The sequence below is a fragment of the Monodelphis domestica genome, chromosome 6 (assembly GCF_027887165.1).
Source record: "Monodelphis domestica isolate mMonDom1 chromosome 6, mMonDom1.pri, whole genome shotgun sequence".
Taxonomy (NCBI): Eukaryota; Metazoa; Chordata; class Mammalia; order Didelphimorphia; family Didelphidae; genus Monodelphis; species Monodelphis domestica.
The window spans coordinates 260,688,505-260,817,919 of NC_077232.1; the positions used below are offsets into that span (position 1 = coordinate 260,688,505).

The 129,415-nt window shown below is 35.5% G+C and overlaps 1 protein-coding gene across 1 annotated transcript; it reads right to left on the minus strand.

Annotated features, from left to right (window-relative positions):
• Nucleotides 1–31,206: 31,206 nt before the first annotated feature.
• On the minus strand, nucleotides 31,207–121,303 carry LOC130455238 (B-cell scaffold protein with ankyrin repeats-like). Its single transcript, XM_056803826.1, has 5 exons — nucleotides 121,237–121,303; nucleotides 120,639–120,778; nucleotides 94,445–94,547; nucleotides 32,977–33,173; nucleotides 31,207–31,287 (listed from the first exon to the last, which is right to left on the minus strand). Exons 1-5 carry the CDS (start codon nucleotides 121,301–121,303, stop codon nucleotides 31,207–31,209), a joined length of 588 nt encoding a protein of 195 aa, XP_056659804.1.
• Between the last annotated feature and the right edge of the window lie 8,112 nt (nucleotides 121,304–129,415).

Below are 129,415 nucleotides of genomic sequence, written 5' to 3' on the forward strand. Positions count from 1 at the left end.
TTTATTCTCAATACCTCTTCCAATGCCTAGTTCATAATAGGGACTTAGAAAATGCTTCATATAGTTTTTTCATTACTTCAGAAACATAGATGTTTTTTATTATTTTTTAATAAGCCCTTGCCTTTCATCTTAGAATAAATTCTGTGTATTGATTCTAAGGCAGAAAAGCAGTCAGTAAGGGCTAAGTAATGGGGGGGGCATCACTTGACTTCTTCGGGGTCACATAGCTAGGAGGTGTCTAAGACAAAATTTGAACCCAGGACCTTCTGTCTGTAGGCCTGGCTCTCAATCCACTGAGCCACCTAGTTGCCCTGAGAAGATTTTTTTTAAATAATAATTTGAAAAAAAATTAACCAATACTAATTTTATTTATATATATCTTGTTACAAATATATAATCTTGTGTTTAATTTACCTATAATTTTATATTGTAAACAGTTTATAAAGATAAATTTAACCTGATTTAAATATTTAATTATATACAGTGCTTAGTAGTGTGACCCAACATAACTACACATACACAAAAACTGTATATGTGTTGTTGGGCATGTACACCTACTCTTTCTGCTGGTGAAACTGGGTTGCTTATTTCCTCCACTTTTTCGCTTTAGAGAGAAACCTAGGAAGTAGATGTATTAATTCAGTTGTCTCTTATATCCAAAAATGGAAAATGATTGAATTTTAGAGCTGGAGGGTCTCATAGAAATCATTTTCCTGATAAAGGAATAGGTTTCTCAAGCAGCTGAAGTGCTTTGTTCAAGATGCTGCTGCTAGTGACAGAAGCTTGATGTAGCCTCAGTTTCCTGACACCTAATCTAAACTTCTTCTGATGCCTCCCTGGAAAGCTGTCATAGGTTATTTTGCTAATTATTTCTGTTGTACACTCATTGCAGCCAGTAAAAAAAAATCTTTAAGTTATTATTATTTTAGGGGAATCAATACAAATTGCTAAAAATGCCACCCAATTCCAAGGACCCCAATACATTTTTCAAAAAAAATTCTCATCAATGTAAATATATGTTATTTGTATATCTCAAGAGCTAAATCTGGCAGCTACAAATGAGACCTTGGAATACAAGTACTGACATCTGTCTTTAGATTTTTCTTGGTTTCTTGAAAGGCCAGTGTCCATTTATATGATAACTGTCTCTGGATTCCACTAGTAGGTGGGTAAAATTTCTGCAACTTGTATCTCTAACAGTACCTTTCAAAGTCAAGAGAAGTTCTTGTAAGGTACAAACCATGGCATACTGGGAAATATAATTTAACAACTTTGAATGGTAAACTTAGGAAAGTGGCCATACTCTATGCATTCTATTACTCCAGAGTTTTTAACACAGATTTGCAATTTAATTAAGTTCCATGGTTTTGATGATTGGGATAATAAGAAAAAAACAACACATTTACAGTTGTTCTGTTGAGCAATAGTCAGCAAATCTCAAAAGTGCTGACCTTCTGGAAATGAAGTATAAATATGGTCGCTGAGGATCTGTACCTTTTCAACAAAATCATGCATCAGAGAAATCATCCAATTATCTGAGAAACCCAAGGTACTGGCAATTCAGAAGATAGTTTCTTAAAATGTGAAATGAAAGTGATCTTCTTTTAAAACATATTTTCTGAGTAATTTGTGTCCTATTTTAATGCCTGACTCTTCTCTGAGACTTTGTTAAAGATAAAAAAAATAATCTCATTATTAAATCTAATTTGAATATTGTTCAGGTGTTTTTAGTCACTTCTTGATAAAAACAGAGACAATAATACATATTCATTCTCTACCTTATGGCTTCTTGAAAAAAAGGCTTCCCTAGTTAACATTTTATTAATATTAAGAAAAATATATTCAATAGTACTTTGTACTGGGAAATGAAATCACTGAGTCATAGAATCTGAGTTTTAGAAGGGACCTCTTAGCATTCAAAGAGTTCAACCTACCCAAACAGAATTAGATACCACTCTGTTTAAAGACCACTGAGGAAGAGGAGTTCACCACCAAAGCAAAGTCCCCCAAACCAGAAAGAACTACAAACTTCTCCGTGTCTTAGTTCTTTAAATTACATAGATTTTTGTCCTAATGATAATAAGATCACAGATCTAGATCTGGATTATGCCATCTGGACTATATACTTCAACCCTTTGATTTTATAAAGATGGAATCTGAGACATACTAAGGTCAAATGACTTGTCCAAAATGATTCAGACAGCGGAGGGATTTGAAATCAATAACCAGAGCCATACTTCTTTATATTGTGTCATGCTTAGTCCTTTATGAATTATCTTATTTTTTTCATAAACACTTCATGTATTCTCCATCCAAGTCCTGTTTTATTGTCTCATCATGGTGGCAAGGTTGTCAAAAATTATAACAAATGGAATACATATTCCATAAATTTTTATTAAGGTAGAAAGGCTTCAGAAATGGGTAACCCATGAATCTGTTTTTGAAAACTAGACTGGCTAAAACAGAGAGATCTCAGACAGCTGGTTACTACATGACAAATATCTTCAGTCACAGTAACTAATGAAAAGGGTTTGTGATCTGTGTCAGAGAAGGGATGAAATCATGAATCTTTTGAGATATTCTCTTATTCAAATTTGGCTCTGTATGGAAATAGTTTCTATCTGTCCAGAGGCTTTAGAATCCAACATTTTCACCTACTTCTTTTTACCATATTAATTTAATATTGGTTAGTGAGAAAAAAAAGGGAATGATCTGTGTACTTTTATACATTTTATTTTGGGGATACAGTAGTAAACATTATAATTCTCTGTAAAGATATGTATTGCTAAGTGATTTGGCTAATTAAAATTTATGTTTAGTAGGTACAAATATCAAGACTTATATGGGTTTAAAAATTAATTTCACAAGTACAAGTTAAAGATTAATTAATTTGAAAATCATCTGGGCATAAATTTGAAGATCGCACCAGTTTTCACTGATGCCATGGTATATTGTTATCTTTTACTGAGCTTTTCAGTCCTTTCTGCCTCTTCAATGAATTGAAAATTTCTCTCTAAAATCACCCTTTGTCTTTTAATTTCTCAATCTTATGGCTGTTCTTCAATTCTCTTCCTTCTCCATCTTTCTGTAGCATTTAATAACACCAATGACAGTCCTCTCTTTTCTGATATGCTCTCCAGATTTACATGATACTTTTTTCTTGCTTCTCTTCCTACTTCTCTTAGTCACTTTTTAGCTCCTTCTTAAGTCTCATTTGTTCGGACATCAACCATGTCATTTTCATAAATTGGGAGTATCCTTCAAGTCTCTCTTCTAATCCCTTTCTTTACACTCTTTCACTTGTTAATCTCATCAGCTCCCATGGATTTATCATCCCTATACACAGGAATCTCTGATCTCGATATCCAGCACTAGTCCCTTGAATCTCCATTGCCTACCTCCAACTGTTTACTGGATATTCCAAACAGAATGCATATCAAACTCAAAATGTTCATAATGGACTCATCATTTTGTTCCCAAGCCTGCCCTATTTCTGTACTTCTTTATTTCCTGAGGGCATTCTCAATTTTATCTAGTCAATAAGTTTGCTAGTTTATCATTTATCCTTTATCAATATCCGGACTCTTCCCCACATATCCAATCAGGTACCACCATCCTCCTCACTTCTCATTAGGCTATTGCTATACAGCATTCTAATGAGTCTCTTCATCTCATTTCTTCCCTCCCACACAGCTGTGAAAGTGATTTTCCTAAAATGCCAGTATGATCATTTTGTATTCCCTACTCAGTATAATGCAATAGATCCCTTTACAATTCATCCCCCAATCTAATTTTTCCTATATTTTATAGTATAATTGTTCCCCTTGCCATTCTTCCTACACAATGTGCCATACCTTTCCCTAAGCTGTCCCTCATGCCTACTTCTATCTTATGTACACTTGTTACAATCACTCATTTCCTTTAAAATTCAGTTTTGAGTTGAAGAAATCAAAACTATCTATAACTATATGAAGAAATACTCTAAATCATTATTGATTAGAAAAATGCAAATCCAAACAACTCAAATGCCATCTCATACCTATAAAATTGGCTAAAATGACAAAAAGGCAAAATGACAAATATTGGAGATGTGGAAAAATGGGAACACTAATATGCTGTTAGTGGAACTGTGAACTGCTCCAATCATTTTGGAGAAAAATCAGGAATTATGCTCAAAGACTTATAAATTTTTATGTATTTTTTGACCCAGCAATGTTATTACAAGGTTTATTCTGGAGATGATCAGGGAAAAAAGAAAAGAACATATATTCTGAAATATTTATATCAACTCTCTGTGGTATAAATAATTGGAAATTGAAGGGATGCCCATCAGTTGTGGAATGGCTTAACAAGTTTGGACATATTATTGTGATTGAATACTACTACATTGTAAGAAATGACAAGCAGGCTAATTTTGGGGAAAAAACATGGGAATATCTATATAAAATTATGAAGAGTGAAAAGAGCAGAATGAAGAGAATATTATATACAGCAACAGAAATATGTTGTGAAGAATGACTTGTACATGTTCAACTCCAGAGATAGAACTGATAAAAAGAAACAAGTAAGACATAGTTTTATATTTCCATACACCTTTTTATCAAATGATGCCTTCTCTAATGGGGAGGCAGGAAGGGAGGGAGTTAGCTGAGTATTATTATGCAACAAACAAGCAAATTAATTAATTAGTTTTAAAAAGCTCAGGAGAAGCCCCTCCTAGTTGCCTTCTTGCCTGCCCCATCTCCAACATTTACCTTGCATATATTTTTAATATGCTTAATAAATATATATTTCCTCTGCTGACAGAATGTAACTTCCTAAAGAACAGAGGCTTTTATCTTTGTTTGCTTCTTCCCAACACCATTCCTGGCACACTGATGATGATAATAATTGTGATATCTATTATATAGACAGCTTTGCTATAATCCTTTAAGGGTTGCAAGGCACTTTTTACATGCCACCTCATTTCATTGTCTCAACAATACTGATAAGTGCTATTATTGCGCCCATTTTACATATGAGGAAACTACAGCTAAGAGAGGCTAAGTGACTTACTCACCGCCATGTTGGAAGTAAGCAAGAGCCTAAGGTAGGGCTTTACCTTGGGACTTCTTGACACCATGCTTATCATGTTCTTTACTATGCCACCTAACTGCCCCCACTAAAGGGACTCTTGTTAATTGATTTAAATGAAAGAAGGGTTCATAAAATCATGCCTTTAGAAAAGTGTTAGCAACTCTCAATGAGAGAACCTATTTTCTGTATCTTATTTAAAATATTGAAGATAGTCAAGTTGGGTTTTAAACACGCTTGAGGGAACACCTCTTTTTTTTGGGTGCTTTTTTGAGTTTGTTCCAAAATCTCCATCTTAAATTCAAGTCTGCTCTCCTTTCCTGATTGCCACAGTCAGCTCTACTCACCACTCACAGTTATGGCCAAATGCCAGTTGAGACCACTCTGATGCTTATGAAAAACCAAACTCTCTTTTGGCTCAATAAGCAAGCCCAGATCGACTCAAATTCAATCAGTGAGGTTTCATTCTTTACAGCCTGAGGGGCTGATGGAATGTTACTGAGGAAAAGAGAAAATCTGAATAACAATAATGCCCAAATTTGTCTCTGGGACCCTATCCTCCTTCAGAAGCAGAGGGGAAAGCACTATGTATCCCCTTTTATTGAGGTTGTGACATTAACTTAGGCACTGTATAATAATAATCCTTTAAAAATATGATTTAAACCCATTATTTGAACACATGGTGACCTCCATGATAGTCAGAGACACCCAGTATTCAGGAACCCCCCAAACAATGCTTTATTTTCTCTGTATCTCATCACTTACCTTTCCCTCACTAATATGTTCAATTGTGTCCTATTTAAAAAATAGTCACCCACTGAACATATATAGCTGACCAATATGGTAGGGATGATGGAGTTAGATTTACTGGTAAAGCTGAAACAGCACTAAAATTCAGGGAAAGGGTAATTGTAGCATCTGGTTAGTCCAGAGAGGATTCCAGATGTGAGCCAACTCACTTGGGGGACATCATTTACTAATTCTTTACTCCATACCCTTTCTAACTCTTCTTTTAAAATTCAAATTATTCTCTATCCACTCCTAAATTCCTTTTTCAAAGTGGAGTCATCCTCATCTATTTCACAAAATTACCATTGAGTTAATGAGATGAAATCATTAAAGGGTGTGGGTTCCTTGGAAAGAGAAACTTACTGCTAATTTTCCTTTCACAGGACAACATGAGAGAAATCTCAAAGATTTCTGCATGGAAACTTGACTTCCTTTTTCTGTCACCTCATTTAGCCTTTTTGTTCAATAGTGTAGTAATGAACTCAGTTGCTCTGAAAGTTGGCTTTCTACCCACCAAACACAAGATGGATAGAACCAATATATGCAAGCATTTACCAAGGCTTCATAATAGAAAGTTCTCATTAAGGAAATGGATTAATTGGCTTAGTGATATTTTACCAAAAGCCAGATCTGGATGAGGGGACACAGCAGTACTGGGAAAGGTAAATTAAAATTTAATAAACAGAGAAATGTGCTTGTTTACAGTGAAAGCAGTCACAAACTCAGATCAAGGAATGAAGTTTAGAACTTGGTTAACACTAATGGGCACTAATTAATGTTTGACAGATTAAAAAATAATTTGACAGTTCTTATCTTTGCTGAAGTACACAGGCCATTTATAAGCTGAATGTTTCTTCTCTCCCAGAATCCATTTATTAGGTATCCTGAATCACATGTCAGGAAATATGTATCTGAATCAGAACAATGTCTAACTAACAAATAATATGACATATTAAGGACAAACGAGTCCAGAAAAAAAAATTCCCAGAATTTTCCCAAAGTCTCCCAGAGTTTCTCATTTATTGAATTTCTTTCCATATATTCTCCCCTACCCCAATGTTAGAAACCACAATCCTTTGTTCAGTATTTTATTAAGATTAATATCAGAAGACATATATGTATATGTATGTATACATTTTATAGCTATATATATCTTATTGGTCAAACCAAGAAGGGGTGAGGATTTTTTTTTCTTTTTGTATGTACAAATGGAATCATAACTGTCAATTTTTTGCCTCAATCAACACTGGTCCAATAACACAAACCTAACTCTTGACCTTCCTTGAACATAAAAAGTCATCTTTTAATGTTTGTAAAGCACTTTACATGTTATTTCATTCATCTTTCTATAACTTTCTGAGGTAGGTGCTATTATTAGTCCCATTTTACAGATGAGGAAACAGATTGAAAAATCAAACACCTTGTCCCCAGTAACATAGCTAGTAATATCTGAGGTAGGATGCAAACTTAGGTCTTCCTGACTTCCTGGCCAACACTCACTCCACTGTGCAACCTAGCTCTCCTAATTCCATTTCTTTTAATTCCTCAGGCTGATTGCCCCTCTCATCCTCCATCATCCTGCCCTTCACTCTCTAATATCCAATTTCTTCCTTTCTTTTGGTTCTTTTCTTTCTGGCTACAGACATGCCCACATCTTTAACTTCAAAAAAATCTTCATTTGATGCTACTATCCCCTCAAACTATCACCCTATATCTCTCAAGCCTTTCAAGTCAAAGTGCTTAAAAACACAGCCTATATAGTTGCTTCTACTTTTCATTTTTGAATGGCCTGCAGTTTGGGTCATGATTTTGCCTTTCATCCAAAACTATTCTCTCCAAAGTTTCCAACAATTTCTTAATCACCAATCTGATACTTCTCTGTAATAACACTGTAGACCATGTGAATTCCTTTTGGATATTCTTTGTGGCACTTCATTTCCCCTCATCAAAATAGCTAAATAGATGGGCCAAAGCAGAAAGATCTGAGTTGAAATGAGACCTCAGGTATTTCTTAGCTATGTGGCCCTAAGTAAGTCACTTGATCTCTTTTTTGCCTCAGTTTCCTCAAATGTAAAATGCGGAGAATAACAACACCTAATTTGCAGGGTTACTGTGAAGATCAAATTACGTATTTGTAAAAGTGCTTAGCATAATATCTGGCACTTAGTGGGTACCCTATAAATGCTTATTCCCTTCCTTTCCCCCCCTACCTGTCTGACCATTCTTCTTGAGTCTCTTTTACTAGACCATCATCCCTCATATTCCTAATCCTAACTATGAGCATACCCCAAAGCTCTGTCCCAGACCTTATTCTACTTTTATGACTTCTTTTTTTTTTTGGTGACCTTATCAGCTCCCATGGGTTGAATTATTATCTCCAAGCAAATTATTCCCAGATCACTTCTGAGCTCCATTAGGACACCATTGACTGCCTTTTGGACTTTCCTACTGGATATTTCATTGGCATCTCAAGCTCAACATGTTGAAAAACAGAACTATTCCCACCACTCCTTTATTCCACTCCTTTTCCTAATCTCCCTATTCTTATAAGGATCCTCAATTCTCATCATTCTTCAGATCACCCAGGTCCAACTTTGAAGTAATCCTCTACTTTTCACTCTTTATCTACCTCTCTCCACCCTCCATATCCAATCAGTTGCCAAAGTCTGGTTGATTCTGCCTCCAACTCATCAGATCTGTCTCCTTCTTTCTACTCATATAACCACCACTATAATTCAGGTCTTCATTATCTCTCAAATATAAACCATCTAATTGGTCTTCCTGTCTCATATTTTATATATCCAATCCATCCTCTGCCTAGTTGCCCAAGCAACGTTCTGTTTTAAATTTTTTATTTAACATTTTTACATATCAATACAATTTGTAATAACCATTTTCTGATGCTTTGTGATCCATGTTCTCTCCCTCCCTTCCTCTCTTATCTCCTCCCCAGATTGCAGGTAATATGATATAGGCCATACATGTTCTATAATGCAATATATATTTCCTTTTTCATCATGTTGTGAAAGAAGACACATATCACTTATGCAAGAAAAAGGTTATGAAGGAGCTAAAGTGAAAAATGGTCCTAAGTGACATTCCTAAAGCACAAGACTAACCATGCTACTTCATAATTTGATAAATTTCAGTAGGTCCCTACTGCTTCTAGGATCAAATACAAACTCCTCTTTTTTGGCATTTTAAGGCCTTCCCAATTTGGCTCCAGTTAATCTTTTCAGATTTAAGACCTCATTACTTCCCTTTACACACTCTACATTTCAGCCCAATATGCTTTTCCCTCACTAAAACAATCTAACTCTTCTTTCTTCTATTGGATAGATTATCCCATGTCTCTTCTTCATCTCTATTCTATTCTATTCTATTCTATTCTATTCTATTCTATTCTATTCTATTCTATTCTATTCTATTCTATTCTATTCCCTATTCTAGCTGCTGCCACAGCATTCCCTCTGTCCATATAAATTTTGAATTTTCTTATTTATGTGTAAGCTCCTTAGGGCCAGGCACTGTTTTAATTTATTTTTCTCTAGAGAAAAATTTACCTTTTTGGTCAGGAACATCAGTTAGCACAGCATTTGGCACATAGTTAATCCTTTGTTTCCAAAGAGGACTAATGACATCACAAAAGTGGTCTTGATCTATGCATGAAATAGATTAAAGTGAGATGGAGCTGTACAAAGTCATCAACCTCATTCTGTCTTCCAGAGTTATCAAAGTCTAGTGGCAAGAAAAAAGTCAGATTGAATAGCAATATCCTAGGATGCAGTGGATGACCTTGGTAGCTTTGATGTCTGGAGAAGTTCTAGGTCTTTCACTGGCATTTAATAAATAATCCTGGATCACTCCATTACTTTGCTCACTCATTAACTTAATATTACCTATCTAACTGTCCATCTGTCTGTCTGTCTGTCTATCTGCTATTCATTCATTTATCTAGAGATTTGTTTATGCATTTATTCACTCTATTGCTCTATCTCCCCAAGGAGAGAAATCCAGCAGCCACTCACTGATTGGTTCAGGAGCTCCAAACTGTTCAGTTTCCAGCCTGGCCTGGCTTGCACCTTCTAATGCAGCCTAATGGCCCACAAATTCTGAAATCTCACCAGTTTTGGAACTCATGGTTCCAGATTTAGGGTAAATACTGGATCATCTTAGCTTACTATAATGGCTCAGAACTCCTGAGTTCAAAGGATCCACCTCTCCTAGCCTCATCTGTAGAAGGATGAACATAGCACCATGAGTGGACTTTGCTTTGTAAGTATTTTAAATAAAATGAGGTTTAGTGTGTTATTGGGGGGGGGGGGATGTTGAACATAAAGTCAAAAGACCATAGTCCTGACAATTCTACTTACTAACTGCCATTCACCTTTGGCCAAGTTAACTTGCTCTCTCTAGACCTCAGTTCCCTCAACTGCAAAATGAAAGTCAAATTTGATGACCTTTAATGTCCCTTAAAGCTTTAAATTAATGCTCTTTAAGAGGTGAATACTTTCATTTTTGCCTTAATATATCCAGCACCTGGCACCATGTCTGAGACATAGTAGGAACTTAATAAATGTTTGTTGACTAATTTCTCAAACATAATTGATATGCTAATGACTTCCTTTAGAAGTGAACAATTAAACAAGAACTTGCTGATGCTCTATATAGATTTTATGTATTTGGTTGCTTAGCCAGATGTCATGCACCCTGTAGATACTTAGTTAATATTGATTAAGGATGGTGCTGAGTATACCAATATGCATATTAATGATGATAAATGCCATACTGATAAATTCTGCTGTATCTATTCTGCTAGCATTTCAAAAGACTAGGACAGTGGGAATACCCACAATCTGAATACCGACAGACAATTTATTGAAACAATAATGTATAGTGGAAAGCCTGCTGACTGGTTTTAGACTTGGGAGATCCTGGATTAAGCCACTTGACATTTTTTCTTATCTGTAAAATGGGGATAATAGGACTACCTGGTCCAGGGATATTGGAAAGAAAGCCCTTAAACACATATCATATATATATATATATATATATAAATGTATATATATATAATATGTACATATATTTATAGATATAGGTGCATATACAGGTACACCCACATATACATAGACATGCTTATGTACAGAGAGCAACTTGATCTGAGATTTATTTCACTGCTGAAGGGAACAATATATTACTATTCACATTATTAATAGAGTGGTGAATTCTTTAGAGCTGCTTTCTCATAAGCAAAACATCCATAACTAACCATTTTTCATGTTGCTTGAGGAAATAGACTTAAACTGCAGTCTGAGGGATTTAGGGGAGATATAAGGGAAGGATTCATAGGGGATAAATAGATGAAGTATGGGATGGTAGAAAAGTGATGGATAGGAATCAGAGGACCTTGTTGTGAATTCTATCTCCATAGCATCTTCATTTCAAATGTTTATATGGGCTTCTTGTCTCTGACCTATGGTAGAGCCTTCCAAGCTCCTATTTGTCTGATCAGCCACAGTCAGACACACTGTACATTGACCCCCAAATAGTGATATCATTTTGTTTCTCTTTGAGTACAAAAGACAACAGCCAGTCAACTAAGCCCTGTGACATTGTAGCAGCCTGACTTAAGGAATTTTATCATTCTGAGTCTTAGTTTGAGTCTCATTGGAGAGTAAGGAAAACTACCCCAGAAGTAAAGGTTATCAAAGATCTCAATGGATTTTAAAATGAAACAACCTACTATCATTTCACTTCTCCCTATGTCATACAACTCCTAAACCTGTTCTTCACCTTTACAATGATCTTCCATCTGTCCCTCTGATTTCCCTTGCAGATCATCACCCCTGCTCTCCTCCCTTCCCAGTCTTAACTATCTTAATGAACCAGTTCAATTCAAAATTTGCTTCTATTATGGAAGTCCTTACTATGGCTGCTCACTCGTATTTCAACTTTGAATTACTATCACCATCCACCTCCTTTGCTTCTACTCACATAATGTTGAACAAAGTTAGAGGAAGACATGAACCTGCACTGATTGGATCTACTACGAGTTATGTTATCTAATGTCAACTTGGGCTTTTGGTGCTGCAAAGTAAATTTTTCCTTACCTTCAGAATTTATTCTCTATCTCACTCATCACAGTGGCTATTTTAAACCTCTTTCTCTTTAAGCAGGCTTCTCAGAGCACACACAATCTCTCAGGTAAAGACTTTATTTCTTAATTTCCTGAGAAATCTAAAGCTATTTTCTTCTAGTTGCTGTTTCATTTTCCTCCTTCTCACCTTTCCTTTACACCATTCTTTAAAAAATCTCCTCCTTCACTCCAGTCTTAACACCCTTCTCTTTGCCAAGGTCAATCTCTCCACATGTACCCTTGATCCTATCTCCTTTTGCTTCCAGGAACTTGCTTGCACTATCATCCTTTCTTTGTCTCAATACCCTCCCTATATTTGTCACCTACAAAAACACCAAGTTCCCCCACCTTTCTGTTTAAAAAATTCCTCACTAGATTCTATCTTCTGTACTAGAAATCATTTTCTCTATCTCCTTGCCTCCTCAGTCAAACTCCTTAATCTGTGTTATCTCTGTGTATTTCCCTAACTTCTAATACTTCCAAAATTCATTGTTACTCTGAAAACATATCATTTGACTAAAACTGCCCTCTCTAAAGTTACCAATAATCTCTTAATTGGCTAATGTATAAGCCTTTACTGATTCCTCATCCTTCTCAGCCTCTCTTTAGTATTTGCTACTTTGATTACTCTCTTATTCTACACATTTTCTCTTTTTAATATTTTCATAGCATTATACTTGTTCTCTTTCATAGCTGTTCTTTGTCTGGCTCTTCATGCCATGCCCACCAATGCTGAGTATAGTATAGTCTAGTGCTATGTCCTAGGCTTTTCCCCCCCTCTTTAATACTCTCTCACTTGTTGATCTCATCAGCTCCCATGGGTTCAGTTAACGTAGTTTTGCAGTAAACTCACCGATTTTGATATATGGCCTTAATCTCTCTTGAGTGCCTGCCTCACCAATTGCCTACTGAACATTTCCCACTGGATGTTCTATAAGCAGATCAAATTCAGTATATCTGAAAGAAAACATTATTTTTTCCAAAACCCATGCCTTTTCTAAACTTCTTATTATTGTAGGTGGTATCATCATCATTTCAGTGACACAAGTTCAAAACTTCATTGTTATCCTCAACTTTTAAGTCCCATTCATCCCACATGCCCAATTGACAACCTAATCAATCATAGCTCTTTCTGCCATGATCCACATAGAATTTCTCTTCACTCATATAGCTACCACTTTATTCAAGGCATTCATCATTTTCCCATCTGGATTATTGTAATAGTTTCCTAATTGGTCTTTTTTCTCGAGTCTTTCCCTCATTCCAATTTGTTCTCCAAACAACTGACAAAGTGATTTTCCAAAACAACAATCATATTAACCCTTTACTCAATAAGCACCATTAGCTTCTTTTTTTTCCAGTCATTTTCAACTCTTTGTGACCTCAGATGGGATTTTCTTGACAAAGATAATGGAGTGGTTTGCCATTTCCTTCAGCTGATTTTTTATGGATGAGAAACTGAGGCAAAAAGGAATAAAATAATTGCCTAGAGTCACACAACTTGTAAATGTTCAAAACCAGGTGTGAACTTGGAAATATCCATTTACTCCAGGCCAGACAGGTACTTTTAGCTCTTGTACCACCTATCTGCTACTTATCTGCTAACCCTCTGGTCCCCACTATGATAGGACTATCTTCCTAGGGTTATTTATAAATCTGTGCTGTTTGACAATAATCTTGTCCCTTTCTAGTCTTTTCATATATTATTTGTTTTCATGTCATCTATTGGTCTAAATTATTTTCCTCATGTAGGACATTCCAGATCCTAGAAGGCACTCTCTCCTCACTTCTATTCCTTGGAATCCCCTTCTTTCTTCTAAGACTCAACTCAAGGGATACCTTATATAAAAAGCCATTCCTGATTCTCCTCCTTCATCCCCTCAGTTTGAGTGCCTATTCTTACCTCAAGTGTGTGTGTTGTCTCTTCTTTTAGAAATTCAGAACAATTCTCTTGCCACAGTTGCTATAATCACATTAACCAAATCAAAGATTTCAGAACACAAATGAAAATAATTTTTTATGATTCATTATTTATTGAACACCTACAGTGTATTATCTTACAGAGAAGGAGAGACCTCAATCCTCAAAAAAACCTGTCTTCTCAAACCATGAGGGAAACACATGTTTTTCCTCTCATTAAATATATATATATATGTATATATATATATATATATATATGCTTTTTAGTTAATACTTTGTTCCATATTTTTCCTTTATTTTATCATGTAATCCCAATTGGCTTTTTCATTTATATTTTCAAAGGGAAGAGGAACTTATAATTTTGTTGAGAGTAGGACTGTTTAATATTCTCTTAAGTCAATCCTTAGTAAAGCTGCTGGTCCATAGTAGGGATGTAATACATGCTTGTTGAGAGAATCTTAAAAGGATTTTTAAAAATAGCATACCTGCTTTATTGGGGAAGGAAATCTGGACCTCAACAACCTCTATTTTGGTTTATATCATTTTGTTTTGCTTGTATCTCTGTCTCTAATACCCAGCATAGTGCCTGGTATATTGCAGGCGCTCAAGAAATGTTTATTGAGTGAATGAATAAACACATATGAATGAAGAAAAATCAAAGGAAGTTAGAGAGTGACTTAGGAGGTCTCTGGGATTCCAGCATAAAAATCTGCTTTGTACTTCATGTTTTATAAAATTTCTTGCTCTTGGAAATGCTTATTTTCCAAAATAGAAACTTAAAAATAATAATGATCCAGTTGGGAACAAATGATGAAATCTGGGAGAAAATTTTGGAGCAAGGCATTAGCTTAAAAGAAAAAAAATATGTCTATATACATACATTTATTCTTATCATAAGAGGAAGTACACGTGTCTCTAATAGTTTAAAAAGGTAATCTTTTGGGGGTCTAGGCCCCTGCCTTTTGCATAAGACAGCACACACTGTGGGTATTCAATAAATAAAGAATCCTAAAAAATCATTTTCTTTTGTGTTCTGAAATCTTTGCCTTGGTTAACATCTGATGGCAGCAATTGTGGTAAGATAGATGAAAATGTGATGATTGATTTAGTTTAAAAGGACAGTGTTCTAGTTGGTGAAGTTTCCAGAGGCTATTCAGAGCACTTAGCTCAACACAGCAGATGTGATCATTTTATCAGGGCACTGAAAAGAAATGCCATCTTTGTCATCTTACTTGAAAAAAAAAAAACAGACAGGAAACCTGGCTGCATTGGGGTCTGCCTCTTTTGGTTTCTTTCTAGGTAAACCTTGTCAGAAAAATATATTAGAATCTAGAAAATTTTATTTAGGATGTATGTGTGTGTTTGTATGGGTGGGGGTAGATGCTGTAGCCCTGGGCATAGAAAATGTGCAGAGAGCATTAGCTATTCTAAGAAATTGGTGAAAATATTAATCACCTCATTGTGAAGTTACACACAAAAGAACCAGTGACTGTATCATCTAAGAATAAAGAGGGCTTCTGCCTAACTCATTTGACCAGGGCTAAGCTCATGTTGAGAAGGAATGGATGGTTTTAGACCCTTTTACAAAAGTTCATCAACTTAGTGTCCAAGATTCCTCTATTGATCAAGACGCTAAGGATAGTTTTCCTAATTAAGCAATAAATCACATTTGATGGAGAAGTTTGGCAAATCATTACAGAAAGGCCATTGCATTATCTTTTTCTGAGACTGGCTTTGTTTAATGCTTCAGTAAATACATAACCTACAAGAATAAGAAAAATAAAAATCTTCTTCCAAGTCCAAGAAATTTCATTCAAGTAGTGGGAGAGGTGAAACACCAAAAACCTGTCATTTCCAACTTGGAATAGATTCCCCAGATTGTAATTTTTCATTCTTTCTCTTTCTCTATGGGTGCCTCCAATTTATTGAAAGGTTGTCTCAAAATTCTTTTAACACCTCCAGAAGAAAACTAGTTTAAAGTTACTATAATTTTCTAAAATGTCAAACAGTTTTTTTGATCTAGGGCTGGCATGAGATTAGAGAGTTGGAATGGGAAGGGGAAAAGGAATGTTTGAGTGGATAAGGAACAACAGTGGCATATTAGAAAGAATAATAGCTCTGGAATCAGAGTAACTAGGCATAAATCCTGATAGCTATATAGCCAAATGTATATTATACATAATACACACATATATACATATAAATCTATATGTAAATATTAGCTTCCCTGATAGAATGAGCTCTTTGCATCTATAATGCTAGTCTCAGATACAGGGTTTGATAAATCATTTTTCTAAGGAGGACTGATAGAACATAAGATGTGGAGTCAGAAAGGTCTGATTTTGAATCCTACAACTTTGTTTTTGTTTATTCTTTGCGTTATGTAAATATAATTTTCTTTTCCCTGGACAAGTCAATTGACCTCTTTCTGTCTCAGTTTCCTTATTTGTAAAATGGGAATAGTAATAGCGCGTCCTTTAAAAAGTTTTTGTGAGGATTAAATATGTTAATGAATAAAAAGTGCTTTGTGGCCTATAGAGGGGAGGTCCTGGGTTTAAATTTGGCTTCAGACACTTTTTAGCTTGATGACCCTGAGTAAATCACTTAATCCCCACTGACTAGCCCTTACTACTCTTCTCCCATGGAACCAATACAAGATATTGATTCTAAGATGTAAGGTAAGGGTTTTTTATTTTAAAAGAGAAGTGCTTTTCACGTCTTAACATGATAATGTGAATTATTATAATAGATTGATGGGTTGGCAACCCCAATATTTTAAGAATCTATCTATAAAACCTAGAAAAGTGCTATATAAACAACCTGGTGCTTCTCTGCCTTTCCCTCCCTTTCATTCTATGGAGATACCCGCTAATAAAAGACACAACTTAAATGAACTGCAATCTAAATATCTCTTCTATTTCTCCCTCTCCAAAGCTCAACTGAAACATTATAGAAGCTTTTAAGATGATTAAATTCATTCTGATAGTATATGGATTCATCATGATCATGATTCCCATTTCTTTTCCCAACTGTTTTTCTCTTTTCCTTCTTTAATTGTATCTTATGGAATCTTCACTAAGACATATATAGAATATAATGTCCTTCTTGTGAGGGCCATTATCTTCACATTAACAAAGCATAACCAACTTCAATCAAGGAGTCTCCCTCCTGGTAAAGTAGTCAGAGAATCCCTTGGGAGAGATACTCCAAAGAGGCAAAAAAAATGCTCCCTGTGAAGAGAAATTAAGCATGTTATTGATTTCTACAGATTGAACAATATTTTGCAAATTCTTGCATCTATCCACAGTTAGCCCTGAGCATTCCAAATGTATTAATTTCAGATGGTAAACATCTTTTGGGGTCTCTGATTTATTCAAATTCTTTTAAGGTTACTTGAGTGAGAAAGCTTATGTTTTCTGACCCGGATAAAGATGAGTTCAGCTGTTCTTGGAGGAATTATCTTAGGCCAAGTTAAATTAAGTAGGAGAAGATGGCTCCAAGTAGAGACTCAGGGGAGTAATTTTCCCAAAGGATTTCTTACCATCTGCTCCCCCACCCCCATCCAAGAAGTTCTTTTCACCATTTCCTGGGCACAGAATGCCTTTTCTTTTCCATTTTGCCTGCTCAATTCCTAACCATCATTTAAAGCCCAACTCAGATTTCCACATAAATCAATCAGCAAGGATTTATTATGTGGCTCTATAAAATGAAATTATTCCTGCCCTCAAAGATCTTCCATTCTCTACTGTAAGACAGTATGTACATCATACATCTCTCTCTCTCTCTCTCTCTCTCTCTCTCTCTCTCTCTCTCTCTCTCTCTCTCCCCATATATATATATATATACATATATATATGTATATATATATATATGCACACACATACAATAGGTACAGGTTAATTCTTGTGGGGAAGGCTGAGAGGATCAGGAGATGTCTTCTATATGAAGCCTATCTAGATTCCTCTGGTAAGTAGCAACTTCCTCTTTTGCTGCTGGAAGAATGTTTTGTTCTCCCCTTCTCTACTATACCCTTCTTTAGGTAACATTGTGTTATCAGAGTGATCTGTGTTTGTGTTTTATCTCTCTAATAGACTAAGTTCAACGAGGGAAGAAACCACATCTTTTCTAGAACCTGACACGGTTGTACCCCTAGTTAGTATTTATTAAAAGTTTGTTGAATTGCATCTCAATTACTTCTATGTCACATCAAATTCTCTGGTATATTAGTCAAGCAACTAATATTTAGCAGCTATCTAGTTTTAGGCAGCTGATGATGCAAAAGCAAAAACCATTCCCTGCTCTCAAAGAGAGCACAGTTTAATTAGGGAGAAAACACATAATTATGTATAGATAAAGTACATACAGGAGATATTGGAGGTAAAGTATTAGCATTAAGGGGGATTAGGAAAGGCTTCTTGTGAAAGATGTGACTTAGGAAGAGACTTGAAGGGAAGCCAGAAAATGGAACTGGGGAAGGAAAGTACAGTGAAACCATTGGGAAGCCAGTGTAGATCACCGTAGAGGTGATCAATTTCACATACTCTTCATCTTGGCACTTTTTATCTAGTGCCAACCTCTGTCACAGTCCCTAGATCACAGAGTATGTGGAAGACAATAAAGTGTAAGACTGGAAAGGTAGGAAGAGCTGGGTTATAAAGGGCTTGAAAAGACAAAGGGAAGATTTTACATATGATCCTGAAGGCAATAGGAAGTTGGCTATAATTTACTGATTGAGAGTAGAGGCTGTGATATGGTCAGACATATAATTTTAGTCCAACTATCTACCTGATGACTTGTATACATTTAAATGTTACAGTAAAACAAAGAGGATCTTACATCAGCATCTTTGGTTTTTGCCCAATGACCTTTCCCTCTTTAGCCTCATTTTTCTAAGACTCAGGGGATAAGTATGTTGCACTACATGATTTGTTTGTTTGTTTGTTTGTGGGAAATTGAGATTAAGCCCATAAAAGAAAAAAAGTCTAGTATGACAGGTGATAGCAGGAATAGGCAAAAACAATCAGAAAAATTTTAATGAAGAAAAGGCATCTTTTTAATCTAATTTTTGTTTCTGAAGATGTAGACCTTGTTTGAGAAAGAAAGTCAGATTACCCAACACTGTGGTCTTAACCACTTCACTTTATGTATAATTAAGAAGAAACAGTGCTGTTTTTTAGGGTTTTTTTTTGTTTTTCATTAGTGCTAGTTGCAATAATAATTTTTTTTCTTTTCAGTGTTATTAGTAATAATATTTTGACTGTAAACATATGAAACAGAATAGTTTTCTAGAAACAAAATTTCATAGGTTATTTTGTGTCCAGATCCATGACTTTTTTAAATAGGGATCTCTTGGTCAGGAAACTTCCTCTCCTAAATTCAGATCAGCACCTGCTTTAACATTTGTAGACTTAAGGAATATCCCCGACTAATGAGAAATTAGAAGGCATGCCCAGGATCTTAGAAGTAGGAGTTCTAAGAAGCAGAGTTTGAAATAGATTTTTCCTAACTAGATCCAAGATTAGTACTCAAGTCACTATACAATAATAATGTAAAACATTAAAAAATAAAAGATAAGACACTTGAATTTTTATTAAATTGAAATAAAATCAATGTAAATAACTGCCCTTAGTGTCATGTAGAGCTTCCCTTAAACTATAGCTTTGTTGTTTTTCCTTCCTTTTCAAAGAGGACCAATGACATCGCAGGGTGATGTCTTGATTTACACATAAATTGAATTTAAGTGGTGCAGAGTTACCCAAAGTCTTCAGGTTCACTCGTTCTTTCAGAGTCATCAAGTCCATTGGCAAGGCAAAAGTCAGTACAACTGGTGTACAGACACCTGCATGGTGTCTTCCATGTCTGAGCAAGCTCCAAACTCTACAGCTCCTGCTTTCCCTGCCTTCATGGTTGTTGGAACAAACTGAAGTCTTCATATGCTTGAGGTAGATGTGATCTTAACTCATCAATGGGTTTGGGACCTATTGGCTACCCTTAACCTGGTTTATCCTATCATCTGCTGAGCTAGTTTTACCAGGGTGCACACTAAAGCTTCTTGGAGCTTCAGGTAAGAGTTGGGTGGCAGGTAGACACCAAAGGACAAAAGTGACTCTGAAAAGGGCTCAGCAAGCCCTCATAGCAGAGGTGCTAGTCTTCCAAAAATACTCCATACACTTATAAAATCAAGGGAAGAGAAAATTTGGATATGATCTGATGATTTGATCAGTGTTGAACACTATAAGAAATCCATTCAGGGACCTTAATTATCTAGTTGGTCTTCTACATAAGCAGCTTGTTCAAACAGGTCAGTTTGGAGCTATTCTAATTATGGATTTGGCTTCATTGGGTGCTCAAAGATAACAAGAGATATTATTTCATGGGACAGATATAAGACAAATTGGAAACATTCATTCATATTCATTATTCTATTAGGTATAAGCTGAGATGTATCATGTGGAAACATCTTGTGAGGTCCCCTCCAGCTCTAAAATTCCTCTGATTATATATACACACCCATGTGTTTATAATTCTATATATAGTCACACACCCCTAATGAAATAACATGGATTTGAGAAAAGTAAGGATTGGTTATATTATTAACTTGTTGTTTAGACTGTGTCTGAGCAGCCAGAGGCTAGTGAGATTTGCTAACTATACAATTATTAACATCAAGGAAGATGAGAGAGGGGGTAGGGAGGGAAGTAAGGAGGAAGGGAGAGGAAGAAGTAGAGGGAGAGGGAAAGAAAGAGGAAGAGAGAAGGAGGGGGAGAGGAATGAGATGAAAGAAGAGAGAGCAAGAGACAGAGACACACACACATGCACACACACACACACACACACAGAGAGAGAGAGAGAGAGAGAGAGAGAGAGAGAGAGAGAGAGAGAAAGAGAGAGAGAGAGAGAGAGATGTTGTTTTCACCAAAGGTGCTCTCCACTCCTATAGGATATCTTGCAGTGAGTCCAAAAGGAAAAAAATAATTCCTTATAGTTGCTGTGACCCTCCAGAAAATGCTGTGCAAACCCCAGAATATAGCAAAGCCTCCTTCATGAGATGTATAGTTACTAAAATTGAGAGTGGTCAAATAATTAATTCAAGAAAAAAGAACTACTGAAAGTATGAGATGCTTTGGTACAATGTCTAGAGTGCTGTCCCTAGAGTAGGGAAGACCTAAGGTCAAATCCTGTTGAAGACACTAATTGTATTATTCTGGCAAAGTAATTTAAACATTTTCTGCTTCAGTTTTGTCATCTATAAAATGGGGATAATTATAACAACTATCTCCCAGGGTATTACACACCATTTTGCAAATCTTAAAGTGCTATAGAAATGTTGTTATTCTTATTTTCCAGATGGTATGACATGGGATTAATTGAGCTGTACATTTGAATTCCATCCAAAATATCTCTTATGCAGGTATTGTCAATGGTCCCAGAACCAATCAAGAGAAAGGACATTTTCTTTAAGAAGTTGCTCAGAATTTTCCCAGAATTAGGACAGAAATGTGAAGAAGGAATAGAATCCAGAGACCATCTAGTACAACCCTTGCTCTTCTCAGTCTCCTGTATCCAAAACATATCTATCATACTAAGTAGCCTACTCCCCATCTAGACAGCACTTCCTATTGAGGAACTTTCTCCTGTCTTCAAGCCTAAATTTATCATTCTTCCATTTCTATTCTTTGCTCTTAGTTCTGCTCTCCATAGCTAAGAAGGACAAATCTAATACTACCATTCATATGATGACCCATAAGTGCTTGAAAATAGCTATCATGGTCCCTGGCACTCATTAAAAACACAGCAAAACCAGTTTATGCATTTCCAATCCTTTAATGAATACTCAAAAACAAGATTCTAGGACCCTCTACCATGTTCATTATTCGACTATGAACAGTCTCTGGTTCATCAATGTCCTTCCTGAAATGAAATGCCCCAAATTAAACCCTTACCTCTAATATAGAGAATCCAGTGGAATGGTCATTTCCCTCCCTAGCCCAAGACCCTAAATCTATCTAAGGCAGCTGAAGGCTAACCTTTGTTGACTTCCATATCATATTTAAACTGTGTTTACAGCTCACTAAAACCTTCAAAATCCCTTTCAGAGAAATTGATGTATAGCCAAAATGATGCAAACAAAATCACTCTGAAATTTTCTATATTGGTAATATGCCAATAAGACATAGTACTCTAGTGTAAAGAAAGTAGTGGGCTGTGAGTCAAGAAGTTCTAGGTTCAGATTCCACTTCTGAAATGTATTAATAATTGTTGGATCATTAGAAAGTCACTTCACCCTTCTGAGGCTCAGACAATCCACTAAAACTTATCTAAGTCATGTAGATGGGTTAAGATTTACATCAATGTTTAAACTGGCATATTAATGAGCTGTAACAAGTCCTACTAAAGCTGAATAAAAATACCTTCTAGTTAGGTAAATCTACTACTTTTAGTACATTCTTATCTTAATAAAGGCTTCACCTTTCCCAACCACAGAAATTCTATGTGTAAAACCTATGATGCATTCTTCTATTTCTCAGCCAGAATTTCACTATTTACTTTCCAGGGTTCTTGTGAGGATAAAATGAGATGATATTTGTAAAGCACAATGCCAGACATATAGCATATACATAATAAAGTTTTTTAAACTTCAAAACTCTGCTTCCTAACTTTATTCCAGTTAATGGTAGCATTATCCCTCCAATTATCCAGTGACTCATGGTTTTCTCCTCTTCTTTCCCTCATGTTGAAATAGATGCCAAATCTGTTTGAATCTATACTCACAAATGTCTCTTGCATCCATTCCCTTATCTTTACTCAATGATGCCTCCCTTGGGTCAGGATCTTATCTCTCCTGCCTGGGAAATTACAATTGCCTCTTAATTAGAAGTCACACTTATAGTTCCTACTCTTTACAATCCATTTTCCACATAGCTTCTGAAGATACATGTACGATTATGGAAACTGTCTGCTTAAGAACCGTTTATGACTACTACGACCTCTTTAATAAAATACAAACTCCTCATCTTGACACTTGCCTTGCAATTTTGGATTCTGATCTTTCTTTCCAGGGACATTGCATATTGTTCCCCTGCATGCACTTTTATATTTCTACCAAATTGGCCTGTTCATTACCCCAATACTGGTACTCTATCACTGACTGCTATACCTTTGAAAAGAGTGTTTTCCATGCTTAGAATAGATTCTCTATTTCTAGCTCTTAGATTCTCTATCCTCATTTTCTCAAAGGCTCAGCTAATGTTCCATTCAATCTCCTTACTCCTTTTAGCATCTTTCCTTTCTACTAAGGTTAGCATGTAGACATGTAGACACATTTCCATATGGCATCCCTTACTCTTCAGGGGAATGCAAACTCCTTGAGGGTGGATCCTTTTTTTTTTTTTGGCTTTCAATCTGTAGTCCTCAGGACACTTTCAGAAAGTTGGGACTTCATAAGATCTTGTTAGATTGTATTAGGTAGGACTGGAATCAAATCATGTATGCTTTGATATTGGAACAACCAGGCTTCATCCATTCATAAGGAAATGGAGGAAGATATTTTTCATTTTTAATAAGCCTTTTTCATTTTTATTGTTTTGTAATTTAAAGAAATATTCATCTCAGTAGTCTGAACTCTGTAAGACAATCTATGGCTACATTTTTCTACTTAGTATCCCAATAGCAAACACTAGCTGCTGCTACAGCTATATTGGACATTAATTGGACAGTGTACAGAAGAAAAGTCTATGCAAGACTCCTAACACAGAATCAGATCTGAAATTGCTCTTATCACAAGTGCTTTCAAAAATAACATGCATTTTTAATCATAAGCCATTATTTTTTAAAACAACAGCTGAAGAAAAAACTTTGCAGTGTTTTAAAACACATTTAAAGTGGCTATACCATACTGATAGCATCCACAAATAAGCTTATATAAATGAATTTCCCCCACTTGATTTGAAGATGTTCAGGGACAAGAGACCATGCTTCCTACTCATTAGTATCTCCAGTACCTGCTAGACTGCTTCACAAAATTTGGGGAGCAGATATTGGGATGGTTAAGATAGTGAATGCCTTAGTGTAAGGGCAGCTAGGTGGTGCAGTGAGTGGAATCATCTTCCCAAGTTCAAATATAGCCTTAGACAATTCTATGTGACCCTCCCAAGCCACTTAACTGTGTTTGACTCAGTTCCTCATCTCTAAAATGAGCTGTGAAAAGGAAATGGCAAACCACTCCAGTATCTTGGCCAAGAAAACCTCAAAATGGGGTCATGAAGAGTTAGAAATGATTAAATGACAATGACTACAAAAATGCCTTAGTGAGCAGGGAAATAATTATGCTGAATAAGTTAATAAGCTTATCATAATGAGAAACAGAATCTTCTTGGAAAGAGAAATTTTACAGAACATAAATTCTCTTGTCTCCTGAGAGCTTCAATTTTGTTGTTACCGTTTTAATGTGGACAACTGACACATAGCTCCAGGTTGAATTGTGTGCACTCCAAGAGAATCAACCCTCTTCATCTGTTTCCAACTTGGCTAGAATTGTGTATCCAACCTGAAGGTGTTTGAACTCTTGTTCCAATACTGAATGGTTATAGTTCTTAAATGTAAAATGAGTCATTAGGATTATGTAACTAGACAATTGCACTATCAGTGTGCTAGCATAATTAATAGCATCCATACATCCAATAATTCTATGTTCCTTACATAATTAGAGAAGAGTGGGATTTGAATTGAAACAACTTAATTCCCCTGACAGAAGTATATTGTATTTTTCACTCCTTCAACATTTGCAATAAAACTACAGACAAAGAGTTTTTGAAATGGTCTCTGGCAATTAAAAAAAAAAGTTTAAGCTTGTCAGAACAAAATACTCCAATTGAACAACATAATAAGCAGATGCACACCGGCTGTTTTGTCTAAAATAAAGTTCATTTTTAGGAAAACCCAAAACATATGAAATCTAGATGAATTATTGGGGGAGAGAGGGAGGACTATATGGTTAATATTTTAATGTGTTACTTTAATCTGAAATTTTGTCCTTATATCTTTAAAGTATATTGTTTGTTTCAGGATTTTATGCTTGTTTCAAGAAGATTAAGTATGGGCATTGCTAGGTAAAAACCATTTGCCTTGTGATAACGAGAGCAGTTTTTAGAATCTCTACTACTACCATAATGGTAAATTCCTGCAAGTTACAATACTGTGCTCGTCTCTTTGACTTAAGGCCTATTTATCTGAGTCATATCTTCCTATACTCATTATGTAACAAATTATATGAAAAGAACATATCTATTATATAATAACTATATTAAAATATAATAACAATAAAATTTAACTTAAAAATATTTTTTGTAGGAAAGTTTTCATCAAAAGAGCTTAAATAGCTTAAACCTTCACTAAGACTTTTGGGACATATTATATTTGATACAGTACATCTGATGACATTAAATATAACTATCAACTTTAGTTTAATATTATGTATACGAGATCATGTAAAAACCTGAAAAAATTATTAAATTTGATTTTAGTTGTAGCTCTACAATGGATGAGCATGGGAAAATACTAAGAGACGTAAACCTTAAGTAAGAAGGTATAAGATGGTGTGTCTTATTGAAATTTATCATTAGTGGTAAAGAAACTGAAAGTTTTCTTTTTAATAAGAGAAATATTCTCTGTTGTTTTTTAAAAAACTTTTTTCAATTTCATAACTCAGTTTATTCATTTTACATCTCACAATGCTCTGCATCTCTTGATAACTCGTAAATTCTTCTCCTATACATAAATCTGATAGGTTCTATATTCCCTGTTCTTCTCATTTACTTATGATATTTCCTTTTATGTGTACATCATTTATTCATTTTGAACTTATCTTAGTGAATGATGTAAGCTATCACTCTATACTCTATTTCCGCCAAACTATTTTCCAGTCATCTCTATGATTTTTACTGAATAGTGATTTCTTATGCTTGTTTGTTTTTAATACAGATAAGCTTTAATTGCTAAAACTTAAAACAAGACTTTTGGAGACAACCAGATCATGTTTGGTATTTCTGTACAAGTATAATCTCATTGATATGGATGATATATATACATACATACATATATATATATATATATATATATATATATATATATATATATATATATACCCATGATGCAGATTTCCAGAACTATTCTTATAAAAATCTTTTCTGTGTCCTGCTATAAAGGGAGGTTCTGCTATGATTTCCATTCTCTTGATTGCTTGACCTCTTAACAGTAGCTGGTAGGCTGTCCATCCATTGGTTATTCTGCCATCTCAGTATATGAGCAGTTCACTTCCTTTTCCAAATCTCTTTTTCTCTAATCACCAGCTTTCAGCCCTTTCTTTTATATGCTTTTTGTTTGAACAAATGGCAGTCTCTTTACATCAACTACTAGCCACTTATCTCATGATTTGAATGCTCTTTCTCCCATTAGATTGCAAGCTTCTTGAAAAAAGAGACTAATTTGCTTCTTTCAAATTCTTAGCATATTGCTTGGCAGACAGTAGACAATCTATTTGATCTGACCTCTTGGGTGTCCTGTACCTTTGATTTATCATTGACCCAAGTCAAAAAGCATCAAATTCTGATGTAATATTGAAGTTCACATTAATTAACTACAAGATCCTCATCCCTAAAACTAGACTTAGAGAGATCCTGCTAACTTTGTAGCCAGAAAAATTAGTTAAAAGCAAAGGAACTCATAGTAAACAATGTTACCAAGGTAGAAGATCACTATCTAGATCTAGATCCAAGTCCCAAGATTACATCTGCTCTTCCATTTTGTATTTAATTTTTATCTAATTAAGCAACATGTATTGATAACAAATATCTACTACATGCCTAATTTTATGCTAGCTCCTACGACAGAAAATAAGACATGGTCCCTTTCCACAAAGAATTGAAACACTATTGAAAGAAAAGGCACACAGTGAACCAACTGGGAGAGAACACCTTATATAACGTGTGCAGTACATGTAACTGGAATATAAACATATATCATGGATGTGTTTCTGCAAGAGAAAGTACTGATTGTGCAATCATGCCAGAAAATTAAAGATATAGAGAAGGGGATCAGTGTGGGCTGGGTATTTAAACACAAACTTTGTTCATCAAACAACGGATCCGTCTTCTAGACCAAGCTATGATTGTCTGTACCAGGAAGGTGTTAACGTCCCCTTCCTGGTCTAAAAAGCAATCTTCCTCCTCACCCCCAGAGACCCCCTTTCATTTAAATAGGATTTGGGTCCCATTATCAGCCTGCGAGCCACTAGAGGGCAATAGTCACACATACTTGAAAATGCTTACTTAGTTCATAAGAACAACAGGCATTCCTCATAGGTAGGTCAAAGAAGAGAAAATTGGGTCACAGAAAGAGAAATGATCTACCCGGGACATGATGTAGTAATTTTTAAAAGATCCTATGCAGTTGCCAAAAAGGAAGATAATAAAATGCCACCTCTAAGATGCATTTCAATTATTATTTATTCTTTTGTGGGCAAGGAACTGGCTTGCCTGAGGACTGCCTGTCCTCAAAGACCTTACATTCTGGGGATAATGAAAACTCTTGACATTCTTATGTAATCTTCACAACAATTTTTACAAGGTTCTGTTTGTTATTTCAACTGAACATATTTAAGTGGGCTTTTCCTATTGAATTTCAGAGTGTGTCTTTGGGACATATTGGAAGCTAAGAATTCTGGAATATAATATTTTGCTTTGGATTTAAGTACTTAGACTACTTTCAGAACTTTTGGTATCACATATAATGACAATATCTACCACCCTTTCAAAGGCTAGTCTAAGCATGAATTTAATCATTTTGACAGTCAAACAGAAGCAGAAGCAAAGAAATCTTATATTTAAAATATTTTTTAAATTCATTTTTTTCCAATTGTATTAGAACATTTGATCCATCCATCATGTAGCTTTTCAAAGAATCTCTGAAACCTGAGACAGGTGTGAATTTCCCTACAACTTTTAATTTCAGGGAAAAGTAATAATCACTAGTGTGACAAATCTTCTCATAGGTGCAATTCAGTAGAAATTTTTGAGAATGGTAAGGAAACTGGGACCCAAAGTGACTGAGTGACTTCATTAATGGTACGTGCCTAATTAATGGCAAAACAGTGATGTCAGCTAAATCAGTCCAGTCCAGTCCAGTCCAGTCCAGTACAACATACTACCTCTCAGTAAACATTTCTTTTTGATACTGTTACTCTGGACTCAGGAAACAACTTCTCAAGGTTTCTTCAAAAAGTGTTTTTAAAACTGAAAGTATCAAACAAATATGAAAAATTATAATTGTCTATTTCTATATTTGATATGGTAATTTTATTTATTATATTTAATAGGCAAATATAAATATAATAAATATTTTATTAATAATAATAATAATAATGGTAAACGATTCTCTAGATTCCTTTTGGGATAAAACTATTACTAACCACTAAAATATAATTTGTTAAACTTTTCTTTGAATCTCTAAACGTAAGTCCTTAAGCTTGATAACCAATTTCAGAACCTTTATAGGAAGGTCTCCTGATTTCTTATTGAATAGTTTTTCTCCACTAGAATTCTTTTCTGTTGACTCATTGGAGGAAAGAGGTGTTTTGGACTCTATGAGATTTTTCTTATGGTCTTATTATAGTGGACATAGATATATGTGTATACATATATACACTCACACACATATATCCACACATATATCCACACATGTACATGGACTTATATATGAGTGTGTGTATTATAACAATTCCAAAGAAGTGAAAACTTTCAACAAGCTGAAGAAGTTTTTAATATAGACCTGGTAATAGACTTTATATCTGCTGTCTAAGAACCACAATAATCAAGTTCTGACAAACTTACTTATCACTGAAAGACTGACCATCTGAGGGATAAATATTAGTTTGGGGCAAAGCAATCCAATGATGAAAATACAGTGCCTCCTACTTTCAGACAATTCCCATTCCTTTTCATTGTGAAATAGAAATGTAGCAGAAAAGGTGAGCTAGGTAGAGAATGTTATGAATCATTTGTCTCTTAGGCCATATGCCTACAAATATTAATTAAATGATTGTTACTTTTAACATGATCATTATCAACCAATAACTCAATATTTTTCTATATGAGAAAAGGAATGAAAGCACATTTCAAAAATCCCTAAAGGTTGGACCATGCAACCCAATTTATAATACTCTCTAGTTCTGAGTTTAATTATCAATGAAAAAAAAAAGATAAACATTCAATAAGAGAGGGGCATTTGATTTATCTTTTATAAATAACCCAAAACAACAACTTAGATGTGAAGATTCTCAGCTTACAAATACTCTAAATTAGGGGTTAGAAAACTATAGTTTGAATGCCTTGTTGCCTGTTTTTGTATAGCCTTTGAGTTAAGGATGATTGTTATAATTTACAAAAAAAAATTATTATGCTTAAAATTTTTAAAGCCATTCTTAGCTCAGGCAGGATTTGGATTCCACTTGTAGTTAGACTTAGTCCTATCTAAACAACAGAAATATAAGAAAGGTAAACAAGTGTAATTCATAAAGAAAGAATATGTAATGATAAAAATTGCTTGAGACTGAAAAATGTTTAAGCTAAGTAGAGAAATGTTTAAACTAAGCAGTAAAGGTTCTCTTTAGAAAGACAAAGTAATTGGTAGCGCTAGTTTCACTGATGTTTAATTTATCCCATTTTCAACTGATGGATCAAATGGATACCACAAAACAGCAGCTAAGAGAATTGGAAAATATTTTAAGTTTTTTAGTCTCCTTCATAAATGAAGAACTACATAATTCAATGGAAATGTAATGAATTTGGAAGGTAAAATAATTAATAAAATATCACCTTAGACATATACGCTCCCCCACCCCCAAAGAAGAAAAGCAAAATCTAAGTTACTCTTAGGAATAGAGTCTATTGAAAACTTGGTCTCCAACTCAGGTAATCCAGAACCTTCCAAGAGCATTATGATGAGAAACGTCATCAATTGAACCAAATTTTTCAGTTTTTTTGTAGTAATTCAATCAAAACTGAATTCTGTTATCTCAATTCTTAATGAGAAGTGGAAATATTATCTAGAAAGATACAACAAGGAAAAGGGACTGCACTTGGCCAAACATTTGTAGAAGAAACTCCAAAAAACTTTAATTGGGTCATGATTTTTAAAAATTAAGGGATTAATTCTTCAATATAGCTCAAAGAGGGGAAGACTGGAAAGGAAAGATTGGGATGCAATGGAAGAATGGAAAAGATCATTCACAGGAAAATTCAGCCAACATGATATCAGCAACAACTAACCCATATGTACCATATGTATGTTTTTTTCTTCTCTATATTTTTGAGAATTATTTATGCCAGGTCATTTCTTCAGCACTTAGAAATCAGAATCCATCAATGGGTCACATCTTTACACTTAAAAAACAATGAATATCTGTCAATCTTAGAAATACAAAAATTTCTTTAATTTAACTGTTGAACTAAAGAGATGGAAAAGAACCGTTTGGGAAAATATCTAGAAATATTGAAGGTTTCTTAATGAACACAATGAGAAGAAATATTAGAATCTTGAAGACAATTTTCTACAACAGATAACATCATTTCAATCATATACCTGATCCAATGAGAGAATTTAAACCCAACTTGTTTTTTGTTTTTGATTTTTTTTAAAATATAGCACTTGAGTCACACTGCTATAAAATGTCTGAGACTAGATTTGAACCCAGGTCCTCCCAACTCCAGGCCTGGCACTCTACTTTCTATTCTACCTAGCTGCTCCTATTTGGATCAGTTTTCTCTATAGACTTTGACATTTATGTTTAACTTGAACAGCCCATTTATAAACAGTAGGTAAATGTACAGAATATATAAAGATGCTGTTGATAAGGAAATATTTTAGTAATGTTTAAATATTATGCCAATTTCCCCAAGCAGATATAAAATGTATTTTAATAAGAAATAGATCTTTCAATGAATTAATTTTCTATAGCTTATTATAGAATGACAATGTGCATTTCTGACATTTTTCCACTGGAGAAATCCAGACTTTCTACATTTAAAAATAAATAGAAAACTGATAATAAGGATAGTAATCATTCTGACACATAGAGATTAAGAAGCACATTGTATGTATGGTATGTCACAGAAGTCAACTATGCGTAGATATGCAAAACTACATTAAAAAATGTTTGCAATGACCTGGTTGCTAAAAAAGCAAACCATAACAAAACAAAACAAAAAGGCAAGACTGCACCCATAGCTCTGGAGTTATGGTATTGGCTGCTGGGACCATCCCTTGCAACAGCTGCAACCATTTGCTGTCATCAGATAGTTGCCCAAATACTTCAGCTGCCCAATTGATATGGCAAAATTTGTTAAAGAATCTTGTTTTAGCAGCACCTAGCAACCTGGAGTCACGGGGTATCCAGAAAAGCACAGTAATTGAACCGACATCAGGAAATAATTTATTAGCTGCTAAGTTTGCATTCCCAGAATACAAAAGTTATATTAAAAAAAAGTGAAGGGGAAGGACTTAGAAAGCCAAAGACAATTGCTAAATAGTAGGGTTACTGGCCTTATTAAGTAGAGGCAGGAGTATCAACAGAATGTTGGCCAATAGCCCATTAATATTCTGGCCATGATATATAAAATCAATTAATGCCTTCAGTCCTGGGCTGGAGCCTTTTTTCAATTTCTGAAGTGATGTTAGTGGAATGATAGAAAAGGAGTAAAAAAGATACTACAAATCAGACAGGAATTAGACATTATTTTAACTATTCGTCTTTGAATCTTTTGCCAGTGACCAATGTGTAAAAACAGACTTTAAGAACCTCATCCATACTGGCATTATCACTATATACAAAAAAACCAGTTGTGGAGAAATGGAGGGATCTCTCAAAGATTCTCCCTGGAGAAGTGACTAAAGAAGTTGGTGTAGGGGATTTGTTGTCAAGGGGGTATGGGACAGGGACAGTGAAGCACAAGACCTCATGTCTACAGAGGTGACTTCTGCTACATGGTTGGGACATGGGGATCCCAAGGGGGAGTTGCCATATATTATTTCCTGAGATTTTTACCTCATGTGGTAAGCCCTTTCATTCTTCTTATATTATGGATTCACTGCATATCTGGCATATTATGCCTGAATTTTTAGACTTGTGAGAGTATTGAAGGACTTTGAGGAAAACAATTTCTCTGCCATGATGTCAGGTGCTTCCCAACTATTTATTGGCAAAATGAAGTCTAATTTGGAAGTAATGTTTAATATTTCACACATTCCATGCATTTAAGAATTATATTTCAGAAAATTCGTGTTGTGAGTAAATAGCTACTTTTTTGTTCTCATTTTTTTTCACAACACTTTATTTGGGTATTGTCGTTGGCTGAGGAATATACTGAGGCTAACCACAGACTGCATCTTAGGTGGAGATCACTGGAAACAATCAGAGAAGAAACTTCCTGATCAATTAATTCTTTGTGAACTTTTTTTTAAAAAACTAATCAGATTATCTCTTCTTACATACTAGATTTAAAAAGCTTTTATAATGTTTTGCTTTTATATACAAACACATTTGTCCTAATCCAGCAATAATTTATAGTAGAAAAATGTTAAAAAATCCTGGATTAAGTTTATTACTTCTAACAAGCAGGATATGCAACACAAAAAAATTCAATTAAAAAATAAGATGGAATTAAAGATATCAATTTACTATGCTGCTAAAATTGTCTAGTAAATATATTTGGTTCAACATGGAATAGGGGAAGAATGGGAAAATGTGGACCAATAAGTTCAACACACATCATATGTGTGTATGTGTGCATGTATAAAATTATATATGTGTATATTTACATAGATGTATGTATAAATAGGCACATATACACACATATTGATATATTTATAGCACACATAAACACACACACTCATTTATGCTCACATGTATATATATACAATTCTACTAAAAAATAATCCCAAATCCTACTGATGTTAGATGAAGCAACATTTTCATATAAGGTCAGTATGGCGCATTTGTAACTCACGGAAAATTCTTCAAAGATTCTTTTGAGCTTTGCGTGACCTTGGCTTTCAGCAATATGTGCAGGGTCTGCTCCCTCTATATTTTTAGCTTTCGATGCCCAACTGGCACCAGAACACTGAAGTAAGTAGACAGCGAAATTCTTTAAGCCAAACTTTGCTGCACAGTGGAGAAGGGTTGGAAGTTCTTGCAATTGCTTATCTGTAGACACAGAAAAGTCAAGCATTTTAACACCATAAAAAATAACTTCAGTGATCACATATATGAGAGGCAATGCTCCAGAGTGGATAAAAGAAGGCTGGTCTTAGCATCAAGGACACTCTGAGTCTGTTAATATGACCCTGGGAAAGTCATTTAAACTCTCCGTGCCTCCAAGGAACTTTCTAAGGATAGAAGAGGCAGAGCAGGTATAAACACGGAGTTTCCTGTATCAGTGAATCACACATCTGGTCCAAACAGAAATATATGCAAACATACATATCAACATGTAGGCATATACATCTGTGTGTATACCAGTAGATATATATGTAAATTTATATACACAAGTATTCTATATTATATAACAGATATAAATATACATATATTTACAAGTGTGTAACATGCAGGAATATATACACATATGTAGCCCCATTACATATACATACTGTATCTCTGAGTACTTGTGCATACAAAGGTATGTATTATATACATTATATACATGTTGCTATGTACTTATAGCCTTATGCTTCAGAGTATGACAGTAGATGTCATTGTTGCATCCCCCCTGACAATAAAGCAACTATCCCAACTCCTTTTAGTCACCTCTCCAAGGAGAATCTTTGGGAGATGCCACCATTTTCCTGCAACTGGTTTTGTGGATAAGTAAGAATACTAATATGGATAAGATTCTTGAACTCTTACTTCTTCATATTTGTTATTGGTGAAAGATTTAAAGTTAAATTAATATCAAAACCCAGCCTAATTCCTACTGTCTTTTCACCTTTTTCTGTCATTCTACTACCATTCCTTCAGAAGTTGAAAAAAGGATACTGCCTAGGACATAGGACTTTATCAGTTTTATGTAACACTGTGGTCATGATATTCATCACTTGAATAGTCATATACACACACAGAAATATACACAACATACACATATTATAGCTACAGATAAGTACATGTACGATACATTAAACTACAACATGTAGACATGTGTGTATATATATATATATACACACATAAATGGATCAGGTGTGTGTGTGTGTGTGTGTGTGGTAGATCAGTGAACACATTATTGGTCATTAAACCAGAAAGAATTGAGTTTAAATCCAGCTATGGCTACTTTAGTAGCAATATGATCCTGGTAAAGTCATTTAATCTCTGCCTCATCTGTAAAAAGAGTCACTTTGAGGATAAAATGAGATAAATATATACAAAGTACTTTACAAATTATGTAAATACTGTATTATGAAATTTCTATTATTATACATCACTTTCATGCAATCCAAAATTAAGTAAAGATTTCCATTCTATTCCTGAATTACTTTCTCCTCCTAAACAACTCAATTAAAAAAAAAACAAACATCTTTTAAGCACCTATTTGTGTCCCAAGGAGAAAGTATTGTCTATAGGAGCCAGTAAGCTCTTCTGAGCCTCAGAAAGATTTGTTTTTAACTTCTGCCTCTGTCAGAGATCGGCTGTAGGAAATGTACAAATTAATTTCTCAGTAATCCTCTAATATAAACTGTAGCAAAACATTTTTACCAGTAACTTCTCATACCAAAGAAGTCTAAGGTCTATTTTATTTATTTTTAGATTTCTGCGTTAAGATGGCACTAGTGTAGAAGCAAGGCTCTTCCTCTCCTCACCACAAAAGTGCCTCAACAGGACAAAAAGCAAAATCAGATGAGTAAAGGGCTTTACTGTAGGAAGCAGCCTTGAAGATAGGTGGTATTCCTTGCTATTAGGGGGTTAAATAGCTCCCACCAAAATGTGAGCTGATCAACCATCACCCACTCCACCTATGGAGCCAAAATCTGAGCAAGTGTAGGGCAATCTTTAGGTTCTTGGAAGATGGCTGAGAACACCACAGACTTAAATATGAGAGTGGTGAAACTTGGAACCCCAGGAAGCTGAGTAAAATGGACCTTGGGCACAGAGATAGAGCAGAGAGGGGTGGCACATAGCAGAAGCCACAGAGTCTCTAAAAATAGCCTCAGAGAAAAAATTTCTCCATAGCTCGATACACAGAGAGACTGTCCTCCAAACTCAACCTTATGACAGGGAAGGGAAGGAAAAATAAACAAAGAAATGGCCAGCAACACCCAAGAAATACAATCGTCAACCACCAAAAAGAACAAGAGAAAGACACTGACCCTGGACAATTTTTATGGAGAAAAATATCAAGACTACAGAAGAGACAGCAGAGGATGACAAACAAGTAAACACATCCAAACTTTAAAAAAAATGGAAATTGGTACCAAGTGCTTGAGGAGCTTAAATTTGAGATGATGAACCAAATGAGAAAAAAGAAACTTGGCAAGAAAAGTGGGAAATAGTTAAAAAAGAAAATAACAGTTTAAAAGACAGAAACTCCCACCTGGAAAAAGAAGCCTAGAAATCAAATGAAGTGATAAGTAAATTGTTAGATCAAATTGAAAAGGAAAAGCAAATGAACATAGCTGTGTAAGGATGGGGGCAGGGAGATTTAGAATTCTGAGATGAAAACTGAAAGAAGTTGAGTGGCAGTTGAGGAACAAAGACTTATGGGAGGAAAACATGGTTTTGAGAGGATTTTGAGGAATCCCTGGGTCTTCTGACCTGGGACCTGAAGTTGTAAAGTTGAGGTTTGGGGGGCTGAAGGGTCACTGAAACCACTCGAGAAGACCCTACTTCTTTTTCCAAATTTGTTGCTGATCTCCCACCAAATGTACAACTGTTACTTCCCTCAACCTGAAGAAAAATATCTCAGACCTCTAAGGGGGAACTGTTTGGGCTCTCAAAGGAGGGCACATCTCCCTTGACCTTCCCAGGCTCCCTGAAATATTTTCTACCTATTTACCTTAGGACAAACTAGTAATTAAATTATAGAAAGGGGATATTTATCTGGAAAGGGGCAGAGACATTTGTTGGGCACTGTTACAGGCCCAAAGGAATATGGACCATGTAGAATCTTGACAGGGCTACCTATTCCTTTTTCCCTCATACAATTTACCTAGATCCCAAAAATATACCCCTCTCTAGCAGTAAGATATTCATGTTGACTTTTCAATAATATTAGGAAGAGTTACCTTAAAACTAGGGACTGGTCTCACAAAGACTCCCTCGGTGGTAAAGCCTGGACCAAGGCCTGCCACTAAATCCTTTTTTAAGAAATGGTATTAAAACCATACACAAGTGGGGTTGACTGGGGAGAGTGACATCAAATCCCCACAGCCATTTCCTGAAGGAGCATTGAATGATAACTGATAGCCTGTGATCACTTGGGTGAGAGAGAAGGAACTGCCATTCCTTCTCTAACATAGACTACCTCACACCCTGTCCCTGCTCCCACAATCCACCCAATACTTCACTGGTATACCACCTTATCCAGTGAACTAAAACTTTTTAATATAACAACCTATAGATCCCTTTTTACAGCTGAAAACCAATCTTTAAAGATGAGAACTGGGCAAGTAGAAGTTAATGATCTCACAAGACAGAAAGAATTAATAAAGCAAAGCCAAAAGAATGACAGAATAGAAGGAAACATGAAATATCTTACTTAGAAGACCTAGAATGAATGATCTAGAAAACCAGTCTAAAAGAGACAAATTAAGAATCATAGGTCTACCTGAAAACCTAGAAATAAACAGAAACCTTGAAATCATACTAAAAAAATTATCCAAGAAAACAGCCCTGATATTTTTGAATAAGAGGGCAAAATAGACATCGAAAGAATCCATAGAATACCCTCTACATTAAATCCTCAAAAGACAAACTCCGGGAATGTAATTGCCAACTTCAAGAGCTTCCAAGCTAAGGAGAAAATATTTCAAGAAGCCAGAAAGAGACAATTCAGATATCAAGGAGGATCAATCAGGATGACACAGGATCTGGCAACCTCCACACTAAAGGACTGCACAGCTTGGAATATGATATTCAGAAAGGCAAGAGAACTGAGTCTACAACTAAGGATCACCTACCCATCAAAATTGACTATATTCTTCCAGGGGAAAGTATGAGCATTCAGCAAAATAGAAGATTTCCAAGTATTTGTAAAGAAAAGACCAGAATTGAATGGAAAATTTGATATTCAAACACAAAAATTAAGGGAAATATTAAAAGCTAAATAATTATGAGAGGGGAAAGAAAAAAAAAGTTTAAAATGTTTTTTCTTTAAGGGTTTCAATAAGGTCAAATTGTTTATATTCCTATATGGAAAGATGTTATTTATAACTGTCAAAAATTGTATTTAATATTATAGTAGTTAGAAGAATTATTCATAGGTAGAGGTTGGGGCACTAAGTGGTCTAAGATGATATGCAAAAAAAGGGGGGAATAGAAGATGGCACCAAGAGAAATCTGAAGGAATAAGAAAAATAGGATAGTCTATACCACACAAAGAAGCACATGGGAAGTGGAGGGGAAGAATACTATTATGAGGAGAGGAAGAGAGTGCAAATAGGTAATACTTAAATATTACTCTCAATGGAATCAATTCTGAGAGGGAAGAGCATTTGGATCCTATTGGGGTATCAAATTCTATCTTACCCTACAGGGACTTTGAGAGGGAAAATCCAAGGAAGGGAGTGGGGAGGGGAGTACAAAAAGGGAGGGGAAAAGAGGGAAGAGGGAATTTAATAGACCCTACAGAAAAAAAAAATATAAGGGAAAAAAGAAGGGGGGGTGAGAAGGGAAGTAAAATAAGGGTGGGGATTAGGAAGACTGATTAAAAGTAAGCCACTGGTTTAAAAGGAAATAGCAAAAGAAGAAAGTGCAGAACAAGGAGAGGAAATCAAAATGATCGGGAATACACAGGTGGTAATCATATATAAGAATGTGAATGGGATGAACTCTCCCATAAAATGGAAGCAAATAGCAGAATGGATTAGAAACCCAAATACTACCATATGTTGTCTACAGGAAATGCACATCAGGCAGGTAGACACACACAGGGTAAAGGTAAATGACTGGAGCAAAATCTATTGGGTATCAACTGAGAAAAAGAAGTCAGGAGTCACAATCATGATATTTGACAAAGCCAAAGTAAAAATAGATCTTATTAAAAGAGATAGGTAAGGTAACTAGTTCCAGATAAATACAGTATAGACAATGAGGAAATATCAGTACTCAACATGTATGCACCAAATGTTATAGCATCCAAATTTTGAAAGGAGAAACTAGTGGAGCTCAAGGATGAAATAGATAGTAAAACTATACCAGTGGGAGACCTGAACCTTCTTCTATCAGATCTAGATATATCAAAACAAAACATAAATAAGAAAGAGGTAAGAGAGGTGAATAAAATCTTTCAAAAATTAGAGTTAATAGATATGTGGAGAAAAATAAATAGGGAGAAAAAGGAATATAACTTTGTTTCAGCAGCACATGGTATATTTACAAAGATCTGACCATGTACTGGGGCATAAAAACATGACAAACAAGTGCAAAAGAGCATAAATAATAAATGCAACCTTTTCAGATAATAATGCAATAGGAGTCCATGGAGAGGCAAATCAAAAATTAATTGAAAATTAAATAGTGTAATTCTCCAAAATTTGTTACTTAAAAACAAATCATAGAAACTATTAATAATTTCATTGAAGAGAATGACAATGATGAGATATCATATCAAAATCTATGGGATGCAACCAATTCAGGACTCAGGTGGAAATTTATATCCTTGAGTACATATTTTCATTTTTTAAAATTTTATTTTAATTTTACTCATTTTATTATTTATTTTGTTTTATTTATTTGAAAAATGTATTTATTTATTTGTTTGTCATATATCTTCCATTCTTCTTTCACTCCCTGCATTAGAAAAGGCATCATTTAAAAGTTTTTTAATTTTATTTTTGTTTTGTATTTTTCTATATTACATATAGGTACAATTTTAATAATCATTTTTCTAACATTTTCCAGTTCATGTTCTTTGCCCACTAACCCCTGCTTAAGATGGTAACATAAGGTGTATACGTGTTTTCATGTAATACATATTTCCATGTTTGTCATGTTGTAAAAGAAGATATATATTGCTTATACTAAAGAAAAATTCACAAAGGAAAAAGTGAAAATAGTAGATTTCCTCTGTCAATTCTTTCTACAGCAGTGGCTAGACTTTTTCATCATGAGTCCCTTGGAGTTGTCTTGAATTTTCACTTGCTAATAATACTAATATCATTAGTATTGTTGAACATACATTATTTCTTTTACTGTGTACAAAGTTTTCCTTATTCTGCTCATTACACTTTGCATCACTTCAAATAAGTTTTCCCAGGGTTTTTTTTTTTTTGAGATCATATTGTTCACCATTTCTGATAGCACAATATGTATTCAATTATAATTATACAGAACAACTTGTTCAGCCAGTTCCCAATTGATGAATATTCCTTAAATTTCTAGTTCTTTACCACCCCAAAAAAGCCACTATAAATATTTTTGTACAAGGAGGTTCTTCTCCCTCTCCTTGATCTCTTTGAGATACAGACCTGGTAGTGATATGGCTGGAACAAAGTATAGTCACAGTTTTATGGCCCTTTTGGAATGATTCCAAATTGCTTCCCAGAAGGATTGTTTGAATTCACACTCCAGAAAAGCCATCACTGCACAAATATATGTATATGTAATTTATGTATATACATATAAAACTATGTCTTGCTTATTTCTATTTATCAGTTCTTTCTCTGGATATGGACATACATAAATTATTGATCAAACAATACTTCTTTTGCTATATATGATATTATCTTGGTTCTACTCATTTTACTCTTCATAATTTAATGACTTTCCATATTAAAAAAAAAACTGGTTATTTCTTTTCTTTTTAAACCTTTGTTTGCCTTCTTAGTACCAATTCTACAACAGAAGAATGGTAGGAGCTAGGCAATGTGTTTAAGTGACTTGCCTAGGGTCACATAGCTGGGAAGTGTCTGAGCTCAAATTCAAACCTGGGTCCTCTGGGATTTATCTATCCACTGTGCTAATGTAACTTCCCCAATGACATTACTCATCATTTCTTATGCACTGTATGTCAGGTCTAGTTTTTAAATAAAATATGTCAAGTACTATGGCAGGCACTGGGGTAGACAAAGACAAAAATGTCAATGACCTCAAGTAGCTTACCTTTTGGTGGAGGATACAACATATAAGTAAATGTGTAATAATATGGATGGTAGAGGGACACTAATCAGTAGGAGGACCATAAAAGATCTTGGGTCTGATAGATGACATGACAAGGCTTGAAGAGAGCAAGAGATTCTAATTCTAATTATTTGTTAGTTTTAGACATTTGTTGTGCCAAAAAGCAAACAAAGAAAACAACTATATTCCTCTAATTTCATTTCCTATTGAATGACCCTAGTAGCAATAAGGAGAAAACTGGTGGATAAATTTATTTTATGATTATGACCATCACCTCTACTAGTATTTTCTGAGCATTAAAAATGGTTCCTAGAGATGAGAAGTCCTGGGTTCAAATGTGAACTCAGACATTTCTTAGCTGTGTGACCCTGGGCAATTCACTTAATCCCCATTGCCCATCCCTTACTGCCTTTCTTCCTTGGAATCAATTCATAGTATTGATTCTAAGATGAAAGGTAAAGTTTTTTTTAATGATCATAATTTCTCTAAAATGTTCAGAGATCATACCAGACCCCCCAAGAAATAAAAACCTCTAAGCTTATGGATGAGATTTAATTTTTTTCTTTCTTCTGATGATGAACAGAGCAAGAAATTCATATATATATGTATATATATATATGCTTTTCCTATCCTATATGCATTTATAATTTTCCTATATTCTCTCCCTATATATCATTTCCTTATGATATACATATATATTATTTCCCTATACTATGTGAAACTTTAAGACAAACAAAAACCAACCAAAGAACACACTTTAAATCATACAAAATTCTCTCTGATCTTTAGCTTCTTGATGGATAATTTCAATACAACTTTAATAGCTTTCTTACCCTTGTTCTTAAGTTAGAATTTCATAATTACTTGTTAATCATACAAAGCTATAAAGGGACAAATTGGACCTCATAAATGACCATTACTATGCTATGCTTTCACATCAAACCAAAACAGTCTTATGAAAATCACACACCAGCTCATGTTAATAGATATATTGTCAGCATAAACAGAGAAAAGCAATGTAAATACAAGGTAGGGGGCAAAGGCATCAGAGTGAAAGCTAATTCTTTTTCTCCAGGAAAATTGTAATTCAAAAGAAAGCTGCCTACAGTAAAACAACAACAACAACAACAACAACAACAACAAACAAAATAATCAGCTTGGAAAACATTTTACAATTCTGGATCTTCCTAGGCTCATTTTATCTCTGTTAGTTGACAGTACTCAAATTACATGACAAAATACAGATGATGCCATAGAAGGACTTGCAAGTAAAAAGAGGGAGTCATACTTTGAGCTGTTCAATCACTAGTCTACTCCCAAGCCAAATAGAAGCTTCAAAATCCAGTGTTGAAATAAATGCTTGTCTGACAATTATTGCATATCTATTTTCTATTGTTGCAGTTGTAAAGCAAAACAGCAGCTACAAAAAAGTCACCTTACATTTGTATAACACTGGAAGGTATACAACCCATTTGTTTTCCTCACAAGAAGCCTGTGAGATAGATAAGTATTATAAAATGTATTATTAACTTCAATGTTAACAAAATTCAATCATAATTTAATAAATATTAAAATAAAAAAAGAAACTGTTTTCAGGACGTTGTGACCCAGGGTCACTATTTGATCTATGATGAGCCAGAATGGGAACATGAAGTTTCTGAAATCTATTCCAAGATGTCACACATGCCCGAATGTTTATTCTTTGTTAAGCCTTGCGTGCTGAAGAAGAAAGAGTGTAGGATTTGGAGTAAATGAGCATTGGTTGGAATATTGTTTCTATTTTTGTGTGACCCTTGGAAAAATCATTTAATATGTCTTCATCTTAAGTTCCTCATCTATAAAATGAGAGTTTGGACTAAATGACCTTTAGGTTTTTTCTGGCCCTAAATCTCTGCTCCTATGTTTTCCTTAGTTTGGAGACTTCCTTGACCACATCAATAAATTATAATTTTAGATACAGAGGTATTTAATATTCTCATGTCATGGGTGCCTTTTGGTGAAACCTATAAGACCTCTTCTCAAAATAAATTTTAATGTATAAAATAAAATGCACAGGATTCTAAAACAAACCAGTTATACTGAAATATATGTATTTTTCCCTGTTTTTTTTTTTTGAGGCTGAATTTGAACTCAGTCTTCCTGACTCAGTACCACATTCTAGTCATAGTGCTAACTAGCTGTTTTTAAGACCAGTACGTTGGTCCTTTGTGACACCTCTTAATCTTACGACTAATTTTATTTTCCTAATTCAGTAATAAGGTAATATGGAGAAACTGAAAGATTATATAATGTGTGGAGGGAAGGAGGAGAAGGGAACAAGCATTCATTAAGCACCAACTTTATGGCACACACTATAATGCTGGCAACTTCTATGTGCAAAGTGCTTACATATAAAATCTCATTTTATTCTCACAACTACCTTGAGAGGTAGGTCTTATCTTGACTTTTGTTCAGGGTTACACAGCTAGTAAGTGTCTGGGACTGTATTTGAATTTGTCTTCCTGACCCTAGTCCCAGTGCTTTAACTACTATAACACCTAGCTTCATGTAAGATAGTTTTTTTTTTTTTGTTGGGGGAGAGGGAGAGTAGGGTGGGAGGAAGGAAGGAGATATAGACCTGTGAATCCATTGGGAATTCCCATGGATGACAACTCATGAGTTTCAAAGGTTCAATGATTTGTCCATATTTGTACAGCTAGTATATTGAAGAAGTAAGATATGAACCTAGAAAACACTGTCAGCCCTCTTTCCATCATAGCTCCACTCCCCCAACGATCAGAAGGAAAAAATAAATGGCCATAAATACAAATATGTTATGGCAGTTATGGCTCTGTCTATGCAACCTTATTTTCTTCATATACAACTTCTTTGGGTGATTCATGGGGATAGGTGATAGAGGTCTCTGTAGGGTTCAAACTAGATTTGATTATTTTATTTTCCATGTGAAGTACTTATCACTAAAGCTCCTCCCACAAAAACCCCACCTTTTTAAGGCTCACATTTAGAAATAATTTATTATTCTGGTGCTTTTGCAACCTGGATCATAAAAAAATAGTTCTGCTATATTTCCACCTGACAATTGTCATGACAGAATAATTGCTTATTCTCTCTGGGATGGCACTGCTGGCTTGTTTACAATATAAATCAGTATCCATATTTGCTCCTGTATACCAGATGGAGGAATTTCAGGTCTCTCACAAATCCATTTTTGGGGGAGATCAGACATGGAATTTCATTTGAAGTTGAGCACTCTTTACTTCAGGGCTTAGCACAGTGCCTAGAACATGGCAAGTCAAAGACGTTTGAGAACCCATTGTGTACTGGATGGAGGTGGCATCCAAATCAGGAAGATCAGATGGGGTGTTGCTGAGAAAACCATGTCAGAGTTGATACATGTTGAAGCTCAGTTCCCTGAGGTATATCTTTTGGCTTCTGATCTTTGCCAGAGAGAAGTGGCTACCTTATAAAGCCATGATCATAAACCCATCCTTCTGATTTTTCCATTATAGTCAAGACATCGTCCTTGGTTGCCTTGATCATTCAGATTTTGGAATCAGGAGACAAAAATAGTATCTGTAAAGAATTGAGCAGTTGAGCTCCATACAGGCTTTACTAAGACTGAAGAGGAAAATTCTCAGAGTCATATTGATGACATTCTTCTGACACATGCTGCTTTTGTGACCATAGGCAAATCACTTAGCCTTTCTCTCTCTAAGACAGTTCTACACCAGTGAAATCACATGACCGATATCCCAATAAAATAGAATACATTTTTAAAATTGAGTCCAAATATTCTTTCTTGAAAATTCTACCCACTGATTCTATTTCTATTCTCTGAGGCAAGACAATTAGGGTGTCATGTAAAGATAATTGATTTTGAAATTAGTAAACTTGGGTTTGAATCCTGGCTTTGCTATTTGTGTACCTTGGCTAAGTCAAGAAGGGTTCCATTTCATTGCCTATTAAAAGAGTTGGGCTTGGGAAAGAAGGGTGATTCCTCCTAATTCTATAATTTTATTATCATTTTCATAGTGCTTTGAATATTATAAGTCATGTTTCCATTTATCTCTTTTTCAGACTAACAGACTCCCAGTTTTTATGACTGCTATTCTTGATATAGTTTCTAGTTGCTTTGTTAAATCTTGTCTGCTGCTTCATGACCCCATTTGGGTTTTCTTGGCCAAGATACTGGAGTGGTCTGCCATTTCCTTCTCCAGTTCATTTTATAGATGAGAGAATTGTGGCAAACATGGGTAAGTGACTTCCCCAGGTTCACAGAGGTAGTAAGTGAATGAGGCCAGATTTAAACTCAGGAAGATATATCTTCTAGACCTCAGGCCTATTCCTTCCACTGAGCCACTCAGCTACCCCTCATTGTTCTGTTTGCCTTCCTCTCTAGATCTATCTAATTTGTGAATCTCCTTTTAAATGCTTTTCTGATTTTAATTCTTAAATACAACTCTATTGAGATAGGTAACTGCATAGAGGCTTATAGTACATTAGAAAGAGGATTTGCCCTGCATTCAAATCACATTTCACCATCTTATCATTTGAAAGCTATTAGTTGTCTGTATCAGTTTCCCTGTCTATCAAATTAAAATGTTGGACCACTTTGGAGCTCTACAGGTCTTTGATCCTAAGATTTCATTATACAGCTGAGAAAACTGAATCTTAAGAAAGGAAAAGTGTTTTTCAAGGTCCTCCAACTCATAAATGTCAGATGCCAAACTTGAACCCGGATTTCCTGCCTCAGAGTCTAACAGCTCCAGCTGATAGAAGGGTGGATCAGAAGCTTCTATATTTTTATAAGCGGTTTTTTTTTGTCTGTGTTTACCTGAGCCATTAGGTTTCAGAGAGACAGATTGTAACACTTGATTAGACAGTAGCTTCTACTCTTTTACACTGATGATGGCTGTAGAAGCAACTTTGTCTCTTCTAAGTTTACTGCCATTAAAAGTAGCTTTTGAAGCAGGAAAAAAATGATGCTGAAAATGGAAAAAAGCTGGAAAGGTTGCTTCTTGTACTTTGGTCTTCTGCAGTATGTTGGCAAATTTGTCTGGTGGTCTGTGGGTGCCTGAGACATGAAGAGACAAAGCCAGCAACTATAACCACCCCAAAATTATTGATACAGGAAGGAAATATAACCCAAATGTATTCTTATACAATTTCATTTTTCATTTCATTTCATTCATATATTTTTCACACCTCCACAAATATAGTAAAGAGGTAAAAGCCTTAAAGGCATCAGTGTCATGATTTTAATTGGAGGTCTTTGCAGATAAGCCATTCCGATTCTTGAGAAACACTACATCAAAGCATTTGCTCTTATAATAAGTGTAACAAAGCCTAACGAACACTGTGCAAGACTTCAAGTGTTACATGATTATTAAAGTACTTATATCTTCTATTTAAAATAGTAATATTAATGAAGTTGCTATGTGGTGTAGCAGATAGAGTGCTGAGACTGGAGTCAGGGAGCCTTGTCTTTCTAAATTCAAATGTGGCCTCAGACACTAACAACCAATCCAAACCCAAGTCATTTAACCCTGTTTGCTTTAGTCTCCTCATTTGTAAAATGAACTGTAGAAGATGGCAAACCACTCCCAGTATCTTTGCCAAGAAAACCCAAAATGGGATCACAGAGTTTGACATGATTCAAAAACCAGCTTTTGGGACAAAAATAAAAACTGCTGGGAAAATTGGAAGACAGTGTGGGAGAGTTTAGGTTTGGATCAACACCTCACACTCTACACCAAGATAAACTCAGAATGGGTGAATGACTTGAATATAAAGAAGGAAACTATAAGTAAATTAGATGAACACAGAATAGTATACATGTCAGACCTTTGGGAAGGGAAAGATTTTAAAACCAAGCAAGACTTAGAAAGAGTCACAAAATGCAAAATAAATAATTTTGACTACATCAAATTAAAAAGTTTTTGTACAAACAAAACCAATGTAAATAAAATTAGAAGGAAAGCAACAAATTGGGAAACAATCTTCATAACAAAAACCTCTGACAAAGTTCTAATTACTCAAATTTATAAAGAGCTAAACCAGTTGTACAAAAAATCAAGCCATTCTCCAATTGAAAAATGGGCAAGGGACATGAATAGGCAATTTTCAGTTAAAGAAATCAAAACTATTAATAAGCACATGAAAAAGTGCTCTAAATCTCTTATAATCAGAGAGATACAAATCAAAACAACTCTGAGGTATCACCTCACACCTAGCAGATTGGCTAACATGACAGCAAAGGAAAGTAATGAATGCTGGAGGGGATGTGGCAAAGTAGGGACATTAATGCATTGCTGGTGGAATTGTGAATTGATCTAACCATTCTGGAGGGCAATTTGGAACTATGCCTAAAGGGCGATAAAAGACTGTCTGCCCTTTGATCCAGCCATAGCACTGCTGGGTTTGTACCCCAAAGAGATAATAAGGAAAAAGACTTGTACAAGAATATTTATAGCTGCACTCTTTGTGGTGGCCAAAAATTGGAAAATGAGGGGATGCCCTTCAATTGGAGAATGGCTGAAAAAATTGTGGTATATGTTGGTGATGGAATACTATTGTGCTAAAAGGAATAATAAAGTGGAAGAATTCCATGGAGACTGGAACAAACTCCAGGAAGTGATGCAGAGTGAGAGGAGCAGAACCAGGAGAACATTGTACACAGAGACAGACACATTGTGGTAGAAGAGAACGTAATGGACTTCTCCAGTAATGGCTTTACAATGTCCCTGAACAATCTGCAGCGATCTAAGAGAAAAAAAAAAAACTACCCTCAAGCAGAGGACAAACTGAGGGAGTAAAAACACTGAGGAAAAGCAACTGCTTGACTACAGAGGTTGAGGGGACATGATCGAGGAGAGATGCTAAATGAACACCCTAATGCAAATACCAACAACAAGGAAATGGGTTCAGAGCAAGGACACATGTGATACCCAGAGGAATCGCCGGTCGGCTAGGGAAGGGGTGGTGGTGGGGGTGAGGAAAAGAAAATGATCTGTTTCCAATGAATAATGTATGAAAATGACCAAATAAAATAATGTTAAAAAATGAAACAAAAAGAATTGCACCTATCTCCCAGAGTTCTAGTGAGGATCAAATAAGATAATTATAAGAAGTGCTTAGCATAATCCCTGGCACATAATCTAATGAGTACCATAATTCTTATTATCTTATTTCCTTCTTCAATGGGTGAGTGAAAAAGCAGAATGGTTGGCTATACCATTCAGTTCCTTACTAATGTCACTACAAATTTTGCATTATCCATCCTTCACACAGCTGCCAAAATAATGCAGATATCTGATTTTTAACTGTCCTGGCTTAAAAATCTTGAGTGCAAACCACTGTTTATAGGATAAAGTAAAAACCCCTAAGCAATCTTCATCATGGGAAGCAACCTTTTAGAATATGGAGCCTGGCAAATACTCCTATTGGTGCTCCAGCAATAATTACAGAAGACTCAGAAAGGAAAGTTTTTGTCATCTAAGTCTTTGGCAATGTTCAATTCCCTCTTTCTAAAGATGAAGCAAGTGAGACACTAAAAGTTTAAGTGTCACCAAAAGATAAGCATCTATAGGAATGAAAAAAAAGCAAGAGAGCATGTTTGCAAAAGGCAGAGGCTTTGCTTTGCAATTCAGAGTGGCCAATGTGCGGAACATAAAGGATTAAGTTCCAAGGAATGTCAGGAAGATATAAAAAAAGGAGTGCTGGAGAGGCCATTGGTTCCTGTCTCTAGGGGAGCTTGGAGACTTTACTTCCTGCCAAAGAAAATAAGGGACTTTTGGTTGGAAGCCATTTACCCTGCACCCTAGAGTCCTCCTATCTTCTATTCAGTCCCTAAATAGAGATTTATCTACCGGAGTTACATCTGTTCCTACTGACCTCGTTCCTGAGTTCCTGTTTCCTACTTGTTATCTTATTTACTGAGAAGAGCCAACTGGAATTAAGTAGATCTGTCTGTCATCAAATGAAACTTCAGACACTTGGCTGGACCCTTTTTGGGTGACTTTACCATTCACCTTCTCCCTATCAAAGCAATCTGATCTATCATTGTTTAACAATAATATTTGGGGGGGCAATAGTCAGAAAAGCTAGATAGGATTTTGGGGGTTCAAAGACAGTCAGTGTAGAGGTAAGCAGCTGGAAAAACAAGGCAAATCCATGAGGATCTCTTACCTGGGGGGAAGGAGATCTAGAGAATTATAGATTAGGGAATCCTGCCTTGGCCCTCCTTCCTTTCTCTGTGTAGTAGTAGTAGTAGTGGTAGTCTCTCGGTGATCGAGAATGACTGTTGTCTTTGTGCAGTTTAATCTACGGTGTACCCTCATGTGGCTTTGGAGTCCAAAGGCTAAGGTGCAGAGTTTGTGGCACATGGGGCCTGGGACTCCAGTTGTTACGGGAGGTGCGGTTGTGGCCTGGTGTCGGCGTTCACGCGCAGCGGCAAGACGTCCACGTCGCTCATCTTCAAAGGTGGTGGCGGCATGGTTAATGTGGGTTCGCCAGCTGCTTCTGTCAGAGGCAGCGAGTTCTAGTTGCTTTGGTGTCATGCCAGCCCACTTCAAGTTTGACTTTAGCTGATCCTTGTATCTTTTCTTTGGTCGACCTCGTTTCCTAAGTCCAGCTGACAGTTCACCATAGAATACCTCTCTTGGTATTCGCTGTGGGTCCATGCGGATGACGTGTCCAGACCATTGTAGCTGGGTTTTGAGGACCATGACTTCGATGCTGGTGGAGTTGGCTCTGTCGAGGACTTCCTGGTTGCTGATTCTGTCCTGCCATCGGATCCTCATGATTGACCGGAGGGAGCGCTGGTGGAATTGCTCCAGCTGTTTCATGTGCTTCCGGTACAGTGTCCATGTCTCACAACCATACAGGAGCGAGCTGAGGACCACTGTGTTATATACTTTGAGGACTTTGCAGCACAGCCACCCAAGTGCCTGGCTGGCCTTTTGGATCCTGGCATTAATCTCGTGGTCTAGGGACCTGTCGTTGGCGATGGTGCTGCCCAGGTACTTGAAAGTGTTGACGTTAGAAAGCTGTGTGCCGTCGATTGTAATGCACGGCTGGTTAGTTAGCCTCCCTGGTGCAGGTTGGAACAGCACCTCTGTTTTGCTGAGGCTGATAGTCAGGCCAAACAGTTTTGTTGAGGTGGAGAACCTGTCCACAATGGTTTGGAGATGATTTTCTTGGTGGGCCATGAGAGCACAGTCATCTGCAAAGAGGGCTTCCAGGATGAGTCTCTCTGTTATCTTTGTTTTTGTAGTCAGGCGGCGAAGGTCAAATAGTGAGCCATCCAGTTGGTATTTGATGTAGACGCCCAGGTCTAGATCCATCACAGCATGTTGTAATACTTGGGTGAAAAATAGGTTGAATAGTACTGGAACGAGGACACAGCCTTGTTTCACGCCATTGGAGATGTTGAAGTGATTGGAAGTCTCTCCACCAGATAGGACTTCCCCTGTCATGTCGACATGAAAGAGCTGGATCAGTTTGATGAATTTTGCTGGGCAACCGAGCTTGCTGAGGATCACCCACAATGAGTCCCTGTTCACTGTGTCAAACACCTTCATCAGGTCTATGAAGACAATGTAGAGACTCAGGTTTTGCTCAAGGCATTTTCCTGCACCGTGAATACCATGTCGATGGTGCTGTGATCTGGTCGGAAGCCACATTGTGATTCAGGCAGGTTCTGCTCTGAAACAGATGACAGGAGTCTGTTGAGTATAACACGGGCGAGGATCTTTCCAGCAGTGGAGAGTAGTGAGATGCCTCTGTAGTTGTCACAGGCTGCTTGTGAGCCTTTGTTCTTATATAGGGCTATGATGGAGGCATCTCTGAGTTCTGGGGGCATGTCTTCCTCTTCCCATATGCTGGTCAGCACTATGTGGAATGCCTGGAGTGCCTTTCCATTTAAGGCCTTGTACATCTCGGTTGGGATCCCGTCTTTACAGGGTGCCCTGCCTGCACTCATTTGTTTAATGGCTTTTTGGACTTCCTCTATTGAAGGAGGGACGTCAAGTTGTTCAACTGTAAAAATTAAAATTTAGGGGAGACTGAGGCAGGTAGAAATTAGTTTCTCTCTGCAAGAAATATATATTTTTTTAGAGGTTTATTAAAGGTTAAAGATTAAGAATATACAAGTAAGAAACATGTGCCTAGGCCAGAGGCCTAGACAAAATAACCTCACATCATGGAAGAGACGCCTCTGCTCCAAAAACGGAAGTCCAAAAAGCCCGAGCCCTTCAAAAGCCTTTGCTTAAATATCTTCTCGATCTCGGCCTAGGTGAGATTACAAGGCATTCTGGGGAAGTGGAGCAAAGGCTCATGGGGATTGTAGTCCTGTATTCGAGTCTATTTTTTACATCCCCCCGTGTGATCATTTGTGGAAAAATTAATTTTTCCCCAAAAGGATCATAAAAACATAATAAACTTAAAAGATTACAATAGTGTGAGGATAAGAGAAAAAAGAATAAAACCAATAATTTCTGAACACATTGACAAAAAGCCGTTAGGGGGCAGTCCCCTTTGGCATAAAAGTATACATACAAATAAATGTTCAATCAACCACACCCAAAGTTCAATTTTGTGCAACTTGTGGTCTGGAGGCTTCTTCATGGTGGCTTCTCCAACAGTTCAGTTCTGGATTCAGAGAGGTAGCATCTTCTTTACCTAAAATTCTTCTCAAAAGGAATTTAAACTTGCAATTTAAATAATGATTTTTTTTACATTCCCCCGTGTTGTGGGTGATTGAAAGATTCAGAATCAAGTTAGGGATGCATGGCTGAGGTATGAGGTATATGAATCAATTGGCAAGAGATATTAAAAGGACATCAGAAAATACAAGGCTTTCTCACAAAAAATGAGATCCATTTCCTCTTTGTATCTGGCCATGATCACTGTGAGTAGAAGGCAAATGAACTGAACAAGGTTAACAATTTTTTCATCTTTAAAAATACAGCAGTACCACTATGTAGTTACCAAAATCCCCAAAATTCTCAATAGCCCAATTAATTACAATAGCAAACAAACACACTTTCATATTTCACATAAGTTGCTGTGTGACATTTTTAAAACCTATGAATTGATGGACATTTGTCACAATTTTTACAAACATAGCAATCTTTCAACCTTGGTATTTAAACATATTTTAAAACAAAGTAAAACTCATCTTGGGTTTAGAACATAATCAAGAAATCTATATATCATCCTGGTAGAAGTAAAATAGTGAGCTGAAGAGCATAAATAAAGGGGTGCTCCTTGTTCTTGGAGGCTTTTCCCAAGGGTACAAATGCCCTGAAATTAACTGCCCAACTTCCATTCACATGTGGGAAGGTTGGGGGTTATAAAATACATTTCACTTCAGCTACTAGAATGGGCCTTACCTCGTGGTAGGGGCAGGCAAAAATAACCAGACTGTTAAAAAAAATTCCAAAATCATATTTAAAAAACCCTTAAAATCAAATCATTTGAGGTATTTAGCACATTAAATTTTCAAAGGTTGTTAATACAATTATAACCAGTTCTGAAGTCCATCTATCCTCAGCAAAATAGAAAAAAGCTGTTTTTTCATATATGGGCTTATTCACAACAATATTTGTTCAACAGTTATAGGGGAAAAACAACAGAATTTCAAAACTCAGTACATTCAAAATAAATTCAATCAACCTTCAGTGTAAGCAGAATAATATTGAATGCAGTAATAAATGAACTTAAAATCACAAAGTTAAACCATAACAAAAAATGCAATAGAATACAGAGATTTTTTTATAAACCATTGGAGTCTGAAATGCCTTAGAGCCTTTAGTCTCTTCAAAGTTCCTTGGGTTGTTTTTTCTTGTTTGTTTGTTTTTAATTATCCATTTAAATGTCTATTGTCCGAAGGTAGAGTAGTAAAGGCTAGGCTATGGGGTTCAAGGGATCCCTCCAGGGCCCCATAGCTGGGAAGCATCGGAGGCCAGATTTTAACTAGAGACCTCCCGGCTCTGGGCCTGGCTTCCAGTTCGCTGGGCCACCCATTTTCAAATTCAAAGTTAAAGTTGAATCTTTGGGCTGAGTCTGCTCCCAGACAGGCAGGTAAAATCAATGAAACTGCCAGAAGAGTCAAAAATCCTTTTAAACAGCCCATTGTTTTTAGGTTTCTGTTTGAAAAGTCTGTTTCTTCTCTCTAGTCTTTTCTCTCTTTCCCCTCTCTGATCCCCCTGTGGCCAATACCCCCAGCCACGTGGAGGCTTAGCCTAAGGGAAAATTGCCCGGTCTCCTTTCCCTCTGGTCTCTCCCCTCCGCCCACGTGGCCAATACTGTTACCAGCTGGTCGCAATGAGTCCTGAGCGATCTGCTCCAAGGATCTGGGTGATGAGCCGGCTGGGGTCACGCTTGTGGGTCTGGGGCGCAGAAATAGGCAGGCAGCGGGCCAGTGAGAGGCCAGGAGCTGGAGCGGCTGCGGGGGTGGGCAAGGCCGGGACCAGGTACCAGGTGAGGACGATCAGGGCTGCAGGCTGCAGGCAGGAAGCGGCGGGGCAGAGCCAGGTGGGGTGGGCAGCAGGTCCGGAGCCTGTAGCAGCTTTGCGAGGGTAGAAAACCTTGGCCAAGAGAGATATGGCTCAAAAAAAAATTTCTAGGTACTAGCTATTAAAACTGAATTTAAGATCAGAAAAGAAATCAGAAGACTGAAAGTTCTTTTTCCCGTAGTGGTTAGCCAAACTGTAAAAATTAAAATTTAGGGGAGACTGAGGCAGGTAGAAATTAGTTTCTCTCTGCAAGAAATATATATTTTTTTAGAGGTTTATTAAAGGTTAAAGATTAAGAATATACAAGTAAGAAACATGTGCCTAGGCCAGAGGCCTAGACAAAATAACCTCACATCATGGAAGAGACGCCTCTGCTCCAAAAACGGAAGTCCAAAAAGCCCGAGCCCTTCAAAAGCCTTTGCTTAAATATCTTCTCGATCTCGGCCTAGGTGAGATTACAAGGCATTCTGGGGAAGTGGAGCAAAGGCTCATGGGGATTGTAGTCCTGTATTCGAGTCTATTTTTTACACAATGGAGCGGTTTTAGGGGATCTGGTCAAGGGCTCTTTAGTCGACTGAAGAGGGTCGGTTGAGAAGCTGACTGAAGTGTTATTTCCACCTGTTGCTGATGCCTTTTTTATCTTTTACTAGAGTGTCACCTTCAGAGGATAGCAAGGGAGTGGTGGTGGGTTTTAATGGCCCATAGACAGTCTTGAGGGCACTGAAAAATTGTTTGTAGTTTTTCATATCAGCAAACCGCTGGATTTCTTTTGCCTTTTTTTCCCACCATCGGTCTTGCATCTTCCTGATCTCATGCTGCACTGTGGCTTGGAGAGACTTGAATCTGTCCTTTTTAGGAGCAGAGTTTGGGTTATTTTGCCACTCCATAAAGGCTTTGTTCTTCTTGCTCAATAGGTCTTCAATAGCAGTGTTGTTCTCGTCAAACCAGTCCTGGTGGTTGTGTTGTTTTGGGCCTAGGACTGCCTTTGATGTTTCCTTCACTGCGTCACTGAACTGCTAAGACCCAAATGAACCTTTTTTGTTTGTGTCACTGAATCAGATCCAAGGCCTTCCAGACCAGTGTACAGCTTGATACATACAGAGAAGATAACTTTAGTGCTTGAGAATCAATGGTGTTCTATGTCTCTCTGCCATACAGCAGCATTGGTAGAAGGTTACTATTAAAGAAAGGCTTTTGCTTTGAATGGAAACTTGGGGTCAGTAAAATCCTTTAAAATTTTCTAAAAGCAGTTCCATTTACTGTCCTCTTGTTCAACTCTGGGACATATGTGTTGGACAGCCTCAATGGGACATACATCTAAATATATGCTAAAATCTAAGTAATAAGGTATTCTTCACCTACTTGGTGTTTCTTCATGGATGAACAGACCAAATTTATTTGAGGGATGACAGAGCTCTTTTAGGGAGCTTTGCAGCATTCTGGGAATTGCTCTAATTAGCACAATGTCATCTGCAAAAAGAAACAGGGCAACCTTGCTATCCACTTAGAATTCTTCTTTGACCTTGATAATATGTAAGATTTTCTCATCGTGGTAGCAAATACCTTTGGAAAGTTTATATATGTATCTAAATTGATATAGGTTTGTACATACTTATATCTTGCTATTTTATGCATCACCTTCTATTTAACACCAGAACCTCAGTGAACAGAGTTCCTTCTGTAGTTGCAACTTCTAAGAATTCTTAAACAATCTTGGTATAAGGATGGGAGGCATCTTGTAAAAGGGCTTCTAAGATGAGATTTTACAAATCAAATGAAATTTCCTAATCAACTAATAATAATTAGCACAAGAATATTTCATATGAACTCATCTTTCAATTAATTGTGAAATGGGAAAGATATAGTCCATTACTGAATTTCCACTGTGAAAACCTGCTTGATCTCCACTAATATATTCATTGAGGATGTCCTTAATTAGTGAACACCAAAACAAAAGCCCCCAAAGTTTGTTGAATGAATAAGACAGTGATAAAGGAAATGTTTCAAAGATGTAAGAGAATTAGCTATATAGAGAGTTGAAAAGACAGATTACCCCATATCATTTATGCAGAACAAGAAGTTAAATATACTTTTAAATATTTATGTAGACTTTTAGCAAAGCTATTTTGTGTCAGAGTATTATAATTATTATCATAATAATAATGTTTTTCATTTTCAGTTACCAATGGAATAACTCACTATAGTACATTTGCTCAGTTATAGCTGATTGGTGTAAAAATGGACTCAGTACATGTCTTAAAAAAACACCTTACTTTCTGTCTTAGAATTGATCCTAAGTATTGGTTCCAAGGAAGAAGAGCACTAAAGGCTAGGCAATGGAGGATAAGTGACTTGCCTAAGGATATACAGGTAGGAAGTTTTGGAAGTCACATCTGAACTCAGGACCTCCTGTCTCCAGACCCGGCTCTCTATCCCCTGAACCATCTAGCTGCTCCTCAATATGTGTCTTACTAGACTTGCACTACCCCTAGAATTTGGCTACTGTGATAAAAATTTCTGCCCCACTATATCAGGAAGACACATTGGTATTATCTCACATCAACAGAAGGTGAAGAAGACCTGCCAAGCACTTCTAGTCTGTAACCTGGGGCATTCCTTCACAATGTCAGATTGTACTTCAGGGAGTTTGCAAGGAAATCTACTTGTATTTTTTGTTCTTTCACTTCACTATCCCTTTCCTTTCTCTTCTTTCATTAGAAATCCAGTCCCTACTGTGTGACCTTGGGCAAATCATATAACCTTGTTCACCTCAGTTTCCCCATCTGAGGAAGAAAAAAGCAAACTGCTCCAGTTACTCTGCCAAGAAAATCCAAAATGGGATCACAAAGAATCAAACTTAAATGATAAATAGTCATAATTTTAATATGATGGCTAATCCTAATCCTAACACTTAGGAGAAATAGGGTAGAAACTGAGATTTTGCCCTTAGATACAATGTTTTTTTTTTGCCCTTTGAGGAATCACTTCAGTTCCTGCAGTCTTAATTTCATCAGTTGTCAAGCAAGGGAGTTGGAATAAATGCTCTCTATAGAGGCTGCAGGTAGTCCATATGTATAGGGTCAGGCTTGGAGTCAGGAAGACTCAATCTTTTTGAATTCAACCTCAAATACTAAGCCATGTGATGCTGGGCAAATCATTTAATTTTGTTTGCTTCTGTTTCCTCATCTATGGAAAGAGCTGGAGAAAGAAATGGCAAGCCATTCTTGTATCTTTGCCAAGAAAACCCCAATAGGGCCACAACGAGTTGACATAACTGAAAAGATTGAACAACAAAATAGAGGCTGCTGACTCTGAATATCTGTAATTCCAAGTGTAGAGACCAAGAGAGAAATCAGAAGAGGGATCATAGATTTTGTGGACAATGAGAATCTTTTTATGTCATTTTAGGCTAACAGACCTTGATGTTGCATGTCCTGCCTAATGGAATGTTGGGCTTAACCTTTGGGCACATTTTTTTAATCTGTAAAATGAGGGCTTTGTATTATACAGCCTAAGGTTTCTTTTTATTCTAAGAGGAATTTGATAAATGGAAAATGAAGGATGGTGATCATTTTCTTCTTTCCAGTCATGGAGAGGAATCATAGTAACCTGGTATTTATTTGGGTGTCTTAGTGAAAAACATCAAATATATGAGGTTGCAATTACAAACATAGTGGAATCTATTTTCTTTTAAATTGGAAATGAGAAGTATTTTCAGATGTAAACTGGTTAATACACTGGAGGGTTGGGGGGAAATGTCAGTCGTTCTCTACTAAATCACAAAGATACCAAGAAAGTGGGAGGCCAGCAAATCAAAGAAAACAATTCTAAAATTCTAAAACTGGAAAATTTCTCCTGAAGTAGACCCAAATTCTCTCGTGACAAAAGGCAGGAAGGCAGTAGACCCCACTATTCAATTCTCTGACACCTGTGTCCTTGTGCAAACATATCTTACCGAACACAGTGTGAATGCACCTCTTCGTGTTATTTATAATAATCTATAGAAAGTTTCCTCCTGTTTATGAAGTCAAAGGCAGCCAGCAGATATTTATGAACTTCCTGCCTATGCTGCTTGAAGCAATGAAGAGCTCTAGATTGGTTTTCCAACTCCATAAAACCCACAGTCCTGGTCTGAGTCATCCAGGCTGGATGCAAACATCCCACTCATCAGAGTAGGCAGAAGTGGTGGGAACTCGGAATAGCTTGAGTATGTAACCTCTCTTCTTCTGTCTGCTTCACCCTAAAGGTCATCTCATCTGAACTATGATGATCTACTCCGATGTGACATATTCTTTCCCCCACCACAGTCTCAGACACTAAGACCCAGTGATGCCTTTTGCCTTGAAGCTCTCTTTCCTTGCTCTTTTTTCTTTACGCTCTTGTTGCTGGGTTTCTCACATTAGACCTCATGCCTTCCATGCTATAATGACACATACCATAATAAAAGGCTTATTGTTTTATGCATGATTGGTCTGCCTGAGTCTTTCAAGAAACCTTCTTGAGCCCCAAGATTACTGAAAGGAAGAGGGAAAACCAAGGGCTATGAAAGGTGTAGGAACATCAGTCCAGAGAAAGAATTATACTCATAGTATAATATTAACCCATTAATTAAGAGATTAATTAATTACCTCCAAGTTCTAACTAACCCATTATTTAAGAAATGAATAAATCAGCTATATATAGTTACACATTCTTGTAGACCATACTGGTAAGGAAACTGAGTCTGGTGGATAGCTTGGTGACCTAAACAAGGGCTAAACCTAGCTCAATATGGTGAGCCTTTGGAGAGTGTAAAGTCATCAAAATTCCTAAGGAGGAACAAACTAGTCCAGATTGGAAAAACAGAGCTAAAGTCCATGATCACAAGTGAACAGCAGCAGTACTGGCAATCAGTATTGGGATTGGGCTGCGCTAATCCAGCCTGGGTGAGACAGGGAGACTCAGTCTCAAAAAGTGATATATATATATATATATATATATATATATATATATATATATATATATATATATATATACACATATATACACATGTGTTAGAAATGTATGTTTAATATTTATTAATTCATATTCATATTTTATTAATTCATATATTATTAAATTCATAATATGGAAAAATGTTACTTTATAAATACTCTATCATAAAAATTTCTAACTAATTTTACAAAGATCAAGCCCATTTATGGGATATAGGTATTCTATATTTCAACTTCCTGGCCTACTTCACTTATTTTGAAATTCTAATTCTTACTACTCATTCTTTTAAAATCAGTATTTATGAACTTTACCTTCCAGTTCTAATCCATATGGCTCCTCTTCATTTTGTCACTAATATTTCCCTTGTCTAATGTCTTAGGAAAATCAATTCTTGTTATTGCTCAAATGTTGTGCTTGTTACTAAAGGTAAATTATCTAATCTAAAACACATTAAGAGGTCTTGTTGGGCTAATGATTTCTATGATCATTCTTATTCTCCAAGAAATTGTCTCAAAATAATATTAGTTTATTACAGTGATCCAAAGTACAATTCATATTTCTCTTCTTTGACTTGAGAAGTCATGTAATTGATTTATTAAAAATGGATTAAATAGATATGCCCACACATGGACATATATGTATAGGTTACAATCACAGGTCAGCCCAAATAATTTGTTTAAAGAAATCCAGTGGAAACACCTTCCACCTACAATAAATGAGAGCTTCCTCACTGCCATACCAGCTCTGATGAAATGGCTCAGTTATCTAGTAACACCACTATCTTCCTGCCTTGTTCATGACCAACTCTCAGGGATAAACCTATTATAATTTTACTAAACTTAAACATCTTTAGCATTAGGAATAATATAGCCTGTTTTAATCTAAAATTTAGGAATGAAGCTGATTCTCTCACAAGAACTTGCATTTAGTTGTATATAGAAGACAAAAAGAAAATTCCTCTTCAAATTCTCCTCCTTATAGGGTTGTGTTCTTCAGATAAATAATATTGTTGCTGATGATATTAGTAATAATAACAATAATGATATCTACCACTTATGTAGTGCCTGTTATGGAGGAGATAGTCAGATGTTTTCAGTAAATATAGTACCAGGCTAGGAGTCAGGAAGATCTGAATTCAAATTTAGCTTCAGACATTAGGAGCTGTATGATCCTGGGCAAGTAATTTAACTTTATCTTTGCCCATTTTCTTGCTGTTAGTCCATACTAAGCAGATAATATGTCTTTCTATATATCTATATATTTCTAGAGATGTATGTTTATATATATGTGTATATATATATATATATATATATATATGTATATGTGTGTGTGTTAGGAACCATATCCTATGAGGATGGACAGTTAATTACTAAGTTGACCTTGAAAAGCAGAATTTTGTCAAGACAGAGAGGAGGAACCCATGTACCATAGTAATTACAGAATGAACAGTTCAGTTCAACATGAGCCTGAGAAGTCACATATGAGCACTTTCAATCTACTAATATCACACATTATTGATCAGAAATGAGTACAGTTAAAATATGAATTATCCCCAGGTATCTGAGTTAATTCTCATTAAAGAAGAGTCCATTTATGCCTCTAGTTTTACTTTTTGAATATGGATGATGGCAACTAATTCATTTGTTATGAAAGAAAATTATTGTTCTTAAGAGTGAGAAACCAAGGAAACCGAGACTTGTTGGATATTTCATCATTATCATCTTAGATTAATAAAAATGAATGTACTTTCAATGGAAAATATTTATGTGCTGTTATATGAGAGTTTCTCTGAATATACACTTTTGGGATCACTTAATTGTTTTAAAAACTTTCCTGGAATGTCAGATGCATCTGCAGGATGTGTTAAAATTTAGCAACTTAGAATAATTCTTTGTAGAAACACCAAAAAAGAAATACTAAGAAGGAAATAGCTTGTTTAATTACGTTGGCATGATATAGCTGTCAGGACTACAGTTTCTACTCTTTATCTTTTAATTTAATATTAAGCTTGAACTTTCTTTCACCAAAAGGTGATCTAACTGCACACAGAGAGCTCATTTTTAAAGTGACCCTCATATTAGCAACATGTCATTTTCTGGCTATTAAAATATAGCCGATTTAATAATTGTGTGATGAAGTTTAGTACTTGCTAGTATCTTCCTATTCTCATCTTGGTCAAAATATTTATTATAGAGAGACATAGCTTCTGAAAAAAAAATCTATAAGCTTTTGCCTTTTTTTATTTTGTAAGTCCAAATTAGATATATAGTAAAATTCAGCAGATTTCTTCTAGATAAAAATGAAAAATGTAAAAGCAAAACTGGAAAAGGATAACTTGGGAGGGACTGAATTTTCCTTCATTATAGATTAACAATTGACCTCAGTGGTGTTTCAGCATAACTCATATCTGAACAAGAATCACACCTCTATAATGGACCCAACAAATAGTCATCCGTCTTCATTTTCATAACCACTTGGTCTTCAAGTAAAGGGAGACCTACTACCTTTCAAGGCACTCCATTCTACTTTTCAATAGCTCTAATTTTTAACAAGTTTTGATTTGTGCAAAAAGTTGTATTAGATGAGGTATATCCTTGGGTCAGAAATACTTGGGTTCAAATAGCACCACTGAAGCTTAGCACTATCAATGCTGGCAGGTCAGTCATTTTCTTGATGACTCACTTTCCTTATTTATAAAAGAGGGATCGTAAGTCCTGTTGTACCTAACTCACAGAGTTGTCATGACTTCAATCAATAAAATGTATGATTCAACACTGCAAACTTTTAAGTGCCATATAAATTTAATTTTTAAAAATTAAGAATGGATGATATCTAAGATTCTTTCCAACTCTAGAGCTTGTGGTGCTGTAAAACTAGGTTAAATTGGGTGGAGTCAAAATGGCGGCTTAGAAGCAGCAAAAGTTCAGACCTCTGAAAACCCGTACTTACCGATAACAAACTGAATGCTCCTAGGGGACTAAAATTCAAACTTAACAACAGGACAGAGGTGGGTAATACTCCTTCTGGACTCAAATCAGAAGGTATGCCCCCCAAAAGCCTGAATCCAAGAATACTCGGGTCTAAGGGGAAGGCAGAGGGAAGGCCCCAGGACCCCTCCCCCCCCCAACTCAGCGGCAGCGGGAACCTCAGGGCAGGCAAAGGTGCTGATTTGGAGGGTCTACCTTGTGAGCAGCGGGGCACTAGGCTCCGGGTGTCCAGTGTGGACAGTGGGGAGGAAGCCAGGGAGAGATCGGGGCCCGTGGCTGGGTCCTTCCATCTGGCTCCACTCTTACTGGGAGGTTTTTGCCTCGGGGCACATCCAGACCAATCCAGTGGAACCTAATCCCATCAGAACTCCTCAGAGCTCAGGGAGGCCAGGACCCCCCCCCCCCAGACCCCCATAGTGCAGGGCCTCAGGCAAGGACAGGAACCTCGGGGCTGGCAAAGGCACTGGGGAACCTTGCGGATAGTGGAGAGGCAGCTGGAGAGAACTGGAGAGAGCCTGGGTGGCCCAGCCTTCCAGGAGTCTTCAGCCTCAGAGCACATAAAAAGCCCAACCCAGTTGAACTTAATCTGATCAAAAGCCTCCAGAGGACAGGGAAGCTAACATTCCTCCCCTAGAGACTGTACCAAGAGATCTTACAAAGCTCCAAGAGGGGAGACTAACAGCCCCAAAACCAAAAAAATGAGAGAAGGAAGAGCACAGACAAATATGGGGAGCAAAGAAGGGGGTAAATCTGAGCAAACAATGGAAAAAGAAGAAAGAAATTACAATAGACAGCCTCTACATGGGTAATGAGCAAAGAGAGAATGAAACAGAGGGGGAGGGATCAGCAAAGGAAAAATCAGAAATCCCAGTGAATTGGATACAAGCTTTGGAAGAACTCAAAATGCAATTCAAAACACAATTAAGAAAGGCTGAAGACAATTGGGGAAAGAACTTAAAAACTAAGATAAATCATCTGGAAACAGAGGCACTTGAACTAAAACAAGAAAATAGTGTCCTGAAAGCCAAAATCAACCAGCTGGAAAATGAGGCAAAGGAGATGAAAGATGAGGCAAAACAGATGAAAGATGAGGTGAAGAAGATGAAAGATGAGAAAAAGGAGATGAAAGACAAGGTAAAGAGGATGAAAGATGACCTCCAAAGAAAATCAGACCAAAATGAAAAGGGCTACCAAAAAGCTAAGGATGAAATCCAGTCTTTAAGAACCAGAATACAACAACTAGAATCAAGTGACCTCACAAGGCAGCAGGACACTATAAAACAAAACAAAAAGAATGAAAAAATTGAGGAAAATATGAAGCATCTCATTCACAAAACAGAGGATTAAGAAAATGGTTCAAGGAGAGACAATTTAAGAATCATTGTTCTACCAGAAGACCATGACAAAAGAAAAAGCCTGGACATTATATTACAGGAAATTATTAAAGAAAACTGCTCCAGTATCCTAGAACAAGAGGGAAAAGTGGAGATTGAAAGAATCCACAGATCACCTCCTGTACTTAATCCCAAGCAGACAACACACAGGAATGTTATAGCCAATTCAAGAACTATCACATCAAAGAAAGATATTACAAGCTGCCAAAAAGCAGTCAGTCAGATACCACTGAACCACAGTGAGGATAACGCAGGATCTGGCTTCATCCACACTGAAAAAAAGAAAGACATGGAATATGATATTCCGGAAAGCAAGGGAACTAGGTCTACAACCAAGAATCAACTACCCAGCAAAACTGACTATATTCTTACAGGGGAAAGTATGGTCATTCAATAAAATAGAAGGATTTCAAGAATTCATAAAGAAAAGACCAGACCTGAACAGAAAATTTGATGTCCAAGTACAGAACTCAAGAGAATCATCAAAAGGTAATTTAAAAAGAGGGAAAAAAGAAAAAAAAAACAAAACAAAATAACAACAAAAATTTTTAAGAGACGCAATAAGTTAAAATGATATGTATCCCTATAAGAAAAGAGGTCATTGGTAACTCTTAAAAATTGTTGTTATTACCTGGGCAGCAAAAAGAAGTACAACTTAGAGGGAACAGTGACAAACTGTATAGGATGAAAGGACAAGACAAAATAGGTATATAGATATATGCATGCATAAATACATACACATGAGTACGCATATATATATACATATACATAACTAGAGCTTAAAAATAGGTTAATATTAAAAGAAATGTGAAAAGAAACAAATGGGGGCAAATTTATATGTCACAAAGAAGCTCATGGTGGGAGGGGGGAGAAAATCAATACACTGGAAGGGTAAAGAGGTCGGAGACAGGAAATACTCAACTTTTACGAGCTTTGAAATTGACCCAAAGAGGGAAGAACAATCCAATCCATTGGGGGCAGAAAATAGATTTGCGCCCTATAGTGGAGTAGAAGGGTAATAAATGGTCTGGTGGGGAGGGAAGCAGTACAAGGGAGGGAGGGAGCGGGGGGGTTAATTTTAGAAAGACTACAGGGAAAATAAGGGGGGGATGAGAAGGGAAGGGGGTAGAAAGGGAAATAAAATAAGGGTGGGAACAATGGGGACTGTTTAAAAGGAAACATTGGTGTAGAAGTAAATAGTGAAAGAAGAAAAGGCAGAACAGGAGTAGAAATCAAAATGCTGGGAAATACAAAGCTAGTAATCATAACTCTGAATGGGAATGGAATGAACTAACCCATAAAACACAAACAAATAGCAGAGTGGATTAGAATCCAAAACCCTACCATATGCTGTCTACAAGAAACACACATGAGGAAGGTGTTTCACATAGAGTGAAAGTAAGAGGGTGGAGCCAAATCTATTGGGCATCAACTGACAAAAAGAAGGCAGGAGTTGCAATCATGATATCCAACAAAGCCATAGTAAACATAAATCTAGTTAAAAGAGATAGGGAAGGCAATTACATCCTTTATGAAAGGTACTATAGACAGTGAGGAAACATCTGTACTCAACATGTATGCACCAAATGGCATAGCATCCAAATTTCTAAAGGAGAAAATAGAGGAGCTCAAAGATGAAATAGATAGAAAAACTATACTAGTGGGAGACCTGAGCCTTCTTCTATCCAAACTAGATAAATCAAACCAAAATATAAATGAGAAAGAGGTAAGAGGAGTGAATGAAATCTTAGAAAAATTAGAGTTAGTAGACATGTGGAGAAAAATAAATAGGGACAAAAAGGAATATACCTTCTTTTCTGCACCACATGGTACATTCACAAAAATTGACCATGTATTAGGGCATAAAAACATAGCAAACAAGTGATAAAGAGCAGAAATAATAAATGCAACTTTCTCAGATCACAATGCAATGACTATAACTATAACAATAACTAGTAAGGAACATGGAGAGGTAAATCAAAAAGTAATTGGAAATTAAACAATACGATTCTCCAGAACCAGTTAGTTAAGGAACAAATCATAGAAACAATTAATAACTTCATTGAAGAAAATGACAATGATAAGACATCCTTTCAAAACCTATGGGATGCAGCCAAAGCAGTACTCAGGGGGAAATTTATATCCTTGAGTTCATATATTAACAAATTAAGAAGGGTAGAGGTCAATGAATTGGGCATGCAAATTAAAAAATTAGAGAGCGAACAAATTAAAAATCCTCAGATGAAGACTAAATCAGAGACCATAAATTTAAGGGAGAAATGAATGAAATTGAAAGTCAAAGAACTATTGATTTAATAAATATGACTAGAAGCTGGTACTTTGAAAAACCAATAAAATAGACAAAGTACTAGTCAGTCTAATTAAAAAAAGGAAAGAAATAAACCAAATTGACAGTATCCAAGATGAAAAAGGAGACCACACCTCTAATGAAGAGGAAATTAAGACAATCATTAAAAACTACTATGTCCAATTATGTGGCAACAAATATGGCAATCTAGGTGATATGGATGAATTCTTACAAAAATATAAATTGCCTAGACTAAAAGAGGAAGAAATAAATTACCTAAAGAACCCCATATCAGAAAAAGAAATTGAACAAGCCATCAAAGAACTCCCTAAGAAAAAATCCCCAGGTCCAGATGGATTCACAAATGAATTCTATCAAACTTTCAAAGACCAACTAATCCCAATATTAAACAAAATATTTGACAGAATAAGCCAACAAGGAGTTCTACCAAATTCATTTTACAACACAAACATGGTACTGATTCCAAAGCCAGGTGGGTCAAGAACAGAAAAAGAAAACTATAGACCAATCTCCCTAATGAATATAGATGCAAAAATCTTAAATAGGATACTAGCAAAAAGACTCCAGCAAGTCATCACAAGCGTCATCTACTATGACCAGGCAGGATTCATGCCAGGAATGCAAGGATGGTTCAATATTAAGAAAACCATCCACATAATTGACCATATTAACTAGCAAACTGACAAAAAATTACATGATTATCTCAATAGATACAGAAAAAGCCTTTGATAAAATACAACACCCATTCCTATTGAAAACACTAGAAAGCATAGGAATAGAAGGGCCTTTCCTATAAATAATAAACAGTATATATCTAAAACCATCAGCAAACATCATCTGCAATGGGGATAAACTAGAAGCCTTCCCAATAAGAATAGGAGTAAAACAAGGATGCACATTATCACTTCTATTATTTTACATTGTACTAGAAACCCTAGCAGTAGCAATTAGAGAAGGAAAAGAAATTAAAGGTATTAAAATTGGCAATGAGGAGACCAAGCTATCACTCTTTGAGGATGATATGATGGTTTACTTAAGGAATCCTAGAGAATCAACCAAAAAGCTAATTGAAATAATCAACAACTTTAGCAAAGTCGCAGGATACAAAATAAACCCACATAAGTCATTAGCATTTCTATATATCTCTAACCCATTTCAGCAGCAAGAATTAGAAAGAGAAATACCATTTAAAATCACCCTAGATAATATAAAACACTTAGGAATCTATCTGCCGAGACAAGAACTATATGAACACAACTACAAAACATGTTCCACACAGTTAAAACTAGATCTAAACAATGGGAAAAACAGTGATTTCTCATGGGTGGGATGAGCTAACATAACAAAAATGACAACCTATCCAAATTAATTTACTTATTTAGTGCCATACCCAATGAACTACCAAAAAACTTCTTTACTGAATTAGAAAAAAACATAACTAAGTTCATTTGGAAAAAAGAAAACATCAAGGATATCCAGGGAAATCATGAAAAAAAATGCAAAGGAAGGAGGACTTGCAGTCCCAGGTCTCAAACTATACTATAAAGCAGTGGTTACCAAAACAATTTGGTACTGGCTAAGAGACAGAAAGGAGGACCAGTAGAATAGACTGGGGGCAAGCGACCTCAGCAAGACAGTATACGATAAACCCAAAGATCCCAGCTTTTGGGACAAAAATCCACTATTCAATAAAAACTGCTGGGAAAATTGGAAGACAGTGTGGGAGAGACAACACCTCACACCCTACACCAAGATAAACTCAGAATGGGTGAATGATTTGAACATAAAGAGGGAAACTATAAGTAAATTAGGTGAACACAGAATAGTATACATGTCAGACCTTTGGGAAGGGAAAGATTTTAAAACCAAGCAAGCCTTTGAAAGAGTCACAAAATTGAAAATCAATAATTTTGACTACATCAAATTAAATAGTTTTTGTACAAACAAAACCAATGTAACTAAAATTAGAAGGAAAGCAACAAATTGGGAAACAATCTTCATAAAAAAACCTCTGACAAAGTTCTAATTACTCAAATTCATAAAGAGCTAAACCAGTTGTACAAAAAATCAAGCCATTCTCCAATTGAAAAATGGGCAAGGGACATGAATAGGCAATTTTCAGTTAAAGAAATCAAAACTATTAATAAGCACATGAAAAAGTGTTCTAAATCTCTTATAATCAGAGAGATACAAATCAAAACAACTCTGAGGTATCACCTCACACCTAGCAGATTGGCTAACATGACAGCAAAGGAAAGTAATGAATGCTGGAGGGGATGTGGCAAAGTAGGGACATTAATGCATTGCTGGTGGAATTGTGAATTGATCTAACCATTCTGGAGGGCAATTTGGAACTATGCCTAAAGGGCGATAAAAGACTGTCTGCCCTTTGATCCAGCCATAGCACTGCTGGGTTTGTACCCCAAAGAGATAATAAGGAAAAAGACTTGTACAAGAATATTTATAGCAGTACTCTCTGGTGGCCAATAATTGTAAAATGAGGGGATGCCCTTTAATTGGGGAATGGCTGAACAAATTGTGGTATATGTTGGTGATGTGCTATTTAGCACTCTTGTGCTAAAAGTAATAATAAAGTGGAGGAATTCCATGGAGACTAGAACAACCTCCAGGAAGTGATGCAGAGCGAGAGGAGCAGAACCAGGAGAACATTGTACACAGAGACTGATACACTGTGGTACAATCGAACGTAATGGACTTCTCCATTAGTGTCAATGCAGTGTCCCTGAACAATCTGCAGGGATCTAGGAGAAAAAACACTATTCATAAGCAGAGGATAAACTGTGGGAGTAAAAACACTGATGAAAAGCAACTGCTTGACTACAGGGGTTGAGGGGATATGACTGAGGAGAGACTCTAAATGAACACTCTAATGCAAATTCCAACAACATGGAAATGAGTTCGAGTCAAGGACACATGTGATACCCAGTGGAATCACGCTTCAACTATGGGAGAGGTGGGGGTGGGAGGAAAAGAAAATGATCTTTGTTTCCAATGAATAATGTTTGGAAATGACCAAATAATATAATGTTTTTTTAAAAAACTAGGTCATATTAAAAGAATTATATATTCTTTACATACAAATATAAATGTATTATATATGTTATATATATATATATGTATATATATATGCACCTGGAAGAAGGCATGAATAGGATGTGTATTGGAATAGCTGTGCCAATATTTCTTAATTATTATATCCAATTCTAATGGAACCATCTCATTTGGTCTCTTCATTTTAATGCCTAATAGATATTTCAGCATTTCAATGCTACATAGAAACAAGTGAAACAGATACTTAAGAATAAGATGTTGGAAAAAATAACTGCAACTGAGCAAATACATGCAGAATAAATTGTTGTTCAAACTAACACAATTTTAAAGACACAAGAATCAGTTTTCAAGGAATATTTCAGAAGAAAATTCTAAAAGATTATGTTTTTTAAAAAGGTAACCAAGAAATCATCAATAACTATTGACTACAGGTTCCTACTTTCATATCTCTACAAAATCTTTAGACAAATGATAAATGAGAGAATTGATGAAAACATGAAAAGGCATATTAAGGTGTTATATACATATATATTTCAGATGACATGCTTACAGACTTCTTAGTTACTCAATTGACTTGGAGGTACAGAAAATGGAGAAAATCCCACTGTGATTAATTATTTATTCATTACAAAATAGCATGTGATGAGTAAAGCAAAATGAAACCTTGTTCTCCATTAATAAGATGTCTTTCATGCATCTGTGAAAGAGGCTTCTTGTGACTCCAATAAGTTATAAAAGGTTGTTTGGTAATTACTTAATAACTTTTTTGGTGATATTCTGAGACTCAATTTTGCTAAATAATACCCAATATCAAGAAAAAAAGGAGAGAGAACAAAATTGGGATACTCATGTTAGATAAAGATTTGCAGCAGTGTTGTGGAGGATGTCGTATGGCAAGTCCAGATTGAAGAGGAATGCTTTATATATGATGATGTTCTTCAGATAATCTTGTTTATAAATGGAATTTTGTTAATTTCATTCATCTACCTAACATTCTTCAGTGAGTTTCTTCAATGATATTCATCATTTAAAAGGGGGCAAGATAAATAAGACACACAGAAAAATCAAGTGAATGAAAGATGCATATTCCTTAATCTAAGACATTAATGGATAGTCCACTGAGGTAGTCTATTAGTTCTTCTGTTTTGCCAGGTACTATAATGGGCAAATGGGACCAGAATTGAAAAAGAAGAAGAAAACAAACAGGACAACATTTGTGAGAATAAAACATTTTCAATAATTCCATCTAAATACTCTCTGAGTGGCTGGAACTCTTGGAAAATCATTATCTCTTGAGAATCAAAACTAGAGATGATGTGAAGGGCAATGGAAAGATGCAGAATTGGTTTAAATAGGTTATAGAAAATACCAAGGACAACTTGGGCACAAGATGCAAGGGTTAAGAGTGTGGACAAGAGCAAAATATTTCAAAAGTGGTGTGTTATTACCAAAAAAGGAGGGGAATTGCACATATGGTAAAGAAATATGGTAAAGAAATATGACATGAGAAAAATTGGGTTTCAATCTAGCTTCTTAATAGATTGTTGATACCTGTCAAGTCACTCAACCTGCCTCAGTTTCACCATCTAGGACAATGTTAGTTCCTACCTTGTAAAGTTATTGTAAGGATCCAATCTATTGATGTTAAAATGTTATAATGTTAGCTATTATTGTTATGTTGCAAGAGTGCATCATGAATGTTGGTCAGTTTAGAATATTGCATTGCAATCTACATCTTAATAACAAAACCTCTAGTGCAGTGGATAGACAGTATGGAAAGGAGTTTTCAACCTGGTCTTTGAATGTTTAAAAAATTGATGACTGCATGTCAATTTAATTGTTTTTCTTTATAATCCCAATACTTTTATGCATTTAAAATAATTATTCTGAGTAGTCCACAGGCCTCACCAGACTGCCACAGAGATTCATTACATAAAAGAGGTAAAGAAACCCATACCTCAGTGGATTAAGAGCCAGGCAAGGAGACTGGAGGTCCTGGGTTCAAATCTGGATCAGACACTTTCTAGCTGTGGGACCCTGGGCAAGTCACTTAATCCCCATTGCCTAGCCCTTACCACTCTTCTGCCTTAAATAATATACAGTATTGATTCTAAGATGGAAGGTAAAGGTTAAAAAAAAGGAACCACAATTTTATGAAGTATTTTTGGAATGCTATAGATGGCAATAAGAAATGTGGCAATTGATGAGTGAACTGTGACCTGTTCTGCTGAGTCAGAGCATATCCACCTTGATGAGAATCCAAATGTAGCGAAGTAAAGAAACAGCCAGAAAAGGACTATCTCAGTGTGAATTGTAGCCTAGATTATGAAATGAGAGGATTCTGTCATATGAAATTGCCTCTCTCACATCTCATTTTGCATGGGGATCCTGCTATAAAGCATCACTTCCCAACTCAAAGTGCCTTGTGGGCAGACAATATATTTAGTATCTGCCATGGACTACATGGGCTGCATCAGCTTGTGCCAGTAGATTAAGGAGCACCAGGGAAGGGGCAAGTCAGGAGATGGAGGGGGTAAGTAGAGGGAGAGTGAGAAGAAGGAAAATTATTTTTTAATTTTAATTTATAGATTTTTTAAAATTTTATAATATTTTATTTGATCGTTTCCATGCATTATTCATTAAAGACAAAGATCATTTTCTTTTCTTCCCCCACACCCCCCGTAGCCGACGCTTCCCCTGGGTATCACATGTGTTCTTGATTCGAACCCATTGCCATGTAGTTAATATTTGCATTAGAGTGTTCGTTTAGAGTCTCTCCTCTGTCAAGTCCCCTCAACCGCTGTAGTCAGGCAGTTGCTTTTCCTCGGTGTTTCTACTCCCACAGTTTATCCTCTGCTTATGAATAGTGTTTTTTCTCCTAGATCCCTGCAGAATGTTCAGGGATATTACACCACTACTGATGGAGAAGTCCATTGTGTTCGATTATACCACAGTGTATTAGTCTCTGTGTACAATGTTCCCCTGGTTCTGCTCCTCTCACTCTGCATCACTTCCTGGAGGTCGTTCCAGGCTCCATGGAATTCCTCCACTTTATTATTCCTTCTAGCACAATAGTATTCCATCACCAACATATACCACAATTTGTTCAGCCATTCCGCAATTGATGGGCATCCCCTCGTTTTCCAATTTTTGGCCACCACAAAGAGTGCAGCTATGAATATTTTTGTACAAGTCTTTTTGTCCATTATCTCTTTGGGATACAGACCCAGCAGTGCTATGGCTGGATCAAAGAGTAGACATTCTTTTATCGCCCTTTGGGCATAGTTCCAAATTGTCCTCCAGAATGGTTGGATCACTTCACAACTTTACCAGGAATGAATTAATGTCCTTAATTTTGCCACATCCCCCCCAGCATTCATTACTTTCCTTTGCTATTATATTAGTCAATCTGCTAGGTTTGAGGTGATACCTCAGAGTTGTTTTGATTTGCATCTCTCTGATTATAAGAGATTTAGAACACTTCTTCATGTGCTTATTAATAGTTTTGATTTCTTTATCTAAGAATTACCTATGCATGCCCCATGCACATTTATCAATTGGAGAATGGCTTGGTTTTTTGTACAATTGATTTAGCTCTTTATAAATTTGAGTAATTAAACCTTTGTTGGAGGTTTTTATGAAGATTTTTTCCCAATTTGTTGTTTTCCTTCTGATTTTAGTTACATTGGTTTTGTTTGTACAAAAGCTTTTTAATTTAATGTAGTCGAAATTATTTATTTTACATTTTGTGATTCTTTCTATGTCTTGCTTGGTTTTAAAGTCTTTCCCCTCCCAAAGGTCTGACATGTATACTATTCTGTGTTTACCCAATTTACTTATGGTTTCCTTCTTTATGTTTAAGTCATTCACACATTTTAAATTTATCTTGGTGTAGGGTGTGAGGTGTTGATCTATTCCTAGTCTCTCCCACACTGTCTTCCAATTTTCCCAGCAGTTTTTATCGAATAGTGGATTTTTGTCCCCAAAGCTGGGATCTTTGGGTTTATCGTATACTGTCTTGCTGAGGTTGCTTGCCCCCAGTCTATTCCACTGATCCTCCTTTCTGTCTCTTATCCAGTACCAAATTGTTTTAATGACTGCTGCTTTGTAATATAGTTTGAGGTCTGGGACTGCAAGGCCCCCATCATATGTGTTTTTTTTTTTCATTATTTCCCTGGATATCCTTGATCTTTTCTTATTCCAAATGAACTTTGTTATGGTTTTTTCTAAATCAGTGAAGAAGTATTTTGGTAGTTCAATGGGTATGGCACTAAATAGATAAATAATTTTGGGTAGGATCGTCATTTTTATTATATTGGCTCCTCCTACCCATGAGCATTTAATGTTTTTCCAATTGCTCAAGTCTAGTTTTAGTTGTGTGGAGAGTGTTTTGTAGTTGTGCTCATATAGTTCCTGTGTTTGTCTCAGGAGATAGATTCCTAGGAATTTTATTTTGTCTAAGGTGATTTTGAATGGGATATCTCTTTCTAGTTTTTGCTGCTGAGCTGTGTTGGAGATATATAGAAAAGCTGATGATTTATGTGGGTTTATTTTGTATCCTGCAACTTTGCTAAAGTTGTGGATGATTTCAATTAGCTTTTTGGTTGAATCTCTAGGATTCTTTAAGCAGACCATCATGTCATCTGCAAAGTGTGATAACTTGGTCTCCTCCTTGCCCATTTTGATGCCTTCAATTTCTTTTTCTTCTCTAATTGCTACTGCTAGTGTTTCTAGTACAATGTCAAATAGTAGAAGTGATAATGGGCATCTTTGTCTCTCTCCTATTCTTATTGGGAAGGCTTCTAGTTTATCCCCATTGCAGATGATATTAGCTGATGGTTTTAGATATATATACTGTTTATTATTTTTAGGAACGACCCTTCTATTCCTATGCTTTCTAGTGTTTTTAATAGGAATGGGTGTTGTATTTTATCAAAGGCTATTTCTGCATCTATTGGGATAATCATGTGGTTCTTGTTGGTTTGCTTGTTGATGTGGTCAATTATGTGGATGGTTTTCCTAATATTGAACCAGCCCTGCATCCCTGGGATAAATCCTACTTGATCATGGTGGGTGACCCTTCTGATCACTTGCTGGAGTCTTTTTGCTAGTATCCTATTTAAGATTTTTGCATCTATATTCATTAGGGAAATTGGTCTATAGTTTTCTTTCTCTGTTTTTGACCTGCCTGGTTTTGGAATCAGTACCATGTTTGTGTCATAAAAGGAGTTTGGTAGAACTCCCTCTTTGCTTATTATGTCAAATAATTTGTATAGTATTGAGATTAACTGTTCACTGAATGTTTGATAGAATTCACTGGTGAATCCATCAGGCCCTGGGGATTTTTTCTTAGGAAGTTCTTTGATGGTTTGTTGGATTACATTTTCTGATATGGTTTATTTAAGAATTCTATTTCTTCTTCTGTTAGTCTAGGCAGTTTGTATTTTTGTATATATTCAAACATATCACCTAAATTGGTGTATTTATTGCCATATAATTGGGCAAAGTAATTTTTAATGATTGCCTTAATTTCCTCTTCATCAGAGGTGATGTCCCCCTTTTCATCTTTGATGCTGTTAATTTGCTTTTCTTCCTCCCTTTTTTTAATTAGATTGACCAGTACTTTGTCTATTTTGTTTATTTTTTCAAAGTATCAGCTTCTTGTCTTATTAATTAAATCAATAGTTCTATCACTTTCGATTTTATTAATTTCTCCCTTAATTTTTAGGATTTCTAGTTTGGTTTTCTGCTGGGGGTTTTTAATTTGATTGCTTTCGAGTTTTTTTATTTGTACTTCCAATTGAATGGACTCTGCTCTCCCTAGTTTGTTAATATATGCATTTACATCTGATTACAGCTTTGGCTGCATCCCAAAAGGTTTGAAAGGATGTCTCACCATTGTCTTTTTCCTTGATGAAATTATTTGTTATTTCTATGATTTCTTCTCTAACTAAACGATTTTGGAGTATCATATTGTTAATTTCCAATTAGTTTTTGATTTGGTTTTCCATGTACCATTACTGATCATTATTTTTATTGCCTTGTGGTCTGAAAAGGCTGAATTTATTATTTCTGCTTTTCTGCATTTGTGTGCCATGTTTTTGTGACCTAGTGTATGGTCAATCTTTGTGAATGTGCCATGTGGTGCTGAGAAGAAGGTGTATTCCTTTTTGTCCCTATTTATTTTTCTCCATATGTCTATTAATTCTAATTTTTCTAAGATTTCATTCACTTCTTTTACCTCTTTCTTATTTGTTTTATTTGATTTATCTAAATTTGATAATGGTTGGTTCAAGTCTCCCACTAATATGGTTTTATTGTCTATTTCTTCCTTCAATTCTCCTAGTTTCTCCATTAGAAATTTGGGTGCTATATTATTTGGTGCATACATGTTGATTAGTGATATTTCCTCATTATCTAAAGTCCCTTTTAGCAAAATATAATTACCTTCCCTATCCCTTTTGATCAGGTCTATTTTTGCTTTGGCTTTATCAGATATCATGATTGCAACTCCTGCCTTCTTTCTGTCAGTTGAGGCCCAGAAGGTCTTACTCCATTCTTTAATTCTGATCTTGTGGGTGTCTACCCGCCTCATGTGTGTTTCTTGAAGACAACCTATGGTAAGGTTTTGGATTCTAATCCATTCTGCTATTCGTCTATGTTTTATGGGTAAGTTCATCCCATTCACGGTCAAAGTTATGACTGTCACTTGTGGACTCCCTGGCATTTTGATATCCTTCCCTAATTCTAACCTTTGTTCTTCAGCTCTACCTTTTAGTCCAGTGATTTACTTTAAATCAGTCCCCCTTGTACTTCCCTTTCTACCACCCCTCCCTTCTTATTCCCTCCCTTATTTTCCCCTGTAGTCTTTTTAAAATTCCCCCCTCCCACCCTCTCCCTCCCTCGTACTGCTTCCCTCCCCACCAGTCTGTTTTTTACACTTCTACTCCCCTTTAGGGGGCAAATATATTCTCTTCCCCAATGGATTGGATTGTTCTTCCCTCTTTGGGTCAGTTTCAAAGTAAGTAAGAGTTAAGTATTTCCTATCTCCAACCTCTTTACCCTTCCAGTGATACACTCTCCCCCCTCCCGCCATGAGCTTCTTTGTGACATATAAATTTACCCACATTTGTTTCTTTTCCCATTTCTTTTAGTCATAACCTCTTTTCTTTTTTAGCTTTAGTCATGTATATATATATTTATATATATACATACACAGATATGTATTTATGCATGCATATATCTATATACCTATTTATGTCTTGTCCTTTCATCCTATACGTTTTGTCACTGTTCCCTCTGAGTGTAGTTCTTCTAGCTGCTCAGGTGATAGCAACAGTTTTTAAGAGTTGCCAGTGACCTCTTTTCTTATAGTGATACATATCATTTTAACTTATTGAGTCTCTTAGAAATTTTTGTTGTTGTTGTTTTTCCCCTCTTTTTTAATTACCTTTTGATGATTCTCTTGAGTTCTGTGGCTGGACTTCAAATTTTATCTTCAGGTCTGGTCTTTTATTTATGAATGCTTGGAAATATTTTATTGTGTTAAATGACCATACTTTCCCCTGTAAGAATATAGTCAGTTTTGATGGGTATTTTATTCTTGGTTGTAGACCTAGTTCCCTTGCTTTCTGGAATATCATATTTCATGCCTTTCGGTCCTTCAGTTTGGATGCAGACAGATCCTGTGTTATCCTCATCGTGTTTCCATGGTATCTGAATGGCTTCTTCTTGGCAGCTTGTAATATCTGTTCTTTATCTGATTGTTTTTGAATTTGGCTATAACATTTCTTATTGTTGTCAGTTGGGGATTAAATACAGGGGGTGATCTGTGGATTCTTTCTATCTCCAATTTCCCCTCTTGTTCTAGGATATCGGAGCAGTTTTCTTTAATAATTTCCTCTAGTATTATGTCCAGGCTTTTTCTTTTGTCGTGATCTTCTGGAAGTCCAATTATTCTTAAATTGTCTCTTCTTGAAAGATTTTTTAATTGTCTGTTTTGTGAATGAGATGCTTCACATTTTCCTCAATTTTTTCATTCTTTTTGTTTTGCTTTATAGTGTCCTGCTGCCTTGTGAGGTCACTTGATTCTAGTTGTTTTACTCTGGTTCTTAAAGATTGGATTTCATCTCTGGCTTTTTGGTCATCTTTTTCATTCTGGTCTGATTTTCTTTGAAGATTGCCTTTCATCCTATTTACCTAGTCTTTCATCCCCTTTGCCTCATCTTTCATCTCCTTTGCCTCATTTTCCAGCTGGTTGATTTTGGCTTTCAAGACTCTATTTTCTTATTTTAGTTCAAGTGCCTCTGTTTCCAGATGACTTATCTTAATTTTTAAGTTCTTTTCCCAATTGTCTTCAACCTCTCTTAGTTGTGTTTTGAGTTCTTCCACAGCCTGTATCCAATTCGCTGGGATTTCTGGTTTATTGTTTGCTGATCTCTCCCCCTGTGTTCCATTTGCTGAGTAGTAGCTGTCTATTGTAGTTTCTTTTTTCTCTTTCTGTTGTTTGTTCAAATTCACCCCTTCTTTAATCCCCATATTTGTCTGTGCTCTTGTTCCTCTCATTTTTTTTGTTTTTTTGGGACTTCTATCAGTCTCCCCTCTTGGAGCTTTAATAGAAGATCTCTTGGTGTAATCTCTGGGGAAGGGTTGTTGGGGGTTTGTGCTTCCCTGTCCTCTGGAGGCTTTTGATTTAATTAATGTCCAGCAGTCAATGAGGATGGGTGTGGAGCCTGGGCTTCCCTGAGTTCTGGAGACTTTTGATGGGATTGAGTTCAGCTTAGTTGGGCTGGGTTTACTCTGAGTTTTAAACTTCCTGGAAGGCTGCAGCAAATATGGAGGATCTCCAAAGCTCTGGCCAGGCTGCTAGGTCTATGCTCCTTCTAGGCTGCCATCTTGACTTCGCCTCTAGATTTCGTTTTTTTTTTTTTCAGAAGACCCTGCTCTCTAAGAGGGGATGTGTGTAGCCTCCCTGGGCTCTGAGGGCTCCTGATGGGATTAGGTTCACCTGGTTTGGGCCGAATGAGCCCTGAAGCAAAAAAACTACTCCTCCACAATCTGTGTTGAATGCCTGGAAACTGGCCAGGGTTGTTTTCAAGGTAAGCCCTTCACAGGCCCTGAGGTTTTTGTTCTTTCAGAAGCTCTGAGGGCTCCTGATGGGATTAGGTTCAGGTGGTGCCCTAAAGCTGGGATCTCTCTTGAGACTCAGATGGAAGGACCCAGCCAGGGGGCTACAGGCTTCCCCCTTCTCTCTGTTTCCCTGCCGTCTGTGTTGGGCTCCCCAGAGACTGGCTCAGGTTGCTTTCAAGGTGATTCCTCAGAGCCCTGAGGTTCCTGTTGCTGCCATGGGCTCAGCACTCTGGGTTGGGGGGATGGGTCCTGGGACCTTCCTTCTGCCTACCCCTTAGATCCGAGTGATCTAGGGTTCTGGCTTTTGGGGTGAGGTACCTTTTGATCTAGGTCCAGGAGGAGGTTTCCCCAGGTCTATCCTGTTGTTCAGCTTGAATTTTGGTGTCCTAGGAGCACTCTGTTTGAGATTGGTAAGGAAGGGTTAACGAGGTCTGAACTTTCGCTGCTTTTAAGCTGCCATCTTGACAGGAAGTCTTAATTTATAGATTATAAGAAGGACCTTTGATAGTAAACAGATGTGAGTCAATAAATACTTGCTACAAACTAGTATTGGTCTAAGAGAAATCCTGGGAAATCTTTTATACAACCCCAGCTTTGCCTTTTGTTCCCATGTAAAGCTGAAAAAACAATGCATGGCCAAAAAAAAAAAGGGTAGGAATTACACAGGATCAACCCTAAGCCAAACTAGGAAATAAGCCAAGTTGTCTTTGCCATTTTTCCACATTTTCCTATCATTAAGATTTCCCTTCACATCCCAGCACACTTTTTTCTGTACTCCTCCTCCTAGCCCTTCCATTAATTACAGAAAAATCCTTCATACCTCAAAAGAATGAAGCTACAATAATGACAGTGAATTGATTATCTATCTGTCTATCCATCCATCCATCTCTCTCTCTCTCTCTTTAATTAAAGGTCCTCCTTGGTACAAAACCTCTATGAAGGTAAGTCACTTTTTGGGATATCCTAGAAAAAAAATCTTCCTACTATATCCAGGAGAGACATTTTTTTTAGAAATTTTGAGTTTAAATGATCTTTTTTTAGAGAAAAAAAAACTGAGAGGGGGAAAAATTGGCTCATTCATTCAATCCATTGAATTAAACATTTATTAAGCATCTACAATGTCCAAACATTGTGCTATATATGTTAAAATATGACCAATAACATGTCAGTTTGAGAACTAGGAGCAGATTTTAGTCATATGATGCTTTGATCATGTTATCATCATTAAAATATTACTATTTATATAACTGTTTGTGATTATAAAGCACATTAAATACTTTAAGCTTTGCCACACAGGTAGGCTTTGTAGTACTATTTATTTATACTTACAATTTATTTTATTACTGTATTCCTCTATTGATATTTATTTATTATGCTATATTTATTTATTATACTATAAATATTTATTTTATTACTGTATTACTATTTATTTGTACTATTACAGGATAATAGAAATGGATAGTGCACTTGGCCTGAAATCAGGAAGACCTGAGTTTAACTTTATCCTCAGAAACTTATTAGTTTTGTGAATCAAAGTAAATCACTTAACCTCTGCCTGCCTCAGTTTCCTCACCTGGATAGTGGGGATAATAACTGTATGTACCTTTCCAAGTTGTTGGGAGGATCAAAAGATACAATATTTGTTTCATGTTGTCTATTCAAAGTTGTCTTGAAAATCTTAAAATGCTCTATCAAGAGAGAACTTTGAAGATCAGATCAAGATCAGAGCCTGAGCCAGGAGAGTCCAGTGTTCTTTCCTTTTCCCAAATGGGTGTCCTCCAAATGAATGTTTCTGACACCCTTTCCACACTATTAATCACACCTTAAATGAGGTCTCATTCTGTATTTAAGTGGCTCATGTATGCTTGGCACTATATGTTCAGGATATATGATTATATTTCAGCAGTTGAAGGTCCTGTCAACACATCTGAGTATTACCTATAACAACTGTCCCATCATTATAAGCAGAGATTTAGAACTCTTCCTCCTCCAATACTTTTACTAAACTGGTGAAAACATATTCCCCTTCCTCCCTCCCCCTCCTCCCCATTCCTAGTAAGTTCATCAAGTTGTCATAAAATGTACTGTTCTATAGAGGGAAGCCTTTAAGGACAATAGGAAATATTTGATTCTGTTCTCGAGTGCTTTGGCATTCCAAAAAGAATGGACATAGTAGGACTTCCGGTTAAGATGGCGGCTTAGAGAAAGCTAAAGCTCAGATCTCCGGAAAACCCTTCCCCACTGATCTCAAACTATAAGCTCCTAAGGCGCCGAAATTCAAAACAATCAACAGCACAGACCCTGGGAACCCTCCTCCTGGACCTGGACCCGGTTCAAAAGGTACGGCTCCCCTCAAAAGCCAGAACCCAAGATCACTCGGACCTCAGGGGTAGGAGCGCAGAGTCCAAGGCTCCCGGAAGCCGCAGCCCGGCGGGGCTCAGAGAGCAGGGTCCTCGGAACAACAACCCTCAGGGCCTTCTACCCGAGTCCCAGTGAAAGTTACTGCCTGGGGCTTCCGCTGCAGAGAGCTGGTCGAAACAACAGCAACCCTCAGGGCGGGCAAGACAGCCTCACGGGCTGGATCCTGCTATCCACGTCTCAGTGAAAGTCCTTGCCCTCGGAGCTTGGGGAAGCTGCAGCCCATCCCCCCGCAGGCCGACGAAACAGCCTCTCGGCCAGGGATTCTGAAGGCAACTTCCGGAAAGCGAGCCGGGGGAGAGTGTGGCCTCGTGGTCCAACCCTTCCATTCCAGTTCCAGTGAGGCATATTCAGTTTAACCCAGGGAAAGCTCATAGAACCAACATCTGCCCAGGACTAAAGCCTCTGAACACCAGACAGAGATAAGAAAAGCTAATCCTCCACATTCAGAGATGGCAAACTCCACAGAAGCACAGAAGCCCCAAAATACCAAGAAAAATAAGAAGAAAGGGGAGACTTTGGACACATTCTATGGAGCCAAAATACAAAATACAGAGCAGATAGAAGAAGATATACAAGAAAATTCTCCAAAATCTTCCAAAGGAAATAGAAACTCTCCACAAACCCAGGAAGAATTTGAATCAGAAATGACCAAAAAGATGGAAGCCCTCTGGGAGGAAAAGTGGGAAATAATGCAAAAGAAATTCACACATCTACAAAACCAGTTTGACCAAACTGTAAAAGAAAACCAGGCTTTAAAGCAAGAACTAATAAAGCAAAGCCAAAACACCAAGAAATTAGAAGAGAACATAAAATATCTCACCGACAAGGTGATAGATCTGGAAAATAGAGGGAGAAGAGAGAATTTAAGAATAATTGGACTCCCAGAAAAGCCAGAAATAAACACCAAACTGGACATGGTGATACAAGATATAATCAAAGAAAATTGCCCAGAGATTCTAGAACAAGGGGGCAATACAGCCACTGACAGAGCTCACAGAACACCTTCTACACTAAACCCCCAAAAGACAACTCCCAGGAATGTAATTGCCAAATTCCAAAGCTATCAAACAAAAGAAAAAATCCTACAGGAAGCCAGAAAAAGACAATTTAGATATAAAGGAATGCCAATCACGGTCACACAAGACCTTGCAAGTTCTACTCTGAATGATCGTAAGGCATGGAACATGATCTTCAGAAAGTCAAGAGAGCTGGGTCTCCAACCAAGAATCAGCTACCCAGCAAAACTGACTATATACTTCCAAGGGAAAGTATGGGCATTCAACAAAATAGAAGACTTCCCACTTTTTGCAAAGAAAAGACCAGAGCTCTGTGGAAAGTTTGATACCGAAAATCAAAGAGCAAGGAATACCTGAAAAGGTAAATATTAAGGAAAGGGGAAAAATGCTATTTTCTTCTTTTACTCAAACTCTCTTCTATAAGGACTACATTTATATCAATCCATGTATACTAACATGTGGGGAAAATGTAATGTATAAATAGGGGGTAAAGAAAGACCAAATAGAATAATGGTTCTCACACAAAGATTCACATGGGAAGGGGAGGGGAAGAAAAGTCCTATAAGAAGGAGAGGAAGGGGGGGGGTTACTTAAACCTCAATCTCAGGGAAATCAACTCTGAGAGGGAAAAACATCCAGATCCATTGGGATCTTGAATTCTATCTTACCCAACAAGGGTAAGGAGAAGGGAAAACCAAGGGGGGGAGGGGGAGAGGGAGAACAAAAAGGGAGGGAAGAAGAGGGGGGAGGGGAGGGAAGAAAAAGGGAGGGACTAAAAAGGGAAACATCAAGGGAGGGGACAAGGGGGACTGATTCAAAGTAAATCACTGGACTAAAAGGTAGAGCCGAAGAAGAAAAGGTTAGAATTAGGGAAGGCAATCAAAATGCCAGGGAGTCCACAAATGACAATCATAACTTTGAACATGAATGGGATGAATTCACCCATAAAACGTAGACGAATAGCAGAATGGATTAGAATCCAAAACCCTACCATATGTTGTCTTCAAGAAACACACATGAGGCGGGTTGACACACACAAGGTCAGAATTAAAGGATGGAGTAAGACCTTCTGGGCCTCAACTGATAGAAAGAAGGCAGAAGTGGTAATCATGATATCTGATAAAGCCAATGCAAAAATAGACCTGATCAAAAGGGATAGGGAAGGTAATTATATTTTGTTAAAAGGGACTCTAGACAACGAGGAAATATCATTAATCAACATGTATGCACCAAATAATATAGCACCCAAATTTCTAATGGAGAAACTAGGAGAATTGAAGGAAGAAATAGACAATAAAACCATACTAGTGGGAGACTTAAACCAACCATTATCAAATTTAGATAAATCAAATCAAAAAATAAATAAGAAAGAGGTAAAAGAAGTGAATGAAATCTTAGAAAAATTAGAATTAATAGACATATGGAGAAAAATAAATAGGGATAAAAAGGAATACACCTTCTTCTCAGCACCACATGGCACATTCACAAAAATTGACCATACATTAGGTCACAGAAACATAGCACACAAATGCAAAAAAGCAGAAATAATGAATGCAGCCTTCTCAGATCACAAGGCAATAAAAATAATGATTAGTAATGGTACATGGAAGACCAAATCTAAAACCAATTGGAAATTAAACAATATGATACTCCAAAACCGTTTAGTTAAAGAAGAAATCATAGAAACAATTAATAATTTCATCAAGGAAAATGACAATGGCGAAACATCCTTTCAAACCTTTTGAGATGCAGCCAAAGCGGTAATCAGAGGCAAATTCATATTCCTGAAAGCTTATATTAACAAACAAGGGAGAGCAGAGATCAATCAATTGGAAATGCAATTGAAAAAACTCGAAAGCGATCAAATTAAAAACCCCCAGCAGAAAACCAAATTAGAAATCCTAAAAATTAAGGGAGAAATTAATAAAATCGAAAGTGATAGAACTATCGATTTAATAAATAAGACAAGAAGCTGGTACTTTGAAAAAACAAACAAAATAGACAAAGTACTGGTCAATCTAATTAAAAAAAGGAAGGAAGAAAAGCAAATTCACAGCATTAAAGATGAAAAGGGGGACAGCACCTCCAATGAGGAGGAAATTAAGGCAATCATTAGAAATTACTTTGCCCAATTATATGGCAATAAATACACCAATTTAGGAGAAATGGATGAATATATACAAAAATACAAACTGCCTAGACTAACAGAAGAGGAAATAGAATTCTTAAATAATTCCATATCAGAAATTGAAATCCATCAAGCCATCAAAGAACTTCCTAAGAAAAAATCCCCAGGGCCTGATGGATTCACCTGTGAATTCTATCAAACATTCAGAGAACAGTTAATCCCAATACTATACAAACTATTTGACATAATAAGCAAAGAGGGAGTTCTACCAAACTCCTTTTACGACACAAACATGGTACTGATTCCAAAACCAGGCAGGTCAAAAACAGAGAAAGAAAACTATAGGCCAATCTCCCTAATGAATATAGATGCAAAAATCTTAAATAGGATACTAGCAAAAAGACTCCAGCAAGTGATCAGAAGGATCATTCACCATAATCAAGTAGGATTCATACCAGGGATGCAGGGCTGGTTCAACATTAGGAAAACCATCCACATAATTGACCACATCAACAAGCAAACTAGCAAGAACCACATGATTATCTCAATAGATGCAGAAAAAGCCTTTGATAAAATACAACACCCATTCCTATTAAAAACACTAGAAAGCATAGGAATAGAAGGGTCATTCCTAAAAATAATAAACAGTATATATCTAAAACCAACAGCTAATATCATCTGCAATGGGGATAAACTAGATGCATTCCCAATAAGATCAGGAGTGAAACAAGGATGCCCATTATCACCTCTACTATTTGACATTGTACTAGAAACACTAGCAGTAGCAATTAGAGAAGATAAAGGAATTGAAGGCATCAAAATAGGCAAGGAGGAGACCAAGTTATCACTCTTTGCGGATGACATGATGGTCTACTTAAAGAATCCTAGAGATTCAACCAAAAAGCTAATTGAAATAATCAACAACTTTAGCAAAGTTGCAGGATACAAAATAAACCCACATAAATCATCAGCTTTTCTATATATCTCCAACACAGCTCAGCAGCAAGAACTAGAAAGAATGGACATAGTAATGGCCATTCAATAAATAGGGTTCTTTGTAGCATTGGGCACTAGAGAGCCAGCCAGATATAGCCAGATAGACCCCCCATAGAAACCCAAATGTGGAATCTCAGAACCTGCATTCTAAATCTAACTGTCCTTTCTACAATTGTGGCTTTGAGAACACAACCTAAAATGTCTGGGCTTCAGTTTCTCTAACTGCAAAATGTGGGAGTTGGTGTAAATGGTCTCCAAGATCCTTGCCAGCTCTAAATCCTATTAATAATAATAGTAATAACTAGCACTTATGCAGCATATTAAGTTTTTTCCATTTTAAAAAAATTTTTGAGTTGGAAATTTTTATTTAATTAATTAATTTAGAATATTTTCCCATGGTTACATGAGTCATGTTCTCCCCGCCCCATAGCTGACAAGCAATCCCACTGGGTTTTACTTGTGTCATTGATCAAGACCCATTTCCATATTATTGATAATTGTACTAGGGTGATTATTTAGAGTCTACATCCCCAATCATATTTCAAGACCAAAGAAGAGGCAAGGAGTGAAGAAAATATACTTAGTTTGGGATTATTTTTGTCAGTTCTCAAAAAAGCAGTGAATATATTTTTACATATTTTTCTTGGCATAGAAAAAATTTCAACAATCAAATTCACAATATCAGATAATTTATCAAACTACTTATAATAGCAATGTTTTTAGTTTTAGTACTGAAATGAATGAACATCATTCAATACTTTGATTACAGAGAAAAATAATTTAATGTAATATTTACTTTTTAGGGGGGGAGCACAATCTTAAGGATTTTTCTTTTAGGCACATTGAACGGAGAGCTACTGAGATGTGGAAGTAAAATGCACCATCATCTTACAAAGAAGCCTTTATTCTTTAGTTTTCTTTTACTTTACCTACTAAAGAACCCTAGGAAGAAATTTCATATTCTTTGAAGTCACAGAAATAGATATCAAGAATAGAGATATATAAGTAGCAATGTGTATGTGTGTGTGTCTTTGTGTGTACTGGAAGAAGTGGTATCCACCTGAAGTTGTAGCATCCTTCAATGGGGATAATGCACCAAACCAAATTTTGCCCAAGGGTTATGATGGTCCTGACCTATTTGTAAGCCTTTTTAGGGCATATGTAAGTTGCATTGTTGGACTGAAAATAACATTGACAGCTCTAGATCTAAAGTGACATTCATCTTAAATCATATCTGTTAAATGGAAAACTAAATTTTGGTTCCCGATAATAGTAGAAAAATGAGACTCATTTTTTAATCATGTCCTACTCTTCTTGACTCCATTTGGGATTTTCTCAGCAAAGATAATGGAGTGGTTTGCCATTTTCTTTTCCATTTCATTTACAAAGGAGAAACTGAGTCAAACAGAGTTAAGCAACTTGCCCAGAGTCACACAGCTAATAAGTGTTTGAGGTCAGATTTGAACTCAGGAAGATGAATCTCCCCCATTCCAAACCCATCCCTCTATCCATTGTGCCACCTCACTACCTATAATCTTACACTAAAACCAGTCAATATCCTTTGTCTTGCAACTCAGATATTTGTTCCCTCTTCCCTTGTTACCCTCATGCTTTCTAAAAGAAATTAAGATATCATGAGATTCGAGTTTTACTTGTTTAAATATTTTAATGAATGGAAGCTGTGGGGGAAAGTAATTTGAATATTGTTTGTAGCACAAACATTTCAAACTATTTATTCATGCTGGTATTTCCTTGCAATGGGAAAGCTCAAAGAGCAATCAAAGCATTTCTTCCTAAAGGGCTGAAAATAAAATATTTTAATTTCCTTAAGAAGGACAAGGTACTTGGCACCTTAAGCAATGCATCTTTTAGAAACAATATTTCACATTACATTTTCATGGAATTATTAAGGCTCAGATGGGTAGATGAGTGTAAGGAACAAGCAGGAATTTATTTTTATATTGAAGCACAATTTCCAAAGGTTATGATTAGGCTCCTTTTTCAGATCCCTCTATCTTCTACTGGGGGAGCTAGGTGACCCAGTGGATAGAGTGCTGAGGCTAGAGACAGGAATCCCTGAGTTTAAATCTGGCCTCCTAGCTTGGTGACCCTGGGCAAGTCACTTTGCCCTATTTGCCTCATTTTCCTCATCTGAAAAATGAACTGGAGAAGGAAATGGCAAGCCACTATAACTCTGCCAGGAAAACCTAAAAAAGGAATCACATTCTTCACCTCAGTTAGTCCCTATTTTAGGTTCCTCCAGGTCTCCTGGGCTGGCCAGCAGTGGCAGAAAGTCTTCTAGAGCTAAGGCAGCAAACTGCCTCAACTAACAAAGTATATTTGTACTTGATAGAGATATCTACTTTTTCAATTATTCCTGCCCACTTTCTGCCTGTAAAATGAACTAGTGAAAGAAATGGTGAACCACTCCAGTATCTTTGCCAAGAAAGCCCAAATGCGTTTACAAAGCTTTCAATGTTCCTGAAGTGAGTGAATAACAAGAAAAAATGAGGCTTTTAAGGCATTGTTGGTCATATTTTCTCCAACTTAGTTGAGTAATACCAATTGAGTAATACCATTAGGCCAACTTAGATTCTTGCACTTCTAATCTTTATGTTAGTTTCTCTGGGTCTAGAAATTCATTTTGCATTTATAACTTAATGCCCTAGGACAGCATTGACATTGAAAATTTAATCAGAGCTTCTTTCCATTGCCAGAGAAAACAAGAATAATTCTGGACAAATACTTCCTAGTCCTATGACATTAAAAAAAATCTTTTTGCCTACTAACCAGTTACCTGCCACATCTCATATTCCATTTTGTCCCTATTGGAACCAGCAACTTCAGGACCAATCATTTGCACTAGACCCACTAGAATCCCAATCCCAAAATAAATTAATCTACTCAGTTTACTCTGGAATTCTCACCTGAGGACCCAAACATAGGGGAGACTGAATGAAAACAAGTTCATGTAGACTGCTGTATATGATGTGCCTACTTCTCTGAGTCTCGCAAGTGGAAGACCACTCTTCACCTTCACATCCCAATTAAACATAATCATAGTATTTTTTTGTTTTTTGTTTTTTTTGTTTTTTTGCCATTGACTTGTCTCTGCCTACATATGCCCCCTTCCACTCTGTACCTGTTGCTCAAATCAATGGTACTACTAATTCTGGAAAGGATATAGCAATTGACTATCCTATGGATCAACTCAACATCTTTGTGATTCTCCAGACCAAAAGTCTCTGTACTTCTTCATTAGAATGGAATGGAAAGGAGGGGACTATCTCATTTTTAAGTTTGGTTTCCCTAATGCTTATCACAATGCCATGAATATAGTAAGGCCTTAATAAATCTGTTTTTATTTCATTTTATTCCTTCATTCAATTCACATGAGATTTTCTTAAGATTCCAAGTGGTATGGTCTATTTAATTAATTACGAGGCATCATCCCACTTAAAATCATTCTCACCCAGAATTAACTTTTGACTATTTCATCCAAAGCCTGATAGGTAGAATTTAGATCATTAAATGTTTATCATCAGTGCAAAGGATTGTGAGGAATTTGCAAATTATGATAACTTGTATATCTCGAACTCCAATGAACCTTACAAATCTACTAGTTCAACACTTTCATTTTAAAACCTGGATTCCTCAATTATTCCCCCCGCTGGCATGGTTTTGCCATTCTACTTTCATAATATCTCCAGTCTGACAGAATTTCCACTCTGATGAATACCCTCATCACCTCATGTCTTAACTATTTCAAAGTCTTTAGTATTATTATTATTTAGTTAGTTAAATATTTCCCAATTACATATAAAAACAATTTTAACAATTATTTAAGAAATTTTGAGGGTTTTTTTTTTGTATAAAACATGCCATCTCTTGGCTCTGTACATTTTTACTAGCTACTTCCCGTGCCTAGAATGTACTCTATTTTTTCATTTTCCTTCTGTCTTCTCTGGCTTTTTTGAAGTTTCAGGGAAAACCCCAACTTTCCCTAGATGGGAAGTCATTCCCTATTCCCCTTAATGGGATTGCCTCCAATTAACTTTATATATAACATTTATTTGCATTACACATAACATTTGTTTGCATATTGACTCCCCCACTAGACTCCTTGAGAGCATATAATGATTTTGTCTTTTGTGTGTGTGTTGTCCCCAGCATATATAATAAATGTTGGTTGATGTGATTACACACCAGGAGTCTGAAATTCAGAGCACTTAAATGGCCCAAGATCATGGTAAGTTTGTGACACAATGAGGGGTTAGAACCTTATTCTCTTAAGTCCAATGATCTATTTTGCAGAAACATTTCTTTGAAGCAAATAAGTGGTTAATTTAGTAAATTTGTTATGATGTATTTTCTACCAGTCTATACTTAGCAGTCTGTAAACACTTTGAGTTCAGGAATTCTTTTTTTATTCTGAATTTCTGCTCAATACTTTGAATATATAGTAGAGACTCAAAAATGCTTGCCAGATTTAATTTCATTTAATTTCACATTTCTCTTCAATATTTGCTAAAGTGCTTTGTCCTAAATCTCTTGGTTATTCTCTTTGCTCTTTCTTAATTATTTCCCCATTGATTTATTTTTCATTTAAGACAAACTTATGAGTTATGCCACTGAATTTAACATAAAAGGAGGGGGAAAAAGCAGTTTCATAAACCCTCAAGGAAGAACCTGAGACCTTAGCTGAAGTTGTGATGTCCATTTAGTAGTCACATGATATTGGGAAGGCCATTTAATCTCTGGGTTTAGTTCCCTCTTTTTAAAATGAGATGATTCATTCATTCATTCCCAAAGCATTTACCTACTACATTCAACAACAGTAGCAAAAGTAGGCATAGGGAATACAAAGATAAAAAAAGAAGACCATTCCTATGGTTTATATAAACTTCAGGAAGTTTGTAATCATTTATTGGAGGAGAAAAGCAATGTGTCCACAGATAAATAAATAACAAAATATACGTGAAACAAAGCACTACGTTGAACAAATGATCTTGCTGGTCCTTTCCAGCTTGAAATATGCTGTCATATTTTCAAAGCCCATTTTTAGGGTTTTCTTAAAATCCCACACCAAAGGATATGCTAATCTTTAGTGCTTACTTCCAGCTGGAAAGTATAGTATTTTGTCCTTTTCCAAGAGTTTGTTTTCAGAGAAAACATGCTAGGAAAGATGAGAATGAGTCCTGAGAACCCCCAAAGGAGCAATGGTTAATAATCCCCAAATCTTATTTCATTTTCACAAACCTCAAAACATAATGATTCCATGTTAGATCTTCAGGTGGCTCTAATTGTTTCAGATCTGTTATCTTTTTATAACATGCTAGGCATGACTTAGGACCCCTCTGGGATATTTCACTTTAAATTGGTGGTGTTGAACTCAAATAAAAGTAGGGTCACTGATCTGAATGTAAGGATGGCTGTAGGGTACTTTTTGACCTAATTTTTAATATATTACCTCTGTTTTCGGTTATTTTATTTATTTTGTTAAATATTTTCCACTCATAGGTCACTTATTTGCCACCTCTGCTCTAAATTGTCAATTCACAATTATGTTACTGAATCATAGTCATTAGGCAATATGATGGATTTATTTCTGCATTATTTGTTATCTTACCCAATTATGATCATGTAGTTATTCACTGACTCCAGATCCCATGCTCTTATCCTGTAAAATGTTTCTTTGCTTTTTTAAACCCTTACCTTCCATCTTGGAGTCAATACTGTGCATTGGTTCCAAGGCAGAAGAGTGGTAAGGGCTAGGCAATGGGGGTCAAGTGACTTGCCCAGGGTCACACAGCTAGGAAGTGTCTGAGGCCACATTTGAACCCAGGACCTCCCATCTCTAGGCCTGTCTCTCAATCCACTGAGCTACCCAGCTGCCCCCCTGTAAAATGTTTCTGCTCAAGGCTAGAGATACAGTCTTAGCAATGAACCCTTTCTGGCTCTGCTTCAAATTTACTGACAACAGTAAGGATCCTAATTTTTACTGCTAACTTTGTTAGTAATAAATACATTCTAGTAAATGGAGTTGATCTAGTGTCCTTTCTTTTCAGTAATTTTCTGGCATTAGCTGGGCTTTTGGAAGAGCTTGAATGGTGCCCTGGGAGTGAATATGTGTGAAGTAAGAGGCTACACAGGCATATGGATTAACCAAAGCAGGAATAGAATGTATAGAAGTAAGAGGCCAGAGGAAGGGCTAAGAGCAAGTCTGATTAACTAGTCAGTGTTGTTCTGTCTCAGGATAATATATGATGATGCTCTTTCTGGATCATTTCTTCACCCTTTGAGTTAAAAAAATGGAACCGATTTAATGTTTTGAATTCAGTTTAGAGGCCATGGATTACTGTATTCTCAGAGGGCACTTCATTATCATTTTTGCCTCAAAAGAAGTATTCTCTGATTTACATGATAAGCCAAGAAAATAAAAGTATAAGTGTAATAAGTACTAAAGAAATATAAAGACATTAGTCTTCACCAATTCTTTAAGAAAATTAAAAAAAAACAAAAAAGAAGAAAATTCAACCAGAATATGCCCATTTCCCCCCCTTTATTGACATTCTATTAGCTAGAAATCTAAATATGCTAGTTGCCCTTTAATTGTTTCAAGCATGTCCTTCTCTGTGACCCCATTTGGGCTTTTCTTGATGAAGATATTGGAATGGTTTGTTATTTCCTTCTCCAGTTCATTAGACAGGGGAGGAAACTAAGGCAGACAGGATTAAGCAACTTAAGCTTCTGAAGTCAGATTTGAACTCACTTCTGTCCATATAAAATTCTATCAACAATCCAAATTAAATATGGCAAAAAATAGAATGCTGTATCTTTCTACATGACTGTCCCTGGCTGGCTTGCCTTTCACACTAAATTTACACACACAGATACATACACATTTAAAAGTGTATTGATATTGAGATAGATATAAATGTATTTTATTTATTATAAATGAATTGTAGAGAAATGAAACCACTAAACCCATCAGATGAACATGAAGAAAAAACCCCAGGATATAGCAGGCAGTCATGGGTTTCATGTGAAATTGAGTCCTCTGCATAGATTGTCAAGCCACCAGAGTCTATAGAGATGTTTTAATTGGATACCAAGTGGGTAAGTCTGTCATATACCCGATTCCCCTACTATCCCTCTTGCATAAATGGTCCTGAATGCCCTTCAGCCCACAAATGAGACTGGGAGAGAAAACAATATGTGAAATCACATTATATAATATTTGGAACTGTGTTTGGCTTATTCCTTCCAAAGCTCACATCTCAAGCTGTCGCTGTCAGGTCACCTTTGAAGAGTCCTCAACAACCTAGCTGTCAAATTTTAAACTGTGAATATCCCTCCTCCTAAGCATCCTCCAAAGCTCTATAAGCCCTATCAAATTCTAACAAAAATTCAAATTAAATATGGCAAAAATATAATATCTCATCTTCCTACTTGACTCTGTTGGTGTCTGGCTTCCCTCTCACATTAAATAACATTTCCATAATTGTAGTCAACAATTATAAGTATTTTTAAGACTTGGAAGGCACTTTAAATAACTTATCTCATTCAGCCCTCACATGGACCCTGGGAAGTTGGAACTGTTAATATTGTTATCCTCGTTTAATAGATAAGGAGACAGAGGCTAAGTGACATATTTACAGCCTTGCAACTAGTCAACTTGTAGATAAGATTAAATAGTCCAGCTTTCTCCAGTGTCAAGGCCAACACTCTTTCTGCCATATTGCTAAACTCCCAGGCAAGACACCATTGATTTATAACTGTCTTTTGGTCCATATTTCCAGGAATAAATCCTATAATTTTTATGTCATCTGTCAAATCTATCTCTTCCACTCCCTTTTGACAATGTCTTTAATCAAGACCTTGGACCTTATTAAAAACATCTTATTGAGACTTCTGAATCTTAGAACCTTAATTAAGATGTAATATTAGAGAGAAGTCACTTCACAATATATATGAGGAAAGTGCTGGCATCTACATCTGTATTTACCCAATTTTTATTCAAGTATTTAAATGCCATTCTCAAAGAGTAGACTTCTAGATAATTAAGGCTTACCTATTATTTCTCAAACATTTTTAAAATTTTTATTTTCTTTGTAAATCTTTATCAAATATGATATATGTATAATGTGCTAAGCATATATATATATATATATAAATATATGTCTGCACCTTGCTCTTTAGAAGGGAAAGTATTATATTCCTCCTTGATTTAATAAAGAGTACTTTCAATAGCCTTGATGATTTAGGATTATCATTGTTGTTATTATTCAGTTGTTTTCAACTGTGTCTGACTCTTAGTGATCTCATTTGAGGTTTTCTTGGCAGAGATTCTGGAGTAATTTGCCATTTCTTTCTCCAGTTTATTTTACAGATGAGGAAACCTAGGCAAACAAAATTAAGTGACTTGCTAGTTATGTTGGTCCAGCATTCTATCCATTACACCATCTAGCTGCTAGGGTTATCGTTACACATTTCTACTATTTTATTGTGCTGTAGGGCAGTGATGTCCTTGGAGATATTCACTTCTATGATCATCCCCCTTATTGTCATATTTTTTCATTCCTATTTTCCTTTTTTTCCCTTTTTGCTGTGAGGTAGAATCTCTCTGCTGTCAATAGGTCTGTTTTTAGCAGGCAAAGGAAGACAGAATATCAATGAAATCTAAGGCAATGATGTCAGTTTGTAGTCACAACTGCTACAGTCAGGAACTGTAGTCAGGCAGTTGCTAAGAGTCTTAATGCAATAATCACTTTTTAACTGTAGGAGGCCACCTATAGACAGCTTTTAAAACTTGAGACAGACCAAGAAGAACTGATGTTCTCTAAACTCTTTTGATTTTCTCTAGGACCAACTGTGTTGATGGAGTCAGATGAGGTAGTGATGGTTTTGCTATGTCAAAGCAATGAATCTTGGAGTTCTCTAATGACCTTGGTAGCTTTCTGGGTGCACCAATATTTGTTTCTCCCTAAATTTTGTAAATTGCTGGTGGAAAAAAAATTCTTCAGCATTCTACTGTAAAGCTGTTTGAGAATATAGGCACTGATTTCAATAAAGTGGCCACTTTATTGTTGTCATCTCCAAATACACATTTTTGGAGGTGGCCAATGTGGGACTTATTTTTTTTTAATAATTCGTTATTCTGTAACCTTGCTAAAAAGGTTTTGTCAGGTAGCTAGTTTATGCAGCAAATAGAATGCTAGACTTGAAAACAAGAGTTTGAATTCTGCTTCCAACACTTCCTGGATAGGTGGGCAAGCCCTTTAAATTCTCTAATGTACTCTATGTCTGCCAGATTTTCTATTGACACCAAACATTTATGGGGAGAGTATCCTAGGTTTGTGTGGTAGAAATGTTTTATGGATATTGTTCTTATCATGTTATCTCAACAAATGTCTTTGAGTTGTGTCCTCTGACTGACTATTAAAGATAAGTACATTTGAAGGGGGCTTTTGAACTTTAGGAGTTCCTACCCAATGAATACAATGGATATTCTGGATAACCTATTTCATTTGGCCATCCCTTCTCTAGGGGCTCCAGTCTCCTAGTAAAAATTGAGACAGTGAGGATGTCATAAGAAATAAATACAGAAATACAGATGATTCCCCTCCCCATCTATTGGTTTTTTTTTTTGTTCCAAAAGATATTTGTGGAATTGTTTTTTCCCCTTTTTTATTCTTTGTAATAAAGAAAAATTTTCTGGGATGGGATGAAGGGTGAGATATACTGGGAAGTAGAAATGATTTAAAAACAAAACATATCAATGAAAATTTATTGGAAAAAATTGAGTCGCATCCCTTAACCAGTTTTGACTTTGGAGTAAACTATAGAGGTCTTCTTCCCAGACCCCAGTGGCTTGCTAAGGGCTTCACTTGATCCCTTTGCTTAAAAGTCTCTCTGATTTGAGATAGAGACAGAGAAACTCTTTTTCATTTCCTTCAGACTTTAAGATATATAGCAGAGGTAAAAGGGACTTACAGGAGAAGGAGAAGGGACTTACAATGTAAGTGGTCAGTGGGAAGAACTGACTCTGGAGATCCTGGTTTTACAGCATCTAAAACCCTTTCTAATGGAAGTGCCCTGTTAAGAAGAGGAAACACCACTACTCTGATGAATCATCAGGGTGGGCATCTAGATCTATTCCTCAACAATGACCAGATAAACTTCTTTGCTGGTGTCAGTCACAATTAAACTAGTCTTACAAATATCCATCTGGCCCAAGAAAATGATTGTATAATGGCTGCTGCTTTCATTGACCAGATTGCATGTGGACAGGGTGAAAGAAAGTGAATACTGATTATTCAAAATTAGGAGGATGGTCATTAAATCTCCCCAGAATGATTTAAAATACACTAATATCATATAAAGAATAGTATTAAGAGTCCAGGCAAAATGAAAATTTCTCAGACAATTTTGGCTGAATCTGGGTAACAGAATTTTACACATTGAATTTTTGTCCTATGAGGGACCTTGGCAATAATCTAGCTCAACTACCTCATTTTGTAGGGAAAATGAGACCTCCTCCCTCATATCTAATACATTCCATTCCTTTTTTGTCTCGCCTAATTTCTGAGAATCACCATTAGCCAAATTTTCTATTTCAAAGTAGAAATTTCCCATTTGCTAGTTGATTGGTGTAACCTAGTATGTGATCTCAGAGATTGAACCAAACTCCCTTGAGCATGATTGATCCCAGAATAAACATGATTCCTGCTGCTCTGAGCTCAAATAATAGACTTTCCTTCTAATTCTTTGCTTTAGAAATTAATTGAAAGAGTTTTTAACATGAAAATGTTTCCCTCCCCATCTAATAAAATTTCTTCCAAATACCTGATAAGAAAATGAATAGATTATTTTTATAATTGCAATATTCTATTAATTTTAAATAGTCATACTTAAACTAATGAAAAGTAAATGTAAAAAAGAAATGAATAAGGAAAATAATACTTGAAAATATCTAAAAAAAGATCCATACTTAATTGAAGCATACAGGCAAGCCAGATATTACTAGTGTCAAATAACATGAGAGAAAGTTAAATGTTGGCAAAAACAGTGAGAACAATATTATTGCATATGGGGCATTTCATTCTTGGCCTTTGGTATTACCTTTAGTTAAATGGGTAAGTTATGAGCACAAAAATTTCCAGCTTTATAGGTGAAAAGTACTCACTTTCTTGGTGCTGCATTTCATGTTGAAGATTTCTGAACTCATAATGTGGTATCTCAGCTTTGAATATGGAAGTGAGAATAGTATCAAGTTCTTCTAAGGAATCCTATTTCAAATAAATATGGGGAAAAACGTGTAAATGATTGCTTGCAAATCAATTCATTTTCATTGCAATACAATTACAATGTATAAAATGCAATTCTATAAGTTTTAATAATATTTAAATTTGTATAATTATACTAATATCCTATCACTCTAATTATGTAATAATTAAATGATACTAATATACTTTTGAAGTAATTCTAAAAGATACATGACTCTTTCATCACATTAATTCATTTATTCACTAAACATTCATTATGTATTTGTTGCACACAAAGCACTTGGGGAAAATGCAAAACTTATAAAAAGCAAAGCCTCTAACCTCAACAAACACAAAGTCTCACAAATACAAATACTGATAACTTAAATACATGAGATTATATAATTATATTCTATAAGCTTGCCAAACTCCCAGGTGTAAAAAGTGTTTCATTTTATCAGCATCTCCAACCCTTAAAAGAAAACTGGGGCAGAGAAGGAGATAGTTACATGCACTTTTAAATAAAGTTATTAATTTCAGCATTAGTTTTGCTTATTTCTTACATGATATTTCTCATAAAGTGGGAGGAATCTATAAATATTTTCCATATAAAAACAAAATATATCAACAACTTTTAGAAAATTACACGATAATTTCATTAGAAATGTGCAAATAAAGGTATTATGGGAATTCTGAGAAGAAAAATGATTCCTAACCTTCAGAGATAAGGGAAGACTTCATGGTAGACATGTAAATGATATTGTGCAATAATTAAAATCTGGAAAAATTGGATGTGAGAAGCATGGAATTTTGTTATTACCTAATAATTATTTTCTCTAATATTTGGTAACTATGGGAGATAAATGCCCCTAGAAAATCATAGTAACATAGTTTGCATGAAGAATAAATAACAGAAGGACAGCTAGTTAGTTGGCTCAAGGAATTGAGAGCCAGGCCTAGAAATGAAAGTCCTGGGTTCAAATCTGGTTTCAGATTCTTCCTAATTGTAACACCCTGGGCAAGTCACTTAATTCCATTGCCTAGCCCTTACTGCCCTTCTGCCCTTGAATGAATACATAGCTTTGATTATAAAGTGGAAGGTAAAGGATTTAAATAAAAGAATAATTTAAAAAATCTAAATTAACTTAGTAAGCAAAAAGGATAGTACAAAGTATAAGTTTTAGGATTTTTATGCCTTAAAAAAAATAATTCAGAGGACTCTTGTTATATAGCAAGCAGAAAGGTACAGGATTTTGAGTTGGTGGACCTGAGTTCAAATTTGAACTATGAAGACCTTGTACAAGTTTTCTCATCTCTTAAATAAATGATAGAGTTGGACAAGATGGCATCTGAAATCCCTTCCAGCTCTAGAGTTATCATTCTACATAATTTATATAAAATTATGAATTTTCAACCTATGGAGGATTGGTTATTGGATTGTCACAAATATGCATTATGGGTAAGGCTTGTTTGGAAAGATGGCAATGCCTTCCCTGGCCCTTATTTTCCCTTTATATATTTGTTTATATATATATATATTTATTTATTATATATTATATAATAGGTATATTATAGAATATATTATTATATTTATATTAATTATAAGTATATAATATATTTATTATATACATTATTTATTAATATATATTACATACATATATTTATTTATAGAAATTCTAATAATAACCTATTCCCACAACCCACTGATATTTTAAGAGAAGTTAATATATTTAAATACATACATATATGTACATATGATTTTTGGTAATGATGTATCACAGGGAACAATGGGGTGTCTGAATAATATTATATTTCTACTTGACAATTTACTGTAGTGTGGAGAGATGGTTTTCTCCTAACACATGTTGAAATAAAAAAAGAATCACGGGTATAATTCATATATAGGGTTTCCAGTTCTTTAACATATATAGATATGCTTTCAACAGTGCTTTCATCAGCTCAAAAATTCCACCAGCCTGCAAAACTCATTGACTTGAAGAGTGTTAATTGGCCATGTTGTCAATATCTCTACTCTTCCAATTCTCCTCTATTCCCTTAAGTTGTGATTAATGATCAAACCTTTTGTTCCTCATATCTCTGGATCAAGAAATCATAATGTGTCTAAAATGATATTCATGCAGAGATTGTTCCTGAAATCCAAACCCTTCAAATTCTTAACAAGATGAAGAAATTGAATGGAGAGGCAGAGTTTTTTTTTTCTTTTATTCATGGTTTAAACCTCTTTGGATAAAGACTTAGGCATGTATTCATGTATACACATTAGTAATTCTTATCATTAATTGGAATAAAGGATCAAAAAGGTTTCATCTCTTCATTTACCAATATGGCATCCTTTGCTGAGAAGATACCTAAATGCTGAACAGAAAATTCAATGTTCCTAAGCAAGCCTTCTGGAGCAGAAAGCGCTGTTTTGTTGCCAACCATTTATCAACAATTCACTTAGAAATAAAAGCCGGTAAATGAAAATGCTTTTTAATCTATATTAGGTCATACCTGGCCAGTCTACAAAGCTTTTATCCAGAGTGGGTTTATATAATAGACTTCCAGAAAGGGAAGAGGAAAAGTGTACTTGTGAACAAAGTCCACTTTGCTTGCTTCTCTCTTGACTACAGTATAGTGCTACAGATCCACCTGAGCATCCTTGCAGATCCACAGAGGAAAAATCCAATCTTTGGTATCATTAGTGATGGGAGTGTTGAATGAGCCTGTCTTCAGCAAACTGAGAATTTTAAAAGATTATTCAATTTATGTCTTTTGCATTAAATTCTAACGTTTCTATAGAATTATTGGATCCTTTTATGAGAGAATTTATGACTGCCATAATTTCTGAAAGCTTTCATTTGACCTCAATAATCCTTGACATGTTCTGTTATTACCCTATAGCTGCTGGTGATAACACAACTGTGAAAGCTAGTTGTGATGTGGTTCTTTGACATTTCAGCAGGATGTCCAGAAATACAGAAAGAGGGGAGAGCCTGCATGAAGAATTAGACACAGGCAAGATTTAAGGGTTTTCAATGAACTTGTACTATTTGTTTGCTGTTTCCAAATAGAATTTCAGAGAAAATTCTTTGGGGACTCAATGATGCAGATAAATTTCTTCTGGCAAATTCTGTGTTTTCTTGAAAATATGTTCCCTCTTACTCTCTATCCCTTACACATCTCATTCACAGTCATTGATTCAAGATTCTAGATTATGGGTTCTTAACTTGTGGGTCTTGAACTTAAAAAAAGTTAAATACTTTGATAACTTTGTCACCATAATTGGTTTTCATTGTAGTCCTAATGTGTTGTATTTTATACAGTTAAAACCTATATCTGAGAAAGGGTCCAGAGACTTCACAAAACAAAGGGATCTGTGCAAAGTTTCAATTTCCTATTTTTAACTCTGCTGAAGAAGATACCTTCGTACTGGGGACCTCTTGGTCTCTTTCCCATACCCATCCTCAACCTCACACACTTTCCTAGCTTATTTTGTGTTACCTCTCTCCAATAGGTTTTAAGCTCTTTGAGGGCAAGGAATGTCTTAATTTTTTATTAATTGTTTCCCTAGAACTAATCACAGTTTAATGCATAAAATAATAAATAAATAGGTCAGATTGGATTAGGTGTGCTAGAGCCATCTCATACTAGTGAACTGATTGTTAAATTTTCAGCGTGAGCATTCATGCTTCAGAAACAGGCATACACTACAAATCAGGGCTTGGTTCACTATTTTAAATGATGGGAAAAGATAATTATGCAAATTAGACTTAAATTAGGTCATGAATCTATCCTTTCTTCCCAAGAACCAGTTGCTAAACATTTACCAGGGCATCTCTGGGTGTCTAAAGAAAAAGGATTTAGAACTCTGATTTAGATGCAGTGGCTTCCAAATACATATCTCTAGCTTTATTCCTTATCCTAAACTTCAGATCCATATATTAAACTTAGATATCTTAATTTCTAACTAAATATATCCTACCAGTGCCTCAAACTTATGTTCAAATGAAGTTTAATTAATTTAAGTTGATGAAATAAGCTTATTAATCTTCCCTCTGAACTTGTTCCCTACTTGTGACTTTCCTATTTAGATACAACCATTTGCCCAAACACCTGAGATTGAAACCTCAGTGTTATCTTTGATCTGTCATCTCTACCTCCATGAAATCACAAGTGAGAGTATTCTCTTCCCTTTTCCTTCTCTAGGTCATCATTATTGCATGCTTGGATAGACAGATTACAGACTGATCTTGGATTCCTGCTCCCTCTACTTTTACCTCAATCACCAAGTTCATCTTTCAGTTCATCTTTCACACTGATTCCTTTTAATGATACACACTTTCTAGTGGAAAGAATATTGACTTTGGACTCAGGACAGACCCACCCCTGACACTTGCTAGTCATGTGACCTTAGATAAGTTACTGAACCTCAATAAAAAGGGAACGATAACACCTACTCTAAGGATCAATTGTACTTTAAGATCTTTAAGGATTTATATAAAAATCAAGCTATTATTCTAGATCAAGGTCTCTTAATCTATATTTCAATATAATTGGCTTCCTTTTTAATTCTATATATTCTGCTTCATTTAAAAAAAAAACATTATTTTGAGAAGGTGTTTCACCAGACTGTCAAAGGGTTTCTATAACACAAAAAGAAAGAACAAAGAATCTATGTTCTAAATAAATTTTCCTTACATGTAAGTCTAAACTTACTGATTCTTTACTCAAACCCTCAGTGACTCCTTAGCATTTTCTGAATAAAGTTTAAATTCTATAGCCTGGTATTTAAAGTCCTCCACAATTAAAAGCCCTCATGCGTACAAACAATAATTCGCTAGCGATCAAAGTGTCTAGAGTGAGAATGAATCTAGGTGAGGCAAATGATTTGCTCAAGGTCACTCATTTAGTAAACATATGAAAGATGGTATTTCAACTCAGGTCTTCAGACTCAGGTGCTCTTCCCACTTACAAATGAAACTGAGCAGTGATATAAAAGGGAAAAGAGAGTATCCAGAAGGAATGAATGGTCAATAGGACCAACATCTCCAAAGAGCAGAATGAAGTGAAAGAAAAGACTACTAGATTTAGTAGTTAAGAAGTACCTGGTTATGTAAGTGGAGTCATTTCAGTAGGTTGATTGGTTGGAAAAATGATTACAAAGGATTAAGAAGTGATTGGGAGAAGAAATGATAATCTGGTGATATGCCCCAGTAGTTATAGAAAATTTGTTTTTTGTTGTTCTTGCTAGGAGTTTGGCATTGGGGAGGGGGAAATATATAATACTAATCTGAGGAGAAGGCAAGGATAAAGATTTTAGAAGAATGAAAGATATGAAAGTTATGGTTTAACTAGTGAGTCAGTTGATGTGAAATGATTGAAGATTAAGGAGGTTTTGATCCAAATAACAAGCTCTCATGGAAGATTTGAGGGTCTAATGCCAAAGACCTAAATAAAAGGTTTGGTTTAGACAAAGAAAGGTCAACTCTTCCTCAAAGACTGGAGCAGAAGGGGAAAGATAGAGAATGAGTTACAGAGGCTTTGAAAGTGTAGGCATAGGGGAATACTGGGACTACTGAAGATGAATTTGATTTTCTCAGTAGATGTCCACTTCTGAAAGGAAGAAACAGTCGGTGGTTTCAGGATATTGAAGGGAGATGTTAAATAGGAACTTGAAGAGTACAATAGCTAGTTAATAAATGACAAATAAAAGTATCACCATGGAGCAGTGATAGTCTTGTTGAGGTTAAATAACATAAATTGGTAATACATCTAGTTTGCAAGCCTATAAAATTTCCTTCAGTGATGTTTACTTATGGATTAGGAATTGAGATAGAAAACTAAAAAAAAAATGAATCATAGGTTTATTTTGTTGCTATTGTAATTCTTCCCCATAATTGTTTGGAAAAGACTGGTGCTAATGGCTATTGAACATTTTCATTTTCCACTCTCCTTCCTTCATATTTTTGCTGTCTCTTTCCAAAGACTTGAGCCACAACTGGACCTAAGAAAAATATTGACCTAGGACTCCAAATTATAATGGCAATGATAATAGCATTTACACCCTTTCTGTCTAGTTAATCAGAATAATGAAATAAAATAGAAAGCTAAAGAGGTAAGCTCCTTTGTGGCCCATCTAACATGATCCCTTCCACAAAGGACCCTCCAGCAGCACATCTTCTTGGAGTGTCCTTGAATCTATTCTCTGTTCCTTGTACTATATGAAGCAGTACCTTTGGGTCTTTCTCCTTTTCTTCATCCACCCCCACGCCCACCTGACTCAATTAGTTTGTCCTTGTTATCAACATTACTAGTTTTAGGGACAAAAATACAAGATTTAGGGGATCTGAAGACAAATGACTATATTTCTAATGTAAGATGGATTAAGTAACTTCTGAAGTCCCACTGAAAATCAATATTATTTTCCTAGAAGTAGGTACCAGATGAGAATCCATAAGTATGTTTCCTATTAAGATTCTTTAAAGTACTACTTTCATGCAAAGGCTCTATCAAACAAAAAATTAATTGAATTTATTCCCTGGTATCTCATCTCCTTACTCTTCCCTAAACCATGTCAGGTGAAATTATCACCTGACAAAAAGATGTGTATATAAAAATGATGTTTCTATTTATCAGGTCATTCTCTGGAGGTGGAAATTCAAAAGTTATTCTTCAAATTTTTACTCATTTCTCTCTTCATTATTTTGTGCAGGTTTTTCCAAGTTTATTTTTAATCAGTCTGCTCATCATTTCTAACAGTAAAGTAGTATTCTGTCGCAGTGGTATGCCAGAATTTGTTCAGCCATTCCCAAAATTGATGAGAATACCACAACAAAGAGAGCTGCTATAAATAGTTTAGAATATATAGGCTATTTTCTTTTTATACTAGTCTTCTTAGGAAACAGGTCCAGAAATGGTATTGTTGGGTCTAAAACTTAGACAGTTTTATATCTCTGGGCATGATTCTAAATTGCTCTTCAAAATGGTCAAACCTGTTCCCATTTCCAGGAATAGTGAATAAATGTCCCCATTTTCCCATATCCCCTCCAGTCTTTGTCATTTTGTTCTTTTATCATTTTAGCCAATCTGACAGGTGTGAGATGATATATCAGAATGTTTTGTTTTGCATTTCTCTAATTAGTAGTGATTTAGAACATTTTTGCATATAACTATATATGGCTTTGATTTCTTCATCCAAACCTGTCTGTTCATATCTTTTGATCATTCTTAATTAGAGGATGGCTCTTAATCTTATAAATTTGAAAAAGTCCTCTATATTTTAGAAATGAGATCTCTATCAAAGAAACTGTGTATAAATCCACCCCACACCCACTTTTCTGCTTTCCTTATAATATTGGCTACACTAGATTTATTTGTCCAGAACATTTTAATTTAATGGAATTAAAATGATCCATTTTACAACTCTCAATGCTGTCCATTCTTGTTTATTCATAGATTCTTCTCTTATCCATAAATCTGATAGGTAATATGTTCCCTGTTCTAATTTGTTTATTACATCTCCTTTTATGTCTAGTCATGTATCTATTTTGATCTTATCATGGTGAATGGTGTAAGATATTAATATCTACCTAGTTTCTGCCAAACTACTTTCCAGTTGTTGTCCAGTTTACTGATAGTGAGTTCTTAAACCTCAAATTTGGATCTATACTTTTACAAAATACAAATTATTAAATTCCTTTACTATTGTTTGATGTATGTCTCTTTCATTGCACCTATCTACTTCTCTATTTCTTAGGTAGTAGCAGGTAGTTTGAGGAATTTCTGATTATTAATACAGTTTAAAATTTTGTACTTTTAAATCTTCTTTTATATTTTTTCATCAATAAATTCAATATTCTTTATCTTTTTTCTTCCAAATGAATTTTGTTTTTCTTTTTTCTAGTTTTTGGCACACACACATATGGTAATTTAATTGGGATGACATTGAATATGTAGATTATTTTGGGTGGGATTGTTATTTTGATTATATAAGCATTGCCCTCTCATGAATAATTAATATTTTCTGAATACTTAAATCTAACTTTATTTATGTAAAAAGCATTTTAAAATTATATTAGTATATTTCCTGATTTTCCTTTGGCAGGTATATTTTCTGTGGTTATTTAGAAGGGGATATCTTTTTACTGCATTGTCATCTGAAAATAAAGGCTTTAAAATTTCTGCTTTTCTATGTTTAACTGTAATGTTTTATGCCATGCCATAATATATGGTTAATTTTTGCAGAGGTCCCATTTACCACTGAGAAGAATGTGTATACCTTTCTATTCTCATTTTATTCTCTCTTGATATCTAGCATATTTAGTTACACACACACATATGTATATATATATGTATATATATAAGATTATATTAATCTCTTTGACTTCTTTCTTATTTATTTTTGGTTATACTTTATCAGACTTTAATGAGAACACACTGTAGCACTTTTTACTCCAGATATGATTTTTTTCTGAATAAGAAAATACCTGCCATCTGGGACAGACTTTCTAATTAGGGAAGGATACAGATACCTTTTTAAATTTTCTCTCCCTCTAAAACTAGCTGAATCATCCCCTGTTCAATTGTAAAACCATATTTGTATTTAAAAAATAAAGAGAATATAGTCAGGTTTAATCCAAAAGAAGATCAGAGAAAAAACTCCTGAAATTAATTCCAAGGTTTGCCAAATAATACAAAAAGAAGTCTGTACTCTGAAAAGAATGTACTATCTATCCTAAAAGTTGTGATTTGAGGAAACATACACAGAATTTTCCCACATTTTAGGACAATCTTGACTCATATCCTGTATTTTATGTAGTATTTAAACAAATTTGCACTATTGGGATTTTTTTAAATTAGAGAAAAAAATGAAATTGAGAACTGATAGAATTATGAAAGGAAATAAGAAAGAATTCTTGGGAGATAAAGCATTTATCTCTGAGACCCAGTGGTGTAAGACTAATATAAGTATCATTCTCAATTCCCTCTAGAATCAATAAAGTGAAGGGAACACTTGCGGCATATGTCATCTTCTATTATCTGAAATGTCTACCCAGTCCTCAAATTATATTCTCCTTTACTAGTTAGAATATCACCCTGTCTTCTCCATATTTTGAATCTAATATGAAGATAGTATGCTATAGGTAATATAGATCTGAGTCATATGGAAAATAATTCTTACATTAAGGGAAGAAAACAAATCTATTTCAATAAAGTTAGGGACAAGTGAATGGTCTCAAGGAAATAATTGGTGGCAAATTGGATTACTACTATTAGAAGAAAACAAACAAAAATATTTGTGGATTTCAAAAGTACTACTTTCAACAAAAAATACATGGGACACTAATAATCTAAGGGGGAGTAATAATTTTGGGAATAGGGTAAGAATGCTGAGAAGTGAATGACTGAATCATCGTTGAGATTTGACACGGCACATACATACATACAAACACATTCTACAACATGTAAACATGAAGGCAGTATAGATAAAAGTACAACAAGGCTAATTCATATTGATTTCAGAGATGATCATTCTTTCCCAACTTTTTCAGCAAGGCTTGAAATTCCATGAATTAGAATTTGCTTTTCCTTAAACAAACTATAGAACTAAAATCATACTTGATGAGTTGGATGAAAACAAGACCCAGAAAAAATGATTAAGATAGAGTACAGTGAAACTTGTTTGACAACATTTGCAAATAGTCTGAGACCTTTTTGTTATTCACAAGCACCTTAATAGAAAAGGAAAAGAGAAAAGAAGTACAAATTTGATACAAATAATAACCAAATTAATGACTATTTATAGGAAGACAGAAAAACAAATGATACAAATTGGTCATATGATTTGGAACATTATAATTATGAAGTAGTTAAAAGAATAAAATAAGAAATTAAATGAAAACTGAATCTGATAGAAATGCCTCCATGGATGAAATACATGTATGCTTTACCTCTCTGAGGAAAAGTGAAGGACTGAGAATTTCTCACATAACTTTAAATTATTCATAATAATTTAGATAATACATAATTATTTTGGAAAGTTCAAATCAAGTAAGCGTATTTTGTATCTATCTTATATATTCTCATAAATTTAATTAAATATTTCCCAATTAAGATAATTAAAATAATCTTTAAAAACTCTACATTGACAAACATTCAAAGAACAGCTAACTCCAATACTATACAAACTATTTGACATAATAAGCAAAGAGGGAGTTCTACCAAATTCCTTTTATGACACAAACATGGTACTGATTCCAAAGCCAGGCAGGACAAAAACAGAGAAAGAAAATTATAGACCAATCTCCCTAATGAATATAGATGCAAAAATCTTAAATAGGATACTAGCAAAAAGACTCCAGCAAGTGATCAGAAGGATCATTCACCATGATCAAGTAGGATTCATACCAGGGATGCAGGGCTGGTTCAATATTAGGAAAACCATCAACAGAATTGACCACATCAACAAGCAAAGCAACAAGAACCACATGATTATCTCAATAGATGCAGAAAAAGCCTTTGATAAAATACAACACCCATTCCTATTAAAAACACTAGAAAGCATAGGAATAGAAGAGTCGTTCCTAAAAATAATAAACAGTATATATCTAAAACCATCAGCCAACATCATCTGCAATGGGGATAAACTAGATGCATTCCCAATAAGAACTGGAGTGAAACAAGGATGCCCATTATCACCTCTATTATTTGACATTGTACTAGAAACACTAGCAGTAGCAATTAGAGAAGAAAAAGAAACCGAAGGCATCAAAATAGGCAAGGAGGAGACCAAGTTATCACTCTTTGCAGATGACATGATGGTCTACTTAAAGAATCCCAGAGATTCTACCAAAAAGCTAATTGAAATAATCAACAACTTTAGCAAAGTTGCAGGATACAAAATAAACCCACATAAGTCATCAGCATTTCTATATATTTCCAACACAGCTCAGCAGCAAGAACTAGAAAGAGAAATCCCATTCAAAATCACCTTAGACAAAATAAAATACTTAGGAATCTATCTCCCGAGACAAACACAGGAATTATATGAACACAACTACAAAACACTCTCCACACAACTAAAACTAGACCTGAACAATTGGAAAAACATTAACTGCTCATGGGTAGGATGAGCCAATATAATAAAAATGACCATCCTACCCAAACTCATTTATCTATTTAGTGCAATACCCATTGAACTCCCCCCAATTTTTTTTTTACTGATTTAGAAAAAAACATAACAAAGTTCATTTGGAAGAACAAAGGATCAAGGATATCCAGGGAAATAAAGAAAAAAAAATACAAAGGAAGGGGGCCTTGCAGTCCCAGATCTCAGACTATATTATAAAGCAGCGGTCATCAAAACAATTTGGTACTGACTAAGAGACAGAAAGGAGGATCACTGGAATAGACTCGGGGTAAGTGACCTCAGCAGGACAGTATACGACAAACCCAGAGAACCCAGCTTTTTGGACAAAAATCCACTATTTCATAAAAACTGCTAGGAAAATTGGAGGACAGTGTGGGAAAGACTAGGTTTAGATTAACACCTCACATCCTATACCAAGATAAATTCAAAATGGGTGAATGACTTAAACATAAAGAAGGAAACTATAAGAAAATTAGGCGAACACAGAATAGTATACATGTCAGACCTTTGAGAAGGGAAAGATTTTAAAACCAAGCAAGACTTAGAAAGAGTCACAAAATGCAAAATAAATAATTTTGACTACATCAAATTAAAAAGTTTTTGTACAAGCAATATAACTAAAATCAGAAGGAAAGCAACAAATTGGGAAACAATCTTCATAAAAACCTCTGACAAAGGTTTAATTACTCAAATTTACAAAGAGCTAAATCAATTGTACAAAAAATCAAGCCATTCTCCAATTGATAAATGGGCAAGGGACATGAACAGGCAGTTTTCAGCCAACGAAATAAAAACTATTAATAAGCACATGAAAAAGTGCTCTACATCTCATAATCAGCGAGATGCAAATCAAAACAACTCTGAGGTATCACCTCACACCTAGCAGATTGGCTAACATGACCGCTATGGAAAGTAATGAATGCTGGAGGGGATGTGGCAAAGTTGGGACATTAATTCATTGCTGGTGCGGTTGTGAACTGATCCAACCATTCTGGTGGGCAATTTGGAACTATGCACAAAGGGTGATAAAAGACTATCTGCCCTTTGATCCAGCCATAGCACTGGTGGGTTTGTACCCCAAAGAGATAATGGAGAGAAAGACATGTACAAGAATATTCATAACTGCGCTCTTTGTGGTGGCCAAAAATTGGAAAATGAGGGGATGCCCTTCAATTGGGGAATGCCTGAACAAATTGTGGTATATGTTGGTGATGGAATACTATTGTGCTCAAAGGAATAATAAATTGGAGGAATTCCATGGAGACTAGAACAACCTCCATGAAGTGATGCAGAGTGAGAGGAGCAGAATCAGGAAATCATTATACACAGAGACTAATACACTGTGGTACAATCGAAGGTAATGGACTTCTCCATTAGTGTCAATGCAGTGTCCCTGAACAATCTGCAGGGATCTAAAAAACACTATCCACAAGCAGACGATAAACTGTGGGAGTAAAACCACCGAGGAAAAGCAACTGCTTGACTACAGGGGTGTAGGGGATATGACTGAGGAGAGACTCTAAATGAACACTCTAATGCAAATACCAACAACAGGGAAATGGGTTCAAATCAAGAACACATCTGAAACCCAGTGGAATCATGCGTCGTCTATGGGAGAGGTGGGGGGGGAGAAGAAAAAGATCTTTGTTTCCAATGAATCATGTTTGGAAATAACCAAATAAAATAATGTTTTATTAAAAAGCCAAATAAACTAAATTGAAAAATAAAAAAAAAATAAAAAAGAATGTTTGCTTGTTGAATGTTCTGCTCATTCTAGAAGTTTTTTTCTTTTTAGAAAACATGATTAAAATAATTACTCAATTAAAAAAAAACTCTACATTGAGTATATATCGCTCTCCAAAAGACACTAAAAATAACTTAGGAAAAGAACATTAATAATAGAATATGTGAAGCACCCCATGGACCAACCCACAAGAATTTATAAAAAAACAGAAATGAAATGGTGTAGTAGAAAGACTTAGTAAATTCTTATAGGGGACTGAAACCCTAAATAAGAAATCTAGAAATTCAAAGAAATAAAGAAAGATATGAAAACATTGTAGAATATGTCATTCAGCTTAGTAATAGGTAATTAATAGGAGAATGAAAAAGGTGCAGTTAGAGAAGAAAACCAGAATTGGTTCAATTGATTGAAGATTTTTTTTAACCCTAAAGAGTAAAGAAAAACATAGTTATCATAAAATTAATTGTTATTTAGTTTGTACAAGCAAAGCATGAACAAAACAATTTTTTCAATGTTTACTACTTACTATGGCAAAATAATTTCAAAAAAGTATGCAATATATTTTATATAGTTACTTCAACCTGTAAAACAAAAAATAAACATCAACTATCTTCAGTTATAACAAGTTTAGAGAGCTTAGAATTTCCAATATCAATAATATTTCAATTTACTTTGGAAACTCCTCGATTGGGTTCTTCAGGACATGTTCTTAGTTATAATCCTTCTTTCATGCACCTCTCAATAAAAAAAGATGGAAAAAGGAAAAAAAATATCTTTCATTAGTCTCCTTACTATATAATTATGAAACATGAAATTATGAAAAAATATTTATGCCCTATATGCCTCTCTCTTCCTTTTTGTCTTTCTTTTTCTTTCTCAATTCTTTACTCTGTATAAGTTCCACTTTTGCCTTTTTACTGTTTTACCTCTTCTTTTGCTATTTGAAACTAGAGGCTGGGAGTCCCTAGGGAGCAGCATTGGGCTAACAGAGTCTGGGTCCCAGTGGGTATCTTAATCAGTACATAACAGGAAGCAGATTGATTGACATGAGTTCATTTGTCAGCTGGTTACATGTATAAAATTAGCTGAGCACTGTAAATATGAAGCAATGAAAGTGATCATTATAATCTGATTGTCTCCTAATTGTAGGACCCTCTGAGATAATAGTTTACCTTGCAAAAAAAGTTACACCACAAAGATTATAGTCTTTACCTTCAAATACCAGAAGATCACTATTTAAATCTCCTATATATGAGAAGTCCTATTTCTTTTACTGTATATTTTGTCATTTTTGTGGTTATTTTGTTAGCAAAACAGTTTCAGCAAAGTTAATAACAGTTTAGGAAACAAACCATCAACTTTCAATTCACAATTTTTCCCAACTCTGCTATCCTAAGTAGTCCATAAGTGATTTGGTTTGGTTCCTGCCAAAGAAATATTTTCTCTCTCTCTTTTCATAGAAGTTATGACTACAAAAACCCTATTTACTTTTGTTTTCCTCCTTTTAGAAGTGGTTTTAATATACTTAGCAGCAACAACCATCTGCTCCCTCTTTAAGACATCAGGTAATAAAACAGATGCATCTTTCAACTTCAGGAAGCATTTTTGAGTGACTGCATTTTAAACTGCTAAAGCAAAAGTTCTTAACTTGGGAACTTATTTTAAACATTTTAGGTGTTTTAATATAATTAATTTACTTTGTAATACTACATATTTTATTTTGTGAATTTAAATATATTATTCTGAGGAGTTCATAGGCTTTGCCAGACTGTCAAAAGGTCTAAGACATGAAAAGGTTAAGGAACTTTGGGCACAAAAGGAAGGCACAAAAATATTATCTATATCACCCTTAAAATGTAGTGTAAAGACATAGGGGAAAAGGTGAAAAAGAGAAAACAGTATGAGTTGGGGACAAGTTAAAGATCTAGGTGAGTATCAGAGACATTTATATTTGTATTTTAAATATGGCTGAATATATCAGGCTTGGAGAAGCTAGGTGGCTCAGCCTGGAGTCAGGAAGACTCATCTTTTTTAGTTCAAGTCCAACCTCAGACTTTTACTAAATGTGTGTCCCTGGGCAAGTCACTTAATCCTCTTTGCCTCAATTTCTTCATATGTAAAATGAACTGGGAATAAAATGGCAAATCACTCCAAAATCTCTACCAAGAAAATCCCAAGTGGGGTCACCAAGAGTTGGACATGACTGAAAATAACTGAATGACTACAAAGAAACTATGAAGAGGCCTGAGATAATTCATGAAATAAACTTTTTAAGAAATGGACAAAAGACAACACAAAATAAAAATTATTATTAGTTATTAAACACAATTATACTTAGGAATTTGTTTCTTTCCCCTTACAATTATTCTGCCTGTTTAAGCAATGGGAAGAGGAGCTGACTTTGCAATTTCTAAATAAATAGTAAAAAATAAGCAAGATTTAGGTAGAGGATGTGGTATAGGTCCCTTCTCTTTTCCTATGCCAGTCTTTTGTCTTCTTTTGTCTTATTTTTACTACCATAATCAGGTATCATCTATATCAAGTGAAGACATAATACTCTGGATAAATTGAAAAGTCTCTATAATTTGCCTACATCCTCTAATCCTTAAATGAAATGTCTGAGGAATACATTTCTCTTTTTTTCTTCTAAAAATCAGATAGATAGATGATAGACAGAAAGATATCTATAGATATTCAGAAAGATAGCATATACAATAGATATCTTTCTAAGACATTTAGGAGGATATGATAGAAAGCTATTGAATACAATAAATATTTATAGATATCTCTCTATGATATCCAGAAAGATACCATAGAAAGATTCCAAAAGCAATAGATATATTTATGTCTTTAGATATTTATCTTCTTTTTCTTCTCTCTCTCTATGTCTGCCTCTGTGTCTCCCCATATATATCCAAAGATAATCCAAAAATATCTTTCAGGCAAGGGTAGTTTTACTCTTTTCTTCACATTCCACATTTCCCATCAAAACTAGCAAACAAATAATAAAATTGAAGGAAGAGATCCCAGTTCCCAAATTATCCACTTCTTCAGATCATGTGAATAGGGAAGGTGAGGGAAGAGTTCCTTATAATATCAAATTGCAGGCTATAGAAAGGATGAAGAGAAGGTTTGACAAATGATATATATAATTCATAACCTATAAATCCTTATCCTATTTAGGGACAGTCAATCCCTAAATAAGTCAGAATGTTCCTATTTCCCTCTCTATGCCTTTAAGTATTATTGTACTTATTTAAAGGTTAGAAGGACAACATTTAAATTACAAGATTTGAGAAGAATGATGACTTTTTTTTCTGTTCAAAATTGCAATTGCCTTTGACTCTTAAAGCGAATCCAAATCTTACCCAGACATTTTTATGTAACAGACACATAACTTATTATGATTTCTAGGGTAAAGCAAGTCTGAAATACTGTGGGTGGAACACATCAGGAATGAAGTATATGGACTTTGAGTAATGAAGAAAAGCCTACACAAAAAGGACCTTCATTTTTCACATCTGTACTTTGATTTCAGAGGTGGATGTGGAATGCTTCACTGTAGATTTGTATATGATTTACTCATCCAAATTTCCATAAGGAAAATGACTAACAGTTTTATAGAAACATTTCCTTCTTTCTCTTTTACTCCTATCTTCACTTAATTTAAAGAATATACAACATGCATGTATATCCATCCATTCATCCATCATCCATCCATTCATGTTTGCCCATCTGTCTGTCTGTCCATCTGTCTGTCTGTCCATCTGTCTATCTAGTCTTCTATCTACCTATCTATCGTTGTTTAGTTGTTTATTTTATGTTCAACTCTTCATAACCCCATTTGAGGTTTTCAAGGCAAAGATACTGGAGTGATTTATCATTCCCTTTTCCAGATTATTTATTTTATAGATGAGGAAACTGAGGAAAACAGGGTTAAGTTCTTTGCCTAGAATCACACAGCTAGTATATGTCAGAGACAAGATTTGAAGTGAGGAACATGAGTCTTCTTGACTTCAGCACAAAGCCACTGTACCACCTAGTTAATTATAATGTGTATTTTTGTATGTATTTATACATATATATGTATAAGTATAAATACAAACATATGTGTATGTGGATGGATAATGATTCATTTCTCTTTTCACATATGTGCTCTGATTTCATACCCACTTTCAGTCTGTCCAAAGATATAGCATTAGCCAAAGTGGGATTCAAACCCATTCAGGGTTCCTTTCCATGCTAAGCGATGCCTCCCAGTGGTTATCCATGTTGTCTCTGGACTTGAACTTCTCTATATTTATAATGAGATGTTTGGACTAAATGATTTCTAGATATATGATGCTGGGATCTTCTCCCTTGAAAATTATCTTTGTTGCATATCTACAGAGCACCTTGTCAACCAGTGCTGAGGAAATAGAATTCTTTCAGGCAAAAATCATATAAATAAACAAATTTTCTAGGGGATTTCTTATAAATTATTTGAGAGGAACCATATACTTTTCCTTTATTATATTCCTAGTGTATAGCATAGTACTCTGTACTTTGGGGGACACTAGAGGATCATAGTTTCATGGGGATAGGATACTCGAGGTAATACTGTCCTCAAGGCAGATCAGCAACTCTATTACAATACATAATCAGAAAATATTGCCTGAACAACCCTCAGGTACAAACTTGCTCAGTGTCAGAGAGCTAGCATGTGTCACAGACTAGACTTAAACCAGTCTTTTTAAAATTTCAAACATAAATTTGTTAGTCACAATGCGAGGTCACATTTTTTTCTTTGTTTTAATACAGAGTAAACATTTTGTAATTTTTGTTGAATTGAATTGAAATGAATTGAAGTAATTTTGAAGAATTGTATAAGTCTGAAGGTTAGTCCATTCCAAAAAGGCAACTCAGTTAAATTAATTCAGTAACCATGTATTTAGCCCTTTTATGTTCAAGACATTGGGCAAAGAGGATACTAAATTGAAGTTAAACAGCATTTTAAAAAAATATTGTGAATAATTAGATTGATTTAACTGCATACATTGTAGAACCAGAAAATAAGCATAGGGAATGGACGTAGAAATTTCATTGTTATTTGTAATCTTCAAACATTTATTGATTGTATGATCAATTAGTCAATTAAACAACTGTCAACTGAATCAAGCAATGACTACTAACCTACATATGTCTAATTATTCCATGCTTCTCTGAGGTCATCATATTATATTTATTCATTTTATTCATACATATTAACCTAAATTTTCAGTTAACCTTTATATCTCAATTTCCTCAATGTTAAATGGGGAAAATAATTGCACTTGCCTCATAGGGTTTTTGTGGGGATCAAATGTGAAAATATTTTTAAAGCTCTTAGCATGGTGCCTGGCTTATAGTAGGTATTATATACTTAAAAAAAAGACAGATCTAAACCCATTTTTTGTGTCCAAATCTAGCACTCTTTCTACCATGACCAGTATGAGATTATCAGTTATATTATTTGATGGATCTTTACCCATTTCTTATTGAGTGACAAGAGACCCAGGTGAATAAATGAATGATTCACCTATAAAACTACCTAATTTACAGCCTTACATAAAGGTAATCTTGCCCCAAGTAATTTCCTTGCACAAATGGACTAATCTGGAATTTCATTTATCCAGAATATGCCATTTCTCAAAATGTCAGCTGAAATGTCACACACATTTACATAGAAAATATGCTTAACAATTAAAGAAAATACCTCACTGGTTTACAAAAATAAGCACTTTAGCTTAAAAATGAATGGTTGTAATATCATGACCTCAGAGAAGCATGCAATAAACATAAGAACTGATGTAAGGTAAGCTAAGCCAGGAAAACAAGGAAGGGGGATATAATATAAATGGAAAGAATAACTACCAGAAAACAACTGAAAATGAATCATATAAAATTTCCTAGAAAAAATTTTGACTCATGAAAGAGATAAAGAAAAATCCTCTACATATACTTTTGAAGAGATAGGGGGTCTATGCATGTAGAATATTGACATTTATGTCAAAATTTTTATGTTATTGATTCATTTTGGTGAATTTTTTCCTTTTCTCTGTTTTTTATTTTTATATATTTGTTCATTCATGATGACTTTCTGAATGAGGAAGGATACAAGAGGAAATCTGTGTGAATTTAAATGAAAATATATTAATAAAATGTATTGAAAAAAGAAAATAAATGCATGTAAAATGAAGGAAAATGGATCTTAAAATACATTAATTTCAAAATGGTGGTTCTATATAACATAAAACTAAAGTTTCATGCAGAAATCTGACTAAAGAATATTCCTTGAGCTTACATACGTCCTAGGACATTTTTTTCCTTAAAAGAATAGGATGATAACAAGCTGCGGCTTTGATCAATAATTGCTATCTGATTTTAGCCTTTTGCTTTAATATTTTTAGTATATTGTATCTGGTTGTTGCTTTGCCAAGATAATTCACTATTGCCCCAGGATGGCTTTTTAAATAGGATGAGAGTCTCAAAGGCTTTAATTACCCAAGTTAAATAAAAGTTTCTTCTTTTTCTACTACTTGATGAGAATTCTAATGATCTTCTTAAACTATGCTTTCATTTCTTCCAATTCTTTCAAAGAATGATAGGAGTGAGACACTTCTGAAGTTGTACCCATCTGTGGCTAGTGTATTCCTATTTATCATTTCCCTTTCAAGGGGTAAAGAGCTATAGGAAGATGCAAGGATGACAAGCCAGTGTAGGAAGAGAGCTCTAAGGGCTAGTGTGCCTCATTAAAAATACAACAACAAAACCATATTTATCATTACGATTCCTTCTCTTGAATTCACAGAACAGTTGTGAGGTACTGTACACAGTAGCTTTTAATTGATTATGGAAAGTCTCATGGTACTGATTTTTAGATTTCCAGCATGACCCAGAAAAATGAAACTTACAATAAAACCAATGGTACCTGTCATATTAATACCATTTCAACTAGAGAGATGCTAGTTTTCATTATAAATTACTGGCCCCAGTTAGAGCTTTATCTACAGGGTTCGCCTTATAAATCTGCTTTGTAACTGATGCTTTCCCCCCTTAAAGTCATAGAGTTGAGTACATAAGGAGCCACTCTCAGAGTCAGAGACTTCAGTTCAAGTTTTGCATCTGACTTATACAGGCTTGGAAAAATAATTCTTTCTTGCAGTGTCCACTGAAAATGCGCTAAACCTTTATGTTGTTGATGCTCTATGTTTTTAGAGCCAGTTTCCTACTAGGAATTCCCTGCACAAATAAAAACACACAGTAAATACCGTATATGATTTTTTCAGTGCCATTCTCTCTTCTTTAACAAAATGATTATTTTATGTCCTATTTCCAAAATGTCTGAATCCTTCAACTAGGTGACATTTAAAGATGCAGGCATGCATACATATATATCACTACATAGTAACTAAATAAGAATTAAATGAGTATCAGAAATATCCACCCTAAAGACACTATATTATTTCTAAGCAATCCCTTCTACCACCAAGAGAGTCTATATCATTTCTAAACAATTTTTCCATTCCACAAGATAATGGGGAACATTAGAAGTTAGGTTTATACAATTCTTATGTGAAGGAATCCATCCACAAAAGAAGTATACAAGACAGCCTATGAGGAGATCCAGTACTGGTCCTTCTTGGTTGGGGCATGGCCATTGTCCAGGAAAAATAAAAATGCTCACAAATTCAAACCTAGAGAATGCTCTTCCAGCTGGATTCTTTAAGAGAAGGGTTCCAAGTGACCTGAAGGATTGTAGATTCAAGTGCTTCCAGATCAAAAAGAGACCAAAGATACTGGGTTGATGTCATGCCTTTCCTTCCCTAGCAAGATATCATTAACAATGTGTCTCCTTCTCTTGGTGTAGTTCTTGAAGAATTCTGAAGAACTGATTTTTTTGGAGCCTTTAGTCTCTACCACCAATAGAATGTAAGCTCCTTGAGGGCATTTTTCAGTTGCTTTACTTTGCACATAGTAGGAATTTAATGTATATTTGTTATATTAGTCAATGAAAGCATAGATTGCTTTTTCAAATATGTTCTAGGTTGAATAAGTTGGACTTTATTAGGCTAGAAAGGCAAAGTAAGTATATCAATTGAAGCAATATTTTAAATACAATTTACTATAATTTCCTCTATCCATGCAAATGTACTTTAAGTATATATAATATATATATATACAAAAGCAATTTATATAAATATGTTTTATGTACATATACATAAACACTTTAAGTAAATATAGAAATACTTTTGTTCTGAAACAAAATTGTTCTTCTTATTCTCTTTTTGTTGCCTTACAGTAAAGAACAATAAATGGGCTACAACATTTAGTGCAGTGTGGGTCTTTCAATGTAGTCTTAAATTCCAATCTCTCTAACCTGGGAGGTGGGGTTAATTTGCCTTGCTATGTATGATATGATTCATAAATTAAAGCAGACTTGTAAGAATTCTGCTATTCTGGGGTAGCTAGGTTGCTCAATTGCCAGGAATAATGACAAGAGGTCCCAGCCTCTTTGGACTCCTTGGGATATGGAAGCACTCAAATCAACAATTCTTTAGGTCACTTAGAAACATTCTCTGAACTAATTCAGACAGAGTAGGACTGGATATATTACATCTTTGGGTCCAAACCTAGCTCCAGATAGTTCCCAGCTGTGTGACCCCGGGCAAGTCACTTAACACCCCATTGCTTAGCCTTTACCACTCTTCTGCCTTGGAACCAATGTATACTATTAATTCTAAGACAGAATATAAGGGCTTTAAAAAAAGAATTCTGCTACCCTAGAGCTACACTCATGCTAGAAAGAGAATTCTTTTTTTTTTTTTGATTATAGCAACCTCAATTGATCTATGAGTTTCCTCTTTATGACCAAAGTCTTCTTAATGGCAGGAAGAGGTCTGGGGATGTATGCACATGGTGGCTTTTGCTACAGTCGTAACTAAAGAAGGGAAGCAAATAAGCATTTTTAATTGTCTGTGATGTACCAGGTACCGTGTTAAGCAATTTACAAATAATCTGATCTTCACAGTAAACCCTGTGAAGTGGGTGCTACCATTAGATCCATGTATAGTTGAGGAAACTGAAGCAGAAGTTAAATGACTTGCCCATGGACTGTGTAAGGCATTCATTTTACTTAACCTTCACCAAAGAGCTGTAAAAAATTAAGTACAATATACATTTTACAAATTACAATTACTTTGTTCAGGGCTTATCAAGTACATTTCATCATAATTCTTCAAGGCATATTTCCCTCTCCAAGAACAAAAGTAAAATCAAAACAAGAATTTGAAAATTACCTTGATGCTTAAAAAGAATAGCAATAACACCATGGATCATTTTTATTAATCTTTTTGTTATAGCTGTTTTTGTTATAAATGGAATGCCTAAGGTAGAAGATAAGGCAAATTTGTCACCCGAAAATGAGTCTGCATTACAAACATGCACTATTACTTTTGTTCTTATTTTGCAGTTACAATATAGACATTGTGTCGAGGGCACTCAAACAACCCTGTGGAATAAATGATACTTCCATGTCTGTCCTTTCCTGAGACATTCTTACCATTTTTGTTCAACTTAACTACAGGGCTCCTTAAAAGAGAATGCTCAGTCAATCTATCAGCATTGGGAACAAAATAAAATCTTTAGTCTCAGAAGTTATTCAGGCACCATCTTCTACATGAAGTCTCAATTGTCTCTCAGACTACTTTGTATATATATGTATATATATTAGTTACATTTATATTTCGGTTGTCTATTATTTTGAACTTCTTATCTCACTCATTAGAATGAAAACTCACTGCAAGTAGGGATGGTTTCATTTTTGATATCTGCATGTCCATCCTAGCAGTCCTTGGCTTTTCAATTAATCACTCAGTCAACATTAATTAAATGCCTACTATGTGCCAGGCACTATTCTAAACACTGGGGATATAGTGGGCAGATAAAATCCAAGGAAGCTATATAGAGGATAAATATACAGAATAAATAGGAAATAACAGAAGAGAGGCACTAGAATTAAGTATTGATAAATACTTATTGATTGATCCAGAATCACAGTATAAGGGTGGGATTCCACTAATTACTATATCCCCTCAAAAATAATTACATTTGTTAAGTTGAATATATTTCTTGATCGAGTCAATAGATTAGAACTATGTGGGAACAGAGTCAGGATACCACCTTTGTTTGAGAGATTTGGAGGAGTTTTAAGGCATTTGTGTAAAAGGAAGAAAGGGACAGAGATCTATCTGGCCACACAAGTGAACAGAATGCTGGTCAAGAAGATCTGAGTTCAAATCTTATTTCACATGCATTGACTATGTTACTTTGAGCAAGTCACTTAATTTCTCAGTCTGTTTTCTTATGTATAAAACAGGGTTAATGATAGTACTGTAATAGGAAGAGGAAGTTTGCAAAAGGACTGTGCAATGTAAACTTCCAAGTGATTGACAGGGAATTCACAAATCTTAAAGTTCTCAGTAAATGCTAATTATTATTATTTCAGGGGAAGATAGTAATTCTATGTGTCTGGAAGTAGAAAGAAATGAATAGGGTCATAGAGCGCTCAGCTAGGAATTGTTTAGAAAGGGAGAAAAATAAGAAGGAAATGAGCTACGGCAGAGAAGAAAAGATAAAATATGCCATAAGTTCTAAAGCTATTTTGAAAAAAAAAAAAACCTTGATCTGATGCTACCAAGTATGCCCACCTACTGAAGGACTTAGGGAACTCTTTAGTAAATAGGTCAGTTCTTTCCCTAATTTCCTTTCTTGTCTGTATTTCCATAATCACTAAAATCTTGCTTCATTACTCATACATTCCCAGTAACTTGAATTTTGCCTCATCCATGAGATTCCAGGGGTTAATAAGAGATGGATATAAATGTAAAGTTAGGCAGAAAGTTCAATCACTGCCCTAATGTTTAGAAGTTTTCTAACTAAAAAATTAAGAGAAATTGTGATTGAACTCAACTTTTGTCCAAAATAAACTGGCTTTCTCATGGACATTGAGGACCATTATATTGTCCCAAGAGCAGAACTAATTATTACAAAATGTTGTGACAGCTAGAAGGTAGGAGGATGAAGAAAGGCATCATGTGAAAAAAATAACTTGGGCTGAACCTTGAAATTAGCTAGGGACTCTAAGAGATGGAGGTTGGAAGGGGAATACACAGGAAGGATAGACAATCTGCACAAAGGCATGGAGACACAATGTCTGAGGCTTGGCAAGTAAGTGAGTAGGATTGGACCACAGAACATGTGATGTGAGAGTAATAGGAAATATTTCTTCAAAGGTAGATGAGAGCTGAAGGAATTTGTATGTTTAAATATTGTAGGTTCAAATGACGAGTCAGTGAACTTGTTTAAGTAAGGAAATGACATGGTCAAACTCATGATTTAGAAATGTCATTTTGATGTCAGTGTGAAATATGGACTGTAATTCTGACCCATGTGGAGTTACGTTTTGCATATTCACACACGTATAACATCAATCAAGTCGCTTCCCATTTCAAGGAGAAGTTGGGGATGGAGGGAGAGAATTTATAATGCAAAAATTTTAAAAACAAATATTAAACATTTTTATCACCTGTAATGAGGGAAATATTATAGTAAACAAGAAATAAATATGGACTAGAAAGGGAGGTGACTAGTAGTTATTACCTTCTAAATGATTTATGTGAGAGATGATGGGAACTTGAACAACACTGGTAGCCATATGAGTAGAGAAATGGGCAAATGTAAAATATGGAGGAAGTCTCAGCGTGACATAATAGCTGAATGGATGTATGAAATGATGAAGGTAGAATTGAGATTGATAGCCTGGGTGCATTGCAATCTAAATAACACAATTAAATTCAACTAAACTCCTTTTCAGGGCAAAACACATTTGTAAGCTTACCTTTAAGTTCACTTAAGGCCTTTCTTTGTCAAGTTATGCAAGTCTGACATCTATAGTGTCTTTATTACATCAGGCTCAAAAAAATTAAAAAATTTCAAATGGAAATAATACTGAATAAAATCACAGCCTCAATATGATCAGAGGACCATGATTATAAGATACCTTATCCAACTCCAGTACTCTCATATTAGAGCAGCATGAGGTGAGATTCAGGGAGATTTAATGACTTGCCCCAAATCACAGTGGCAAAGATGGGATTCAAATAGAATTCTTTGGACTCCAACTCTAGCAGCTTCCCAATGTACATCTGGAATTCTTGGACCTGATCATCCCAGAAGATTGAAAAGAAACTATGTTGGAAGGATGTATATAGAGACCTCCTCAATAAGCCTTTTCAACTTGATCCTTTGTTACCAAATTACATGGAGTCTTTGGCCAGAAAATGACAGATGCCCTCCCTGAAATCCATAGATTACCCTGATTCCTCCCTAAAAACCCTGCTCAAGGTTTTTAGAATTTATACTAATATTTGAACACTCTCTACAATAATTTTCACCCACCAAATTTTTTACCAATACCTATCCTTGGGTTTAGTAAATTATAAAACTATGAAGAGCATTCTGCTTTTGCCACCCAATATGTTGAAGTAAGAAACACAACCAGCTCTCCTGAATATACTACCCCCAAACCATAAAAAAAAATCCCTTCAAATAAATTTTGGAGCCACAGAACCAACAAAAGACAAAGTGACTCAGGGTTTCAAACAGAAAAAATGTAGAGGGATAAAACCATGAGGAATATTATTCTTTTGCTGGTTTCAGTTCTCTAAATGATTCAACTTTATTTTTCCACCACAAAAAACACAATCATTATGTTAACATAGTAAAATCATTTATTTGATTTTCTTATGTGATTGAGCCATCTTCTGAGTCCAATTCAGTGGTAACTGATTGGTCTTTCAATTTGTTATGTGATGCAGTGATCTGAATAAAGAAGAGTATATTTCTTAGGGATGACATATCCTTCTCTCTTATCATTCTATTAACTAATATATCTCATTTCCTTTTTCTACTGCAGACTTATAATGGATAAAATATAATATCTCTCTATAATGGACAGGCTGTCTTTAATTGATAAATTAATATTTGAAAAGATTTGACTTAAGGAAACTAATTTGTCTACCCCCAGATACCACAGTAGTTGTCTTCTTATTTATCAACTTGGTATTGAATTCCATATTCTCTTATCTAATGTTCATATTTTTATTTCTTTCATTATTAACCTTATATGAGGTCAACTTACCTGTTGGGTTCCTTCTCCTCCATTAGCCTCTTTGAGTGGGTGTTCAACCTCCTTTTCTATTGTGTAATACTTAATCTCCATTGTAGCCTTAATATTTCCATCACAGTAGACATTCACATTGACAGAGCCAGCAGGGAAATCTTATAAAAAACAAATAAGAATGAGGAACTAAATACAATTCACAGCCCACATCTTTATGTAACTTGAAGAATAGATGCAAAGTTTGTGACCTATGAAATAAGGATTTCACAGCTGTTCTAGAAGACACTTTAAAATTGGGTCTTTTACTTCAACACAAAGACTGGAAAGAAAATCCATACTTGTAATGCCTAAAAACCTTAGGAATCATGAGAACACATCTTTTCAAATAAGAAAAACAATAAAGCAGGAGAATGCTTCCTCCTACTGAATAACCCTCCCTCTTGGATCTGATGATCTATAATTGCCCTCATGATGCATCAGAATTCACAAGAGGCTCTGTCATTCATCAGAAATTGCACATTTGCTATTAATCTGTAGAAATAAGTTTTCCTTAAAAGCAAGCTTCTTAAGTTTGCCTTTGGAAGGAGCAGTGGCAAATGAGATTTTTGAAACTTACATTCCAGTTGCTTATATTGAAAAGCCTTGGGTGGGGGTATCTTAAGTGTATGCTCCTTAAGCGCCATTCACTCCATAACCAACAGCATATAGATAACCCTTTTGAGTGACACAGGTGTAAAGCTCATTAGAGTAACACGAAAGCAGTGTGAACACCCAACAGTGTTCAGTTGCCTTTATAGTTTAGAAAATGCCATGAAAGAATAATCATGGATGGGACAACGCAGTAGAAAATATTGCAAGTGGCATTATTTCAAGTAGAACCTGAGATATTTTCATTTTTATGGTAAACACATCCACACCTCTGCAAAGAATGATTTGCTAGAATCTGGTAGATGACAGTCTCCCAGTCTGGAAAGCAAATGAATCAACAAAATATCAGAGCTGGTCTTAGTCACTTGATAAAAGCTCTGGGCACATTCAAGAGCTCTTCATGGCCAAGTGTTAATCTTACTTCTTTTCATGAGGCATTGAAGATTCCTTTATAATATTCCTCTGGGAAATCCACAGGAACTCAGGTCAGCTCTGATTGTAAGAGAAGCAGTGCCATTGAAGATCAAGGTTAAATATCAGTTTTCTCCTCTCAGTATTGCTCATCATTCAGTCAGTCTAGTCATACAATATGCAGTGAAAAGGCAAAGCAGGACACCATTGACCATGGGGTGGTTTAAGGAAAATAAAAGGCTGTAACTCCTGATCACAAGGGGAAAATAATTTAATGGGGGAGAGGGGTTGGGAAGGGAAGCATCAGAATTGAGACATATTAAAAATATTTAGGGACATCATGCTAAGCCCACAATTGCAAGCAGGTTTTGTGAGGACAAAAAATTCAATGAATCAATCAACATATATTTATTAAACATCTACTATGTGCCTGGCACTGTGCTTTTGAAGGGTAAAGTCATTGTTTTGCAAAGATAGGAGAAAATTGTATAAGTGGAAATTTTCTATCTTTGAACTATGTTCCCCAGAATTCCTTTTGTATTTCTCAGCATCCTTTTCCCTCCATTTATGTGTGTCTTTAAGTTATTGTTTATAACTTTATGTGAGTCCTCCCTCTGTCTCTTCTTTCTCTAGACTGCAGCTTGAGTTAGTTAGCTCCTTTTTAACTCTAGTTTTTATTTTAATAAATTTTACAAATATAGTACCTTACTTATTGTATATTAATCTTAACTCTCACAGAATGCATTATAAATGACTTAGAAAGCTTGAAAAAAAGAAAAGAGATAGGCCCATTATTAGTGGATAGAACTGTTTTTCTTGGTAAAAGTGTAGTAAGTTATGATGACACTTATGGGGAAAAACAACAACTAGGAACCAGAGTTCATCTATAAAGTTATTGATTCATTTCCACCTTAACTCTTCAACACATATTCTCTTCATGGCACACACAGCTTGTGCAAATATCCCAACATTATAGGGTTTACAATTGGGAAAGTTTGGGGGTAATGATAGGAATGGATTTAAACCTGAGACATTAATATTATTTTAAAATGATCACTATTGGTGATGATTCTCCTCAAAAATATCCTCATTGAATTTATTTCTTTATGCTGAAATGCTTTAGTCTGTTGAGTGGTCATCATAAAATTAAGGGTCAAATTGCTGCATCTCATTAATATCAGGAGTTATATAATCAGAATAAGTATGCCAAACAATAACACTTTAGAGTGATATGATTGATGTTATTACTGTGGTCATGGAGAATAGAAAGATCTGAAATGTGGAAGGTAAAGGATGAGGATACTGAGGATGTTACTATCCTTATGTGGATCTCAGTTTCCTCATCTACAAAATGGGGAGGAGATGGATTAAATGATCTTTCAGATTCCTTTCATGCTTTAATGCTTTTATGACCTATAGTTCCATGGTCCTCAATTCCCAGGAAACTTGATACACTCCGAAGAAAAGAGACTGAGAGGGGAGGCATAGAAAAATTGGTTTGGAAATTAGAGGTCCTTACTTTCAATCTGTTTAAGTCACTTTAATTTTCTGACCTCAGCTATAAAATCATTAAATTGAACTGGATGATCTCTAAACTTCTTTTTAGATTTAACACTTTATGATTGTAAGGAATAAGCTAATGTTCTCATGAGAGTCATCATACTGTTTTCTATCTCCAAAATTTCCACTCTGTTCTAGCACACTGGAAATGACCTGATAGGTAATTAAGCATAGCAAATTTAATCCAAAGAAATCCCAAAATGATTGGACATTTCATTGTTTAATCTCTAAAGCGTGATATATTTCTTTTCATGAATATGCAAAATTAAAAAGTCATTTTTAAGCTCTTTGGAATTCCCATTGTCTGAGAAGCTCCCACCATTTGGGGGAGAAGCAATTATATAGCCCAGTCCCATCTGGTGAACATTAATCTCTTTCCCTTGGGTTTCTATGGGAACCAATGTAGACCCATTCTGCTTAGAAACTTGGTTTTTTATTTTCATCCTGAAATGAAGCTATATGTGAGTCATATCTTAAAGAGTAGCATAAATTTGATCTTTATTAAATATGCTTCCTCTAAATTACTAAATTCAGAAAAAAATTTTACTACTAAATAAGACTACTTTTTGAAAGAATCCAACAGAATATCTGCATAGTTTAAACACAAAGGTGATTTTTCTAAAAGTATTTAATATAATCTTTTTCAGTTTAATCCAATACAGCAAAAATTCATAAAATATTTACTATATAAAAGGAATTTTGCTATGCATATGACAAAAACACACGAATCTCTGTCCTTAATGAGTTTATAGTCTACATTGTATGGTTCATTCACAGAGAAGTGAATTTAAGGTCATCTGAGGAAAGAAAAAGACTTAAAAAGTGGGGAATTTAGGGAAAATTTCAAGAAGGAGAAAACACATGAGGTTAGTGATAAGGACTCTGATGGGAGATGAGGATAGAGTATATTCTTGGGTAAGAGGATGGCTATGTAAATGGTTGGAGGTAGGAATGAAATAAGCAAGTAATAGAGTTCATCTAGACTATTGAATATGAGAGAAAGTTGAAAAGGCATATTTGTATTTTATACTTCTAGAATGTTTCTCTCTCCTGAGTCCCCTACTATCTGCATGGCTATATTTTTTTAGTAATTTTCCTACTTCACCATTTATCTATTGCCCAATAAGTATGTTTGTCTCTCATATTTCTTTCCTGGACTTGCTCTTCTCTCTTGATGTTTTTGGGTGATTTCATAAGCAATAGTGCATTTTATTACCATCTCTATGTACATGATTCCAGTATCTATATATTTAGCCCTAAAATTTCTTTTAAAACTCCAATGCAATATCAGCAATTGTCTTCTGGCTAACTCTTCTGAAATGGGAGAAGAGAGTATGCAGGAAGGGTTGGTGGCTATTAATGTCAACATTTTTAAAAACTTCTGTGAGGTCAAAGATATGTAGTTTGAGAAGAAGTCATCATCGTTAGCAGTCAAGAAATCACTGATAACCTTGTGGGGAACAGTGTTATCAGAGTGATGGGATCAGAAGAATAACTTCAAGAGATTCAGGAGTGAAGGCAGAAAATATAAGCAATTCTTTATGAGTGTGAAAGTGAAATAAAGGAGGCATATGATTTGACCTTCAAGAGGTCCCAGGGTCAATTGGATGGTTTGGGGGATTTTTGTTTTGAGGAGTATTTTATTTTTAGTATGGAGGAGACCTACCCATAATGGTAGGCATTGAGAGAAGAGCCAATGGAGGGAAAGAGACAAAGGGAGACTGAAGGATAACCCTATAGAGTTGAACTCCAACCAATGGAAACTTTTAAAACTGTTCATCACCTTAAATGTCAGAATGTCTCAATAAATTAACAGAATATGACTCTAGGCAATATAAATTGGACTTCTTGGCTCTTACTGAAAGGAACAGCAAGTAGTTAAGACCTGTGTTGGCAGGTCATCATCTTCTTTTCCCCATATCTTAACACAGAACCTGTCTCATGCCCTGATCCTTTGGTCTGGTCTCCAAAGGAGAAAGGATAGGGTCATACATATAGAGTCAGAAGGGATCAGAGAAACCATCTCATTCAATGTCTTCATTTAACAGAATAAGAAACTGAAATCCAAAGAGTTAAGGTGACTTGAAAAAGATTGTACCATTTGTGATTGACTGAGCAGAAAGTCAAACCTCTATGTAAATGACAGTAAATCTGTGTTAGTAGGCAATAAATCATTACTAAACATACAAGAAATATTTACTGAACATGCCCTATATCCAATAACCATAAGAAGCAACTGAGGGAGATAATCACTTCCTGAAAGTTTGTCCTTCTTCTAATCTAGGTTTTGTCTCATGAAATCCACTCTCATTCAGTATACCTATCTCAAACTCACATTAATAGAAACACGGCTCTCCCAGGAGGTCAAAAGAAACTGCATAACTTTCTCATTAGGAGGCTTTATTTCTTCCAAACCCCTGACTCTCATAAAGCCAATTAGAGAGGTGAGAAAATTCTATTCATTCAATTAATGTTTCTAAATTATTTGTCTATCACCATCTCTCAATGACATTTTATTACTTGAGGTCCATTTAATTCCTCTTTCCATCTTGTTACTGCCATCTATGAACACACAAAAAAGATGAAAATACAGACATGCAACAGAGGATAAATACATTTTAGCACATTCCCATTAGAATTTTGTTAGCTGCCCCAAAGTGAGAATGAACTGAGGCTCTCCAAAACAAAACAACAGATAGAATACCTGCTTTTTTTTGAGGAGTATTTTATTTTTAATTTGGGGGAGATCTATCCACATTGGTGGGCACTGAGAGAAGAGCTAATAGAGGGAAAGAGATGAAGGGAGACTGAAGGATAACCCTATAGAGTTGAAGAACTCCAAATAATGGAAACTTAAAAAAAAAAAACCTGTACATCACAGTTGGATAGGATAGGATGATGCAAAAAGGGAAAGGCAGAATAGTTTTGCCAGAGATCACTCCTCGGGCAGAAGAATTAGCTGCTTAGGAATTCTAAACCACAAAATGCTATGGAAAAAAAAAGAGTTATAGGAATTCTTTCTCCTCACCTTCAGTCATGAAGCCCAGGAAAGACTTACTCAGGGAGAGATGACTTATTTATCAGTTCAAAGCTTTGTTGGTTCAAGAAATTTTGAGACACAGTTAAGGGAATAGAGACCAAAATTCAGATAGACTGAGATAGAATCTCTCAAGGGAGAAAGTAGAATTAAGGAATGAGACACCTTGTACCTGGGAAGGAAACCAAGGTATAGACTTGCAAAAGAGCTAGCCCTAAAAATAAAGGTGGCAATGTGGAGTAGAGAAGATACTGGGAAATCAACTGGGAAACCCACCCATCAGAGACACCATAGCCAAGGGGAAGCAAGGAGAACTTTTGGGCTCTATAGAGAAGAAAGAATTTTAGGCCCCACAGTACCAAATTTTGTAAGATGTCTTTGCCACACACATTTCCAATGAATGGGCCTCAGCACCATTTTATAGTAAATTTGTTCCCACTCTTCCCATGAGCACTGTGGGCATTTGTGGAAAAGGGGGCCTAGGTTTATGGAGGGAATGTTTTATGTCTACTTTTCTTACTAGATTATAATAATAAATGATTTTGCTAAAGTTTAGTTGGATTTGTTTGCCAATTCTTTAGATGAGACATATTAGCAGAAACCCATGAGCCTAGTGTTAGATCTAAAGATTGACCTCTAAAATCTCAACAACTCTCCTCTTAGGATATGGTCTCTGAGTTGGACTGTGAGGTAGAAGAGTGCCCAGGGTATATGTGGCGGGAGGAGCTATAGATGTTAAAAATTTCCAATACTCTTCCAATCTTCTTTGACAGTCCTTCTACTCTTCCCATGATAGATTCATATCTCATTCCCCACAGTTTGTTCAAGACCATTTCTAATCTCCTTCCTCCAACTCCAACCACATAATTAATGCTTATAGCAGATTACTAAGCTTCCTACATCACTGAGAATACTGAGACCATATAACACGAATTTCTTCAGCCCAACCTCTTCACTTCTCAAATGTCTCAGCATTATCATCCATTCTCTCCTACTTCCCTCTGGCTTTTTAATTTAATTTAAATACTGAAATGGACTGTGGATACAACAATGAGTACTCTACATTTGTGGGGATAGAGGTCAATGAGGAGTCTTCAGAGAAATGGTAAGAATGGTAAAGGGAAAACCAAAATCCAAGAAAGAAGAAATTATTAATAAAGATGGGGTAGTTAACATTGTAAGGCAGGGAGATACTGTATATTGAACATGAGTTTTCTCCCATTTCTCTCTCTTGGGATGCTAAAGAAACAGTCAATCAGAAAAGCTGAGACTGACATCTCTTTATAAATTTCTTTTATATTTTATATTTTATTATTTTGTTTAGTGAATTTAGAACATTATTCCTTGGTTACGAGAATCACATTCTTTCCCTCCCTTCCCTGCCCCCACCCTTCCACTAGACAACATGCAATTCCACTGGGTATTACATTTGTCCTTGATCAGAACCCACTTCCATGGTGTTGATGTTTGCACTAGGATGTTCATTTAGAGTCTCTATCCCCAATCATATTCCCTTGACCCATGTAATAAAGCAGTTATTTTTCTTATGTGTTTCTACTCCCACAGTTTTTCCTCTGGATTTGATAGTGTTATTTCTCATAGATCCCTCCAAGTTTTTGAGGATCATTGCATTGCCACGAATGGAGGAGTCCATTACTTTTGATTGTACCACAGTGTTTTGGTCTCTGTGTACAATGTTCTCCTGGTTCTTCTCCTCTCACTCTGTATCAGTTCCTGGAGGCCATTCCAGTTCCCATGGAATTCCTCCAGTTAATTATTCCTTTGAGCACAATAGTAATCCATCACCAACATATACCACAATTTGTTCAGCCATTCTCCAATTGAAGGGCATCCCCTCGTTTTCCAATTTTTTGCCACCACAAAAAGCACAGCTATGAATATTCTTGTATAAGACTTTTTCCTTATTATCTCTTTGGGGAATAAGCCCAGCAGTGCTATGACTGTATCAAAAGGCTTTTAGCGCACTTTGGGCATAGTCCCAAATTGCCCTCCAGAATGGTTGGATAAATTCACAGTTCCACCAGCAATGCATTAATGTCACAACTTTGCCATATCCCCTCCAGCATTCATTGCGTCCCTTTGCTGTCATGTTAGCCAATCTTCTAAGTATGAGGTGATACCTCAGAGTTGTTTTTACTTCCATCTCTCTGATTATAAGAGATTTGGAACACATTTTTATGTACTTGTTAATAGTTTTGATTTCTTTAACTGAAAATTACCTATTTATATGCCTTGCCCATTTATCAGTTGGAGAATGGCTTGATTTTTGTACAACTGGTTTAGCTCCTTATAAATTTGAGAAATTAGACCTTTGTCAGAGGTTTTTGTTATGAAGATTGTTTCCCAATTTGTTGCTTCCCTTCTAATTTTGGTTGCATTGGTTTTGTTTGTATAAAAACTTTTAAATTTGATGTAATCAAAATTATTGATTTCAGATCTTGTGATTTTTTCTAACTATTCCTTGGTTTTAAAATCTTTCCTTTCCCAAAAATCTGACATGTATACTATTCTGTTTTCACCTAATTTACTTATAATTTCCTTTTTTATATTCAAGTCATTCACAAATTATGAATTTATCTTGGTGTAGGGTGTGAGGTGTTGATCCAAACCTAATCTCTCCCATACTGTCTTCAAAATTCCCCAGCAGTTGTTATCAAATAGATTTTGGTCCCAAAAGCTGGGATCTATGGTCTTCTCATAGACTGTCTTGCTGAGGTCACTTACCCCAAGTTTATTCCACTGATCCTCCTTTCTGTCTCTTAACTAGTACAAAATTGTTTTGATAACCACTGCTTTATACTATAGTTAGAGATCTCGGACTGCAAGGCAACCTTCCTTTGCATTTTTTTTCATGATTTCCCTGAATATCCTTGATCTTTTCTTCTTACAAATTTAACCCCACCCCACCTATGGAGTCAGAGCCAGAGCCAGAGTGTGCTAGAATCAGTGAGTGAGCAAGGGGCACCTCTGGAGTGAGTAAGGGGCACCTCTGAGTCCTTGGCAGCTGACTAAGACCATAGAGGACCTATCCCTGAGAGCAGCTAGACCTGTGGCCCCAGCAGGCTGAGGAGCACAGACCGTGGGCACCGGCAGGGAGATAGCACAGAGAGGGGAGCAA

What these genes read in the sequence shown, in the direction of transcription:
- LOC130455238 (XM_056803826.1), bottom strand. Translation starts at nt 121,303, where the DNA reads ATGGCGCTTAAGGAGCATACACTTAAGATACCCCCACCCAAGGCTTTT. An exon ending in TGAAATGCAGCACCAAGAAA is followed by an intron (nt 33,174 to 94,444) that starts GTGAGTACTTTT and finishes CTGTGTCTACAG; the next exon opens with ATAAGCAATTGCAAGAACTT. An exon ending in GAATCTTTGAAGAATTTTCC is followed by an intron (nt 31,288 to 32,976) that starts GTGAGTTACAAA and finishes TCAATTGGGCAG; the next exon opens with CTGAAGTATTTGGGCAACTA.